The sequence below is a fragment of the Phaethon aethereus genome, assembly GCF_964289735.1.
Source record: "Phaethon aethereus genome assembly, chromosome: 20".
NCBI lineage: Eukaryota > Metazoa > Chordata > Aves > Phaethontiformes > Phaethontidae > Phaethon > Phaethon aethereus.
The window spans coordinates 343,650-465,545 of NC_138596.1; the positions used below are offsets into that span (position 1 = coordinate 343,650).

The window sequence follows — 121,896 nt, forward strand, 5'->3', positions numbered from 1 at the left end:
GAATAATCTCTGGTCACTGCAGGTTCTTTGCATTGCTCCTTGTAAAGCAGCAATTTACTGTTTTCCTGCTGTATTTTTCATCCCTGTTCAGGATAAACTTTCCCTTCCCACTTTGTGGAAGGGAAATGTTGCAAATGTTGGAACAAAAAAAGCCATTGTTTTTAGGGAAGCCCACTGTTTCTACATGAACTGTGTAGTAGCTGCAATGTATTTGAAAATAAACATTTGTGATGAAAGTTGTGTTTAACCTGCCACTTCAATGGAGAAGCTGAAATGTCAAAGGAAAATGAAGTATTTGGAATTTAGGTCTTTAAACGGAAGTACTTCATCTCAGATCTAACAAAAGTTTTGAAAAGTTTGAAACTATAGATGCACTGAACTCTTGTGCACTGAAAATTTTGACATCAGATTTTCTCATGGAAAAACCTCTAAAGAGAAACTTGAGTATGAACACATACACATGTGTACAGATCTGTCTGGTCCAGAGAGAATCCACAGTCTGGTGCCATGGAGAAAACACCACTAGATTTGGCTGCAGGAACCATTACCTGAGTCCTGGGAAGCACTTCAGGGTCAGCTGGGATCCTGCCCAGGATTTCACAGAGGACAATGCCGAAGGAAAACACGTCCACCTGCAGGAGGGGTGGGAGAGCGGAAGGTGGGACAGGGCATGCACAGAAGCAAAGCATGAGAAAGGGGAGTACTAACAACAAGATCCTTCCATTACTTATGCAAAAGCTCATCAAAAAAGCCCATTGGAGGTAGAGGAAACAAACCCCTAAACTTCTTATGGACTTCTGAACCCACCCAGAAACACAACTTGGAGTCCAGCCTCATCTTCGGGGATCCTGGCCCTGTACTCTGGTGCTTCTACCACAGCTCTGGCACCCCAGAGATCATGCAACAGGCTCATTGGGCTGTAACTCATCAAGCATCTTCTTCAGAGAGGCTTCACTGTGTTTGTCCATGGCACCAATCCATTTCCCTAAAAGTTTAACTTAACAAGGCCATATAAGGAACTTCCAAGTTGCTAAGCAGAGCATTACTGAGCAAAGGTCCAGGTAGTAGGGCAATGTTTCCCAGGGAAGGAGAGAAGGGCTTTTCTGCTCTTGGAACATGTCACCAGCAAGCAGAAGAGACATCCTCCACACTCACTCGGGAGCTCTGAGGATGAACAAGGACCTGGGAAGCAATGCCGTACCTTCCGGTCATAGGGCTCTCCCCGCAGCATCTCAGGAGCCATCCAGAAAGCAGAGCCCACCAGAGACAGCTTCCTCTCCACATCCTTTACAGGCAGCTCCACCACCTCCCTGGCCAGCCCGAAGTCAGTCACCAGTGCCTCACGGCCCCGTGGTGTCACTCGAATGAGGCAATTCTGAAAGGAGCCCATGGAGCACAGCATGAAACACGCAGTAAAGAAGGCCCTGGACACTTCAGCAGCACCTTGCCAGCCCTCAGCCCCACCTCGGCATTACAGGCTCTCCCCTCGCCAGAGACCTGCATCCTGGCAGCACACATGGAGTGCGCGGGCCAGAGTAGGGATGGATCAATCACATCTGAAGCAGGAAAAGTCCTTTGAAGAAGCTGTTCATCACACATGATGATCCACATTCTTTTATCTGAAAGAGACCTCAAAATGTGTATGTCGACCTTTTTCACCGTTCAGCCAAAGGCGGGCAGGATCACAGCCATAGCCCTTCTCACTGCCCATGGCTACACATCCCTAACACGGCTTTCTGGAGACATTCCTTTAAAATTATCTTAAGGTTTCTTAAAATCCCAGCGGTTTCAGCTTGTTCAGTTTCCCAGGATTTCCTCCTCGGCATCTGCTCCCAGGGAACTAGCAGAAATGACAGGCATCTTCTCCAGATGGCTCTCACTAACAACTAGATTTCAAGTGAACACGTACACACTTCTCTCCCATATCTTCAGCTATCATCACTGCAGGTTTCCTAGGTTTCCCTGGGGAAGGATGAACCCCTTTCAAGGTTGAACCACTGCAGTGAGACAGAAGGGACATGCAAGGACCTCTAGCACTCACTAACTTTCCACAAGCAGATTTGGAAAGCTCCTGAGCTCATTAGTAACCACCAAATAGGAAATTAAATCTCACCTGACTTAAGAGCACACTGGCCAAGAAACCTGTGGTCAGAGTGAACTAGGCTCTTGCCTTGTCCTTGACTGGTGTTTGCGATTTCATGGTTAGTAACTGAGGCAAGTAAACAGCCTGAGATTACAAAGGTGAGTTTCATCGTTTCATTCCTATGCTGATATTTCTCAGGACTGTAATGCTTGACTGGCTTCCCCACTGCCAACTTTCATCAATATTTCAAGTTCTCTTAAAAAGTTCACCAAGCACCAATAAAAATGACATGTAAGAGATATATCACCATCCAGCATCAACTGCAAGGACTTGCAGGCTCCATTTTTATGAGTCACCAAGCCAGCCTCTCATATCAGCTGACACAGCTATGGTCCAGACTGGTGGCCAACCCCTAAGCTCATATTCTGTGTAATATTGTGGACATGCTGCAGATCCATCTGAGATTTGGATAGTTTTGTCCAAGAGAGATCAACAAGGCACTGCCCCACCATGTTGCTACTGTCATACCAGTGGCAGAGGAAAAGCCACATCAAAGCCTGTCCTCATGGACAAATCTGAGAATGGGATTCCGTTCCTGCCCCCATCCAAGCAGCATGAGCCCATGCTGAGGAAAGCAGTGTCCCAGCCAGAAAGCCAATACACCAGGAACATGATGTGCCTTTGTGTTACACCCAAAGCCTGTCTCCAGATGCCAGTCTTCACAGTTGACACGCTACCAGGGTGTGAAACCCATGGAGGTGACCATCCTAAAATTGGTGACCTGGACCTTCTGGATCAAGGAAGAACAACTTCCCTGCATTTGAGTGAGAAGGCACACATCTCCTGACCTCTGCTGGTACTCTGCACACAGACAGGGACCATCTCATATGGCACTTACTCCCAGAGCCCATGACCAGCTCCTGTTAGCAACAGCTTCCTGCTTACTGTGAGCAGGAAAGGAAATCTCTAAATCTGGCAGAGCTTCTCCTGCAACCACCAGCAAAGAAAACCATGCGCAATCCTGCACACATTGCCATCTGGTTTCTTTTCTGGCAGCAACCGCACTAGCAGCAATGTATTTTTATCTCTATCTGGGTCTCCGGTTGGCAAGCAATGAATGCAATGTAATAACAGGTTTTATCAAGAAATCTTCCTTGCCTGCAGAGGGACTAGCATGGAGCAGAGAACCAGCTTGAGCCCTGAGGCCTCCTGGTTATAGCCCTAAAGGGTCCCTGTATGGTGCCCCAACACAGTCGCCTTCAGCAATCCAGGGGTGACATCCCCTTTCCAGCTGCATACCTTGGAGTTGAGATCTCGGTGGTAGATGTTCTTGGAGTGCAGGTAGATCATGCCTCTGGTGATGTCAGAAGCTAAATCCACTTTTTCCTTCCATGTCAAAGCAATGTCTTTGCTGGCCAGGAGCTCCTCCAGGCAACCCCCATTCACGTACTGTGAAGAGAGACAAAAAGCAGGTCGCTGTGCGGCCAGGCACAGGCTCCCCTGGAGCTTCCTGGGCGCTGAACCCTCCCTTGCCAACCCAGGAGCCCCTTCTTCAGGATGGAGGTTGGGAATGCCACCACACGCAGGGGTCCCTGTGTGTGGTACAGTGCAAATACTCCTCCTGGCACAGCAAGTCACTGCCGGTCTCTGGGCTCTGCCCCACTGCAGGGACAGCTGTATACGCCAGCCGTGGTCCTCACTCACAGGTGGTGAACTAGAGGCAAAAAGCCCAGCAGCGGCTCAGTGAATGCCTTCTGCCACCAGCAGCGTAGGAACAAGGTGAGACCTCCCTGGTACCAGCCCAGGCTTTTCCATTAGACCACAGCACCATTCCAGAGGCGCCCTGGAGGTCCTGCCACTCTCCATCTGTTTTACTGTCTACTCCTGCCCTCCATCCCTGGCTCCTCTTCTCCCTGCCAGCTGGCCCATTCTGGCCCTTTGGTGGTACCAAGCCAACCTGAAACACTTTTTGGCTATCCTGCCTGAATCTCATGGCCCTGCAGTTACTGTGCCCCACTCCAGCTGTGACCAGCTGTGGGGCAGAAAGGACCAGAAGCCCCTCCAAGGCAATCTTGCTAGTCCAGAGACATTCACAGGCACAGAAGTTGAAGAGGCATAGATATGCATTACAGGATATCTGACATCCTCCCTGCCAAGCAACCACAGGGTCCTTGCCCACAGCACACTTACAAGCAAGAAACCTTTACCTCCAGAATGGGGTACAGCTTGTCATCCTTCACGCATATCCCAAGGTACCTAAGCAGAAGAAGACACCAAAAAAAAAAGAAAAGAAGCCATCAAGGTTCAGCTCAATCCCTCATTGCAGAACTGCCTTAGAGACACCAAGCTAACCTCAGCCCACTGCTCATGGCTGGAGGATGTGCCCACCTCACGATGTTGGGGTGGGACAGCTTCTGCAGCAGGCTGATCTCACGCACAATCACCTCTTGGTCCACGTCGTTCTTATAGATCTTCACCACCATCACTTTACAAGCAGCAGCCTGGGTCACCTGAAGACAAAGTTGGAGCAGGACATCTCTTAGCTTCTAGAGTTCTGCCAGCCCCTCTGGACAACAGCATCCCTTCCCAACCAAAGGCCTGAATCTCATTTCCCTGCTGCCCAGAGCTTTGCACAATCATTTGCACAAGTGCAAGGTGTTGTCCCTTCCACATAAGCTCCACTCCAGTGGTGCCTTATGGGTGGCTGGGGACAGCTAAGTCCCTCCTGTCGCAACACATCACAAGACTCTCTCTCTGCCAACGTTTGTGTGTTCCTTGGGCTGGAGCAGTTTCTCAGCCCACAGTGGCTTACCATAAAGCTGACTTTCTCCCCTCCAATGCCTTGCATGCAATATCTCTTCCCAACCACAGCCTGCCCCACATCTCCATCCCTCCTTCCCACCTGGGTCTGATCACTGCACAAGGCTGCTGGGCACACCCTGCCCACGGCCAGCACCTCTCCACCCCGACTCGGACAGACAGGCACAACAAAGAAAGCACAGAGCCAGCTCGCCTCTCCCCACATCCCAGGTCAGAGGTCCCATGTCTGCTTCCCAGCCACGTGCCAATCTGAACCCCAGCTATGGATTACCAACAGACATTTCATTTCTACGGCTTCCCCCAGGGTGGGATACTGGAAGCTAAAGAACAGAAAACAAAATGCTCTTCCCCTCAACACTGAACTGACTGAGCAGGCATTTTTAGGAGGAAATTTGCTGTCCCCTGTGCAGGTGCCAAGGTTGAGCAGTACTGCATGCCAGGGTTTCATGCAGGCTGCAGGGCATGCAGGGGTCCCCTGGCTCTCAGCCCTGACAGGATGATCCAGGGCCCCTGCACCCAACTCATGTTACCTGGGTTAACATTCCAAATAGCAGTTTACAGACCACATCACAGACCATTGTGGTACTTAAACATTTCCACGCTCAATTAACATCTGTTTTAAGGAGACTCCTGTATCAGATGTGGCCCACACTGATGTCCTGACAGCTCCCCCAGGGCTAGCAGAGAATCTAGCTAGTGTTTCATTTTCTCTCATTTTGAGGTTTGTGGGGCTTTGTTTGTTTGTTTGTTTGTTTGTTTTAAGGGGAAAATAGTTTAGACACAGCATGAGCTGAATTAAGAGCAGCACTGAGTCCCAAAAGTGTCACCCGTTGCTCTCTGTGATGGTCACTTTACAGATAAGGTTACTAGCCCAGGTGAGGAGAACAAAGAACTGCATGTAAAACCTAGCTGGGCTGGAAGGAGGGAAAGGTTCATTATAATCAGGGTCATAAAACAAACTGTCTTGTCAGCAACATGAACTGCTGCTTCCGTTATGAAAGAATGCAACCTGATAGTCAATGTTATCACTGGAATAACTCCGCCTCTCTACTCCAGCAGGTCATAAGGAAGCCAAGGCTCTGACACCCTCACCTGATGGGATTCTATAACCACAGACTGTGGGTCAATAATCAGATGTAACTGATCATTAACTGTAATTGCACAAATGTAAATATAAGAGATGCTATCAGTCATCTTTGCCCAAAGACTGTGAGTGCCCTTATGCCCAGGACAGAGTACAGGGAGCAGCTGAAATTTGGAAGATCTGAAAAACTTTCAGAAGAGCTAATACTGAGTTTCAGTGAGACCTATTATCTCTGCACAAACTCTGGTGGAGATGCTGAGCTACACTGAGCTTCCAGGTAAGGTTGCATGCCCCAGCTGGACACCAGCAGAGTTCACAAACACTGCCTGGGCCAGTGGAGTCAGTGAGAGCTGGAGGGGTTCCTGTCCACAGGGCAATGCAAAGTCCAGCCTGGTCTGGACTGAAAAGCAAGGGTAGACTCACACCCAAAAAGAAGTAGTGGGAGAGATGGTAACAGACTCAGAAGGCCTATTCCAAGACTACAGGCCCCAAGACTTTTCTCTGGCCAACCTGGAGCAGCCTTTGGTCTGCTCTGAATCACACAAAGCGTCCAGTTTTGTCCTGGATCAGTGTGAGAACCAGGAAAGTACAAAGGGGCCTCCAAGGTATTCTCATTTCATGCTAATAAGTGATGAAGGGTAAAGATCTGGTGTCAGCCTTGAGTGGAGAAATAAAGGTGAAAATCTGGCACTGGAAAGTTACAGAAAGACAGGGAGTAGGACTGTGATTCCTAACGTGTATGAAGCTTTTTGAGGGCCGAGAAAGAGGTGGCTCAGAGGGTCCCTTTGGGCAATGACTTAAACCAGCCTCAGAAAAAAGAAGTCACGCTGCATTTCTTGACTGCTTTTGAGCACCTCAGAACCCCATGTTTGAGAGAGCTGCCAAAGAAAGAAGCTTTATGCTTTCCCTGAGAGAAACTCATACTTGAATAACTTCTTCTTAGTGCACATCAGAAGACTAAGGCAGAGAAAGAGGAAAAGTACCTTGTGCCCAGGTCATGCAATACAGAACCCATGGAGCAGAGGGCTGTGCCCAGACCTCTTGAGTCTGAGTCACCGAGTAGAACCAAGTGAATCCTCCTTCCTCAGCTAACCCACATATAACAGCTCCTGAGAATAGGCTTAAATGAAGGACAAAGGATGGCAAAAGCAACAGCCAGCCAGCACAGGCAGTGCCAGCAGTGAGGACCCTATGTTCTCACTGCGGGAGCGCTTTCGAAGAAAGCATCTGTTGGCAAAGACCTTCAAAAGCAGGAGCGCTGCTGTTCAGGGCTACAAGTTCACAGGGTGGACCCAAGAGGAACACAAGTCATCAGAGCACTCGGTTACAGTCATGCTTCAGTCCCCAGACAAATGTCAAGTCCCCACAAAGGACCGTCCTTGTCTCAAGTCCTCATCCTCTGTCTTCTGACTATTTGACCCATAGGATTTCATTCAAACTTTTTTTTTCTACATTTCTTTTTCTGCTTCTACTTCAAGAAGTTATTTCATTTTCATTCAAGATGCGTGTCTCCAGCCTGCCTACTACTGGAATTTCATTAACTGCCAGGGCAGGAGGAAAATGTCATGCACGGAGAAACAGCAACTGTTACTATGAAAATCTGCTAGGTAAAGGAAAGAGAAAGCGATGGCAACAGCATGCTGTGTAGGTGGGGAAAGTAATTACTAGAGGGTGGCTGTGGTGGGGAGAGATATTTGTCATGTATTGCTCCAGTCTGCAGAGAGCTGCCATAGACCGTTGGCTGGAGATTCCCCTTGATCAGCTTTAGTACGCTGTCCCTGGACCTGAAGTTCACCCAAAGGCTTTAACACAGCACCAAGCCCAGAAGCAGCAGAGGAGGAGACAGAGCCTTGAGAAAGCAATGTCTTTATCTATGTCAGACTTGCATATTTTCTGCATGGCAAGATCCTGCCAGCCTGGCTCCATTAGTTTCAACTGGCCACATGTGCTTACACCAGCCAGGGATCTCACCCAGGATATGACAGAGTGCTCCTCTGGCAGAAGCATCGTATGTTGGCCCAGGAGAAATGTGCAGTCATGATGTTTATCGCAGGGCTGGTTGAAGGAGCCCAACTAAGGAGTTGAAGGCAATGGTAGAATCAGGCCCAATTTGTTTCTACTGGGTCTGTGTCACATCCCAACAGCCAAGACCAGTGTCAGCAACCACATTTTGGAGGGCTGCTGGGAGGAGAGATAAGGTGGGCAAACCTGGCCACACTGCAAAGCAACGTGGCATCTGCTCTCAGAGATGAAAGCTGAGTCTCATTTCCTAATGTGATGTACCTCCTTTTGCTTTGCTGTTTATAGAGCTGTGATCACCAAGGCTGCAGGGAAAGGGCCCCAGGTCCCATCCACTCCCCCTAAATAAGCAGTGGTATTCCCAGGCTGAGGAGCAGCTTTGGAGAGGGAGCAAAGCTAGCAGCACCCTGGATCCTGTGCTTGCTCAGAGAGAGTTAAACAAACTCCCACACCCATGGAGCTTGGTGCAGGGAGTGACTTACAACAGCCTCAGTGAGAAAAGCAGTTTTGTTTGGTGACACACCATCCGCATCATGCACTGGCTTGCAGGGAGCCATGGGTCTCCTGACATGAAGGCAGCAGAGGCAGAAGTGGACAGACCAGCAGCCTGTCCCAGCCTGACCCTGCCCCAGGTCCCCTACGCTTCCCCAGCATCACCATAACACAGGGCAACAGCCAGAGAGGGCTGACAGTGCTGGCATCTCCACAGGCTGTGGGTGGCAGGTATTCTGGGAGACATACACCACTTAATTTTATATTTTTCTTTGCTACCATTTTGACAACAAAACCTGCACAGAGCATAAATATCGCCTGATCTCACCCAATACCCAGTTTAGCTCCCTGACAAGCCTGTTGTATGGCTGGATGACAGTATCAATGAACACTGATTGACCAAGTCCTCCCATGTCCTTTTTCACTATAGAAGGGGAAATGTGCATCAACTGCAACGTGCACAGTGCGCAGAGGGGTGTGTCCTTTCCTCCCTCACCCCATCCAACCTCCCAGAGTGAGTTGGGAGGGATGAAGACAAGGAAATAAGCTTGGGGACAGGTTCCTCAGGTGAGGCACCATCTACACAGCTTCAGCAGCTGCTCAGCTGCTCTCACACAGGTCATGGGCTGCCTGCATGTCAGCTTACCTTGTAGACCTTGGAGAAGAAGCCGCTGCCTATCAGCTCAGCGTTGAAGTTTTCCCAGAACTCCAGCTTCCTGACAGCCGTGCGCAGCCTCTGCCAGCGGTCCATGTGGTAGTAGGTGTCAGACGACTCACTGTAGTACTTCATGGGGCTGGAGGGCTCTGGTGTGATCAGCCCTGTCTCGCACATCATGGGGGCAGCAGCTAAAACACAGTGTATTTCACAGTGAGCCAAAAGCAGCATTTGGACATCAAACAAATACCTGCACAAGAGACCACGACTGGATAAAGTGTCAGGAACAGAGGGAGAAGAGACAAGAACCAAGACAATGCATCCTGCAGCACATGTTGCACTGGGAAGCACCCACAAGCACTGTCTTCTGGATAAGTTACTCTGAGCTTAGGCCTGCCTTATGCAGGTTGTATTCGGACTTTAGACTAGGACTTAAAGATGTCAAATGACCATATGTTCACTTACAACTTCTAAAGGTTTACAATAGATAGCATGCATCACCTTCAACAAATGATAATGCAGCCCAGGAAAAGTCCAGGGGACTTGGTCTTGCTCAGCCAGTTTATGTTGGGTTAAAAACCATTGTGTCTTAATTAGGCTTTTAGCATAGGTCATGTGCTACATACTAATGCCACATCCGTTACCTCAGAGCTCTAGACAGGGCTTAGCTACTATTGCAGACAGAGGGTCATGGCTTGCATGTGCTAACAGGAAACACTCAATCTTAAAAGGGTCCTCACTTGGCAGGTGCCTACAGTTCATTATAAGCCCTAAAGAATTACAGAACAAGGAAACGCCCCAGCAACCCTCCTCCTGTCTGTGTATCCCAAATTTGACTCCAAGCCCCAAGTACCTCTGCTAAACTGTCTTCCTTTTCCACTGCTCTGATTCTCACACTGCGCTGTCTAGTCCCCTCCCTCCATTCCCCTTTCTGCTTTTATAGCACCAGGCTCACACTCCTCCAAAGCCATACGCCATCTTTGCCTTTCTCCTGCATCACTTGCGTCTAGTTACTTCCAAAAATGCAGGGGAGGCAAATCCAGGGGAAAATGGGCTTCTGACACCCTGTGAGAGGCGAATAAAGCACCTATTTCTGGATAACTGTAAACAACCATCGGTACGCTACAAAGCTGTCTGAGCACCTTCCACTTACAGCATGTGCTCAATTTCCTGGGGACCTGGTGGGCCACTTTGCCAGACTGTAATCAGATGAGACAACAGTTAACAAAGGTCAATGCTTCCAGGCTTTGCCCTCCCTAAGTTTATGTCCTAGGTCTTGCACCAAACAAGATGCTGTAATCCCTTGATCCTGTGGATTATTTCATGGCTACTTTGCTTCTACAGGGTGAGGCAAAATCTGCACTGAGACATGATTACAATATTTGCACCAGCCACCTCATCCATTCACAGTCCAGCCAAGATCCAAGGAGAGAGCTGCCAAACAGTGACAGACAGATGCGGTGGCAGGGCTAAGCAGGACAGGAGTTCAGGAAGAGCTGAGGGCTGGCACATGGGGCAGGCAGGCAGACAGCACCGAGCAGAGCAGGGATCCCTGACGTGAACAGCAGGCAAGCTCTAGGCTGAGATTCAAGGAGCTGCAATGCAGGAGAACAACAGCGCAAACTTCTAAAAGCAGCCAGACCCCAAAGTTGCCACCACAGGACAGCCCCACACAGACCGCAGGAATCCAGTCCCAGCAAAATCAACATGACACATGGGCTCCTACCTGACTGCATGGCAAACACCTGCGGGACCAAAGCCCCAGAACTGCTCATGAACAGGGGAGCCCGTGGATCAGTGGAAAGCACTCAGATCAGGCAGGGCACATGAAAGAGGTTACAGGGCCACAGCTTTACCCCTGCTCTGACCCAAGGACAGGCACCTAAGGAACATCCCACAATGGGATGCAGCTGCAGGGACCTGCGGGGGGGGTTGCCTTGGGATGGGCACTGCTCCCGACAGCCAGCACTGTCTGAAACACAGCCGTGCCGGCCCCCTCCCACCCAGCCTGCACCCGGGCACCACGCACTGACGTAAGGGAAGAGGCTGGTGCAGAAGCAGGGGACAGGGCTCACATCAATCACACTCAGCACTGCTAAGGCCACCCCGCTCTGGCTGTGTCCCTGAAGGCACTACCTTCCCACAGGGACAATTCATCCAGATTCTGCAAGGATCTCTCCCTGTGGTGTGCAAAATGGCCCAGCTTTGGCAGGGCCCGGGGCCTGGGTGCGGCAGGGCAAGGCACCGGCACAGGCTGGTGGCAGGGCGCAGCAAAGGGCCTTCATTGTCCAAGGCCGTGCTCAGGCGTGCAGGGCCAAGGAGCAGGAGGGCGGACACAGGAGGTGCTGCAGCTCCAGGCCAAGCAAACAGTGCTTCACGCTCAGTCAGCAAGACACAGAGGAACTCCTCCACATCCTGCACAACTGGCCAGGACATAAGCGGCCATTGACAAGGTGTGACAGATCCTGCTGACCCCAAGCCACCAATGAAAGAGAAAGAATGGCAAGAGGGACGCCCTGAGCACTGGACCCATCTTTGAGGATGCACTCTCAGGGTTTACCTACTCCTGCCCCCAATCCTGGGACACAGGTTTGCCCTCTCCTGTTGTGTGGATGGCAAAACAGTAATGCAGCAAGCCACAGCCTCACCCTGGAGTGCTGGTCTCTCACTGGCAGAGCTGTGGCGAGCACCCTCAACCGCGTCTCTGGCCACCAGAGACACACTTACCCAGCAGGCTCTGAAAACCTCTCCCTCCACTTTAGCACCCTTCAGTAACAACAGAAAGAGAAAAAGGAGCCTTTCCATGGCAGAGCAGCACACCTGCAGGTGCCCTGATCCCCGGCCACTTTGGGGCCCCTCCTGCCTGTGGGGTGACAGGTCCCCTCGGGCAAGGCAGCCTGCCTGGGGCTGCCTCTTCCACAAGGAATGGCTTCCTTTTCAGAGGCCTCTCTGTTCAGTGCTTTTCCCACATACCATCTCCTCCTGCCATGACCTAGTTCATCAATTGCTTCTTTGTCCAGTAAAGAATTCCTGCAGGATGCCCAGCACGCCAGGAACTGCCCCTCGCATTATGCCGCCAAGTGGGAGCCGAGCCTTTATTTTCTTCTTGTAAATGCATCTGTTTGTCCCCAGATTAGTGCCGACACGTAGGCTGGGGGAGAAAATGGCCTTTCAAAATGCCAAGATGAATGCTTTCTAGGAGTTGGAGAGGGTGGGAGAAGGACAGGGAGCGGGAAGGATGGTCTTGGGGGACAGCCCACAGCTGCAGGCAGCAGGGCAGGGTACATCCTCGCATCACCACCAAGCTTTAGAGCACCCAAAGCCATGCTTTGGTCCGAGCAGGCAAAGCGCTGAGGCAGCTGCCCATATCGCCAGGGCTCCCAGCTCAAATTCAACCCATGGCACAGAGACCCAGGCTCGGGCACAGGAGGCTCATCCCCTTCGAGGCTGCACTGCCTGCAAGGAGAGGGGAGATGGAGGTGGGACCATGGTGCCACTGGGTTCCATCACCCTCTGGGGAAATTGCCCATGTCCCCAATCTTTCAGCTGCATCCGCAGTGAACGAGGAGCTCCTTCTGTACACAGCAGCCAGCATGCAGCCCCCAGCTCCCCAGGCAGCAAGAAGCACCGAGGAAGCAGCTCACAGGCAGACAGAAAATGTTTGGATGCTCTGAGCTGTCATTGCAGGGAACCCACTCCTTGACAGATTAAAAACATGAAATTAGCAGTCATTTTGAAAAGCAGACCTGGGGCACTATCTTCTTCTGGGCTCTCCTCTACAACCAGAGAGGCACCCGCACGCCGCATGGAAGGGTTCGGCTCCCCAGCAGAGCTCGCTGGGGCTGCCTGTGCTTGCTGCCATGCCACAGGCTCAGCGAGGCTCCGAGGAGCTGGCGGGGCTGGCAGAGAGGCCATAACCAGCCCTGTGCGCGCACCCTGCGAAAGCAATCGCGCAGCCAAAAGCATGGCTCCGGCCCCACCGCCACAGCTGGCTTCAGCCTGGGGAAGGGCCCAGCAGGAGCAGGCAGGCGTTGGGGGGTTTATTCCCTCTGTTCAGCAACACAGCACCCATGACTTCCAAGCCACCACCCACCCAGCATATCAGCTCCCCCAGACCCGTGCACAGCCAGACCTGGCCCTGAGCATCTGCCCTGACCCAGGCTCTGCTGTGAGGATGCAAACCCCAGGCTTCAAACCCCTCTTCTAGACAGCAAATTTTCCGGAAAAAAGGGAGGAATAGACTCTTCTTCCCCTCACTCGCTAGACAGCCAACCTGCCCGCCCTGCCACCGTTTCCAGGACTTTTCTTCCCATCATGAGGAAAGCAGAGAGCTTCTCCCCAGCCTCCTCTACCAGTAAGTGGGAGGCTGGACCAGCCCCAGGGACCTCCCTGGACCACAAAGGCCACTGCCTGATGGCTGGAGCCTTGCCCTGGGGAGTAGCATGTAAAAGCTTATCTGATGCTTACTAACATGCCATGCAAAAACCTTCCGTGAGCAGGATCACTCTGTAAACAAAACATCTTTGCCAGGACAGCAGGGTGCCAGCACCAGCATCCACAAATGGAGGAACCCACCCCTCTGGTGGAGAAGAGGTCTGCACTGACTGTGTATGTGTGCACACGTGCAGAATTTGGCCTTGAGGGGATCAGGTACAGAAGGTTTAGAAATCTATAGGTGCTTATCAACATTTTGTAGGCATCTAGCACTGGAGTTTACTTGCTGTGTCGCTGACAACAATCCTGATGCTTCACTGATGGCCAGTTGTTTACATCTCATCATTAAATCAGTAAATCACTTCAGTCCCCAAATGGTTTAAACCACACGAGTTGAGTGGTTTTGTCCTGCAGCACATGCGTGGGGTGCATGGACAACACTCCCCACAGCCCTGCCCTGCTTGCGCTTGGCTCACGAGGGATGAGAGTGCTCCTCAGTTCGCAAGTGAAAACGCAGAGCAAATCCAGATAACAATGGTGACATTAGATGAGATCATCTGCCTAAGCCAGATGACCAAAACACCTCAGTAGGGTTACTCAGCATCTATCTCTGTCAACAGAAATGGACTTTCTTCTGTTCAGGCTTTTTATAACAGACACCAGCAAACCTTCTTGTAGCATAAGGAAAATGTAGTAGGTCAAGCAAAACCAAAATGGATTTGCTGACCAATACTATATTGTTGATCCCTAAAAATACGCCATCAGTATTTTTGCGTTCTTGGCCCACAAAAAAAAAAGTATTTCCCAAATACTCCCAGCCTGGGGAGGAGACTAAAGACAGACCACAGCTCCTCCTGCCCAGCAAGAGGATGGTTTCCCACCGATAAAACAGTGGCATTTACCAGTGCAAGGATGTCAGGAACGGCCCTGCAGCCAGTAGCTCCCAGCATCACCACAGACCAGCTGGCTTTCCCTGAATGTCATCATTACACAAGTTAGCAATTAGCCTTTCCTAGACATCTTCACATACATGACTTGGCTGTTTCTCTCAAGCTAACCCAAATATATTTGATCTCTCCAGTCAAAAAGACAATTTTCTGTTAGAAAAAATAAAATAACACAGAATCAGAAAAGCAAATTCCTCTCTCCACAGGAAGACAACTTAAAGTAAATTACGCAGCAGGGATAAAGGGATACTTGCATTTAATTTGTGCAGGAACACATCTTTCATAAAATGAAATAAACAAATACAGCCCAGAAAGTAAGACTTAAAAGGATAAGTTACTGGCAGGATAAATCATTTTCACTTGCAGATTTATGCCGCTGTCAGCAAGGACATCTGTGAGCCACAGACCTGGATGAAATCCTGCCCTCCTGGGACAGCATCATGCTCACAGGGCTGGGGTCACACCCTGGATTGCAATCCCAGATTTGATATAGCTGCTCTGATTTCAAACCTACCCCTTGCCAGGTAAGTAAGAAACCTTAGGAAAGATCTAAAATCTGGGAAATCTGCTTCCCTGGAGATTTAAACACAAAGGAAACTCACAGGAGAACTGATAGCTAAAGTATCGTTCTGCTGAGGGGAAAAAGCCAAGTAATGGGGAAAAGGGCATTACAAGATCCAGAAAATGGGAACTCAGGTGATGCAAGAGGACAGCAGGCTCTTGGCACAGGTAAGTACGAGTCTTTGTTTTAACTGCCCACTGTGTGACACAAATGCCCTTCAAAATCTGACATAGTTAAAGGACTCCACACACATTATGCTGAGGGAGGACCTAAGCATTGGCAAACCTGATCAGGTCACAGTCTTGATCCCACCTAACTTATAAACAAGATGCATGTTATTCAGAAAGCAACTTAAACAAAAAGCATAAAGTTTCCAGGTGAAGATCCATGGCTGATCCTATCTACAGGAGGGAGACAAGCTCTTAAGATCTTCTGGCCCTAAAAATCAATATTTCCCCAAGGCTTTCCAGGAAGAGATTAATTGTCTGTAATTCTAGCTTTAGCAATGAACATTTTTGAAGATAAGTGGAAAGGGACTAGCTCCTCCAGCAACCAACTTGCCCCCTCCCCACAAGACAAGTCTACAGGGGAATAAAGACACAGCTGGTCCCCTCCTCGTCCAAAGAGCCCTGATCTCCAACTCCCTTGTGTCCACACCCAGTGAACCGAGTCACACTTGAAATGGCTTTCACAGCACTGATAAAAACTCATGAAGCCAGGATGCATAATGATATTTAGGCCACTAAGATGCAGTTTAGCCTCTAGTGGGGTTAAGGACAGTCAGGAACCTAAGCCTTCCAAGAAGAACTTGGCTGTTCTGCACTGTTTTGGGCAAGTTTAACCCAACCATCTGTGAAGGTCTCTGTGCAGACTCCTCCCTGGTAACACTCCCCATGCACAGAAAGTGCCACAGCACTGCCTGCCTGATGGGAAATTAGTGGATGTTTTGAAGGAAGAGAAACGAGACAAGAACACTTGAAAACACACTCTCCAGGGAAGTCAGCAGAGAAGGCTTTGAGTTGGCTCACCTTGCAAAATGGATAATGATTGACAAGGCACACAGATTCCTTTGAGATGGAAAGGTGCAGAACAGAGCAGGAAAAAAAAAAAAGTCGTAACAACTCAGCAGTCACAAGCCTAATCCCACACATTTACTGTCTATCTCTGCTCCCTTTGCATTTTCTGTGATTTTTATTTTAATTCTGAAGACTCATTGTACAAGACCTCTAACTGATGTCATATGGCACTTATTTCACCAGCATATATAAACCTCATTTTCCCCTGATATTTAACTGATGCTATACAAATGAAAAAGCAGAGCAGGGCATGTGGGTGTTTAAAAGGAAACTCGGCATGTGGGAACTGTCAAACATTTGAGCTGGCTAGAACATCCCCAGCCCACCCTCTCCATCTAGAAAAATGCATTTAGGATGAGAAAAGATACCATGACCTTACTGCTGAAATGTTTGAGGCATCATCTGATAGCGATTACCATAACTTGCTTCTTGTTACAGCCCAGAGATGAGGGCTGGAGGCTGTGGAGGGACTGGGGCGGGAGGTGGGGGCTGTACTGTCAAACAGCCCATAAAGAGCTGGGCTTCTTGCAAACCTAAACGTGCTCTGCAGCAGGAGAAAGCCATGCCCTTTATCTTCGGGTTTTCCAGCCAAAACCCCAAAAATAAATCTCAAATCTCCACCACTTTGTATTGTCCTCAGAAGCCAAGAGATTATTTTTAGCTCAAGGATTGTTCTCAGTGCAGATGGCCGGAGTCCTAAGATAGAATAAAGGCTCGGGCTGTCCGCCACGCACTGCTGGCAAATCACTCCACAGTGAATGAGCCTCTGTGTCCATCTCTCTTCAAATGCCAAAAGGCAGTAACAGCACTTTGCTGGTTTCACGAGATACTCTGGCATCTCAGTAAGGAAAACCCCATCTGCAACAACCAGCACCACTGCTCATCAGGGAGAACATGGTTCCCTGCCTCTCAGGTCCTTTCCTGCATATCTTGCTTGGTCTCCCAAAGCACTTGCTACCTCCTGTCCATAAGGACATACTGGGATGGAGACAGCTACATGCCATGCTGCAGGTGCACCAGCAGCTCACCACAGCTCTAATACCTGGCATTAACAGTGCTTTATATGTTCAATAACCTGCTGGAGCAATACATAGCCTTCACCAGCTGTTTCTGAGCAATGCATAAGCTCCCCCAGTGCACTTCACACACAAGCTCTCACCACACCTGGTGAATAGTTTTGCTCCTAAACTTGCCATCTCTCTTTTCAAACCACGTGGTTCCTGACAGTTCTTATATCTAATGCATTAAACACCCACGAAAAACACTGAATAGGAAAAGTACCAAATCCCCTGAAAACGCTTTATTTTGGGGATGCTTAGAGGGCATTAATTAGGCTTTGCACTTTGGGAGCCAGGTGGGTAGAAACTTGATTTTACAACGGAAAACTATGAGGAAATGGCCTGAAGCCACAGAACTGCCCCAGCACCATTTTGGAGAGGACCCAACAGACATAATACCCATGCTCCAGCCATATCTCCATCCCTCAGAGGCAAAAGGATGAGTTGGGTGAAGAAGATAGCTAATGGGGACCCACCTCCTGTTGACTGCTGTAACTACAGACTCCCAGTGAACGATGGAAAGAATAGCCCAATGGGTCCTTGTAGCATCCTCCAACACTGTGGTGCTGGCTGCCAGGGACAGCCTGGAGGCACCACGAAACCCTGCTCTTCTGAGGCTGTTCCTAGGAAAACACTAACCATGATAAACTGAATTAAACATTTTAAGGTCTTTGAAATCTGTAGGTGGCAGACACCAGAGTCACTACTGTGACTGTGCTGCTCCATGACATTATTCATGTACGGCATAGAAAAACCCTGCAGAAGTGGCACAGCCCAGTAAGGAGCTGACCTGGGACACCTGGGCTGCAGTCCCAGCCAGCATCTCTTTGGCATCACCTTTCCTCCTCCTTCTTCTTCTTGGCTTTTCTCAGTCTTTCAGCACAGGGACTGACTCTTAACCCACACAAAGCTTGCAAAATGTGGCAAATGCTACCAGAGCTAGAGGCTCATGAGGAACGGCTGCCCCAGAGACAACCATTTCCCACCATTTCTCCCTCTCCTTGTGACCCCAAGCACAACGGAAAGTCTGGCCTGGGATCCCCTGAGCATAAGGACCCTGTACGTGGGCTGGGGATGAAGGCCATGGTGCTGCCTCAGCTAAAAGCGTCCTGCCCAGCTCTCCCCTGCCCTGCCACGCAGGAGGTGTGCTACCACCGTTACATGCCTACTTTGATACACAGTCTGACTGCTTTAATTATGTATCAATTCAGCTGAAAACCATTTTTTCAGGGTTCATTCTCCACCAGATGAGTCCCTGACATGCCTCACCACCAGCACCAGACTCTCCAGTGCCAGCGCACAAGGCGAGGGGGCAGGCAGGGTGGACCTGCCCTCCCCTTTGCAGCCTGGACTCACGGTGGGCGAGCACTCTTGTCTACCATGGCGTTAGTCTGGAGCAAAGAGGGCCACAGCTCTGAAGCTGAGGACGGGCACATTTCCTGGCGTCCCACACTCAGGCAGGGCAGAGCAGCCTCCAGCAGAGCCCTTTGGAGGTTGGATCACTGCAGAGCCTGCACAGCCTGGCTGCCCCGGTCTTTCCAGAGCTTCGTCTCCTCCTGATCAATGCAAAAGCACCCTGAGCCAGGACAGGCATGCTCCCCAGCACCCGACAAATGGCTCTTTGCTGACATTTGCCCAAAGCCATATTTGTATCAAGCTGGGGAGGAAGAAAGGGACTGCCCTGTGAGACATGTTGCTGCCCTGTTTCCACAGGAAAGCCACGCTCTGCAGCGTCCTGCAGCCAAGACTGGAGGTGGAAAGCCATGGACACAGTTCAGGGCATACATGTCTCCAGGGCTAGACCAGGGGCTTTTGCACCAGCTGCAGCCAGCTAGGGAAGAAGCATCTGCTGTGCTCCTTCTCTGACTCTAAATGGCCTTTTGGCCCCATATCCACTTACAAGTTATTACTTCCCACCACCTCTGGGACACAGCAATGCAGAGTGTTCATTTTCCAGACATCTCAGGTTCTTGAACAGTTTAAGGGAGAGCAAATCAACCCCTGGCTCATCAGGCATGAAAAGCACTCATTCATCACCTGCATACCCCATTCACCACCCTCAGGTGAGCAAAGTTTCTCATTTTAATTTTCTCATTTCTCATTCCCTTGGGCTGCCCAAAGAGGACCACTATCACCATGGCCCCACCTCTCATGCAGTGGCACCAAGCACCAGCACAAGGCACCGCTCAACAGTTAAATGCAGTGCAAATGGGCTCCCTGCTGTTCTCCGGCAGGTGCGTAGACAGAGCAGAGGGTTCAGCTAAAACTAACACACAAGAAACAACCGCAGCAGCTGTGCTGGAACAGGGCACCTGAACTGAGCCACGGTTCATTTGGGATCCTGTGCATTGCGGCTGCCAGAAGGCTGGAAGCTACCAACTGAAGAGTGAGGGCCAGATGTGTCGGGCATTAGCGGTCGGATCATTATGCTAGTCGCAGAGGGAGGATGCTGCTCTGCCCTGCAGGGCTCAAGGGATGGTTGCAAGGGGCTCCTGATAGTGTGAGTGCACCCATGGGTGCACCCATGTCTCCAAGGCAGAGGAAGCAAGCTCCAGGCTATGCTGCAGGGACGGTGCTCACCCCCCCAGCACCCAAAGGGACCCGGGCAAGGTGGGACGCACCCCGTGCCCCGACAGCAGTGCTGAGGACACCCCAGGTGGTAGGATCAGTCTTCCTTGGGAAGTACTGGTCTTTCTCCAACGACTATTAAAACCACCAGGGAGACCCACTTGGACCAGACACCCCATTTTCAGAGAAGTAAACCCGGTAAGAGGCAACCCTGGGCCCCAAATACCCTCAAGGCTCTGGGCCTTAGTTTGCCCTTCTGCTGGCAGTAGCCATTTGGGTGGAGATGAACAGCAGCTGAGAGACACCAAAGGGAAACAACTTGAGAATTAAAACAAAGCAAACTCGGCCTTTAATTTAAGGGCCATCCCCATTCTGGCAGAGGATGATCCCTCGGCTGAGGGAGCACAGCCTGCTGTTGCTGCCCAGAGTCTTGGCAGATGCACCAGCCAGATGCAAGAAGCACCAGCATACAGGGAAAGACAGAGAGTGGCAGCAATGCTTTTTTAACACAGGCTCGCACCATTGAACAAACGACTGGATCTGGTCACAACAGAGGTATATTAAACATCCTCGCTCTGCATCCCTCCCTCACTCCACCATCAGGGCTTCCCACCCTTGCCCTGATGCCCTTCCCCATTCACTGATGCTTGGCGTCTGCTTTGTTTTCCAAGCTCTGTGAGATCTAAGGCAAAAAGAAAGCATCATCCTTCTGTTAAGCAGAAATCATTCATCCTATTCCCTTCCTAAAAAGACCACTTTTCCCTCTCCATGTTTGCAGGTCACAGTCCGAGGAAAAAGATAAGCCAAAGAGCTGCTGAGAGGATGTTGGAGAAAAGCTGTCCCCAGCCTCCTCCTCCGTGAGAGGCAGTGAGCAGCCGAGCAGCTGCAGGGGTGGGCATGAAAGCAGGCAACCCCCCAGCTGGCTGAATTTTAAAGCCTGCATAATTCAGCAGTGAATTTGACTCATCCTTCCTAATCCTGCCTCCAGTGCAAGATGCATGTGCCTCCCTGAGGGGATGGCTCCAGCGCAACTTTAATTAACTCTTGATCCACCACCAACAGGGAGGGCAAAGCTTCCCCTGGGCTGAGGCATGCCAAAATATCCATATTCGCCAGCGCTTTCAGCTTGGCTGCCTCTGGAGTGAAGAGGTGGTCACTCAGAACTGGGACTTTACATGCCCCAAATGGCCCTCTGGATGTGTTTCTCTCCCTCCATCATTTACAGGAGCCTCTGGGGCACTGCCCAGAAAATTCACAGCCTAATCCTGCATTCCCTATGGGAAATAAGGCACCTCTCTGTGCCTCATTTCCCAATCTGCACAAAGAGGAGAAGAGCCCAAGGCCTTGCACCGCCACAATTTAGTCCAGCACCTTTGCAGATGTGCCACCTCAGACCGAGCCACCTCCGTGCTGGGCAGGGCAGCACAACAGAGGCAAGGTGGTGGTGGGTCCCCAAGCAAGAGGCACCTCAGCAGCAGACCCGAATCCAGCAGAGGACATAGGCTGGAAATCCCGGTGTGGGACCTTGCTGGTTCAGAGGGGTCATCCTGGGGGAAATTCTGCCCCTTGTAAGCTTAAGAAGCCCCCAGCACATGTTTCCCCTTGTACTTTTTCCACTCTCCAGTCAAAGCAGGACTGTAGTATATATCCAGCAGACAAAGCTGAAATTCAGTTAGAGCATCTCAGACATTATTTTTCCCAGCAGTAGAAAATTAATCACAGCAGCCCCATTGACTCCAGCTAGCTCGTCCCCAATGCTGGAGCTATGGTCTTCAGGAACTAAACAACTGACCTTTCCACGCAACAAATTAATGAAAGTCAAAGAATTTGGAGGGAATCTTCTCAATTTTTCATATATAAGGGGCAGAAAACCCCTTTTCTGCTTCTTAGCCCTCTTTCTACAAAAAGCCAGAGCAAAATTATTTCAACAGGTTTGACAGAGACTGCTGTGCTTGAAGCTCTCTCAACGTCACAAAAACACGTTTTCAAACCTGCTTTCATTGCATTGTGCAGCTCATGCACAGAAACAAACCACACTCTCTCACACTATACAAAGTCAGGAGGTGACAAATCCTCTTAGATTCACCAGCATTGAAGAGGGCCTGTTTCAGCCAGACCATTTCTCAGTCTCCAACATCCAGATCTTCCCAAGAACTGGTGTGAAGGCCAATGCTGGAGCGATGGCCAACTGCACACCTCTGCTATCCTGGCTGCACCACCAGGCACACAAGGAAAACACACTGGCTTCAAGACTCTGTGTTATAAGAAATGTGACTGAGGCTCCGGGTCTCAGCTGTGGCAGAGGTTTTTTAATTGCAAACAGATATATTAATTCACTTTTTTTTCCCCTGCAACAGATTAATTCATGCTCAGAAAAAAAGCTACTTCAAGCAGCAGCTACTGCTGCATATAGGAGGCCAGAGAGAGAGCATCCCATGGGCACTGGGCCTCTCCATCCCACCTGTACACAGGGACTAAAACCACGGTAATCTACCTGCCAGAGGCTCCATGAGGTAAGTAGGTAAGAAATAATTTAAAACCCCATGCTTTGAAATGGAGGTAACTGGACCCATCTCAGCACTGCAAATGAGTACCTTCTCAGAAGTTCAGCATCTCCGCAGCACATTTGGGCACCATGGCCCTGCCCTGCACTTGACCCTCATCCTGGCCCCCTGCAACCAGGCTGTGCAGATGCAGGGGAGTTGGTCTCTGCTCCAACAGCCTCCGGTGTATGTCCTGCAAGCCGCAAGTCCTTCCCAGGGGAGTGAAGGAGGGCCAGATCAAATCCTGCTGTCAGGGCAGGGTTTCTCCGTCTGCCTTGGGTGCAGTACCCCAAGCTGAGTTTGCCTCAAGCATCCAGGACTGCTCTCTCGTAACACCCCACTCTCCCACTCTCCACTCCAAGCCTTCCTCTTGCCACCACCTGTTGTATCCGCCACTGGCTTAAACCATATGACTTGTGGGAAGTTGAACTTCAGCTGGCTGACAAGCTGCCCAGCTCTCCTGCACACCTCAGAAAGTCAGGCTACCCCTGCCAGGGGTAGTCAATCAGTCAGTCATTTACCCCCATGAAATCCATTTTTCCACATAATGCTATATGAACTAGCAGTATTTGCACAACAACACGTTACAAGAAGTTTTCAAGGCAAGCAAGCTGTTTCCAAGAGCTCCACACACAATGTCACAACCAGCTAAGGCCAGGGACACTGAATGCAGTAAAGTCTCTCTCCGGGGAACAAGGTATCGCTCAGCAGCTCCCAAAGAGCCAAGGAAAGAGAAATAGATTTGCACCTGTGATGAGCATTTTCTTATCAATGTAGCACAGCAAAATGAGCCTCTAAGGCAATCCCAGCTCCATACAGATGTTTTCGCATACCAGTCCACTATTGCAAAGCAGGAAGACCTGGCTATAGCTAACAGATGGAAAAACTAAAGCTGAAACATAAGAAAGCAAGTTAAGTGACTTGCCCAAGGCCACATGGTGAGCCAGTGTCAAGGTGAGATGTCAATATGACCTGTGAGGGGTGAGAAGGACGAAGGACCCCCTTCAGCCCTGGGCTCACAGGCCCAGCTCTGCCCATTTGCTTTCTGGGTTCCCACTTGCAGCTCAGCACAGAAGGGATACAGTGATTTGTATTCAATAGCTCTCAATGTGTGTTTTTCTTCTATGAATCTGCCCAATAAAGCTTTTGAAACTACATAAATTTTTAGACCCAGAACATACTTTGGCCAGAAATTGCACAGCTCAGTAGCATGGCCCACTGCATGGGGGGCAAGAATCAGATCTGCTGAGACTAAATGCCAGCCCAGGCTGCACCTCTGTCAGCACTGCCTGCCGCAGTGGGCTCTTCACATCCCCTAATGTCACTGCAGAGCCCGTAACACGGCTCTTGAGAGCAGCAGTGTGGTGAACAGACTCCCCAGCTGGCAGGCTCATGTCCACAGTGGGTTTGTACACCATAGTTTGCTTGCTGCCCACTTCCACACCAAGGTAGCAGAGAGGAACCCCAGCAGCAACTGAGCAGTTGAGGAGTAGGAGGCTGCTGAAGACGCAGTTCATGCAGCTTGCCTCTCCCAGGACATCAAGGCCCATTCCCACCCCACTGTAACTCCAGCACCTTCAACAAACTTGCAGCAGTACAGAGCTGACTCACAGTATGTGCAGTTTATCTAATTACAGCTGTCACTGAGGACACGGGAAGAGCACAGTACCAGCCAACCACTTGCTAAATAGCAGCAACATGACACTTCATGTTCGGTGGCAAGAGATGTACACCTCTAACCTTAAGCACTCATGTTGAAGCTCAGATGGGGCACCTCATTTTGGCTCAAGCCTTTGCCATCAATGCTCAAAGTTGAAAGTTGCCTCAGAAACTGTGCTCCAAGTCAAAACCCCAGGCTGCTGGTTTACATAAAATTTTCATTGCAAAATCTGCCCTTAAGGGAGAAGATTATGCAAGACTTAATTTGAACAATAGGAATGAACCTGAAATGTTTTCTTTAAAGGCCCTGATGTTTTAAACTCTGACTGCAAGAAACTGCCAGGCTTCCAGTCCCCAGCAGAAGAAAACCAGCTTCTGTGCTCACAAGCCAGAGATACAGCAGCTTTTCCATACAGAAAGAAGTAGGGAGGTTGGCAGAAAAAATCACAACTCCTGCCATAAGTGGGCTTGCCCTGTACTGGGTTAGAGTTAAATTTCTTCATAGTAGCTACTATGGGGCTATGTTTTGGATTTGTGCTGGAAACAGTGTTGATAATATACAGATGTTTTCATTATTGCTGAGCAGTGCTTACGCAGTGTCAAGGCCTTTTCTGCTCCTTACACCACCCCACCAGCAAGAAGGCTGGGAGTGCACAAGAAGCTGGGAGGGAACACAGCTAGGACAGCTGGCCCCAACTGACCAAAGGGATATTCGGTACCATATGACATCATGCTCACTATATAAAGCTGAGGGAAGAAGAGGGAAAGGGGGGACCTTGGGAGTGATGGCGTTTGTCTTCCTAAGTAACCATTACGCGTGATGGAGCCCTGCTTTCCTGGAGATGGCTGAACATCTGCCTGCCGGTGGGAAGTGGTAAATTAATTCCTTGTTTTGCTTTGCTTCCATGGGCAGCTTTTGCTTTAACTATTAAACTGCCTATATCTCAACCCACATGTTTTCTCACTTTTACTCTTCCGATTCTCTCCCCCATCGCACGGGGGTGGAGTGAGCAAGCGGCTATGTGGGGCTTAGTTGCTGGCTCAGGTTAAACCACAACACCTACTTATGCCCCATGACCTCCAGATAACTCCTGTGCCACTCCCTAGGTGCAGGTACATTTGGGTGCAGCCTGAAGATACCTAACATAGTCCCAAAAGCTTTGGCAACTGGTGTAGAAAGGTGCTTTGGTTACGAGAGAACCTCCATTTCAACCCATGAGCTTACATATTGCTTTGGGATCCTCTGAAACATCACTAGAAAGCACCAAACCTGATGATCATGGGGCTAATAATTTATACAGAAAATAACAACAGTGTATCATAGGCAAGCATCAGCAGTGGGGACTGCTGAGGGACTTACTGTGCAAGAAGGACCTTGCCTGGTGGACCAGCACAACAGAGATGCTGGAAACACAGCTGCATCTCACGCCACACAGCCTCCACACCAGGTGGGAGTAGTGACACTCCTGTGAGAGCACCCGTTCCCGGTGGAGTAAGATTCAACAGGAAAAGGACAAGCAAATACGTGCCAGGTACCCTGAGTGACTCAGCCGTGACTCCTGCCTGTGGAAGGATCATGGGCCAGGCAAGGACCTTCTGGCAAGGACCCTCCAGCAAGGTCCCTGCATGGCCCTGCAGGGCTCTCAGTCCTGCCCAGTCTTCCCCACATTGATGGGCTCATCCTGTGATGAGCTGATGTCTCAGCTTTGCAGCCTGATGCTTTGTGTGGTCAGAGCAGGGAACAACAGAGTTAAAAGTTCTATCATGAAATGCCTTGTCTGAGGTAGTGCCGTGTTGACTCCTACTGCCTAGAGGCCCAAGTCATGACTGAGGGTCCTGCAGTGGTAAACACTCTATGACCAGGGCAACGGTTCTTGCCCAAAGACTTGCAGTCCAAATTCTGAAAATTATTTTTCTGCAAGATTCTGTAGCAAGGATGAAAGCGTTCCTGAGTGAAGGCTAAGCCCTCTGTGTCTCAGCCCCACTGCTCGGGTCCAGCTTGGTTTTATATTCTTTTTCTGCTCAGGGACAGGAGCACAGTAACTCTCACCTTGTGATCTATAACCATCCATATTGCAGGTAGTTCTGCTTTGAACACTTCAGCTCCAGCTGGCATCTGTCTGGCCCCTTGCAGGTTAGTGCCATGCTGTGACTGACCTTGCATGATAACAGCAGTCCTTTCACTACTCCGTGCTGGTTTTTTACCATTTGTTTACCCCACAGCTTTACCTACACTTTGCACACAGGTTTTACATAGCCTCCAACTCAGTTTTCCTGGTTGTCTGAGTGGGGGTTTTTGGGGTTTTTGTTTTGTTGGTTTTTTGGTTTTTAAGAAAAACAAGACACATTTGGGATTGAATCTGAAGGCAGGATCCTGCAGCTCAAATGTGCTCTCTCCTGACTACTGTGTATGCACTGGAATTGCTGAACTTGGCAGGGAAACGGAAGAAAGAGACCCTGGAGCTGCTGGGCGACAAATGTGGGAGAATCCTTCCTGAGCTGCCCTGAGCCATTCCTTGCGACGGAAGGGCCCTGCTCTGGAGCAGATCCCTGTCTCCAAGCCAGGCACACCAAGAAAGGGCAAGGGAAAAGGGACCTTTTCTGGGAAGCGGGGACTGGGCTGAAAACACATCTCTCCTTCAGCAAACCAATCTGAGTCAGCATGTGCACAGTATATGCAAGCAGCATCAAAGGCAAACCTCTTGCTTGGGGAAGGGTGACATGGAGCAACTGCCTAGGGAACTCCACAGCAAGCACAAACTCTACTTCCCGCCCCCCGCCCCGGATCTTGTTTTCTTCCAGTCTTGCAAAAAGCCCAAAGGCCTTCTCCGAATTAAGACTAGGAATAGTGCTACAGGCATTGGTCTCCATGGACCACCGAGCAGGCCCCGGGGGCAGCAGCTGGGAAACCACCTCTGGCTCCGCTCAGGACCAGCTCAGGCCGGAGCTGCCGAACCGCTCCACCCCGAGGCTGCTCCTCCTCGCTGTCACTGTGGCAGCTCTCCCCCAGCCCCTGCCCGCTCAGCCGATCCCGACGACAGGCTTTAGGACAAAGCGCAAAGCAGGCTCTCGGGACTAAAATCACCTCGGTCTCCATCCCTTGAAGTAGGGAGCAGGGCAGCCAGCAGGGCTTAATCAATAGAAGTGTCCTTTCACAGCTCGCTCAAGCGCTCTGCGAGCGGCAGGGTCTCAGTGCCGGACGCACCCGGCGCGCCGGGGCTCCCCACAGCCTGCCCGGGGAGAGCGGCGACCGCGGCCGGCGGCTCGGGGCGCGCAGCGGGTGCGGGCGGTGCCGCTGCCCCGGCCGGCTCCCCGCTGCCGAGGCTCCGCTCCTGGAGAAGAGGAAGAGGAGAGTCCGAGGGCGCTCGGGGAGCGCCGGGGTGCCCCGCGGGGTGCCGGCCTGCCCGCTCCGGAGCTTCCCGGCGGGAGACGGCGCGGGGCAGCCCGGGCCCCGGCTCGGCGTCCCCCGCCCGGCCCGAGCGCCGACTCACCTGCTCCGGCTCGGCCCCGCTGGGCCCCGGTCCTGCAGGATGCGCTGCCCTCGGCGCCGCCGCCGCTCCCCCAGCGTGAGCCCGCACGACATGGCCCCGCCCGCCCCAGCGGCGATGCACCGCCCCCCCGTACCGTGCCCCGGCCCCCCTCCAAAGGAAGGCATCATCTCCTCAGGACGCCCCCTCCCCATCTCCCGCAGGGCTCCCCCGCTGCCACAGCCCCTCCCGGGACAAAGGGCCGCGGCTCCCGGGGCAGCTGCACCCACGCCGGGCCCCGCCCACGGCATCGGTATCGCTCGTGTCCAGCGTGCGGCTCTGCGATCAGCTGCCCCCCGGTCTTCCCCACGCCCAACCTCCTCCGTGAAGCACAGAAAAGGCGACCCCCAACAGTCGCCCCTCCCGTGCCCCCCTCTAGGTCAGAAATTTCCCCCACCCCACGGTGGGACCGTGCCTGGCTGAGCCAGATCCCCCCGCCCTGCCCCAGACAGCACCCCAGAGCGCGCTGACTCCGGGGCGATGGCTGAGGGGTACTCAGAGCAAAGGCAGTCAAATGTCACACATGCACATGCCTGTCTCGCAAGGACACCGCTGTTAGACCCCAGACTATTAAATGGTGACAGATCCTAGCACCGGGACTTCCCAGTATCTGCATGAAGCCAGAAGAGCTCATGCGACCCCAGCCTGAGGAAAGAAAGCACTTTCCATTCCTGTCTCCAGCGGTGGGCCAAGTCCTCTCACCTCTCTCCCAGCTCTGTCTCCTCTCCCAGCCGCTATCCCGTCCCTTCACCCCCGGGATAAGGGGGCTCATAGAGTGCAGCCACGCAGCACCCACCACCATGCACTCAGCTCTCCACTGGGCAGGAGCAGGGTGACACCCCCCCACACACACACTTGTGCGACAGGCATCACAACGTTCCTCCATCAATACAAACACTGCTGCAACACGGTGTGAGGGTCTCCTGCGAGTTACAGCAACCCCACTATGAGAGCACCCAGGACTCATTTAGGTTATTTGATAAGGACAAGATAAACAAAAATCTGGTTCATGCAGGAGCACAAGGCAGGTGGGGCTTGAGGAATGCAGCAGGTAACAAGGGAGTCTGGGTGGCCACAGCCAGAACCATCTGCGTTGCACTACTAATTCTGGTGCGCTCCATAGCGGGATGGGGCTCCCAGAACAGCAATATATGACTGAGGCATGTGCTCAGCCCTCCATCCCCTCCACAGCACTCCTGTCCCCACCAAACAGCAGGGGCAGGAAGAGGCACAGGCAAGAAGGGGCAATTAGCCCCTTGCCCTCCTCTCTGGCCCTGCCAGCTCCCCAGGGACACCCCACAACTGCTGCGGCTGGTGGCACACGGAGCCAGGAGCAGTGTTTATCCCAGGCAGTGACACAGGCTGCAGGGAAGATGCTTAGAGCAGCCACACAGGGTCTCTTGGGTGAGGGTCCTTAAATCCCCTCTGCAGAGGGAGTAACCAGCCAGGGTAGTTTCCTCCAATAAGAATGAGATCGGGTGGAGCAAAGATGGCTCTTTGGATATGGCAGGAAACTTCATTTTAGGGGTGTCACATTCCCTCTTCCCCTGAAGCACCATAGAAAACCCCCATCAGAGCTGGCACAGGGCATTGACATGCAGAGAGCAACATCTAGCTGCTACAGATGACAAGTGCTGCCCATATCTCCCCAAGGCCCCAGCCATGATGTCTTGAAGCCCCTTGTACTTTTACATGACACCTGCCAACAGAAATAGCTTCTCTCTGGGGTGTCCAGGGGTCATGTTACACACCACATGAAAAGTAGGTTCCAAAGATCACAACACAAGATGCAGCTTCAAAGCTGCTTTCTACAGAAAGACAGCATTTAGACATAACTAACAGGCTGTTCATGGCTTCTAGATACCTGACTTTAAGAATATTTACTGCCCACTTACTGCTATCTTGTAAACATGGTTGCTAAGATGCAGCTGTACAATGAGAAACCACCTTCAGGTGTGCCCTTCCACTGCTGCGCAGGATCTGAGAGCAACTGGCCGGGCACTTACTGCACCGAGATTCAGGGCAGCAGCAACTGGCAGAGCTGCCCAGCCCAGGTGTACTCACAAGTCAGGCTACAGCTCTGGGCTACAAACTCCTCCCTCAAATCAGTGACCATTTCAGGCCCATGTTTCTTACAACCAACACCACAAATGCAGTGGGAACAAGCAGATTTGCACATGTGACATCAGGAGCTCATCAGCAGACTGGCACCTCAGGGCTGCCGGTCAGGTTGTGTTCTAGGTACCCACAGCTCCATGGCTCCATTTCCTTTAGGGGAAACTGGGAAAGGATTAACAGGGACCAAAATCAACTCCATTCACAGCGCAGATGTGTCAGCAAATCCAACAGGTTGTCCAGGCAAGTCCATTTGTGGGGTGAAGCTCCCACGACCAAAAGCTCACGTTAGGATGCAGAGGCATCCCCAGTTACTTTGGTGGCCAGCCCCAGGCATGTCTCTCCTTGCTGTAGCACAGTCTCCCCTTCAGGTATGGCTGGCCTGGCTGCTGCCCAGCCAGCTATCCTGCTTTCCCTGGCCCCCCTCCTGTCTGCTCCTTCTACAATGTCCATCAAGTGCAACATATTCAGTGCTAAGGTAAGAGGAGAACCACAGCTCCTTTCTCCCTTTTCGCTTTCTCAGCACAGATGCTCCTTCACAGGCTGCGTATCCGTGCGATGCACTCGGCCAAGCTCATGACCAGCTACGCTCCACAGAGCGCCCTGCTATGTCGTCCTGCCTCACTTTTGAGCACGGATCATTTTCCCTGCAACAAGCAGCACGCAGAGCAGCCCCAGCAGCAGGGCTAGGGCTGACCTGTCTGTCATCAGCACGTGTCAAAGCGGAAAGGTGCTGCCCCTGTGCTCAGGCCCAGTCCAGCCGAACAACACACAAGCAGCCCCATCGACACCACCAGGATGGCCCAGTGGCTACATCATTAAGGCAAATGAACACCAGACAGGCAACCCACCAGGAGCACTGCTTTCAAGTGGACAGTGCCAGCAACAAACTTCACGGTGTTGACAGCTGAGAAGCACCTGCATTACTCTGCAGAAAACCACAAGACCCAGGTGCAAGTGCCACTTATGTTTCCTCTTGCAAGAATTTCTTTCTCTTGTGTGGGTGCTTTTCTCCTCTGGCTAGACCTTAAAAGATGCCACCATCTCTCCCAGCCTCCTTGGTGCCCCCAGCTCCCCCCAGGCCAGCATGCCCATGGCCCCCAGGCACAGCTGGCAGGAGCAGGGGCTCTGGCATGTCTGAGGCAGCACGATCAGGCAGCAGTTCTGTTCTAATGGAAGCTTGCAACACCTTCCTCCACCCCTGCTTTCAACCACTTTAGGATTATCAAGAACCCTGGGAGGTTGTCAAGGGTGTTCTTTTCTGTGTGCTCACTGTCACTGAAGTAATTAAACAAAGGTGAAAGTGTGGGACAGTGCTCAGCCTCAGGCTTATCTAAAGGACCAAAGTAAGACACAGTCCCTGCAGGGTGACACATCAACCAGATTTTTCTTCCTCTGGGGTATGAGAAGGATTCATGCACATAATTTCTCAAGCTATAAACTTACCCATTCTGGCAGGACCCAATCCTTGAGGACTGATAACATCCCCTCCTAGCCTGAGCAGGGGCAGATGTGTTGTCCATTGGCACACTCCCAAGCCACGGGATCTGCTGCACCCTGTGCAGAAATGAGAGAGGCCTGGACTCCCCAGCCTCATCTCTCCTGCCTGCAAAATGTAATGCTCACCGACTGCTCTGCACGATGAAGCCGCCCATGGCATCCCTGAACCTTACTCAGGGTTGGACTGTGCGCTTCTGCAAAACACAACAGCAAAGCAGCACTAAGTATGTCACACACGGCCCAACCATGCCCCACTCCCAACTGGATTTGGAGGCATTGCTTGCAGAGTTAATTTGAGGCAATTGACACCTGCCAGAAGTGCACAGACTGCTCAAGTTAAGAAAAGGCAACAGTGAAAGTGCAATTTCTGGGGGATACAGCCCCTCACCAGCACCCTCTCTGACACCTTCCCCAGGCCGCACAGCAGCTCTGTTCATGCCCACTCCTGCCTGCAGTGTGGAACTCCGGGTCCCAGCAGCAGCCTGCCACCAAGTACCACTGGCAGATTTGGTGCAGAGCACCGATCACAGCATCTCCTGAAGGCTGCGGTGCCCAGAGCCATGGCCTGCCACCCATATGGTGCTGGTCCAGATGGCAGAGTTGGCCAACAGAGCCAGCCTCATGCCCAGACAGGCTCTGCGAGGCCCAGCCCCCAGTTCTCCCACAGCAGCTCGTGCCGCTGCAGCAGCGCAGCCACATCACTCCTCAGCTAACCTCCTTGTGAAGGTCACAGTGCCGCTAAACCTGACCTCCAAAGAATTTTATCAGGAGGCTGGCACTGTAACATCACTTTGAACAGCGCACGCGTGTTCTGCTTTGGCAAGCCTGCACATGCATTGACGTTAGCACTTGGTCACCTGGGTGGCACAAACCGCATGATGCCTCCTGCATCCGAGGCTCAGCGCTGCACCACGCTGCTCCCAGCTTGCTGCGCTCTTCAGGGACATGGTTTCTTTGTACCTCCAGTGCCGCCATGCTGAGGTTTGGCTCAAAGCAGCAGCTAGCACAGCCCTCAGGACCCAGTGCTTTGCAGGGATAGGAGCAGCAACAGACAAGATCAAACGTTTCCTCAGACAACCACCAGGCCAAAAAAAAGATTAGGGTAAGCACAACATCTGCAGGGAGGCCTTCTCCAGCCACACGCTGCAACCTTCCACATCACCTCCTATGAGAGCTAGGAGACCTGGCCCACAGCATTTTCCCAGGCTTTGCTGTTTCTGCAATCCAGGAGAAATCCAGGTGCCACGCAAAGGCATGGCCACACTTTCCCCCCCGCTTCAGCTGTCCCTGCCCTCTACCCTGTGCTGGCACCAGCCTCTGCACCAACTGTCTTGTGAGCCAGACCTGAAGACCAATCCCTCAGAAAATTAATTCAACAAGAGGAAAGGGAAACTATTTTTCAGCTGACTCAGCTCCCCAGTCCTGCTCTTTACCCAACAGCACAAACCCATGCCTGGGAGGGACCACACAAGCACCTGGTTGGGGAGGGGTGCCCCCTTCTCCTAGCTCTGACCTGGGCATACACCAGACCGAGCAGACAGGTAACCTTGGCCTCACTGCAATTACATGTCCAGCTTCCCACCTCCGCTGCCTTTTTGGCCTCTGCAGTACACGGGCCAATGTCCAATGCTCCCCTTTTTGAATCCTTGACCACCTTCTCCAGTATTTTTCTCCACTTGCTCCACATGCTGAAGTGTAGGGACTGCTTCCAAAATAAAGCTGAATTTTTCTGCCCCAGGGGATGCTGCCAGGCTGTCAGCTGAAAGCAAGGGAGAGGACACACCATATCCTCACTCTCAGCAAGACTACTTCCAGGTCTTGATGCTGTTCCATGCTGTCACAGCAAGCAGCCAGAGGAGCACGTGGAAGGGGACCCAGGCAGCTCTACCGGGTACAACCACAGCAGAGAAGTCAGGGAGGCTGCACTCTCATTTGGCCACCACTCAGGAGTTACACAGCTGAACACTGACAGCCCTTTGTCTCAGCCGTGGCTCACTAGGGAGCTGAATTTCCACCCACAGAGCCAAACGCCACCGCGGCCCCAGCACCTCCGCTGCTGCCTCACAGAGCCCCCAAACTAAGCAGCGATGAAGGCCTGCTGGGGATGCCTTTGAGCATGTAATAGGTATTGCTTGATCTCAAAGGCACTCTGCGAATTTTTGTAAATGAAGATACATAGATCCTACTTCCTCCAAAGAGGGAAACTGAAGTTACACAATTACTATGTGCAAGGCTGTTTATAATTGGCCATATGCTTAACCCCTCCTCCTATTTCCAGTATGTTTGAATGCCCCATCTCCATCCTGCCAGCTAGGACCAAGTTACACCAGACGTTCTTTAGCTGACACAGAAAACAGCACAGTGCCACAGGTTATCAGAGCAAGACATGCTGCTCAGTTCAGACAGGACAAGCGTCCAATCTCTCCATTTTCACAGAACAGGAACTTAGAGTTAACCTGGGGCAGACGGAAGAAGGATCTACATAATTTTAAATGAACAGATAAAATACAAATGCAGCTGTCTAGAAATACAAGACTGCACTGTTTGGGTCCAGAGGTCAATCCAAGCACCCCCTGCTCTTATATCTAATTGAGGCCAAGGATCTGACCAAGGGAGATTGGAAAGAGCTTGTCTAGCTGGAGCTGCCCATGGCTGACAGCCTCAAAGTACCACCTGAGAGGGACTTGCCTTCTCAGTTTAGTATCTTTGGAGGAATTTAGTATTATTGACAGAGGAGGGACAAAACCAGACTATTTCTTTCTCTTTTCAGATCTTGGAAAGCCTTTGGCTCTTTGTCCTGTCCACCAGCAAGTATTCTCATTTCTGAAGATACTAAGAGCCTTTTTAAAGGCATTATTTTATTAGGATTGGTTTACACAAAAGGCTTTGGTGAAAAGCCTTTTCCTCACCCTGGGACAAATGTCTTTGCCCATGTAACCTCATGGATTTCCCTAACCTCTTCATAAAGCTTGGCAGTGAGTACAAATCCTTTCTTCTTCCCTTAAAGCCCTGGATTACACACCTCACAGCCATTACTTGTAGCCTAACTCTGCAAAGCTCTTTGGGAACAGAATTTAGATATGCAGTAGTCTAAAAATAAGATCTTAACCCTGCTACATGCAGCACAGCTTTCACCCTAAGCCCACATAGGACCCGCTCCAAGGACCAGTTCCAGCCTTTCCTCTCCACTGCAAAAGCAAACAATTTCCTGCTAATGTGTTTAGTTTTCTTTGTATCAGTTCACATTTTAAACTAATACATCTGAAGACTATTCAGTTATGAAGTAGAAGAGCCTCCTATGTCACAGCCTTCTCTCTGGGGAGGTGGGAAGAAAGTAGCCTTGAGCCTCATCTTTGCAGAAATAAGCCTGCTCAGAAGCATGAAGCCAAAACAGTCTTAAAAACAACAGCCCCCTAAAAATCAGGGATTTCAAATTCTTAAATTGTAATGACACTTTACTGAAAGCACAAACCGGTGAGTGCAGGAAAATAATTTTAAAAAATAACATAATTGAACTACTGCTCAGAACTCCTCTAATATTTTAATTATATTAAATTCATAAAGAAATCATAATATAGTTTAAGTCCTACTGCATTAAAAAACATTTTTTCAGCCAGGGTTAAATCTTATGCAAGTTTCAGGCAAGAAGTAACCAGGACCTCTGTACCACCTCAGGTGGGAACCCAAGTACAAAATCAGTCCTAGAGAAGCCCTGGCCAGAGTCACTCATGCATTCTCAGAGCCTGGTGCTGTTCTTTCCTCACACCAAGACAGGCTAGATCTGACTTCTACCTGTTTTATCTTGTGACTGCCTGAGCCAGACGGATCTCCCATGCTGTGGTTGCCACTGTGTGGTTGCAGATGGTAATAGTAGATATGAAAATGGTGCTTCTGCAGCTTCCCACCCAAGACCACATCCTTTAAATCTTCATCCTATAACAGCTCCTTTTGTCTTCAGTACACTAAAATCCTTCCTTTGTAACATATAAACTTCTACGACATTCACAGACGTCTTGTAAAGTGTCTGCAACATTTTGAGTAAGCTGACAATGTACTGACCCTTTGGGGTAAAACCAGGCCTTTTTTTGCATGTTTATACAGAACTTGGCATAACAAGCTCAAGCTAGATCATAGGTACTGCTGAGCTTATTTACAGCCATACTAGCAGGTTCAGCTCTGCCCACTTTGCAATGTGACTTTCTCCACTCCCCTTTTCCTTCAGGACGCATGCCCTTTGCGGTATCTGCTGGGGCCTCCCTCTGGAACAAAAAGCTAGAGAAACCACCCATGAAACAATTTCATGCTGCTCCTGACTTGCTCTCAGAGCAGTGTAAGCTCCCTTTCTCCCCGGTATGCCCAACCACAGGGCCACCAGTGTATCACCACCAAGGGGACATGCTCTGCTCCTGTCACACACTTACACTCTCCTGCCAAGAGAAGGGGCTACCTCCAGACCGCCTCTCCTCTGCTGCTTCCTCGCCCACCACTCCTCATCAGAAAGATGGACACAAGCTAACAAACTCACTGCGGATCCTCACCCCGACTTCCTCCTGTGCTACATTCCCACTTCCCTTACCTCCACTGGGTACTGAGTTGAGCTGCCATGGCTCCTGTGCACTGGCTGGGCTTTCACTCCTCGCCAGCTCATCTCATGCAAACACATCACAGAGGGCACCTGAGGTGCCACCAACTTGTCCTTGCAAATGGCAGCACTGATTCAGCACCAGGAGGCAAGTGCTGCAGAGGTTTGAAGAGCAGAAACCAGCCGTGAGGCCAGGGTGGAGACACCCCGTTCCCTGCCCAGCAGCTGCCCCCAGATCTAGGGGGGTGCGGTGGCCTAGCGCCAACACTGAGCCTCACTGGCTTCCACCCGCCTCGTCCCTGTGCCGCGGGCTGGGCTCCTGGCACCGACCAGAGCCGTGAAGGCCAGTCAGCACGGGCAGCACACCTGCTGCCTGCAAAAGCCGGCAGCGTGACTGGAAGCTGCGAGGCACCACCTGGCCCCTCAGAGGGGGCACACAGACCCCCGCCAGCCACTCACTGACCCCACAGGCCGCCCACCACCCTGCCCCGGCTCAGCATTCCTGGGCCCGCGCTGAGGCTCATGCGCCGACCCCCTGCACCCTCCATGGGGCCCAGGAGGCGATGCCCGGCCCGGCCACGCCTGCCTCAGCCCCTCCAGCAGCACCCCTGGGCTCGCGGGGACAGCGGCCGCGGAGGAACGCCCCCTGCGCAACACTGCGCTGCTGCGCGGGGCACGGCGCTCGCACGGTCATGTGAGGGGGCGGCAGGTCGCCACGTGATGGCGAAAGCCCTGGGATCATGTGACGAGCTGCGCGGAGTTCCCACGCGGCGGGACTGTCCGGTGTGCGCGGAGCGGAGGCGTAAGCTGGATGGTTGACATGGAAACGCTGTTGCCGCTCCTGCTCGTCTTCCTGCTGCCGCCGTCGCCGGCCGGTGCCGCTCTCGGTGGGTGCCCCGGCTCGGACCCCTGCCCGCTTCCCGGGCCGGAGCCTCGAACCGCCCTGCCCCGGCCTTGCCACGGGTGGGACCTCCCAGCCGGCCTCCTTGGGCTCCGGACGGACCTCGAACCTGCCTCCCTGGGCGGGAGGCCCCAGGCGGCCTGGGGAGAGCTGGACGGGTGCCTCGGGCTCCCCTGGGCCCCAGTTACCAGGGCTGGGCTGCGCCGGGCCGGGCCGGGTGGCGGCGCCGGTAGCCGGTTTTCCCGGTGCTAACGGTCCCCCTTCCAGCTGCCCGGGCGGCAGGGCCCGGCCTGGAGGAGCGGCTCTTTCAGCAGGTGCGGGACCACTTCAGCTTCGAGACCTGTGGCAACGAGACCTTCCCGCAGCGATATCTGGTCTCAGGTAGGCGCCGGGGCGTGTGCTGCGGCCGAGCGGCTCCCAGCCCTTGCTATGGCTCAGGGCTGAATTTCTGTCTGCTTAAGTTTTAACTGCTCCTGCACTGACCCTCTCTGTTTGGTGCTGAGAGCTGTGCTGAGCAGCCAGGAGTCAGTTTGAGCTCACTGCCAGCCCTTCGTGAGCCACTCATTCCCCCTGGCATTGTCAGTATCCTCCTCTCCTTCCCTTCAATTTGTCATTCTGGCCATGAGGTGTAGAGTGCAGGTATGGGGATTGGCCTCCCTGGAGCAAGAGCGGACTAGAAACAGCATCAGTGTTAGGCTTGCACCAGGGCTGGCTCTGTGCATGCATGTCTTAAGTTGGGCCCAGAACAGAATAGACTATTTCAGTTGGAAGGGACCTACAATGATCATCAGGTCCAATTGCCAGACTAATTCAGGGTTGACCAAGTTAAAGCGTGTTATTAAGGGCATTGTCCAAATGCCTCTAAACACTGACAGACTTGGGGCATCAACCATCTTTCTAGGAAGCCTGTTGCAGTGTTTGATCACCCTCTCAATAAAGAAATGCTTCCTAATGTCCAATCTAAACCTCCCCTGATGCAGCTTTGAACCATTCCCATGTATCCTATCACTGGATCCCAGGGAAGAGAGATCAGCACCTCCCTCCCCACTTCCCCTCTTCAGGAAGATGTAGAGAGCAGTGAGGTCACCCCTCAGCCTCCTTTTCTCCAAACTAGATAAACTCAAAGTCCTCAGCTGCTCCTCACAGGACATGCCTTGCAGCCCTGTCACCAGCTCTGTTGCCCTCTTCTGCATGCATTTGAGGACCTTCACGTCCTTCTTAAGTGGCGGGGCCCAGAACTGCACACAGTACTCCAGGTGAGGCCGTGCCAATGCTGAATACATCAGGATAATCCCCTCTCTTGACCAGCTGGTTATGCTGTGTTTGATGCACCCCAGGATGCAGTTTGCCCTCTTGGCTGCCTTGGGCACGCTGCTGACTCCTGTTGAGCCTGCTGCCCACGAGCACCCCAGATACCTTTCTGCAGGGCTGCTCTCCAGCCACGCCTCTACCAAGTTATTCTTGTGCACAGCATCTCTTACAAGTGCAACTTGGTGCTCTGAAGGCAGCAGGAAAAGCAAATAGTGACTCAAACATTGCAGTTTGTACCCATCATTCTTATGAGTGAAGATAACTCCTCTTGGGTCAGTGTTCTGTGTTATTTAAAACCCTGCAATTTCAGATAGTTTAAGCCATGCTGAACAATGAAGGCTTCCAGCAAGGAGGCAGCAGTGTCTTCCTTTCTAGCCAACCGGTCTTCTGTGCAACAGACAGTAAGGGAGAGGAGGCTTTTCTAAACAGTGTGTGACTAAAAAGACAGCAATTTCAATAACCAGCCGACAGGTTTTTCAATCCTGCCTGCTTGGAGGAATCGGGAAGAGATTTGCAGGGAGAGAACAAAGGCGGAGCTGTGAATAGTGCCAGCCCAGAGCACTGCCTCCAGGCAGCGCTGCCAGCCTGGTGCCTGCCTGCTGCTGCCTCACAGACTGCCTGCACCTGGGGCTTCGTATGCAGCATCTCACCTTCCTCACGTCACCCCGTTACACACCCAAGGCTGAAATTTCACTAATTAAGTGGCCCTTTTTGAACAGAACTTTGGGATCACCTGGTTTAAAGCACTGCATTACTTTTATTTGTTTTCTTTTTACAGTGTTATTTTGTCTGTGTGTCCTGGGCAGAGCTGAATAATGTTTGTGACAATCAAAACATTAACATTGCAGTTCTGCTGGTTTACAAATAGTTTTTTACTCAAAATTCCTGTGAGTAGTTCCTTTACCTTCTACTGCTTCTTGTGCAATATGAGACATTTCAGATTTATCAGCGAGAATTTGGAGAAGACTGTTATTTCACAACCAGGCATGTGACTGTCTTGAAGTTAGCTGACAGTTCCCCAGGATTTTAATGTAAAAATAGACACCTTTTTAAGCAACCTGTCTGGTTTGATTTTGGCTCCTGTGAATGGTTGCTTACTCCAGGAGCAACAAAGTGAATCAGAAGAAAATCCAGAGTATACACTTCAGTTTCTTACCTGATACCCAAAGCAAATGCAACACAGAAAGAGAATCAGCCTCTTTCTTTGTCAACAAAGAGCAGTGGTTTCGCTAATGAAAGGTTTCAAACCCATGTCCAAGCCAAATCCTACTTTGGCAAGTCTGTGTGGGGAATGCCAATAATTAAGTTCAAGCCTCTCTGTTAATGGAAGAGATCCACACCCACCTCGTGTGACATGCTGCAGCAGCATCCATAGGACAACTGCTGTTGAAGGGTCCCTTTGAGTGATGTGGCAATGTGTTGAAATCAACACAACTGATGGTCTGAGGTCTGTTGTTGACAAAAACTATTTATTACCCCTCTTAATTCCTGTGCAATTTAAGACTAAGCTAAAATCAAATGTTTGTTGAAGTCAGTAGGCATTAAAGCAACTTTTTGTTAGATAAGCAAGTATTGACATCATGGGTCAGCTTGTCCTGCCAGTCTCAATTTGCCTTCAGTTATAAACAGATGAGAGGATGAAGCACATCATCTTTGTATATCATCATATATATGTAATATATCATATGATATATATATATGTGTCTGTGTTACATATATAGCATATATCAGCGTATCTTCATCAGCATATCCTGGGCTGCACCCAAAGCCGCGTGGCCAGCAGGGCGAGGGAGGGGATTCTGCCCCTCTGCCCCACTCTGGGGAGACCCCCCTGCAGTGCTGCGTCCAGCTCTGGGGTCCCCTGTGCAGGAAAGACACAGACCTGTCAGAGCGGGTCGAGAGGAGGGCCGTGAAAATGGTCAGAGGGCTGGAGCACCTCTGCTATGGAGAGAGGCTGAGAGAGTTGGGGTTGCTCAGCCTGGAGAAGAGACGCTCTGGGGAGACCTTATTGCAGCCTGACGGGACTTAAAGGGGGCTGATAAGAAAGATGGGGACAGACTTTTTACCAGGGCCTGTAGCGACAGGACAAGGGGCAGTGGTTTTAAGCTGAAAAAGGCTGGATTTGGATTGGACATAAGGAAGAAATGTTTTAGGATGGGGGTGGTGAGACACAGGAGCTGGTTGCCCCGAGAACTCTGGATGCCCCATCCCTGGAAGTGTTCAAGGCCAGGTTGGCTGGGACTTCGAGCAACCTGATCTAGTGGAAGGTGTCCCGGCCCATGGCAGGGGGGGGTAGACTCGATGATCTTCAAAGGTCCCTTCCAACCCAAACCATTCTATGATACATGATTTACAGCTTGGTTCTACGTTATAGGTCACAGCAGGAGCAGCAGAAAGATGCAGGCAATTCCCTAATGTCCATTTTGTGGGAAAAGTGATCTGTGCAAGTGTTTTGGGATGAGTTGGGCTGAAAATGGTACCTAAATGGGAAATCTCTCTTTTTGGGGGTAGCTGTTTCCAGCTGCCTTGCAGAAGGTAGTTCCTTGCAGAACTGAGATTTTTAGGGATTTTCAGGTAGAAGTTTCAGGCCATGTGTTGGGCTCGTGGAAGCTCTTATTTACCCCTGCTCAAATGAGAGATTTCTGTAGCCTGAGTTTTCTTACACCTTTATGCCCCAGCTTGGGACTCAGGGATCAGCCTGTTCACAGAGTTCTTCCTTGTTAAGCTCCTGCCCAAACTCACCAGAAGTAGAGTCATTTCATGCTCATATGTTGGTGGTTTTTTTTGCTTTTTTAATTTGCTTCTGTCAATTGTCTCACTTAGCAAAGTTCTGGAAGAAAGGATTTGGACCCATCTTTTTCTATACTGGCAATGAAGGTGACATCTGGACTTTTGCTCAGAACTCTGACTTCATATTTGAGTTAGCAGAGGAACAGCAAGCACTTGTGATTTTTGCTGAGCATGTGAGTATATTAGTCATTATGCATACTATAGACTCTTGTTCTGTTCAGTATTACCAAATTCAGCTTTCTGCAGATCCAGAAAAATAATAACATCTCTTGCCATGAAGCTGTGGTATACCTACTGTAAGGTTTCTTCTCATGGTAGCAGCTCTTCTTTACTTAACCATGGCTTCTGATTTTTTTTTTTTACTATGCCTACCAGCAATCCAGGATACAGACTACTGTTTCAGTAAAACCTATGCCATGGTGTAGTTACTTTAGACCAGTGCTTTTGTAAGTAGTTCCCATGGGCCTTGAACTCCACAATGGACTAGAGAGTTATTTTGTTAATCTTTAATCTCTCTAGCCTGCAAAGTCCCAAGCCAACCTTTCCCTGGGCATACCACTCTACTAAATCTACTATTCCACAACTTATGCATGAAGAAATTACCCTGTTCCCTTTTCTAGTTGGGGATTTCAGGAGACAGACGTGTGCCGAGGGCCCACTTGGCACCCACTGAAGTAGCTTGTCATGGACTATCCATCCTCCACAGGATACATCCTGAAGGTCTCTGTTTATGAGATGCAGGAGACAAGGCATTTCCTCAGTTACAAACAGGTTGGAGGACACCACATGCTCCGTTATCTCTTCCTGTTTGTGCACTTATCCCAGTTCTATAGTGAGAACAGAGAAGACCCATACCTTGACACCAGCGTTTCCTCAGCATATCTCTTGCCTTTCAGAGGTACTATGGGAAATCTCTTCCATTTGGACTTGAGTCAACACAGCTGAAGAAGACCAGTTTGCTTACTGTGGAACAAGCCCTCGCTGACTACGCAGTGCTAATTACTGAGCTTAAGCAGCAGTATGGTGCTGCAGACTGCCCTGTCATTGCTTTTGGAGGCAGGTAAAGGCTGTGTGTGCTCCTCTTCTCTGCATCCTTTCCCAAGCCACAGTCATGCTGTTCTAACAGATCTGTTTGGCCCCCAGACAAGTTCCAAAGGCATAGCTTTAAGCTATCCAACAGAGAGCAGATGCACCTGTGCCTGAGCTCCCGAGAGCTCATCACCGGGTCCCAGTCAGCTCTCCCATCAAGAATTAGTCTTGATTTGTGATTGCTTTGGAGAAGCACCGCTCACTGGGTGTTTCTAGGCATCTTCAATGTACGAGTCAGCCAGAACTGCAGAAAATGGGAAATTCCTCCTGCAGGATCAGAACATTTTACATGGCAAATACAGAAAACTAGAGGCCATCCAGCTTTTTATTAAACACAGCCTCTTTAACAACATCCAGACATTTTCATTGTAGGCTCCTTTATAATTCTGCTCTGCAACCTGCTGCTTGGTTGCTCCTGGCTTCCTACCAGAAGGACTTCCCCAAAGTACTTGCTCTGTTGCAGCTCAGAGCTGTGTTAATGCAACATCCTTTCTCTTGAATGGCTCCCCATGCTTGTAGTAGAGGGGTGCTTGGCTTTAAAAGGCTTCCACCAAATACAAGGCTTCTGATTCAGTTGCAGTGAGCTAAAAAGCATGTGACCTGACAGTTATCATTAAGCTTCTAGCTCACTGTGGTGGTGGCTGGACTGTTGATCTCAGGGGTGTTTGTACTGTGACTGTCAGGACAGTCTAAAAAGGTCCACGAGGTGGGAGAGGGATTCAGCATAAACCTGCTAGCTGGGCTCCACAGCTCCACGTGTGTAAATCAGAGTTCAGTCTGCAGCAGCCCTGAACAGCACTAAACCCATGGGAACAGTACTGAAATATGGCAGTGTTGGAGCAGCACAGCATTTCCCATGGGAGGAAAAAAAAAAACTCTTCTGGTGCTTATAACTTTGACAAATTTTAACCTAAAATTACTTATGGCAGGTTTCAGCTAATGCCTGTTTCCAACACCAGGGTTAGATAAATGCATATTGCTTTACACACAGGTGATGTGGGAATGGTATTTACTCCAACCACTCTATGTGATGGGGAGGGAGACTTGAATACCTCTAAGCCTGGAGTCAGACTGGGTGTTACCTGCGTTTTGGGCATGTCATTTGCCACCCGCAGGAGTGGAGTTACTCAGAGTAACTCTGCAAACATTGCATATGAATAACTTTTGTCACCTTGGGTTTATCTAGCAGCCCTTGATATATCTGCAGATTGTGGCCCTGGCACTGAAGCTACCAAGGTGGCTTTGGGTTTTATTGTGGTATTTGTTAACATTTTCCCTTCCCTATACTGCCCTGATCATCTATGCAGTTGTTATTTGGGGTGCCCAGGGAGAATATTCTCCACTTCCCAGCACTAGAGAGGGCTACATATTCTGTAGTGTTCAGGGACACCCTTTGCTAAGAGCCTATCTATCTAGTCTTATTAAATCTGTATGCAAAATGTGTCTCCTTCCCCCACTGAACAGTGACAGTTCCACTTGAGCCTCACTTGGGTCTGCACTGAAGCTGTCAGGACACACTCAGGATGGTGCAGAGTTAAATATTGAGGCAAGATTTGCATTTGGCTGCACAAACAAACTGGGCTACTGTGTTCCCACCGGAGTTGGTGTGAGCATCTGGGGAAAGGCCAGGAACAATACATTGTGTGCTGCTCATTCACCATAACCGGATTTTTTTACATGAGGATGGCATCTAGTAGATATCCATAGTTTCTTGTTGCCTTCAGTTAGGTGAGCCTGTGAATGCTGGCCTGAACTTTTGACTTACTATGTTATAAGCTGTCTGTTAAAGGAAATTACTCTTTTATCTGTCCTGTGGCAGCTATGGAGGAATGCTGAGCGCGTACATGAGGATGAAATACCCAAACGTTGTGGCCGGAGCATTAGCTGCCAGTGCTCCTCTGTTGTCTGTGGCTGGACTTGGAGACCCCACCCAGTTCTTCAGAGATGTAACAGCAGTAAGTGCATCTCTTTTTCAGGAGGATTATTTTCTTCCTTTAAGAAGGCTGGATTTTTTCCCTTTTCCATGTGTTTAAACAGACATCTGTCTTCACAGCTTCAGTGCTGGGCAGGGAGTGCAGTTAAATGGGAATCCACAAGGAAAAGCAGCCGCTGCGGATGTGATGGCTGAGCACTGCTTTAGCTGTGGCAGCTTAGGGCCCAAAGGTGCTACTCTCATGAGCAGCACAACTCAGTTCCAGCACCTTTAGTGTACCACTAAGGATTCACTTTCCCAGTTATAATTACTTGACCATATTACAGCCTGAAATTTTCTTTTGTGCCTGGCTGAATCCCCTTTGGATAATTTATTCTTCAAGTCCTCTCCTGTATTTTGCTGTATGCTGTATTTTGCATTGATACCAATGATTCACAGCAGCTCCTTAGTCCCAAGATGGTTGCATTTCAATGAAGAGCTTGGAAATCTTCATTTTGCTAACTAAAAATATACAAAGTGTCCCGGGTTCATGTAAAACCAGAATTTAAATGTGGCTTTCACATTTTGAGGACATAAGACCCATAGGAAGGTGGTATTGCATAGAATTGACTTACATTTAGTTTATAAGGAAAGAAATGTACTACCTGGTAGTACTGAAATCTTGTGATGGTGTCCATTTTGCCTCCTCTTTGACATGAATTTCTAGATCTGGGTGACAAAAATGGCTTTGCATGAGCTACCTGTGTATGAAACTTGTGGTCTTTTTGCTCTTATTTACATATACGAAAACCTTATTTCCATGCAGAGCCTTACAGGACAGATAGCATTACCAGTAAGTGCAAAGAAGAGACTATCATGTAAAAATAAACACAATACCATTTGAAACTCTAAGTGTATAAGAGAATACAAGACATCTTGTCTTAAAATTATACATTTTAAAACAAAAATGTAATACCGCTTAGTCATCTAACAGGTCCTGCAGCAGGAATTCTTCCCCAGTTGAAGCTAATTCCTTCTCAGAAGCCCTGTTCAGCTGATAGCTCTGTCTTGCTTAAGCTGTGAATACAATGTGAGTCATTACACACCCCTGAAATTAGGGCTTTGACCTCTTCATGTGATAAAATTTTCCAATTAATTTTAAAATATATTCTCTCGCAGCGGTAAGCCAACCTCTGGGCTGAGGTCCTAAGCAAGCACTTTGTGTTGTTTTCAAAGTAATTTTCCACCTTCAGTGTGTTTGTGTAAAAGCAATGTCTGCATCTGAAATCTGAATTCAATTGCTCTTCTTGGTGAGAGAACGCCCCTGAGAGCTGTTAATACTAATGAAGGCACAAACCTTTCATGAATCATTGCGGGAGCTCTCTCCTCCCATGAGGTGGAGCGCATTGTCTCAAAGCAGCTTTCTCTGTGACTTTTACTGAGCTTTTCCAGCTCACTTCATAAGCCTCCAGCTCACAGGGCAAGTGAGCAAAGGGCAGAAAGTTGATTTTGCATGAGGCATTTGCATAAGACTGGGTTATATATGCCAGTTGCCCTGCCTGCATCTGGGCGGAAAGCCCCTGTGTGAATACCCCACGGAGTTACATGCGTCTTCCCAAAGCTGCGGGGGCTGCTCAGTTCAGATACCTGAATTAGGTGTGATTCAAAAGAGTAACGCTGGCAGCCTGGAGGGGGAACAGCTTTCCTTGGAATGGCTGTAATGCCTCCTGCCTCCACGTCTGCGACGGCTCAGTTGGGTCTGCAAGGGTCTGCGGGGGAGAACTGGAATGGGTGGTGGTTCCTTAGTGTGCTGGCAGAGTGCTGCAGCACTCCAGCATTGCCTCATGGGGAGCTCGGCTGTCATGGCAGCAGAACAGACCTGCTCCGCTGTCCCAGGCCAGCCTGTGCCCTCAACCCAGTTAGAGGCATTAGGAGATGAAGATCAATAAGCATATCCAGAAGGAGATTTGGAACCCCTAAAGGGATGCCCAGGTAAACTGTGGAAAACCCCATAGTGATTTTTCTAAGCATAACTATCAGACAAAGGCAGAACTAGGAATAAAAGAAAGGTCCAAAATCTATTTTCAGTTGAGGCTGGGTCTTTGTAAGAAAAATGCTTAGCTAGAAATTTGTGGTTACTTAACCATTGCTCTAGCAGGGTAAAGAGACCTTAAAAGAGCCCTAATAATTCTTATTATTACAAAGCATTGGTTGCCAGCCGTTCTCAAACTGCCTTACAAGCTGACAGAAGAGAAACAGTTTGGGTTTCTAGACCCATCTGTGACAGAAGCAACTTGTTCCACCAGCATAATGGGCCACAGCTCTTCAAACGCACCTTAAAGTGCTTTTTTAGGATCAGGAATGATTTTCCCAAGAAAAAGGACATGGCCTTCTTGGTCATCTGGCAGGTCACTGGCAAGCTTAAGAAGAAAGGCAGGTCTTGGTTCCCAAACCAGTGCTGTGCACCCCATGCATAACTGACTTCTCCATGGCTCCTTCTCATAGACAAAGTGCAGTTGGAAGAGCTCTATTGTGTGTTTTAAAAACAACAACAAAAAACTTTGAGGCCTAGTAGCCTGGCACCCTCTTCCTGCGTCGTGGCCAAGGCATGTATCACCTCTTGCTGCTTCGCGTTCAGTCTGTTGGGTCCACTAAGTGCAAAGTGTTTTGTCTAACAGCTCATCCCAGCAAGACCTGGTGAAACAGTTGTTGCTTGGTCTGAGCTGTGTGGACTGTTGGGTTCTGCTTGGGGTGTGCCAATTGTCTGGAGGACAAGGCGGAAGCACTGGTGTCACTGCTTCTGGAGACGCAGATGAGGTTCTGACCAGTGGGCCAGTAACCCCTGTCATCTCCTGGTACTTCTGGCAGTTCTTCCCAGTGCAGCCTCCATACGTATCTCCTCTGTGCAACCGTGTCTTTTCTGTGTCTTTTCTGCCCCTTCAGGATTTTCAGAAGTCTAGCCCAGGCTGCGTCACAGCTGTCCGCAAAGCCTTCCAGCAGATTAAGGATCTATGTCTGAGTGGAGGTAAGGAGAGATGCCCTTCCCAAGGACAGCCAGCAGGCAGTCCCAGCCATGTGGAAAAAAGTTGATTCAGTTTTATTTCAGCTAGGTCTTCAATCGGTTCAGCTAAATCAATGCAAATGCCCACCTGGCCACCTCTTTCTGCTTACACAGTTGATTTTTGATTTAATGAACAGTTTCAGTTAGCATTAAAATCAGTAACCAACACCAAAATGAAAGCATCTATGTGGGAGCTTGCACAGTGTTAATGAAACATCTTTTCTGCACCAAAGTGCAAAAACACCTGCAACTGCAAAGTACCTGCATTTTATGCTGGCAAAGCATCATGTTTCACCACGCACAATGTTAAGAACTGTTCAGGCAGATATGACAACTGCATGGCTCAGCTCACTGGACATACCTGAGAAATATTTGGAAGTCAGCCATCACAGTCTCTTTCATTTCCAACCTTGGACAGTTAGGTGAAGCCAAGGAGAGAGACTGGTGAAGATCCCTCCTAAGTAAGCCAGAGCAGATATTGTGGGCATCTCCTGGGAGTCCTCCATGGTGTTAGAACAGCTGTGGTAGGTTCTTGGTCTATCTCAAGTCTTGGCTTGGTCTGTGGTGCTGCACGTCAGGGGCTGTGTGCCTCCGATGGCTGCTGCCGCTGCCTCGCTGCAGGGGCTGGTCCTGGAATTGTCCAGAGGAGCTGGGGGTCCAAAACCCCATTTAGCTTTGGGTCACAGCAGGGAAAAACATTACTGTTAAATAGCCAATGTCCTCGAGGTCTGCCTGAGGCCACGCTTTCTGCAACGGGGTGGATAAGTGGTCATATTTAAGGCTTAGGCTCTCAAGTGAGCATCCAGAGGCAGGTCCCAGGCCTTGGGTTTCCAAGTAAAGACAGCTGGGCTCTGGTGGGCAGCTTGTAGAGTACAATGGGGACAGACAGGAACTGTGACTCCAGAACATGGGGGATGAAAATGAAGGGAGCAGCTCTCCCTGGCAGAAATTGAAAGGTATATGAGTGCATCTTGAAGGAATCCCTTCAAAGACCGATTTCCTGACTCCAGCTGGCCTCTCTGCATCACACTGAGGTTTGAAGGCACGTCTATTCTTACACGGCAATTCTTACTGTAAATGCACCCAGCTCACAAGGATGTTTTGTTTTTCTTTTTTTTCATTCCCCTACCAGTTATTCCAGCTGTTGCATCCCACTGGGACCCGTATGCTGTACCTTGCTCTCCTGCACGAGAGCTTGCCTGGGGAGACCACCCTCCAGGGCACAGCAGACCCTGGGGAGGGAGCCTGTGGGGCGAGGAGGAGGCAGCCAGGTAGGGCACCAGCGAGGATGGGCTCATACCAAGCTGCTCTTCTCACTGTGCCAGCCGGGACTGCTTCTTTCTCAGTGGGTGCTGATTCCTCTGGGCTCCCCAGGCAGGTGTCAGTGGTTCCATGGGGGGCAGAGTGTGGGCCGTGGGCCGTGGCAGGGTCGTGAAGCTGCAGAGGAAGGCTGTGCCTGAACATCCACATGTGTGTACATTTAGATATAATGTGTCCTTCCCACTAGAAACCTCATCTGTGTGTTATGGCATCTCCTTATGCCTGAGTGAAACAAGATGCTGAAGCCTGGTATTATTTTCCTCTGTTGACGTTTGTGTCTTTCATTTTCCTTCCTTCTGCAGCCTATGATGAAATCAGCAGCAAAATGGCCACATGCAATAAGATCTCTAACAAGGAGGATGTTTACCAGCTCTTTGGGTTTGCTAGAAATGCCTTCACCATGATGGCCATGATGGACTACCCTTACAAAACTGATTTCATGGGTCACCTCCCTGCCAATCCAGTGAAGGTGAATACCAGGACACAGGTGGGAGTCACTCTGGTGTGCACCTTGGTGACTGGAGCGCAGGGCGCTGCACAGCCTGGGACACTGTCAGGCACGCACCATCAGTGATGGTGACAGCGGGAGGTAGAGGTGGATGTTGCAACCCTTCCACTCTGACAGTAAATCAACACATTTTAAACTTCTCTGTGATGGTGAGTGCTGTGTTTGAAATGCACTGCCATAAGGCTCCCTGGGGAGGGTTTGCTGGAGCCACTACTCTGCCTTTAGCTTAGACACAAAGACCTATGCAGGCTTGTTGACTTCAGCTTTTACACACTAAAAACCTGCAGCTTTTTTTAAAAATGTAGTTTTGTTGTCGCCCACCTCAACACGCTTTCATAGATGTATTTTTCTTGGTGGGTAGGAATGGGGATCTAAAATTCAGGCTCCTTTCTAAGTATCGCCCAGAAAGATGACATACCTCAGAGTATAATGCAGAGGAATGTCTGCTGCTGTGGGGACTGGAAAACCTGCAGACTTTCAAGAGAGTTGGAAATAGCGAAGTGTGGGAAAGAGGCCTGGTCCTCAGGGGGTTACAGAGACTTCTCAGATACCAGCTGCTTCTGAAAGGTCCCAGGTTTGATCCCAGATCACCACTGCCTGTTGCAATTCTTTGTGTCTTCTGGTGTGCTGTCAGCCTCGTGCTTCTGTCCTCTGCTGCACTGCAGCATGCCATGCTGATGGGACTTCATTTGCCTCTGGCCTTGTGGCATTTATGGTTCGAGTCCTACCTGGAGCAAAATGCATACTGTGCAAGAGGTCATACGGGCTACACTGTCCTGGGGCTCGGGAGATGCTGTCTCTGGCTCCACTGGGCAGCCACTTACCTTCTAGGGTCTATTTAACAACCTGTAAAATGGAAATAATTATCCTACCTCCCCTTGAGAAGGACATTAAAATATCCTGATTGTAGGAGGAACTGTTGCGTATCACTGTGGCCTCTGCACAGCTCCATAGCTTGGTAGAGGAATTGTTTGTCTTAGCCCTGTCTCCCTGTTTCTATCTATTTTGCTGCTAGAAGGGAGGAAAAAAAAAAACAAAACAAAAAACTGTTGCATTAGGCCCTTGGAAAGCTGCTGAACCATAAAATGTGTAAGTGGTAATTTTAATGAATCTTCCAGCTTAGCCATTCTGTGGAGCAGAGGCTGTTAAATTTCCTTTCTGTAATTTGCCTGTAATGTGTCTCATCCAGGTTGGCTGTGAACAAATCCTTGCCCACACAGACCCAATCCAAGGCCTGGCTGCTCTTGTTGGTGAGTTAGTATTATCCGTTTGGTCTTTTATTTAACATCCTGTTTTCTAGAAGCACCTGTAAGTAGAGCTGTTGCGCTGTTGCACAGGTTGTGTATTGTGGGAGCTGGTATGACTCCAATCTCTCACTGGGACATTTTGCCTTATACTGGCTTTGTCCATCAGGATGTCTCATGGTGGCCCATGGGTTCATTCTCTCACCTTTCCAAACTTACCATCATCAGGTTTTTCAGCCATTGCAGCCCCTTAGCCTGTTGAATGTCTGTGAGATGTGGACTTCTAAGGTACTTGGTTCTTTTCTAAAAGTTTACCCATACTCTGGCTCAAGCAGTCACAGGTTCAATGCACATTCACTGAAGGAAGTTTTCTGGTCTGCTTGTTGAGGACAAGGTTGTCATCACAGTGCGCTACAATCTTAATCCAGTTGCACATCAAGACAGTCTTAAATACATCGTGTATATTTATCTCTGTGAGTACTTAATTTGTCAGCCAGTAGTGTTTGTAAGGAAGCTCTTTTGAAGACTCATAAAATATGTTATGTTGCTCATTAAAAATAAGTTCTACATAGATCATTATTCAGAAGAACAGGTTCTGAATGACAAAAAATTGATTTAAGGAATTTTTATGGGTTTTAATGCAGCTTAGTAGGATTGGGAACTAATTCTTTTCTTTGCAAATTATGCATGTCAGCACCAAGTCAGAGACATACCAATTCCAAATGACTGCTAAAGGTGTTTGGCTTGGCAACTGGAAGAGTTGTTGAAATTACTAATGTCTTTGCAAACACTGTCAGATCTGCTTGATGTATTCACATCCTACTTCTTTTCTGAGGCAGAGTGGGACTCTTGTTTGTTTGTGATGAACAAGCTGGGGGTAGATTTCTTCCTCCTGCCCACGGGGGAGCACTTTGTGCCTCTCCCCATCTCACCAGCTGCATTCACTTGGGACAGTTTAATCATGCAAGAGGCATGATCCACCAGAGCGTTAGGCAGGGGATTGGCTTTCTTCCATACCTGCCCCTCTGTGTCATACAGGAAAACACTGTCTCCTTTCTGCATGTGTTGCAGTGACCCACCTCCTGCAAGGTAGAGCGTAGACTCGTGGGCTGTGATGCTGAACTGGCAACAGTTGAACTGGGATAGTGTTAGCGTTGTCCACTGATTGCTTACAGGACAATAATACTCTGTCTCGTTGACATGAATCCATTCCTCTGCCTGCAAAGAACCAGACCAGCTCTCACCCATCGTGTCACGCCTTGAGTGGGCATCACTGTCACGTCAGGCTTGCTTGGTTCATGATAAAGAAAACCAGTGTCTCAGCATCTCTTTGGGGTTCAAGGTGCTAGATTTTTGATCCACATTTAGCAATGAGAGCTTCAGAAGAAACTGAATAAAATACCAGAATGGCATGGCTTTAAAGGATCTTTGTTCTTCTTGGAAAATCAGAGGAGTGAGCTGAGCAAGGTGCCACAGGGACCAGGCATAGCCTGAACTGGCATAGCCCAAGTCCTGCCCGCTCTCTGGACATTTAACACATTACCAATGAAATCATCTAAAGAGGGCTATATTGCATTGAATTGTGGACAATAATTTGAGTTTGTGTCATCTGGAGGAATTTGATGTCAGCCTAGATGTGGAGTTTCTCTTTATAGATTTCTATCCCTTCCACAGTGAGCAATTAAGTCCTCTAAGATGCCCTCATTCCTTTAAAAGAAACTGTACCTGTCATGCTAAAATCAGGCCAGGCCCTAAGTCTTTATACTTTCAAATGGGAATTGCTGAATCACTCTTGAAAAGTGAGTTCTCTTGGCTTCAGGGAATGGGATTCTCCTAAAGTGAGCCTTTCAGTCCCTGTCAGGTCTCTTCCCAGCTTGCCCTCCCGCGAAGGCTGCGCAGTGCTTTCCCTCCTCTTTCAGACATGGGAAAGCCAGGTTTGAAGACACTTCATTGGCATTCCAGGACTTGAGCCCATCTTTCCTAAAATCTAGGCTAGTGTCCACACAGCAGTCCATTCCTCTCCCTGTCTGCCAGTGTTTCTCCCCCTCTCAGCTCGAACAAGGAAAATCAGGTGGTCAGTGTGTTTGGGGCAGGTATGTGATGAGTTTTGCACTTAGATTTTCCTGTGTTAGCAGGCTTTATGTTTTCTCTATTTAAAAAAATGCTTTAAACAGCCTTTGTACTCTAGCAAATAGAGCGTGACAACAGGGCAGCTTCTAATGCACACGACTGTAATAGCAGGCACATTTTCATAAGCTTATTGGCCCGATTTGCAGCTGTGCCAGTCCGCTAAGAGACCAAAAATAATTAAGTTACTGGTCAACCTGTTGGAATAAAACAGGGCATAGCCACATAGAGACCCCATTTTGAGTCAGATTTGGGATTATAAGAGCAAATGAACTTACTCCTTTTAGTGTCCTTCCTCCAACGCAAAAGATTCTGTCCCTGACTGTAGCCATCCCATGATCACAGCGGGTAAAAGCCATGGCACTGTTGCCAATCCAGCGTCGGAGACGAGGGAGGTAGCTGTAAGTGTCTCGTAAGGTTTTACCCCCCGAGAAGCCCCCTAGAAGGAAAGCAGAAGTCTTGAAAATCTATCCATCGTCTTCTCTGACATCCAGCAAACCTTCTGCAAACATCAGTAGAGCTGCTTCCGCCCCCGCCCTTAAAAATACCTAAGAAGCTCAGGTTTAAAATTTCACACCATTCTGCAGAGCTGATGCAGTATGAAATTTAAAACCTGAGCTTCTTAGGTATTTTAAGGGCGGGGGGGGCAGGGAACAAACAGTTCCAGCTCTTCCTGTAAATAGTTTTCCACAAAAGATGTTTGAATAAAGCTCTTGGGGTATTTCAGGTGCAACCAGGAACAGCTTTCATCAGGGAATCATGCGGTCACAAAATGGTGGTTGAAAAAAAAATGTTCAGAGCTCTTTGAACTGTGGATCTTTGACAGAATGTCAAAGCCAATGTGCCAGTGCTGTTGTTTTTATTAGGCACTCACTTGCATATTTCAGGGGAGCTTATAAAAAGCTCCTTGCAGAAGGAAGGTGCCGCTATGGGAAGGGTAAATGCACCTGCCTGTTGAATTGTGGCCTGCAGAGAGTCTTTGCAAACAAGGAAGATGATATTTCAGGATGCCCATAAGACCCGGCTCACCTGGGCTTCGATGCTTTCTGTGCGTGGACACTTTGTCTGCATGGAGCTTGTTTTTAAATCTTGTACTGAAGTAATGCTTTAATTTTTCAGTTTGCTTGGGCGGGGCTGTAGGCTGGCCAAATCAAACGTGCAATTACCCCACTAGCTTAGAAGGAAATGAACACTATGGATGGGTAAGAAGCAACACCCAAGGGGTATGGTGTTAGCCAGCCCAGATCACTAGGTATGTTTGAAGCTCTGTGAGGCAATTTTATCCTTGCTGTCTGGTAGGAATCGAGACCAACAGAGGTTAAATGAACTGCCTGTGGCACTGTGGGCCAGCTGAGTCAAAGCAGGGCCTTGCACCTGAGCCTCAGCCATTCCCCCAGCTGAACCATTATCCTTCCTTTCCAGACATCTGTGCTGCTAGTGCAGGAGCCCTGCTGCCAGCGGGGTACGTGTCTGTGTAGGACAGCCCGTGTGCTGCCTTCCCTGCCCTTGGGCCCTCAGCTGTACAGTCCAGCACAGAGAAGTGACCTTCATTGCAGCTGTGCGACTGAAGTTAATCTGGACTAGATCAGTACAGTGAACCCAGCTGGCCATAACTGTTTTATGAAGTAGGGAGCCTACAGCAATGGCAGGCTGTCCCAGGACTTCTAACTGCAGAGGCAATAACTCAAAACACAGTGCTTTTCCTAGGACAAACCAAAGATTATCTTTAAAGTCCAAATGCATAGCTGCAAAAGCTAAAGATCCTACAACAATTTCCGTAAGTGTTTAAACCCATGCTGCTTTGTTGTTACCCATCCTGCACCATCTATCAACAATCCCTGTAAAGACTGAGGGTCCCTTGTAGGGCAAAAGCTGTACAGGCTCAGTGCGCAAGAGGATGAGAGCCTGCATTACGCTTCTTTTTGTACAGATTAACAAAGCAGCACAGTAGGGTTTAGTCACATATCTTCCATTCAGATTAATACCAGGGTTTAATCCCATCCCCAACTCTATGGCAGCCTGCTCCTGGTTTACCTGTTCAGACAGCAAAGCTTTAGGATTTAGCAAGGATTGTGCAAGGTCAAAGGCAAGCAGGGGTGTGGATTGCAATCAGATGATATTACCTTAAAAGTCTTGGAAAGAAAATAGCTCCTGCCATTCAGGAGGGCAGTGAGGCTGTGCTAACACAGCAGGAAAGGGACACTGGAGCTGTGGGTGTTACTGGTGTGGGTGCAGGCTTAGACTGTGACACTAAGATGCCAGGAAAACTCAACAACCTATATGAAAATATGCTGCTTTCTACTAGCTCTATCACCTGAAATATAGAGAATTCCCTTGTGGGTTGTGCCTGCATGGTCAGCAATAGGCATGGGGAAAGGAGCTGCAAACTCCCATTTGTTGTCAGCAGGCTGGTACAATTCCACAGTGCACGTGAGGGTCCCCAGCAGTGTCCCACCACCAACGGCAAAGATGCGATCAGAGAGCACATCCGCGTGGAAGCGTGTCCGCCTCTCCAGCATGCTGGCAACCTGGAGCCAGGAAGTGTTGCGGGGATCAAATCGGAAAACCTAGGATCACAGCAGATGGGTGATGGTTAGCAGAAGGCGAGTGGCTGGCTTACGTCTCCTCTGGCCTCAAGAACTAATAAACATTTTCCCTGGGCTGAGGAAGGTTTTATATTCAGACCTGGACAGGCTCAACTTCCAGTGCCAGCCAGCTGATACAGCAGTACATCCCCAGTGGAGCAGGAGGCTCAGTTACGGCCTTTCTGCAGGTCTGTGGGGGTCTGGGAGCAGGTTGTGCTCTCAGCTTGCAGAAAGCAGGAGGTGAAACACATTGGCATAATGAAATACCTTTGTTTCAAACACCAGCTAGCATGTGTCAGCTGAAAACCGTTTCAGTGAGATTTAAACAAGCACATTTTGCATCTCTGCTACTGTTTGAATGTGTAGTAAAAAGACCATCTGAGCTTTGACCCCTGCTTTTACCCAGGAGAAGGCAGGAGTAGCTTCCCCTCCCCTCGTCCCTGGTGGCATCACCACAGGGGCACAGCACCTCTGCTAAGGCTGGGCTTCTAGTTACACCTTGTTCAGCAGTAAATACCTCCCCAAGCTTGTTTTGTCAGTCCTGGTTAGAAAGCCCAGGTCACGGAGCAAGGACAGTATCTGCTGAACCGCAGGCGATGAGTGCTGGGCTTGGGCTGTAGCCAGTGCCGCAGCCCTGCCGCTTCGGCATCCTCGACTCTGCTGCTGAACTGCCTCCTGCCTTCAAGGCAGTAGAAGAGAGTTGCTGTTTGCTGAACTGAATACCATGCTGAAACAAGCCCCTCGGGAGCACGGGAAAGAAAAACATGCTGTTTTTTCTAGCAAGCTGACTGAAGCCGTCTAGGAAAATGTAAAATTCTGTACAAGTCTTTTTACCCTCCAGGCAGAAGGAGAAGGTCCTGGGAGCTAAAGCAGATTTGCCTTTCAAGGGCAAAAGCAAGGAAGGAGCAGTTCTCAAGTGAAGTGGTAGGCTTTAACCGTGCCTCCCAAGCATGAGTCCACTGGCAGCAACAGTGGGGACAAGGGGTAGTATTCATGGGGTTGCTTGATTGACTGATGTGGACCTGGCTGAACCTGGACTGTGGAAGTTGTGTATAGACTAGGATGACAACTTACAGTAGGAGCAAGGTGACACCAGGGCAGGACCCGATTGCTTCCCAGAGAGTTTGGAAGCTGTATCCCCAAGGGCTTTCAGTACTGCACAGAGCGCTAAGAAATATGTAGAGGTGGGAAATTTTTTCTTTAGCCGTTTTTCCAAGGCTAAAGGTTTCTTGTGTCTTACCTCATTTGATGGCTGCTTTCCTGTGGGATCAAAGTTGCACTGTCCCCCGATGACAAAGAGGAAGTCGTTAATGATGGCGACACAGTGGTTGTACACTGGCACACAGAGGTTCCCGACCTTGTGCCAGGTGGTGCAGCTTTGGTCTGCAGCCCACATCTCTCTGCACACGCAGTTGTCAGTGGTTCTGCCACCAGTGACAAGCAGCATGGTGGAACCAGAGCGGAGGCTCGTGCTCTGTGTCTGCAGGACTGGCTGAGCATACAACTGGGAGTGGTAATTCAGAGCCTCCTGCAGGTACCTGTGGCAGCCTGAATCCAGCCTCATAAGTGGCATTTCCTGGACATATCTCTGCAGATCCCGTAAAGGAATGAGAGGGAATCTTATGCGCCTTAAAATATCTGCCGCATCTTTCATCCGTGTGTGGTCATGCTGCAGCCAGCTCACAGTGGCTCTGAACAGCTCCAGCTCACTGCATCCCTCGGCGTCAGTCCTGTCTAAAATTTCACAAAGGGTTCCTCGGTCCAGGTCTTTCAAGGACTGAGGATCAGCCAGGATCTGTCTGTAATGCTGCCCTACGTAGCGCATGGCTTTCCGTCTCAACTCTGCTGGGCCGAGGTTTTTAGCAATGTTAAGAACATCCATGCAGTTCTCACTGTTCAAGCAACCCTCCAGAAAGCAAAAGCATAGCTTGATCACCTCCCGAACCAGGAGGGTTTCTGCAGCTTTGAAGGTCTCCTCGATGTTCTGTAATGAGAGGTCTAATTTGTTGGAGTAAATGAAGTTGAGAACATTCCTCAGCCCGGCAGCACTGATGGCTTTCAGCCGGACGTTACCATCTGGGTTCCCCACTTTTGTCAAGTTTCCAACAAACAGGATCTTGCAGTAATTACTTGCTGACGCTAAAATGATCTTGTGGGCTGGAAAACAAACCCCTTCTGCTTCCAGCATCACGTCGCACAGTGCACTCTCTGAGCGAAGGCTGCTGAGCCCTTCCAGGAGTTTTGCCAGGTAGGTGTCCGACGTGAGCCTTGCCGTGCTGCCCTGCGAGCTGAGCAGCATTGTTGTGAACGGTGCGTAGCCCCGGAACAGCCCCAGGACTCTTTGCTGCCCACACTTAGTGCATCTCCTGGGCAGTCTGCTGCAGCTGAAACAGTGGTTTCATGCTTCGAGAGAGCTGCGGCTGTGCCGTCCACACCACAGAGCCATCCAAAAGGCAATAGCTGCAGCAGCCTCCCTCCTCGGGGGCCTGTGCCCGGTGCGTTGCAGGTGCAGAGCTGTGTGCCTCGCAGAGCCGCGTGGAGCCGTTTGCAAGTGGAGCTGTTGGTGCTGTTTATTGCACAAACCCCACAGTGTTTGTGGGTTTTGCCTGTGGGCTGTGGCACTGGCAGCAGCAAATGGCCACCGGTGTAGCCGCATTCCTCCTCCTTGCTATCTGGTAACTACCCATCCACACAAAAAGGAGCTCATTCTTCAGCAGCTCCCCAGCTATGCTTCAGTGGGCCGCCTGGTCAGATGCTCTTTCATCTGGGCAAGCCTGCACACGCCGTCTTTCCCTTCTTGAACAACAGTCAAACAAAATCCTGTTTGTGACGTGCCACCCTTGGCCTTCTGACTAAATTTGATGCATTCAGAAGACAGCTACTTTTAGGGAGGGGGTGGGAAGGTCTCAGCAGTTGTGTCCCGTTCGTTTGAAGCGTTCAGCTCATGTCCTGTGCAGAGCCTGCTCGTGGTGCGCTAGGGATTAGAGGCTAGGGCTCTCCCAAGGACTAGTGAGCCCGACACTTGGCTTTGGCATGACCAGAGACAGCAGAGAGCACACAGGAGCCCCTTCCTCCCCGTGGATACAGCAGACACAAAGGCTTCAAGACCATGTGAAAGCTTTGGCATAAAGTTGGGATTGTAACCTAATGCTGGTGCAGAGCCTGCTAGCTCTGTCCCAGCCTTACACACTTGCCCAACTGGGATAAACGCCCCTCTGCTTGGCCTGGGCTGTGAGACTTATGCGGGAGGCAACGGGTGGGACAGCAGAGAGGTACTGACAGGATGGCTTTGTGCTGTGTTCCCACCTGGCAGGGGTGTTTTACAACTCCTCTGGCTCAGCACAGTGTTACGACATATACCAGCTGTACCGGTCCTGCGCTGACCCCACGGGCTGCGGCATTGGCTCAGACGCCGAGGCCTGGGACTACCAGGTAAGGTGCTGGAGACACTAACAGGTTTCAGCTGCTGCAGTGGTTATCCCCCTGCCCCACGACAGCTCTTGTACCTCTCTCAGGTTTGCACCGAGATCAACTTAACTTTCAACAGCAACAACGTGACCGACATGTTCCCTGAGATGCCCTTCACAGAGACCATGCGAGAGCAGTACTGTTGGAGCAAATGGCATGTGAGGCCACGAGCACACTGGCTGCGGACAAATTTTTGGGGAGGAGGTGAGTTATGCTGGCTGCTCATTCTTTTGTGTTACCCTGTAGTTGTCTACCTGTCCCCTCTCTGCCCAGCCGAGCTCTGTGGGGGCAGGCACAGCGCACTAACAAGTCCTGGCAGAAAGTCACAGCCTTGGACTGATTCGAGCCAAACAGACCTTTCTGTACCTCCCTCAGACAGAAGTGGAAAACCTAAAAACTGCCAAGAATTTTATTCTCCTGTGTTTTCAGTTCTTGGCCATGTTTGCTGCAGTAGCCATATATATTTGGGTAAATGAACAGGAAGAAGGCCTCTCAAATGTCATCTCTCTGAATTTCAGACCTGCAAAGTGCAAGCAATATCATTTTTTCAAATGGAGACTTGGACCCGTGGGCTGGAGGTGGGGTAAGCATGCACACTCCTGCACACCAAGCACAGAGAGCAGCCTTTCCAGGTGATAAACTGCCCCCTCTCCCTTTCACAGCAGCACTGGCAATTCATCTTTAGCCTATGTGAGTTTCTGCAAGTGGCTGGTTTATGCTGAACTATTCAGAAGCCTCAGGACATTAATGATGGACACATTGAACAGAGTCCATCAGCCCGGAACACTGACGCAGCAAAGGTGGCACTAGTGCAGACATGGCAGGAGCCTCCTTACCCAGCACCTGGGGTCTGAACCACAACCCACTGTGTCTGTGTCAAGACTTGGTCTCAGTGCTGACAGCCGAATGCTCCTTGCTCTCTCCAGTCTTGGCACACTTTGTGAGACTAAGCAGTTGCTGTAAGCAGCAACTTGAACGAGGGCATGTTTTGGCTTAGGTTCAACAAAGCTTCAGAGTGGTGGCAGAGCTCTAGTTTAAAAATTAAAAACAAAAGTGACCCAGAACTGGATTTGGAGTTAGTCGAGCTCCTGATTATAATGCAGGAGTTCCTTGGTTTAATCTGGCTTGGCAATCCCAGCTGCAAGAGGAACAGGCTGCTTAGGGTGCACAGGTCCCAAAGGAGCCTGCTACTTCAAACTGCCTGTACTGGAATAGGCTGATGGTTTTCATCTTGGGGAAAGCCTTCACTTCGAGACAGATGATTTGGCTCATGAGGACTGTCAGCCATGCACACAGTATCAGCCGTACCAAGGATCTCTTCCTGTGCTTTTCCTCAGTCCTGCTCAGCTCGTCTGAGAGTTTGTCTCTGCTCCTTCTCCTTCCAGATAAATAGCAGCCTCAGTCCCTCACTAATTGCATTGACCATTAAAGGAGGCGCTCATCACCTGGATCTCCGGTAAGTACGGAACTCTCCTTTGGCTGACAAAATCCTACTGCCTGGATAGCCACAGTCCAAAGCTAGCTAGCCAAAGAACCAGGAGATACTTTACTTAAAGGGGACTGGATACCAGACTGTTGCAGCATAACTTTGGAAAAGCAATGCTGTTTTCCAGGGCATAAATATGAAGTACAAACCAGATACTCTCTGTCCTTCAGTTCCCTGGCTTGCCTTTCCCCATGCAAGAGGCAAAGAGCTGCTGCCCACTGACTAGCTCACACTGCTCTGCTTTCTCTAGAGGACACAATCCAGCTGACCCCCCATCTGTCACAGAGGTGCGCAAGCTTGAAGCAAGCATCATTGATGGCTGGGTGAAATCTGCAGGGATGGAAAGAGCCCAAGAGAAGCGCTCGAGAGCCTCAGCGGGCAGATGGCTGTGAACGCATCCATCCCCACAGCCTCCAGCAGGGTGCGAGGCTGCCACCAGGATACAAAAAGACAAAAGCCTGTGCTGTTTGAGAGAAGTGTTCTTTCCTGTGCCATGATGGTGGAAATTCACCTTTCCGAGGTGTCCCACCTGCTCCTCATCAAGCATCAAAAGAAAAGCAAAAGGCCAAATCACTGACTGAAGCTAAAGCCACACTGTGTGGGTTTCATGCTCACCTGCTTGTAATGAGAAGGCATTATAAATGGTGCAAATAATAAAAGCTTGCCTCAAGGCTCAAGAATCATCAGTCCTGAACAGTTTGGTTGCAGGAGGCACCTGAAGGTTGAAGCTCAATTATTTTTAGACAAAAAGTAAATACTAGATGCCTAGTAGAAAAGCAGAGGTATGGTCACTACTTACAGAGGTTCACACTAGTGGGGACTCCACTAGTGACCAGCTATATGTCAGCCTCATCCAGTGCTGCGGGTTTGGGGCTTTGTTTGTTTTTAACTTGCACAAGAGATCTCCAGTTGGTGAGCTGGAGATTTACACAAAGTAATCCTGGTGTGTATTGCTGTCACTCAAGAGCTGTGTATGAATACCAGTAAAGCACACTTCCACTTGAGACATCTTCAGATCTTTTTAAAATAAATTACAAGTTTATTAAAGTGTGTGATATAGTTTCATGGCTTGGTAATATAACCAAAGAAGATAAAAAAGGATACTTCTCACCTTTCCAGGTGGAGTAAACTCATGTTTGCACATAAACAGGTGGATTCTTACCTACTGGAATGACTATGCACCAATAAATACTAGCATAATTGCAAAAATATTAAATCCTGGTAATCAATTGGATGCCTCAGTTGATTCATTTACAATGATTTTATGAGTTAGTGGAGAAGCCTCCCAGGTCATCAAAGGCTTACGTTACATATACAGGCAAAGTCACAGCATTGCTTCAGCTTCTGTTACATTGCTCAAACACAAGGCTTTGTGTTAAGTATTTGCACTGCTGGGTTCTCCCCACCGTCACAGTACAATTGGTTCCCAGCGCTATGATGTCAGTCACTGATGTTATTTCACAATATTCGGGTGCTGACAAAAGGTTTTTTCCACACATGACCCACTTACGTCTTCCCTGTTCTTAAGTACAAAAGGCCAAAGCTTCTGCTCCCCACCCCGCACTGAGGAGTGTGTGGGGAAGAGCAGGAACAGATGAAGTCCATTTATCAGATCTTTCAGATATGTACAAATGAAGGACAACATATGGAAGACCCGATTAGTCAAACTCCAGCCCCCCAAAAAAACACTTTAAGACTGTTAGTGGAACTACATCCTCAATAAAACCCGTATCTTCTCTGTTTGTGCTGATGAAAACCTCTACACCTCTGCCAAGAGCTGTCAACATCCCCTTTACTCATACTGAAGTCAGGCTTCAGGTTTGTTGCTGGAACTATGGCTTACACCACACTGCCACTTCCAGCCTTACCGAGCTGATAAAATCCAGTATTCACCCTCTCTGCTCGCAGACCCCCACAACTTTTCTGAAGTTAGATTTGCTGTACTGCAGCAATTATTCAGGACTAGCACCACACTAAAAAAAGCAGACAGCAGTAGATGCATCTGCAGACAAGACAGGATTACATCTTGCTTTTATTACCTAACAGCATCCTTAGCTTCCAGCAAGCAGGCACTCTAATTAAATCAACATGGCAGTGCATTAAGGCAGCCAAGTTCAGTACTTTGGGAAGTAATCTGCAAGTTACCACCTTTGGCCAGGTGGCTTGGTTTGTGCCTTTGAGTGAACAGAGGCCCAGGTGTCTTTTGGCCTTCCAAAGGATGAGGGTTCTTTAATCCTCTTATAATGGCCTATACCAATCTCTTATTTTCATCTTGCAGATAGTGCCCCAAAGGAACCCACATAGTGTGACGGGCACAAATGGTTTGATTTATATAGAAGGATCAACTAAAGGCTTTCAGATGCTATGGCAAAGGGATAAGCAAGATATACGTGGGCTTCCAGGCAGATCATAGATGAGCAGCACTAAAAATAATTACAGAAACAGGCTTCAAAAACGGTGGCAGAAGTCTGAAGCCAGTGTCACAAACATTCATAACGTTTTGAAGCCTTGGGCAAGGAAGAATGTGATCCAAATAGAAAACCCCGGTTGCGTGGTGCTCTCTGAGCTGAAGGGAAGAGCCCAACAGCAGCAGTCACCACGCATCACAGGAATGCTGCTTGTGCCTGAACTTCAGGGAACACAGAAGGAAAATGGAGTGCAAGCAGAGAGTAAGCGACCCAGAGCACCATCCATGGGTGAAGTTCCCATGGTAATTTAAGACCTGTACCAGTGGGGTTGTTGAGAAAAGACTTATCTATTCTATCATCATGTACCAGCATGAGGAGTATGACCAAGATGGGAACACTGCACAAAACAGTTAAGAAGTGTCTCTCTGGTCGCATGCCTTTAAGTCAGAGCTTGAAAACTGATCACGCAAATCAGCAAGTTTTCCTGGCAAGCACAAGTCATCCATTTCTGGAAGAACTCAGGGTTGATTTTTAATGGAAGCTACAGCCTCCGGACTTTGACAGTAACTTCTAGCAATACTTCACAGACAAAAAACCCCAAGCCATTCTTCCGGAATGCCAAGTCAGGAAACTCTTAACCCTTCTGTTGAAGCAACAAGCTTGCCAGACAGCACCGTGGAGCTACCCTGACATGTCAATTTTACTGGTCTTGTTGAATATATTGCATGTGGCACTGCAAATCAGTCTTAAAGGGCAGGAGAAATGCACAAACTGTGTAAACATGCTAGTTGCAAAAACCTATCCTGTCTGCATTCCTCATCACTGCAGTATCACACTGGTATAGAATAGGAAACTAAGTGGATTCCTTGCCTAGTATTTGGAGGACTAAATACAGCTGTATCTGACCTTGGCATGTAATGTCGAAAATCTTGTTAATGGAAAGCCATGTGAAAATACGGAGGGGCCGCTGTCAGCCAATGCCACGGACCTTGCAAAACTGCCAGTTTTTAAGACCTATAGTGAGACTTCAGTTCTCAGAAAGTTCCAAGATTAGATTGTAAATGCGGCCCCATTCATCTATTGACTGAATTTTCTTTGAGCAACAGGTTATGTATTTTTTTCTGAGCTGTGGCTTAAAGCTCAGAGTGTGAGACTTGCAAGTCCTACCGCTGTGCAGCACTGTGCCTGTGCCTCTGCCAATACCCATTTCTGTTTCTCAGTGAAAGCCTCAGTGAATGGTATAGCTGGGTGGGGCTGGTTTGGTTTTTATTTTAATTAGGCAAGGCACTCAAGCTCTTAGACAGAAATCAAGGCAGCTCTTTGTGCTAAAGGAGAGAATGCCTGGCTGAAGAGATGGCCTTTCCATTTGACTTAAGCATCACAAGCATACCAGTACACTGAAATGCTAAAATGGATTACAGATCCTGCAGTTAAGGCTTTGGTTCAAAGAACCACAGAGTACCCAAGAAAAAACTTTTCAAAGATGTGCAAATCTTCTGCTGTGCTGGGGGAGCACATACTGGAACTGAGATGGGCTGTGAAGTTCAGAGACTAATCTGACACAACATATTATGTTAAGGAAGTAAAAATAAATAAGCAATTAAAGTGACCTTTGCAAAAGAACAGGAAGAAGCAGATGAGCTTTTATCAGATTATTTAGGTTTGTGCCATTTCACATGTGATATAAGAGTCTGAAACAGGCATTTGTTCTCAAAGGTAGAGCGAGATGAACAATCAACCTCAGGTTTAAAGGATGAGGACAGTAAAACCAGACTTTGCACAGAGATTCAGTTTCCCAGGAAGAACTTGGTAGTAAACAAATCAGCTGGACTAACAGGCTCAGCTAAAGGACATGAAATGCGTTTGGGAAAGTAATGATTTATTCTTTTCTCCCTCCTTTAACTCATTATGAAATGGATTCTTACTCTCAAGCCAATCATAGGGCAAAAAAATTATAACAGACTCCCACAGTCCCATCTGTAGAGTTGATTATATTAAGACTAATATAAGACTTCAGCAACAGGAGATTCTTGGTGAGCATTTATATGTATTCCAATTGCTAAGAAATCTCTTTGCTTCTTCAGTAGGGCTGCCATATAGGTGAGACTCCAAACTCTGGAAGTTTTACAATCCATAGCAAAGTCATTAATTAAGGGTTCAATACTAGCTTCAATCAAAGGCACAAGGCCAAAGCAACACAGGTCAGGTCAGTAGGGCCTGGGTAGTCTCACCGAATTTATCTTTTTTTTTTTTTTTTCCCATCTCCAGTTTTAAGCCTTCAGCTTTTAGTCAAAGCTCAGCTCCTCACTAACATGACCTGCTCTATGAACACCACCACTGAAGGTGTTTCCTCCCACATTTCAACAGCATTTTCCTTTTTTGCTGTTATGTCAAAGAAAACAAAAGTCTTAGGAGCAAATCAGTTGTGCAGAGAAAGGCTACAGCTACTGGATTCCACACCTAAGTGAGAAACTAATTTCCAGGGTTATTGGTGGCATGTGAACTTGAGGAACAGCAACATTCTGCACAAACTTGTCATGTCTTTGCAAATACCAGGATCCCTTTGATAACAGAAAAAGGAGCATTTAAACAATTTGTAAGATTTTTCCATTTCCATAAGCCATCATTAGTACATGGAATGATAAATATTCTTTAAAAGACTTAAATAGTGGTCCCAAGGGTAACTTCGGACGCCAGCAAACAGAATTGATCAGCATAAAACAAATAAAGATGCATCTTACTTTACAAATTAAAGATTACAAATACTATAAAATACATATACCCCCCTCAGCTACTGGAAAATTAACCATTACAGTCAGATTTAATTAGTCCTCTTTAGCAGTCCTAGATTTAGAGAGGACTGTACTCACTGTCACCAGCACACACCTGCATACTTCCCGCAGCTCCCATTAATGCGAAGGGAAAAGACATTTTGGTGAGAACAACCTCTTTAAGGAATATGAACAGGAACATTTCTGAGAACTTATCTGTGAATACAGGACTGTCCAAGTAGCTACAAAACCAAAGGGAAAAGCACTATAGAAAGCTGATTTCCAAGTTCATGGTTTAAAATCTATTTGCACACATAAGAATGAAAGATCCCAGGGCTCCTGTAAGATTCTAAAAAACCCTTGGGTTTGCTTTGTCTTCAAGCAACTGAATACACTTCAGTAATTCTATTTGGACCAGGAATAGCTGTAATACATTTAGACTGACTGCTTTTAATACTACTGATGAAAATAGTTCTACCCAAAGTACTCCTAAAGTAAAAAAAAATTGAAAATTTCTCCACAGTCCAAAAAATGATGAACAACATGAATTTTGCTGTACAGTTGTAAGCTTGTTTTGAGTCAACAAACAGCTTACAATGCAATATCTGGACAGGAAGGGACAGAAGGAGGCTGAATTAGAATTATACCTAATGTGCTCACAAGCTTTCCCAGTGCCCAACCTCAGAAAGCAGCTTCCAGTCAGAATACCTGAGCCTAACTGATGCAAATAAAACGCATGTGTAGTTTCACATTATCTCCTGCATTCCTGCAGATAAGTTAAATAACTGCAATAGCTTTACAAAATTATATACCACTTTGAGCCAAACCAGCAGCAAATTTTTTTCCATCATTCATTTCAGCCACAGCTTTGAACAGATTGTTCAAAGTGCTCTATAAAACTAAGACACTGTACAACAGATGATTTGCTGCCACTTCCTTCTAATGTGATGCAGCATAGCTCGGTAGTTTGGAATGAGATCGGAGTATCAGTAGCAATACTGACAGCTTTGCTTCTACCTAGGACAATGTTACAGTTCTTTGTTTATTCCACTCACCACCTGAAACACTATACGTTCTGAGAGGAATGGTGCTGTAACTGAGTGTTTCAGTGAATCCAGAGTAAGCCAGAAACCTATAGGCTTATTCCCTCTCTCCAGGGACAATCCTGTGCTGTAAGACAACCTGCTGCATTCCTGATATTTAATGAGCATTTACTAAGACTGACATAAGTGAGTTCTGGTTCACCAGAGCCCCGTGAATGCCATGGTCCACACTATAATTATTCTCTGAACCTTATCATCAATACCAGGAAAACCAGCTTAGCAGGGCACAGCTTGTCCATCCCAGAACCAGGGATTAGATTTAAGACTGACATGACTTCTCTAAACCAGAGATGCTTTCCCAAAGTTTGTTCTAAGCCAAAAAAGGTGCAATATAGCATCTCTCCTCAAACCCTGAAAAGTAAAGTGACTTGAAGATAAAAATGCCACCATTGGAAGGTCTACTGACACCCAGTCTATGCTGGCACCCAGACAGGGAGTGGATGAGCTTCTGTGTTAAATACATATTTGTCAAGGTTGATTAGGTCTATGTCATCTGAAAACAGCAGAAACATGTATTTGAGTGTTTCCCCAAGGAAGAAGCTCTCCATCTTATCTCGTGGTTCTGGATTACTGGGGTTCTGGACGTTGTTAATGGAAGTATAACCACCTGTAGGAACCTGTGCCAAAAAAAAAAGCAGAAATTTTGTATATTTCAATAAACTAAAATAAATTATTTTCACTTCTTAACATCCAGATGCACTTGGAGAAAATAAGTGCTAAGAAACAGATCAGCATGTTTTTCATTTCAATATAAAAGTTGTTATGAAAAAAATCTCATTGCATTTTAAAAGAAACCACGAAGATAAAATGAAGCAAAATGTCCATTTATGCTTATCCCACTGAAGTTTCTGGACAAATGTAGGGAAAGTAACTAGTGCAATTTCTACACTAGAGTTCGTCAAAGTACCATACCTATTCTCGTAAGAACAGACCATGAATGTTTAATGACCGCTGGCATCTAGGCCACACTTTCACAGCATATCAAAGTGATATGTCCATGAGCATTGTAGTCAGAATGAATACAAAACCCCCTCTATTAAAGCATTAATGCCATTTTGTGGCGCTTTTTTTTTTTTGGCAACTTCAACCAAAGTGTTTTTTCAATCCAGTCAGGTCCTTCTCAGGCTCTGAATTTTAAAAAAGATTGCAGTAGAGATTTTAACAGCTTCTAAGAAGACATACAGACACTTGGTAGTCTACATACAGCTTCTGCGTTTTACTTTTTCATCAATGTAATACAAGTTCTTTCCCTGAATGCACTAAGTAGTGTATCTCAAACTGTAAGGCACTGCATGAACTGAATTTTCCTGTGTGTTCTTATGAATTTTCCCAGAAGTATTTGATGACTCTTGAAGACAGCAGGTTTCCAAAGCTCTTGTTAGAAAGTGAGTGAATATAGTCCTGACAGAACAAGGTCATTATAAGCTGACCTTACCCGTGTGTATTTATTGAAGTTCTGCAAGATTTCCCAGCCCCAGTCTTGGTATTTCTTATCACCAGTGAATCTGTACATATAAAAAAGGCTTTCCACAGTTTCTGGTCGCAGTAAGTTGTGCCTGTCTGCAGGCTGCAAGAGAAAAAAAAAAAAAGCAAGAATAATTCAGACAAGGAATTTCCTCAAGGACACATGTAGGAAGAAAAAATAGTGATTCCCATCTCCATCTACCCCAAAGAATATATTATGCATAACTCAGCTTCTACCCCACTACAGGCGTAATTAAAAACAAAGGCTAGGGTACAACACCTAGAAAGCAAGACAGGAGAAGAACAAGCTGCTCCACAACAGAGCACATCACCAATATCCAGCTGGGAGTTTCAACAGCAAAATAGAGATACAGAAGAATCATCAAGTTACAGTTCAGGCCAGCTATCTGTTCACCTTGATTTCCACATCTTTGTGGCCCTGTTGTGCATGGAGATTGAAGTGTACGATCTCCGGACTCAGGCCTGTCTCTACTTGAGCATACATCTGGTAACAGGTTTCTGTAAGGGCTTCAGCCAACTTCATATGATCAGCAGTCAATCCATTGTGAGCTCCCAGTGCCAAAGTACCAGGCAAAAAGCAAACCAAGTGATCCTGCAAGACAAGACAACTCTTACTGAGGAAAAAATCATACAACAAACAGGTGTTTGTGTGTGTATGTGCCTCTCTGTGGCCCTATGGTTGGGGTTTTGGTCTGGGGGGGGGAGGGGGGGGGGGGGTGTGCCTTCTTCCTTCTCCTCTTCAAAACACATTTCAGGTGCCAAGAACTTGAGGGTAAATTTTTAACAGCCTGATGGAATGTAGCATGAGACAGGCAGCACTATTACAGAGAAATCATTAATTTGGAAAATGTACAAGACTGTGTTTTTATCTCAAGTTTCTGAAATAAGTGCCAGGTCTGGGCAAGGGGGAAGAGAGTGCCTTGTGTAGTTCACCAGAAGTATACATTTCATACCAACTCATGAAGGGGTGTGGGCAGAATCATCTCAAGGTTTATTAATAGAGACAACTAAAGGAACAACATAAGGGACAAACTGATCACTTGAATTTAATTTTAAATTTGAACTGGAACAAAGATTGGAGTCGACCACAGAAAAACACAGAAAACAAAGCTGAAGGAGATTTTCACGATTCTGAAATAATCGCTTTAGCATTATTGTAAGAGACAACATCTGCAGAGATCATTAGATCCACTGATAAAACTGGAAAACACTGATGAGCTTCCAAGCATATTTCTGCCTGAAAGCTTGCCCCTTTCTTGCAACTTTCTTATTTGAGATAATAAAAAGCTATTACCCCTCACGTCTATAGAGCACCAAAGATGCAAGAGTACCATTTTTCTAGAAAGTCTGGGATACAGCTGGCTCCCATTCCCACCACTAGCTCTCCTAGACTTACTCTCTTGTTTACAGCCAGCTGAATGCCAGAGATACCACGCACCTTGAACAAAACACCTTTGGCTCTTAGTGTACGTATGGAAGAAAGGCACCTGAAGATGACTGTGTGAAGAACATCCCTGCTTGCTTTCCCAAGACAAAGCAGCAGCAATGAAAGGACTGCAGGGATATTTATTGCTTAGCTTTTACTTGCTACAGCAAACAATTTGTTCAAAGGACAAGAACTATGCAACACTTGTAAACAATCAAGATTAATTTAACCTTCCAAGAAAGCTCAATTGTCAAAGTCAGTTGAAGAACACATCAGAAAACAGACTGTATAAAATGCCCAAAAACTCATCTTCAGCAAAATTCAATTTGCAATACAAGACTGATTGCCCTCCTTCAGGGCCTAATTCACCACTGATATTGTGCATGTAAGAATTACAGATTAATGTCACATATGGAATTTCAAATGATTCTTACCATTCAGAATGAAAGCTCAGGTCTCATCACCCAAAAACATCGTAAAAACACTCTGGTGCACAAGCAGCACCTGTATGGACCTTTAAAAGCTTTGTCCAGTCCTAAAGGAAATGGTTGAGGGTGGTGAAGGTCAACATAGACATAGGAGACGAACATCCTCCACTTTTCCAGCTGGCCAGGGTAAGATACCTGTCAAGCCTTTCACCCAATAATAATTGATTAAATACCAAAACTCTGACTCCCTGGAACAGAAGCAAGTGTACAGACACATGCAGAAACCTAAGCCACATCTATGTGTCTGAATTCAGTTCTATCATATCTTGGGATGGGGGAGCCCCCTCTACCCAAAACCCAGACTCTGGTCTCGCTCACAGCAGCTTTAGAGAGCCTTTGGGAAATTTGGATGCAAGAAGCACATGCTGAAAAACAGAACTGAAAATCTTAAAAACACTACATCAAGAAACCAAACATGTCGAAGAATTCACTAAAGCTCACTTGAGGTATTGAAAAAGTATGCGTAAGGCTACACATACATTAATAATACACCACTCATATTCAAAAAAAAAAAAAAAGCCACACACATATACAATACCTGCACTTGCATGAGATCTTTAACTGAATGATCTTAAAATACATTTTAAAGAGTATGGTTGCACAAATTAAGAGCAGGGAGTTAAGATCAATCCATTTTCCCTACAGCAGACAGCATACTGTTTTACCCACTAACCCTACATGTAGGAAAAGAAACAAATGTCATGAACGGATAAAACTCTCCAAAATTACCAGATTTTTTTTTTTTTTTAGACCCAGTAACACAATATTAGATCACCTGCTTCTTTTGAAGGTAAGTCTGAAAAGCCAGGTGTGCAAGTTTACACATATATTTGTGAATTATAGAAAATAAATAATACATAAAACAGGCACTGCTTCAACTGTTTCAATTTTATGACCAAAACAGAAAAAAAGAGAAAGAAAATGTGACTCCAGCACCAAAATGTTCAATCTTACAGGAACATAAATGTATTTACTAGAGCAACTCAAAGTTACTGGTTTGCAGTAAAAAAAACCCTGGTTTGCACAGGTGACTAGTATCTACAAACTAGTTACTCAGTACTGCCATCACCCCGGCTATAGACAGCAGTCTTGGCTCTTGTTGTTCTTTTCCTTTGGAGGGGGGAACGGATAAAGATGGCACAGAAGCTTTGCATTTGCCTGTCATATGGTTTGGGGGTTTTGGTGGTTTTTTTCCTGGTGGTGGTTTTTCTGTTTTCTTTTGTTGTTGTTTTTTTTTAAAAGCAGTTGTACTACTTACCATCTTGGCACTGAAATGGCCATGAGCAAGCTCTCCTACAAAAGTAAGCTTCTTGGGTTGTGATCTCTGAAGGAGATGCTTTTTCACTCCTTCTATGGCTCTCATATAGTCTTCCAACAGTCTGTGAATTAAAATAATTCCCAGTTGGCTCACATATATGCAGTCAGAACATAGCTGATGTTCAGCACAGTCCTTTTGTTCAGTCTAAAGAACAATATTTAACCAAATGTGAAAACTGACAAAAAACCCTGGACATTAATTAATTATCACTACCATGTAGCAATATTGGTAAATTTTCAGGTAAACACTAAATTTAAATATTAAAGAAAACATACCCTCAACTCTGTTTCTAGGCAGTAACCAGATTTTATTTCAGGAATCTTTAGATGTACGGTAAATCAAATCACAGAAAATCTAGGCTGGTAAGGACCTCTTAGAGGCTTCTAATTCAACCCTCTGCTCTGAAACAGATTCAATTAGATCAGGTTGCCTGAGGGCTTTATCCGAGCAATTTTTCCGTATCTCCATTCAAAGATGGAAATTCAATGGCTTTGAGCAATCTTTTCCAATGTTTGACCACTCTCACTGTGAAACACTGTTTCACAGTATTTAATTGGAATTTCCCTTGTTTCAAAGTACTTTAATGTGGAAAAAAAACCTGTTGAATAATTCCATTTTGAAGCTCACAAAATGCCATCGTTCATGGTCCCAAAGACAATGGTTCTCCATTACAGTGAGGTATGGCTTGGAAAAAGCAGTGATGCAAACTTTCTTTGTAAAAACGCACCTCCTCTGATACAAAGAAATGCCTCAGAGAGGACCGTTGTTGCTCTGTATGCATTAAACCCCTTGACATGAACATGTCCTACACAATTAGCTCATAAGGAGACAAAAACTGCTTGGATTTTTTGCTTGTTTTGGAGGAAACCTTCTTTTCCAACATCTCTAATTCCTGTCCTCCTTGGAAACATTCTCTTCCACTTATCCAGTGCAGATAAGAGAAACATAAGAGACCTAAAGCAAAGTTTACACAAACATCAAACTTCAGAATTTTCTTTTTTCTAAGAAAAGTTATTCCTTATGGACTAAATCTCCCACCTCAACCATCTTGTAGGATTCACCCTTCCCTAACAAACCCAGAGAAAACACAGACAGTGCTGGTGAAATGAAGTATCATTTCTATGCTTCAAATCTACTGCAAAGACTTAATTCTCTTCTCCTGTCTGTAACACTCCTCACATCTGATGTGCTGAGGAAGAGAAGTTTTCTGAGGAGGAGAAGTTCTGAGACTAAGCCTAACTCTCATGCTGTTGCTCCCAGACCTCTTGCTTGGTTGCTTTTAAAAACAGTGATGTTTTCAGTCTACTGTTGGACACATACATTATTTTTCTTTAAGCAGCAAATTACAACATGTTTTACAGCTGACATAACTCTCACACGGATATGAGAAGTGGAAAGAACTTACTCGTTTTCTTTTTTCCCACCCTGAATCCATTGCTTGAGCAAATACTCATAGTAGCTGTCAGCTCTGGCTCCCAGAGTATAGACACCCAAGTGAGTGAACTGCCCACTATTGGTGTTTATGAACATAGGCACTAGTCCATCATTTTTCCCTGAGAGGGTGTGAACATGCTTCATCACCTCATCTACAGCTTTCTAAAAGAAAGAAAATAGCAAACATAAATTACAGGTATAAATGAGGCACAAAATTTTGCCTAGTAACTTCAGGCCGATAGCAAATCTTTATTCTTCCTCAAATTAGCATCCGGGATGTCAAGTTCAGGCTTATGCAATATATTAAATACAGGATTTCAAACTTTCTGACACTCAAAACATGTTCTGGATACATTTCAGTACTCTAAAATAATTATAACTATTTTCTTTCCTTCAAGTAAGCTCACTTTTCAAAGGCAGTACTATGGCACAGGAACATGATCTGACTTACTCATATTTGCAAAGTAGAAGTCCAGCTAAAATAACAACTACATGAATCATGCAATAGCTAAAACTTCTTTAAGTAACTACATTCTTCAAAACTTCAGCTGTGGATACAGTTTAAAACAACATCACCAAACAAAGAGTGGAAAATATTATTTTCTCTGGAATTATTTTTATTCCAACTAACTTTTCCTTATACTGTGACCTGCTGTCAGACCCTCATCTAGTGAGTCACATTTAAGTTTCTTGGATGGCAACACCAATGTTTTCTTCTTTGCATTTAGATAATGACATCAAGAAACCACACATAGAATTCTAACCACTTTAAGCAAGGCACAGTTTAGCTTAATATTTTTTCAAAATCTGATAACCTAGTGCCAAACAAAAATGTCAGTGATAAAAACTGGGGGGGCTGGGGAGGGTGGGGGGTGGTTTTGCTGTTTGGTGTTTGTTTCGTTTTTTTCTAAATCAAAAGCTGTTTCTGAGGGAGAAAAATAATTATTTACCTCAACTACTACTTTTTGGTATTTACGAAAATAATTGAAATTACTTTTGTTTCTTTTCCACAATTCATTTAACATCACTTAGAAACTACAGAGTATTGATGGACAGTCGGTGGTGGTGCTGTAGAGAAGTGGAAAAAGAGAAAAACATTGACTGATTCTTCCATACCTGGAATTTCTCATCTCCAGTGAGACGGGAAAGCTCTCTAAACTCCAGCTGAATACTGGTCACCTCTGCCACAGTGCTGTCAGACGTCCATCGAGGTGGATGTGCAGTGCCTCGGCCAATGTTGACATCAGAATATGGTATCTTGGAGGGGGTCTTGAACGCTGGCATAAGCCTGTTCCCAATGTCTTTCTAAAGAAAACCCAAGAGCACAGGACAAAATAACAAAGAAAACAAAAAATATATACACACACGCCTTTAGATTTTCTTTCACCAAGCAGACAGGAAAAGACAGAATAGCAGCTTAGTTTTAGATGGTGCAAGAAAGCCAAGAATTTAAAAGCATCATGGATTTGTTCATAGTAGTAAGTACAGAGTTTCTACTTTGTTCCTAGTGTTGCATGCTTCATTTGAGTCTGCAATCCCTACGCACATGATGTAATTCCGAAGGCATTTGACTGCATCTAGCTAATCTAGAGGTGGCTGATGCTGTTAAGACACACAGAAAGGGCAACAAAAGACAACTATTACTCTTTTCCAACCATTTATTTCTTATTTTGTTTCATGAGCTTTATAATGGTCAGCTTTTCAACAGAAGAACAGGCATATAAGAAAACCTGATAAAACACAGCAGGGCTCTGAAGTTTTCAAGCAAGCAAACAGAAGTGCAGGCTTAAAAGATTAATGGTAAATCCTTTTTCCACCACTTTAAATATGAAACTGTTTAAAAACACCAACATTTCACTTTCTGATGAATCTTCACTCAATTTTGTCCAATATGGAATACATAATCCAATTTTATTTCTAAAACCAGTCACTCACAGCTTTTTCCAGGAAGAGGCTATCTCCAGAGAGATGGTAGGTGCTCAGCAAGCCCCCCAGGATACGAATAGTGCTCTCAAAGAGGTTCACATCCACATTTTTATCAAATACTAAATCGTTTGCTACCCATTTTCTTGCTTCTTCAAACTCTGCAAAGTATAAAAGTTAGTTCAGTTATGAACTTCTGGCATGTTCCAACAACTAGACTAGAGCCATTAGCACTCCATATATCCATGACAGTTACTTATATCTGTCTATCGAGATCATAATTTTAGGTGGAAAACTAAAATGAAGAGCACATGCTGGGAGAAGTTTGACTACCATTGGCTTAATTCTTATTCAGCATGTACCACAGATGCATACAGACAGAAATACCCAGCAAAATAAAAAGTTCCTAATAGTCTAAAAAAAGAAGAAATTGAGGATGTCTTTATTAAAATAGTCCAGAAATTGAGATCTTTTAAGTCCATCCATTTGACTTGTCAAACAATTAGTTACACTTCCACAGGGGCCTTCTGAACTTTTTAATTAAATCTTTTTTAAAATTAAAGCTGTTATCTACCAAGCTAGCAGATAACATTTTCAGTTAACAGCCATTAAGGCCTTTAGTCTAGCAATGTCCTGGGGAACCTGCCTCCTACTTTAGCACTTAACCCAAAAAATCCCAACAGTCTGCAATTTTTTTGCCAGAAACAAAAATGGTTGTTTATCACACTACTAATTCAAAAAGGAATGTAAAAAAAGCCACTTAAAATTCAACAGTTAGCTTAGCAGCAGCATCGCTCAATGATTGCTTTTGCACAGGGTCTAACTCCATGACGCACTGAGTTAGCTCATGCCTCTAACTATGAAGGCTAAGCCATTTCAAACTATCTCTCGCCTTCCAGAAACTCCTGCTTGTGAGCAGGTGCAGAAGAACAACCAGTTTCCCAGAAATGGAAGGTATTCCACAGGAGATTAACTCTAAAGCAAAAGAGCACCTATGCGTCCTCACAAAAAAAATTGTCTTGGATGTTGGGTAAATACTAGGTGTTGGGTAGACTGAGAACCACCACAGAAAAATCTCTGCTGGCAGATGTTAGCACTACCTAGCAGTACAAAAGAAAAGGTAAGGTCTTTTCACAGAAGCGTTAGCATTCATCAGCTTATAAGAAAGACTGGCAACCTCAAACAGAAGTTTTATTTATATAGAAATTGTTATTCAGAAGAAACCCCAGGAGCCTTCTAAGGCAATCAGCAGCAGGCCTTCACCAAGAACCTATTTTCAACACATCTAAATTACTAATAATTTATTTTAAAAGCTCTGTGCAGGACGCAATTATTTTTTTATTAAAAAAAAAAAAAAAAAAAGCAGCACGCTGTCAACTTGATGAAACTTCAAAGATATCCTGCTCAGGCCCAGAGCTGCAAACACATTACACGGAGTTTTCGTTTGATTTAATATTTTACACAAACTTCAAAAGGTAGAAGAGACAGAATCAGGAAAGTCTTTCACTAGTTATTGTTCCCTTACTAGCAGCTCTGTTCTTCCTATCCTAACACAAAAAAATGCATAATTGAGAAGTTTATGAAGGTGGCTATCTACCAAAGTTAAATAGATAGAGTTCCAGAAATTTTAAAATACAACTAAAAAAAGCCTCTGCACTACAAAAAAAACCCCCTCTTAAATACTGATTAAACAATTTTTTTTGCAAAAGAATTGCAGAATTTTTGGCTTAGTTTTTAAAATGTTTGAAAGTTTTCTAACATAGTCACTTCCAGAATAACTGTGAAAAAATACAGACAGCAGAGCAGTTCAGGAAGGAGGTACTGAACCCTCCCCTTCTCCATCGATTCCTTACAGAAACAACCTTCTTAAATCCAGATATGAAATACTGCTATTAGGTGTGATAAAACAAAACCTTGTCGCTTTCAAGCTAACTACCTAAAACTGATGGGTAGAAAGCCTAAAGTGGCTGTATAATGACACAAAGATAGCAGTAGGGTTTTGGTACCAAAACAAAAATCAGAAGGCTTATTAATCCATTCCTCAGTTTCTAGCAGACATACCCATTTTTATACGTAATAGTGGATTTTTTTTTTCTGTCTCAAAATTCTATTCCAAGAAAAATGGTGTCCTTTAATACAGTTGGGAGGCGGGTGTTATATTGTTATATTTATTTTTACATACATTGTTTCTATAGGTATGTATTTACCCACACAGGAAAAATAAACTTATCAGACACATGTAGCAAACCCTCCCCTCAAAGAATTTTGAACATGTACTGCCTGAACAGAAAATAAGGAATTATTTTAGAGGGAAAGAAATGAAGGAGGAGAAAAAATTACCTTCTTTTAAGCCTAAAATCCACATGGTATCCAAGGCATCAATTAAGGTAAGCCCAAGTCCAAACCACTCACTGTAGGACTTAGACAAAGGCTTCAGCTCATCATGGCCCCAGGCAAAATCCTTGTATCCTTTCCATGCATGGCGGAATGCTTCTATCACAGCCATCTGACGTTCATTTATGGGCACTGCAAAGGGAAAACAGCACCTTGCTCAAGAGTTATGCAGATATATCAGACACCATTTTGCTGCATACTACCCAAAACAAACTTTCTTCCGAATTAAATGATCAGTGAAATGGAAAAAACATCCTCAGATCATTCTTTTCAGTACAGCTTTTCCTCTGGGGAATAACTAGTCAGTGTTTCTGGTCAGCAATTCTACCAGGTGAAAACAGATCTCTCCCTGGAAAAAAAAAAAGTCACTTCTGCAAATAAAACATTAAAATAACCACATCCACAATTGTTAGATGAGTATCACTAAAGCTCAAAGACCTGAAAGTCAGGAAATACCAGAATTAAGATAGCTTAAATCAACTGTAATTCAGCTGCTGAATACATATGCTTAACAATATAATCCTCAGCTAATTTACCACATACCATTTTTTCTTCATCTTCCCTGTCTTATTCATTGCTTTCTGCTAAATTTAAAACTCAGTTATACAAACCTAATTCTCTTGAACTTTTCATTTAATATGAAAAAGCAAGAAAATTTACATTTTCCATCTTGGGCAAACCCTTGTCTTTTTCCATGATTCTACTGAAATTTTTGCTCGCGATTTGCTATAAAGTTGAGCTTATATTACACATCCAACAAGAAAAATCTCAAGGCCCTTAGCTTAAATTTTGCAAAATTATAAAAAAACAATTCTAGAGTGGGAAACACCAAGCAGCATAACTAACCCTGTATATATTAAGCTAGCACAAGTCAGATATATCAAATTGTAATATACCACATTTATCATATCAGAACTTCCTAATATGAACCCAGAAAGGAGAACAACAGGTTCATGTTCCACAAGGACAGCAGCCACAAAAACAACTTCTACATCTTTCTGGTGAGCCTTAAAAATAGTTCAGTTCAATTCACAGAGGAAATCACTTTCCCTGTATTTGCAGAACAAAAAGAAAACCACTGCTGAAAAAGGAAGCTATCCCTTTCAAGCCCTCTCTCTTTAGACTATCCTTTCCTGCAGAAAAGATGGGAATGCCTGCCTCCTCCCAGAGGCTGCATTTCAAAGATTTGTCACTAGATTTTATTTTCAATAGTATTCTAGCAGTTTAAGGAAAGCAAAGAGCTGAGCAAGAAGATCAGAATTCAGTGTACGCCCTCCATAAACAGAAAAAAAAACCCAAAACAAACAAGCAAAAAAACCCACCATAGAAACCATAGTGCAAATATTTCATCACATTCTTTTGGTTTCTCTTGTATGGGTTGAGAAGAAACTGAGGGGGGAAGAGAAGCACCGAAAATTCAGAAGATAAGGAATGAAACTGAGGGCACCTCCAGAGTCCAGTCAACATGAAAACGTTATCTTCTGGCAAGGCAAGAAAGTGGTCTAAAATCAGAAGCCTCTATAACTTCCAACCCCCTTGTTGCAGAATTTTAGATGAAACAATGCTGCTGCAAAAACACATAGTGTGAGGGAATATGCCCATAAGTTTGTATAGAAGTAAGTAAGTCCCTTGGTAGTTACAGTCTTGATAACATATCCTGATAATATTTTATGTAGCACCTAAGAGAAGACACCCAATGCATTTTCCAGAAGCAGGTACATGCACTTTAGGAGAGGATAGAGGTAACAGTGAGCTGCAAGAAACAGCACGTATACCATGCTCTCTGCAACCTACTGAGACGCAGTCTGGCCATTATAGCCATGGCAAATAATTCCCTCCCATGGCATTGAATGTATCAGGTAATTTTTACTTATGCATCAGAATATTCTTTATTCAATACTGAAAGATGAGACTGCAATTCAATCAAAATTCTGAAGGCTAGTAAGTGTGAAGGCTGTCATTGTAGAATAAGGACACTGAAAGGCTTGAGTGTTCTAGGCAAATAACGTTTCCTAAACTTTTTGTTTCCTTTAATTTAAATAAATAAATAAAGTAGATGTGTGTGAAGGAATTGCACAACTTCAACCATAAAAGTGAACAGAAATAAAGATATCATTAACTGTACTATTTACCTGGTTCCTTCTGGTCTTCAGCTTCCACAGAAGAAGGCTTTTCTGGTTCCTTTATTTTACTAGATGGAGGTTCAGTGCTTTGGTCAGGTTCTATCACTGCTCCTCTCCAGCTGCAAATACAAGGGATTATAATTTAGACAATTTCATCACAGAAAGTCATGCAAATGAATGAGGCTTATCTCTACATTTCCTTTTTCTCACAATACTTTGACAAAACAGGAGCTGGATTTTGTATCAAGGATCAAAATAACTATGTTGTCCACTAGGTAATTTTTCTGTTCAAAGAAATAAATTTGCACCAGAGAAATTTTACTGGATTAAGAAATGTGTCTTACAGGCTCTTGGAATTTCATTAAATGTCTTAGCAATGTGATTTAATAAAGAACTTCTAAAAAGAATTAAAACCCCTGAGAATGCTGCATTAGAAGTATTTTGTTACCTACCAGTTCTGAAATGATCATAGGAGCCACCAACACTAAATAGTACCACACAAAGGATGATCATCAAAAAATCATAAATAAGCACAAAGGACTAGCTGCTTAAAGTACTTGCTTTACTACCAAGGGGTTCATCAGCCTTCCCTATCACCACAGATGCATACATCAGTTTTTATGTTTTTTTTCTTAAGAATCTCCTGAAGAAGTCTTTCAGAATAGACATCAGTCAAGCTAAGTTCATACCAAGATCAAACAATCGTGACCATGCTGTTTAATACATAGATATTGCCTTTGAGTTCATGATATGGCTCCTAAGGAAACTAGGCTTACAGGATCTTTAAAGTTTACATTGCTTACAGTCAGCATACCAGACTTACATAAAACCCATCATTTCATTTCTTATTTTCATTCTTTACATTTGTAACAAGTCTTCACTATGCTTTCATTGCTGTCCTAAGTTTTCCTGTTACCATTTGTTTAACTCTGAGTTATAGTGTAAGTGGAAGCACAGGAAGAAAACACTTCAAGTCATTCTAAGAGATTTCAGATAATACCAAAAGCCAAAATACTGATGCAGGCACAGTTCTGATGCTATGATCAACTCAGCTGTGCCAGTGCTGAAAAGGACACAAACATTAAAGATATCAAGCCTGATGTTCCAGATCTTAAGAAACTCTGCTGAACTTGCAGTAGTCCTTTCTATATCCAAGTTACATCCCTTCAGTTATTTCCAAAAAACTTAGTATAAATAGTCATAACAATATAGACCCTCTGTAAAAGACATTACTACATCTACATAAGGGGTCTTTGAACTGTATAATGAATCTTTTGTTAGAAAGGAATAAGCATATCTTGTACACACAACTACATACACGTCTACAGCTTCTACCAGTTCAGCTTGGGCTTACTGTGTTTAATGGCATTAAACCCTTAACCAACACTGACACTGGTATAATTTTCCAAGTCCGGCCCAGGACAAAGACACTTGTGACAGTATTACTGTATTCATACTGGTACATTAACATTTACTACAAAACAGCGGAAACCTATAGACACTGAGATTCTCCTAAATATCAAAAGAGTGTCTAAATCCACTGGAAATACAGGCAGTGTTGTAGGGCTCCAAACCCTCTGCAGTTCTACGATTCAAACACTAAAAACATAAAAGCTCCACATTCACTAAAATTAAAAAATAAATCAGTATAGCAATATCAACAGCTGTCAGGCCAGGCCTGAGAACAAGCATATGCAAGGAAAGAGATCAACCTCAGACAGAGACAACAAAAATCCCTTACAATTTTCACTCCAACACCCAATGAATCTTGATGGGGGCTGTAACTTGCTGGAAACATTTCTACCTTATAACAGATTTTTCCGTTTTCTCTTCTTTATCAGCCTGGACTGGTTCTTCTACAACCCTGCTGGTATCATGTCGGGTCTTCAGCCTCACATCCCTCCACGGTGGCTTGATCTGAAGGTTGGAAGAACCACGCCGAACATGAGCCGGTTTTGGCAGTTTCTGAGAAAATAAAGAAAAAAAAAAAAAAGGCATGGTATGTTGCAGACATTTCAAACCATAAATCAACAGCATTCCAGCATTAAACATAACTTCAGATAAATCTTATTTTGGTATTATATCAGCATGCAAGTTCTGCCCTGAATGGAAGGTATGCTAAAGACCTTGGGTTTTTGTTTGTTAACAAGTTAACTTTTAACCAAAAGTTTAAAACTTTTTGGTAAAATTATCCAGTTCTTAAGTTTACACTGATAAATTACTTTTAAACTACCTCTGCTGTTACCAGACGTTAACTTAACACAAGGCATTGCCAAAGGATTCTAGAGATATTTGATTCTATTTTACTAGGCAAAGTAAATTTTTATTAGAATTAGCAAAAGGCATGCAAAAAAAAGCTTACACAATGCCAGGGTTCAATAATGCCAAGAATTGCTATATAGTAATACATGTACATTTATGCACAATGAGGGAAAGATTTAATACAAAATTCCATATTAATTAACTGGAAATCCCAAAATTCATGCGGTAAATACATGAAGAGCAACACAGTAACCAGTATTCCTCTACTCTACTAATCCACACCCTAATCAGTTCATGTTTCTCTCCTGTCACACCCCCCACAAACGTGACCCTTCGAAGCCTACCAACATCTGTTAGTTTCATCCATTTGCTGCTATTTCTCAAGCTACCAGAAAAGCTATTCCAGTCCAGCGTGGCACTGACTGTATGCTATGGCTCATATTCAGCCATGACCCTATTTAGACTCCTCACGACAGCAAGACTGACATCCAGAGCACGCCCAAGTCCAAGCAAATTAATCAGAGCAGGAAAGTGAAGCCTCAAGTAAGAGGTCACTGCGACCTAAAGGCCTGTCTCTCCTAGGTATACCAGTGATTAAGAAAAAAAGTACACTGAACATTTAAATAAAAATGGTAAAGCCAAGAAATAGTATATCAAAGTCCTTTCCAAGAGGACAGCATTCCACCCAGAGCAGACTTTTATTGCAAGTTACAACTCCTTTCTCCTCACCAGCTGTTGGAACCAAGCACTGTTTGCAGCTTTCACAAGCTCTCTGGTAGCTTTATAAAACTCATTTATTCTCATAGTACCTGTGGTGAAAGCTCTGGGTAGTCTCCAAGGTTGGCATCTGCTTTCTGAGGTGCTGGTAGAACGGCTGGATTTGCTAGCTTTAATCCAGGGATTTCTGATTCTGTTCTCTGATCATCCAACAATTTGTTTGTTAGACCTAGACACACAAAACTGCTCAGCACAAGTATCAACAGTTTAGGCTCCAGCTATAAATTTGTAAGAGTTTGCTGCATTCACATACTGAATGCACCTCCAGAAAGTTTTTCCATTCACAAAACGTTGATAAACACACACTAATTGTTAGATACAAAGTGTCTTTTGGTATTAACACTCCCCCTAATATACAAGAAGGCTGCTAAAAGGCACATACTTTTTTTAATTGCTGTTATTTTAGCTTCTCAATACAGCCAGTAAGATAATACCAAAAGTAAATGTGCCTTTGTATTGTAGAAAAGCTTGGAATTCTAATCTGATGGACAATCAAAACCGAGAGAGAAGATTATCCTATCCTACTGTTTACATTTGGGTTACCGATATCTAAATACAAACATAATAATAAAAAAACCACTCACAGCCCCAAAATCTTAATCAACTAAAATAAAAGGTTGCTCTAGTCAAGATAAACAATGAAAAGGCATATGAAAAATATTTCTGATTAAGCAGAAACAAGTCATTGAAACATGCCGTATAAGATCATCTCACAACTGTGCTTTAATGGATATACCCAGTCACTGTCAATAAAAGTTAAAACTAGTTATTAGAACTACAACAATCTCTCAAATATAACACCACATTCCAGTAATTCTGAGCTATACAGAACACATACTTTTCCACGGTTCCCCAATGCTTGTGTATGAAATGACTCCACAGACTGCCAAGAAGGCAAACAGGAAAAGAATTATGCTCCGCTGTAGTCGAGACAGCTGCTTCCATTTCTTTAGGAGAGAAAATAAGTAAGAAGAAGAACATTTAGCATGACATTAAAAGCCTACTCAGTCAAAAATAAACTCTTACTGGTTCATTCAGAGCAAGAAACACAAAAGTTAGTAGCTTTAATTTTACTGTTTCCAACTGCAGACATCCATTGCTTATTTTCTTTGATGACAGAGAAAATAGAAACATAACATGCTATCATATGGCACAGCAGGCTCAGAGAAACATCAGAGCCACTTGCTGCAAGAACCTCAGAGACTGACAAGTGCCGAGATTCCCAGAGAATATCACCTACAGTGCGCTGACTTTCATTGAATCATAGAATCTTAGGGTTGGAAGGGACCTTTAAAGGCCATCTAGTTCAACCCCCCTGCAATGAGCGGGGACTTCTTCAACTAGAGCAGGGTGCTCAGAGCCCCGTCCAACCTGACCTGAGATGTTTCCAGGGATGGGGCATCTACCACCTCTCTAGGGAGCCTGTGCCAGGGTTTCACCACCCTCATTGTCAAAAATTTCTTCCTTATATTTAGTCTAAATCTGCCCTCTTTTAGTTTAAAACCATTACCCCTTACCCTGTCACTATAGGCCACATCCTGTATCCATTTCATCACAACCTTTGCTGGCTGACCTCTGCATCTGCCCAGGTGTCAACTGGGAAATAAGCCAAAAGCCCTTTCCTCCTTTCTGGCTGGGGAGGTACTGCAGAACATACATGCAAAATAAGAAGCAGAAGGAAGTGGTAGGAAAACTAAAAATGTTACTGCAGCAAAGGCAGGCCCAAAATAAGCTAAGCATCAGTCACTGGACAAGAAAAGCCAGGCATCCTGCCTCTGACAATCACATGTGGAACTGTCAAACAGAGCAGGTCCCACCACCACGAGTAAAGTCACCAACCCACAGCAACAGGAAAATGAAGTCAACAAACAGAACAACGAGAAAGACAAAACCACAACGTTTTCAAGTTTAGTCCTGGGCAAAAATGTGTTTTTAGAACTGAAGTATATACAACAAAATCACTAAAAGTCAGACAGCAAATGCTATGTTAGCCTGAGAAAGAAGTTTCCTCCATTTGTAGAGAAAGCAGTTGGAGTTAAACATTAACTGCTAAATTACCATTTTGTTAATTTTCTAACAGTCCTATCAAAATTCACTAGAGCAACATTTTGCTTCTAATTACTGGTTTTGGCGTACAGAGATGGCACTTCAGTGCCAGCACTACACTTGGGAACAACCTCCAGATTCCTACAAACCACTTTACACCCCACAGCTCTTCCCATAGTCCTCATCCTCTTAATAACAACCAGAGGCTGTAAATGTTTCAGTGAAGAACTGTCAATGTGCTCACATTGTCAAGACCCACAGCACACACTTCTGTTTTCCTCCCACACTGCTGACAGTACAGTAATCTTGTACAGGAATCCTGTACACCCTTCCCTATGCACACTGCAAGATGCTGATCCCACTCCTTCACCTTTGACTCTACTCGCACGGCCAACCATATCATCATGTCACAATTGCAGAAGGATGCTTGAAACTCAGCAGCCCTGTGTTTCCTCGCTGTAGGATGGGAAAAGTGGCATTGACTGTGTTGTCTTGAGATGGGTAGGAACAAGATATAAGAATACATGAGAGCATTCACCACCTTCTTTCTTTTTTTTGCTGACAAAGAACAACGATAAAAGGAAGGGTGAAACATCTTGTGCCCCATCCCCACATTTCCCTAACTGTTAATAGAGAGAAGCTGCCATACTGTGTCCCTAAAAAAGTTCTTCTTATGCTTCACCTGACCACCTGTAAAGCCTCTATAGGTGGCTATACATCATCCCCTATCTGCAATAAGGGTTAGCTTGTCCCTTTTACTCCCACCCTGCCTCTCCAGCCCAAGACTCCCACCCCTGGTAAAGCTGCCTGCCCACGCCCTACTTCCAAGCAGACACAAAGGTTACTTCCACACAGCTCTCAGCTCTGCCGGAAACCCCTCTTCTCACACTCAGCCTTCCCACAGAAAGCAGAACCGTTCCCTTTACTCTCCTAGGGCAGAGGACAGGGGTCCGTCCTCAAGCCCTAAAATAGGGGGCAAAGGCACCAATAACAAGTCTCACCCTGCCTTCACTCCTGCCCAGAGAGTGCAGTGTTGCCTCCTAAATGCCCACTAGCATAGGGCAGGTTTCCCCTCAAACGCACACCGTATCCCCCCGTCCCAGCTTTCTTTGCAAAAATTAAGATATGACTTAGAACACCCTCAACCAGCCTGCACTCCACCAGATTCCTACCAGGTGTAGAGCTCCCACGCGAACACTGCTCTTCGCAGAGCCTCCAGCCCGGGACCATACCTGCCCAAACCCCAGGGCATGCCCATCCTCAAGTGCTCACAGCTTAGGCCCCCTCCCCAGCTCAGAACGAGGGGTCCTAAGCCAGGATGCCCAACACAAAGTCCTGCTGCACCCAAGCCCAGAGACACCCCTCGTTGCCCACTCCCTACAGGCCGTGTCTCCGAGCCCAACAGGGCTCCCCCACTGCCAGGTGCTCCCTGCACCCAGCTCGGGGATACCCGCCACTACCGTACAGCTCCCCACACGCTCCAGGCCGGGTCCTTCCCTCACGGCCCAGAGCGCGCCCTCACCCGCCAGCAGGAGCGCCGCCTCCAGGCCTTGCTGTTATTGTAGCCGCCGACTCCCACTGCCTCCTCCGGGCTGAGGGTAACCGAGATGAAGTCCCGTCGCGGCGGCGAGGCGGCGGTGGCAGCAGCCGAGTACATGGCGGCACCTCAGGGACCACAGCCCGCTCGCCCGCCAGCCTGCGCACCGACCGCCATGATCCCGCGCCTCCCCGCACAGAGTGGGACGGAGTGGCCACTTCCGGGTGCCGCTCTAGCCCGAGAGCACGTCCGGGACTCTATGGCGCCCCTAGCAACGGCGGCCGCAAGGCGCACCGGTCCCGCCACGGGGAAGCCAGGGCCGGCAATGCGGCGAGGAACGACGGCGGGCTCCGGCGGCCCTCAGCGCAGGCAGCGGGGCGCGGCCGGAGTGTGGGAGCTGGTCCTCCTCACCGCGGGCAGGGAGGCAGCAGGCGCGGCCCTCACCGCTTCACACAGCGCTGATGCCGCGGGGGCCCCGCACCGCCCACCCACACCACCCGCCGAGGGTGCCACGGGAGGGGATGCAGCTCTCGGCGTGGGCTTGTTCCAAGTCCGAGCAAAGCCACCAGTCATCCTGGCACGGGCATCTCTTTCGGGCAGAGGGGTGGTAGCGTTTTGGGGCTGAGTTTCTTTCACTCTTTCCCCTTGCTGGCCTTGACTTTACCTAATCTCACCACGTAGCCAGGCCCTGCCCTGCTTCAGCTGCCTGGGCAGAAATGAGAGGTAAGGAGAGCCAGGAAGCATTCACTTTTTTTCTGTGGTGTGAGATTTTGTTATAAAGAGCAGTAACAGAAATAGTGGCATGAAAGAAACATGAATGGAAATGTGCATGTGGAAGGTCATCAGGAAAAACAACTCAATGACAATTAACAGAAGGGCCTGTGCACTCCCATCAGTTGAGCTCGGGAAGGTGCAGCTCCCATCCAGCTTGGAGAACCGTGCTCTGGTAAGGCCATGGCACCAGCCACGCACCAGAAGACGCTGCGCCCCAACGAGAGGAGGATGCACCACAGACACCATTGCTCCTGCTGCCAGCTCACCAGGAAAGTGAGTACAGCAAGGGAAAACCCTGAACAACTGCTGACTCCCAGAGGACAGAGAAGAGCTAACATCATTATCACCTACCAGTGTGAACCCCAGAGACACGTTTGACAGCTGACATCACAGGCACACTGTCCTGGGCAGACAACATGGGAACACAGGCCTGAGAGTCGACAACTGAAATCTGTGAGAGGGTCAAAAGCAAATTAAACAGTTGTGTAAATAAACCCTTCCATAAGATCTGGCACTGAATTTTGGTACTCAGGCGGATCTACTTGTCCCACACAACTCCTTTCCCTCATCTGTTTCTCCACAGACCCTCAGCTCTTCATCACTGCCTGTGCAAATGGTTCTCTGCATCCTCACTGGGGAGAAGGAGGGACGTTGTCAGTGGGTGTAGAGGCATAAGGAAGAGAGCTGTTTAGTGATGTACACATTCAGAGCCACAACATGACTGGTTTTGTAATAACCATTACTTCTAGATCAGGTTTATAGCCCAACAGGAAAAAAGAAAGTGTCGAAGCACTGCTTTAAGTGCTGGCACTTCAGCTGTGCCTAATTATTCAGTTAAAATGCATCATTTGAGCCTTTTTACTTGGAATCCACCTCACACTAGATTTCCAGAAAAAACTGAAAATTTGGTGTTTTTCTGAGCATTTAATGACTAAAAAAAACTACACAAGCAAACAATTCTAGTAGGTATGAACACTCCACATAAACAAGCAGAGGAACTATTTAACAGAAGCATGCATTCATTTTTAGTATTTATTTCACTATGACAAACTACTGATTCATGGAGCTTAAAAACACATTAGAAATCACATCAGCCTTCACATGGATGCCAAGAGAGAAACATGGGGTGAAATAGGTAAGGAGAGAAGAGTATCTACTTCTGACCTTTGCTGGGTTCAGCACTAAACCCCCAAAAAAGGACAATCTGTCATTTCTGAAAAATTACTAACTTCCCCTACTGATTGTTCTATCAATAGAGCCCTGCTTAAAAAGTGCCTGTCAATGGGAAGCCAAGCAAAAGTTGCATTATAGTGAGCACTCATTACCCACACAACAGCTGCAAAAGCCCGACTTGGATCCAGATCACTCAAATCTACTTTAGATACATACCACATACCACCCACAACTGAACTCCCTCCCCTCAGTAAACCCAGCTGAAAAGCTTGGGAGGGAACAGGATTGCAGGCAAGAAGAGAGTTCTGTTTTCTGATTAAATGCATCCCACAATGTCAAACCACTTCAGAAATTACTCTGCTGAGTTCCACATGCCCCTGTACATCTGAAGTGTGGGCACTGCAGCCTCCAGCCATGCCATCAGTGACACTGTCTCAGTGTCCTGCAGCGGTGGTGACAACACCCATGACGTGTAGGGACAAAGACACCAGGTGTATTTTCCTCATGAACAAGAAACACAGACACATAGAAATCACAGTAACATCTTTATTATAAAAATGCTTAGGTATCCGAAAGTTTCTGGAGTACTACAGGACCTCCATTTCTTTCAGGTACTTTTTTCATTTCATAATGCATACTAGAATTACTTTGTCACATACAGAACAGATTATTTTTTCTTTAAAGTTCTCTCAAAATTCTTTCTATATTCCAGTTTAAAATGTGAGGCGTCATGGGGAAAAAAACCCAACAGACACTGCATTTAGCATTCTAATTTAGCTTCTCCTCCAAAAACCATGTCAGCAGCTCAGTGTACACATGATTAAAGCACACGGAAAATGAAGTTTCAAAAGAGAAAGCACTTTAGAAAGAGTAAAAGAAAAATCCTTTCTTCATAGCACAGTACAATTTAAAATGAGCATGTGCCTGAATCGACAAGCAATACTCACAAAAGATACAACGCTATTTGTTCTCAAATATAAAACTTGACTGTCAGGAATGGAATGACCCATAAAACACTGTGTGAAAAAGACTACAGAATTGAGCATCAAGGACAAATGCTTAATTTATACTAAAAATGGGCATTACTGGCTGCACAAAATGAGGTAATCAGAACTGTCATTAGCTGGTTTGCATGTGCAAAAGGCTCATTACTTATGCGCATGCAGATACACTTTATACCTGAAAACTCTGCCATTGATAATTATATGCTTTCTTTGGAAAACATGAGCCTACTTACAAACTATATTTACTCCCAAAGCCATTTTTCTACTTCCCCAACATTCTGTATAACAGCTTCATGTCAGGAATGACAGAAAGCCACATAAGTCATTTAAAAGATTTATGCTTAATAGCATCAGCAATTCCTCAGTAGAAGCAGATGCATGAAATAACAACATCCTAGATGAGGCATCTTCCTCACCACCTTCCTTAACACCTGATTTAGGGGAAAAGTATAGATTGCTCCTCAAGCAGTGCACGTGAAGCATCCTCATGAAGGGTGAAATGACTTTGGGGTGTTCAACGCAGGTTCTGCAGCTGGCAGGTGCCCACCTGGCACGAGCTCATCAGCGCAGCATCCAAAGGCTGAACAGGAACAATCATTTGTTGATCACGGCCACCCTGGGATCCCTTGGCCAGGGCTGAGTTCACATGCTACATGTGTTCTGGCAATTAGCATTCTTAATTAGCTAACACTTATCTTTTAATTATATTACTAATAAAAATGTAAAGGAAGGCATCTAAAAAATTATTTCGTAAGTGAAAGAGTGCTGGAAAAATACCGGGCCAGAAACTGCAGAAGCAGAGGCTGGTAAAATACTGTGTATGCTGGTATTAAGGGGGTTTTTTGTTTGTTTTGTTAAGCATTAAATTCTACCATCAGGATTTGTTCCTCATTACTTTCAGGTACTTTAAGAGTTCCCTTTGAGGGATATGGTATACATTAAACAGAAAAATGAAAAGTAAAACAAATGTTTGTTACAAAGAGGAAGAGAAGAGGGTTATTGTGAAAAAAAATTCTCATTTTTTTTTAAATTAAAAAAAAAAGGTCACTACAGCTGTAAAGAGCAATCAGTCTAAGCTGCATACTTACTTATGTTTTCTTGGAATGGCACCAGCAAGTCTAGACATGCAAACTAGTCTGTTCTGCTTTAGAGTCCAAAGCTCAAGCAACACTTCACACAGAGCAGCATCCCTACCTGCAGCAGACTGCTCTGTATGATCTGGTTAGAGGATGCAATTGCTGAATTGGATCTTCTAATCAGCACAGGATTAGAGCAAAGACAGATCAAACTAGTTCTTCAGCTGTGCACACAATTTAAAAACAAAAACAAAAGAAACCCCAACCCCACCAGCACAAACAAGATACCTAACAAGGCACTGGAAAGATTTAATCTTCTTAAATGCAAAATTGATTTATTAAGGCTCTGACTGGCTCTTTTACATATTCATATGCACAGCAAATAAGAAATATAAAATCTGTTTGGTATCCGGAAGGTATTAATCTTCATTCACATCCAAGTCTACAAAACAGACTGAGACAAAAGGCACAGCCTTCAAAGTTACCAAACAGAACTGGTGAGCACGTACGTGTGTGTAAATACAACTGCTGCAAGGACTTGGCATCGATCCGAAGCGGCAACTTTTTTATAACAGACTTCATAGCTGACATTTTAATAATGTCAGTTCTCATAATGGGTCTGACAGACAGTTATCTGATTTGAGGGGAAAGGCCTCCCTCCTCTTCAAGAATTTCCTAGCATTTCCACTTTGTTTTCATCAAGCACAAAGGGAGAAGGGAAGTCTTTGTTCTTCATGTACACCTCCAGACCCTGAGAATGTATGAAAATAGTACTGTTAGGTTGCAAATGCATCAGACTGGGTACCTGCACTATTTTTAAGTCTAAGTAACATCCTCAAAGAACAACTGACTACCCAAAGTTAAAAGGTCATGGGAAGGACAGACAACAGCAACAGCTTCCCTCGTGACAGAGATGGAAAGTGTTTCATCCCCAAGCCTGGGATCAATGAAGGAGAGGCACCAATGAACCGTGAAACAATGGAACTCAGGAACAAGCTTCCTGGGGACGGGCAGGCATGGGAAGGTGTGTCCTTAACTCACGTTAGAATCCTAGCAAAGAAAAGTCAACTTAAATTGCCTTGTTTTCATTTTGTTCTTACAACACATCGATTGCAATGAGTTTGCTACCTGCACGCAGAAACCTAGCGAAGATGTGAAGTTTTATGAACGCCTTTCCGCACAGCGCCCACATATCCTCCTGCAATTCACTATTTCTCACCCTGTCTGTCCAACACAGGGAAGCTCCTCTTCTCACTACTAAACGGAAGCAGCTTTCCCAGGATCAACTATTTTCAGAGGGACAAACTTCAGAAATCTGTTCTGCGATGTGGTTTCTCTAAAGTCAATGCGCATACCACGCTTCTCATTCAGTATTCACTCACTGTAGGAGACGGGCACAAATTAGCATACAACCGGATAGAGTGACCCCATGGATTTTGTAATTTGAATATTCTGCACTTTTAATTCCGAAGATCTCAAAGTACTTGTGAGTCTTAAAGAAACTGTTGCAGCCTCGTTGCAAATCTCATTTTACAGATGGCTAAATCTGAGAGTGAACAAACTGCTGAAGAGTAAACCATAGTGGAACCATGAACGTAACACAGAGCCCAAGTCCTAGTTCCCTTGATCTTACCATTTCTCAGCAAGCCCAGGCTAAAGAAATCCCCCATCTTTGGAAGGAGATCAGATGCATATCTTCACACTCTTAAAAATACCTCCATAGACAATTATTCTCACCTCTCCAAAGTAAGACACTAATGGAGAAATCTCACACACAGCTGGAGGATCTTCAGTTCCTGAGAGACTAGAGAAGAGAACACAGGTTTAGCTTATTGCTATGCTTAAAAAACAGTGCACCTTCTTTGAAAGCTCATCAAGAATAGGATATCCAGAAGGATAAGACATTTGTTATATTCACATGCACCAGACATTATTCAAACACAAAGCATGAAAATAAAAGGGAATTAGCAGTTCCCAAATATTTCTTATCAAAACAAGAACACCGCTTTTATAGAGGAAGTATCTGAATTGGTAATTGCTGTAACAGCTGATCCTTAAGCCCACCTGAGAATCTTGCTGGGCTTTAAGCACTGGGGCTATATTCAGAAAAGCTGGTAAGGACTACAAATTACAATTCCTTGGACTGGCTAAATCCTGAACGATGGAAAAAGTTGCCCCTGCCAAATGAGCTCCTATAGGAGCAATCAACTTACAACCTCAGGAGAAAGAATCTCTGCCAGAGATAAAGCCCAGAGCACTGACTGTTACTGTCTATAGCACTCACAATCACTAATGGAGCAGGAGCTGTAATATTCATTACTCTAAATGTTCAGAAAAGACCAGCTGAATGAAAATCATGCCAAGCCACCCTGTGATCAAACTAATATCTGGTTTTGTAGAACACAGTACATGCCATTAGCTAGCTGGCAAGGTTGCACAGCCACAGGCAGAGAAGCTGTGGAAAAGGTCACAGAGGTTTGTACCTGAGTTTCTCTGGTATCCTGCAACCATTTTCATCCAGAAACCTGGCCCCAGCCTTGACAGCCCAGCGATAATGCTGGGCCAGGAGAGCTTGCCGAGCAGTGGTAGGAGTGTCTTTGTCAGCTGTGTCTGCATTTTTTAGTGGCGAGAACTCCTCTTCCCTCAAAACTTCAAATGCCACGAAATTCCTACCGGCAAAGGGGAGAAAACAGTGATAATGAAAAACAAAGCTAGCCATCAGCCCTGTTGATGCAACAACTTTTATAGGGAAAGGCTCATGTATATTTTAGGGAGCAGTGATGTATGCAGCCTGGGGCAGTCAAGGTAAGGAAAGCCCACCTCCCATCTGAAGAGCAAAGTACCACCAGCCTGTATGATGGAAAAACACAAGCAGCAGCCCAGTTTCTTTGGGAACATAACAGCAGCCTCACGACCCTCCAGAGCTGTGCACAGGTGAGAGGGAAAGCAACAGTTCTGCAGATATCCCACAGAAACCTCTCCAGGCACTAGGAGGCTCATGGACAAAAAGTCTTGGCTAAGAGCATGGCAGGATGGAGAGCAGCAGTGATGCCTAAAGCTTGGACACAGCACCCAGCTGTGCAGCTCACTTCAGAGCACCACACCCCTGCTCCAAGAAATGGCCACTCCCCCTGGGAATCTGTAGTCAAGGATCAACTGAGGACACCAGTTCCCAGGGATGAATAAGTGATATGGGAGGATTCGGAGTTGAATGTTAAGTGCAGCTGTTTACCAGAAATGGAATGCAAATAAAAATGCATCTGTGCATTTCTGCATTTCACATGTGAAAAGCAGCTGCCAAGCTGCTTTTGCAGTGTTATTAAAAAAGCCCAAGGAATCACTGTTTGCAAATGAGTCCTTCAAAGCTCAGAACTCGGCACTGTTTCCATCACACTGGTTTTGCCTTTGGTATGATACTTCTTCACTGAATGCATGTCAGGAAACAGAGACTGGCTCAAACCTCGAGCTCTCTACCCTAAAGTAAATCCTCTAAAAACATAAATACTATATCCAAACAAAGATTATTCGGTTTGCCTGAGGTCTCTTTTTGCCATTTATTTAAGCCTAAAACAGAATCTTTACTGCTGAATTCAAGGCTTTGGAAATAGGTTTTATAAGAACACTTATGCTAAATTCCTAAACTATTAAAGTCCCACATTCCCTAAACACAAAGCACCCCTAACTGTGCTAACACTATGGCACATTGCTCTGAGCTACGTTTTACAGCTCTGCAAGTCAACACTGACAGTTCCCACAGCACCAGTAACTTGGCCCCACAGTACTTAAGCAACCTGTTTTCTGAGCACAAAGGCTGTGAGCTGAGCCCTGGCGTAACATGCACCAAAAACATAACCAGAGCTGCAGTTGCCATGGAAGCCACAATCCAGAAAGATCCGATTTCTGCAAGTTTGAATACTCCAACATGGGCTTGTATTAAACGTTGGCTTTGCACTCGATTTCCTTCTTTCTTTCACAGGGCTGGCAGAGGCCAGGTCAGCCAAGACATCCTCAGCAGAACGAACACTTCTGGGAGCATAGTCAGAGCAAGCCCGGGTGCTGCCAACCACCCTGTGACCGCATCTCTCGGAGCCTGCAACATTACTGTTGTGTTGGAGCTTCCTGTAAATCCAACAACCTTTCTAACAAGACACCCACAAACCACATGCAAGGCATGTCACAACCTACAATCAAACAAACATTGAGAAGGAGAGGGGAAAAAAAAAAAATCATGTCTGCCACTAACTTAGAGAACTGGAACACATCAAACACAAACTTCTCCAGCTTTATCCCGTTCGGTTTTAGTGGTTTTACCAGATTTCCCTCCTCGTCAATGTAGGGCACCTTCTTTATGGCTACGTGATGCCTCAGCTGCGGCTCGTATTTCCTGCAAAAGGAGGAGAAACAAGTTAATTTACTTCACGCTCAGTTTGAAAAAAAGTAGTACACTTCTGTGAAGCAGACGGCTTATTACGGCTCTGGGTCATCTCTCAACTGCTGTGGGTGTTGCTCTCTCCAAACTGATTCAAGTCACATCCAGGAAACATCTCACTGAGCAGAGCAGCCCAGCCAGCAGCACTCCCTGCACCAGTGGGACATGACAGGATAAAGCAAGAAGAGAGGAAGGACCTACCATCCAGCTGAAATTGCAGGCAGAGATTAAAAAAAAAGGTAACCCAAATTGTTATCTGACCAGGATTACAATGGAGCAGAGCAGATCCCTCACACAAAGGTGGATTCAAGCTCTTCAGGAAGGTGTATGGCTTCCCACTGAATGCCCAGCATCAGATCCCCATCTCCCAACACCAAGGTGCAGAGTCTTCCTCCAGCTTCACCCTCTCCCCCAACCTCTGTTGTCCCAAGGGATGGCATGGGTGACATTCCCATTGAAAATCCTGTGTGGGGCTGAATCACTGACCACGCTGCAGCCATGTGGCTGCTTGCCCTTGCAGGCCCAGGAAGGTCATGCACTGGTGTATCTTGGTTGATTTAGCTACCAGCAAAGCATGCAACCTCTCCATTGGGTAAGGCCTGAAGGGCATGCTGGGGCTGTCAGAAAGTGGACACAGCTGTTTTGAACTGTTTGGAGAAGAGGGGAAGTGAAGAGCAGAGCAGGAGGTACGCACTACTGAAATTACAGAGTGGGAAATGGGAACAACCACTCTTGGAGGCATTTCTGGGCTGCACAGTGGCCTAGCAGATCTGCTGGAACTTACTGGGCCACCATCTCCAGGAACTCAACTGTGAAGAAATGGTTGCAGATATTGCCAGTGCTGTACATCAATCCCCCATCAGGGCTTTGCTGCTGTGCAGTCTCCAGGCTGACCTCACTGTACTCCACCACCTGGTAGACGCCATCCACACAGCACACCACCCCAACAGGCTCTGTGGGGTAGGCCTTCTCCACCACCTGCAGCCACAAGACAGAGGGCTATGACAAGGAGGAAGAAATTCCTAGCACTATTCCAACTCCCATGTACAAATGATCCTACAGGACTGCTGCATGCTGATCCTCCAGGAGCACGGGCAGGGCAGTGCTGGGTGTACAGAGGAGCCTGGAGGCACATTTTGCCCAACAACTGCTCATAAAACCCAGTACCCGACCACTTAATTGCACAGCTGCGCAGAAGACAAACCAGTTAAAAGAAATTGGCATACTGTGGGGCACTTTTATCAAGGACCTGGCATTAAATAAAAAATGTTTGCAGCTGCTAGCCTTCAGCTCCCTGTTTGCATGAACAGTGTTAATGATTAAAGTAATATAAATGTCTCCTCAAGCATCTGCTGCTTTAGGGTGACAAAACCAGGCTGGTTTGGCTTTCCCCATCTTCCACAGTGGGGCATAAGGAATACCTCCATTAGACTTAAAGATGCATTTATAAAACACAACCCAGTTCAATATGGCTTTCAGATAGCCCAGGTGCCTTTGTAGAAAGGGCAGGGCATAAAGGGGAAGCAATTTCCATTTGTAGTTTCCTGTGCAGTTACAGTCCCTGCTCTAATTGAAATTTATTTTTCACAGTACTCTGGGAAGAGCGGAGGAGGACACCCGCATGTAGGGATTCTGAATGCAATGCAGGCAGCAAGCAGCTCCTCTAAATGTGCTTGGAGCAAGCTGCTGGTGGACAGAGGTCTGGATACCCTGGTTCATCTAAGCTCACCCTAGCCACCAGCTTCCAAGTGTAATCAGACCTTAACTCCCTGTGGGGAAATGGCTCAGCATTAGCACGGCCTCACCTTTGCACCACAATCTGCCCCTTTGGAAACACAGAAGCCTATGAAGACTGGATCTGCCATTTTCACGAGGATATTGTCCACACAGTATACATGGACATACTGGATTCCACGCTGCTTCATGTCATCCAAGATCTTATTATCCACCAAAGCACGGTATAAGCCACCATTGCCATCTACAGTGCAAGAGAGAAGAGAAAGCCCCGGTTAGTTAGTGACTTTGTAGTGGTTTTGCAGTGCAGAGAAAAAGCATATTTAAAATTCAGCTTGCAGAAAAAGACTAAAATAAATCTTATTCTCTGTTTATCTTCCCCCTGCAACTTCCCAATGCCTTTTTAAAGGCTTGAACTGCAGCTGCACAAAAGACACCTGCACATTTATTCATCACCCTTTCATGACTCCTCCCATCAGCTCAGGAAAACCACGCTGCAGCCGCAAAACCGCATCACTGCAACACGGCCCTGAGCAGGCTGCCTTCATCAGCTCTCTTAACCTGGACATGGTAAATGGAGAACTTTACTAGATGAGACATTGCGATCATTTTGGAAAAGAGTTAATCTTCATGCTGCTTCTTCACCCATTTCCAGCTATCAGCCTTGAACTGGAGCCCAGCTCCCGACAGCTTCACACCTGAGAGTCAGCACCCCAGTGGACCTCATGCACAGCCCTGCCGATGCACATTGCTCCTAACCTGCAGCTGTACCACTCCTAATCCTGCCAATACTCCCAGGCTTTGATAAAAACCATGGGCTGTGGGCAAATCTGCAGCAAGAACTAAACAGAGATTGCTACAGTCTTGATTACCAGCCTGAAACATTTAACTGAACCCTCCCACACTAATCAGAAGCATTAACACTGACTTCCAAAGACTGCTCTGTGTGCCAAGGCTGGCTGATGGCTGGTAGCAATTATCAATGCATATGACGTCACTGTACCATGAAAGAGTGAACAGTGGGGTACCTGGAGCCATAGCAATTTTCCCCTTCTCCTCCAAGATGGCCTTCCCATCAAAGGTGACAGCGGGCAGCATCCTCTGTTCAAACATGACCACATTGGATTTATCCAGGTTGAAGTAGTCATGTTCTACAAAGAACTCCTCTGTCGGCCCCAGCGTGAACTCACTTGTCATGATGTACCTGGGTAGGAACGAGTGCTGAGCAACGAGCAAGAAAAGCACAAGCAAAATTTGAAACTACAAATGGAACACAAAAGGGAGGAAAGAGTGTTAAATGAGAGACACTACAGTATCCTGCAGTGTGCAACTGAGCAGGAGAGCTCTCCTCCAGAACTCATCCCACAGGAAGGCTACACAGGGTCTTGTGCACGATCCTACCCACAGGCTTAGCTCCAGCCAGGACAGAAGACCCCTTCCCTAAATGTGAATGACCTCTGGATAGCCACATGAGCTGGAAAACAAGGTAAAGGACAGTACAACAGCCTCGTTCACCCTAGATTCAAACTGATGCTGAGTGTCTAAAGAAGCACTGACCAGCATGAGGTGGAGAATGAGCTGTGAATCCCCAGCAGCTCAGTCTGCCAGCACCTCTTCTGTGCCAAGGCGAACAGCAGCATTTTCAAATGTTGGTTGTGTGATTCGGTTTTCTCTTAAATTTCTCTATTTTCTCCTCTCCTTCCAGCTCCTCATTGCTGCTGTCTCTCCCTCCACTATCTTCCTTCTTCAACAGTGGCTAAGAGCCATCTTCATCATCTACCTGTCAAGCACTTCAACTATTGGCATAGGTATACAGGGTCTTCCGCCAGCATGCCAGGGGAATCAATCCCTCGCACAGGAGAGCCTGGACCTCACACACCCCCGATTTACTTTTTTGCAGACAGCGTAGCCTGGCCTCTGGTGTTCTGTAGCAGCCAACTACCGCCTCAGCCCAGGAAAAGGAACTGTAAACATCAGCAGATGTTGCATCCTGCAAATAACCCATGTTGGCTTCCAGAAGCATGCTGCAGCACCTTCCTCTCTCACCCACTGCATCCCATAGGGAATTCATATTTTGCCCAGAGCTAGTCTCTTTTGAAGCCTTTTGAAGGCTTTTGAAACCTAGGAGCAGCCACAAGAGACAGCAGACAGCTGTAAACAACAACAGCAGCAGGAGATGGCCTGAAAATGGACCCTGACAAGCATTTACTACTCTGAGGGGAATTTTTTTTGCTGGGGCAGAAATTGCAGGCAATGGGAGGCAGAGGGTCTTGGAAGGTGAGCTCTAGGCAATCTCTTCCTCTGTGCAGGAACCTGAAAAAGCATGGCACAAATGGATGAAATCTCTTGTGGAGCATCTGAAACAGGCACTGAAAAATGCTGTTCATAGTGTTGTCAGGGACTGTGCTTGAAAAGACAGCATGGTACAGCAGTTAGAGTAGTGTTCAGTGATTCAAGGGCATCGCTCGGTCCCTCAGGTCTGCAAACATGGACACGCCACTTCCCACCCCTGCACACCCTCCTCCAGCCGCTAGCATTGCAGATCCTGCCAACAAAAGGCTCTCCCCGACGTGTCTCTCTACAGCACCCAGCAAAGTGCTTCCAGAAGACAACATAGGCAAGACTGCAATGCAAAGACCCTCGCACAGTGGGTCTGTGGCTCCAGGTCACCTACCAGGGGATGGTACACTTGCAGTGGTATCTCTGGCCAGCAAGCTGCTCCACTTTGCGGATTCTTTCTGCTTGGATCTGATACAAGGTCTTGCCACTGGGTAAGCCCACGTTGTACATGCCCTTGGGATAGCTCACTCCCAGGCGAGTTCCTTGTCCTCCAGCCAGGAGCAGCACTGCCACCTTGTTCTGTGAGATCTGATGCAAGCCTGAACAGGAGAAAGAACCCCAAGAGAATATAAGAATCACAAAAGTAATCAACAACCCCATGTTTTTCTCCTGAGCCTTTCTGCAGAGCTCAGAAAACAGCCAGAAGCTGCCAGTTCAATGCCCACTGCTGGCAGTTCAGAGAGAAATATGATGCTGCATGCAATATAAAAAAACTCATTTCACCTCTCTGATGCAGCAGTTTCCTCATCTAAAGCAGCAGATGGTGTAACGATAGGCAATAGCCATGAGTTGCAGCTTAAGAGGTTCAAACTGGACATGAGGATAAAACCTCTTTACTAGGCAGATGGTGCAGCACTAGAAAGATATCCGGAGAGGCGGGAGATGTCCCTTAAGGTTTTCAAGGCTTGTTTTGATAAAACCATAGCTGACCTGACCTATGTCTGGGTACAGCCCTGTTCCAAATAGGGGCTGGACTAGAGACCTCCAGAGGTCCCTTATCACCAACATTTCTACATCCCAAAGAAGCAAAGTCTTGCCATCTTCAGTAAAGCATGAGCATTTCTAGAATCTGCCTTAATCAACTATCTGTACTTGTGTTCCAGCTTCTGTTCAGCTGCAGACAGGACTAGTAACACAACCAAGCCTGCAGAAGCCACGACTCCCACAATCTAATTAAAAACAATATAATTTCTCCTGACAAACCAGGAAAGTCCAGAATTCTGGGAAGAACCAGACCACATAATAAACACCCAGCTCATTCACAGTCTTTGTTCCCTGCCTTCTCTCAAGCCAGCATCACAGTAACGACTGACAACTGTGAGAAAGATTCTTCCTTAGGGAACACTTTGCACTCCTCCAGGAACGCAGTGAGCTCTGGGACTGTGCAGGTCAAAAGCCACAGCTCTGCTGCTGTACAGTAGCATTCAGAGCCTTTTGCAACCTAACGCAAGAGGTCTACTGCACATCGCTGAGCCTGCCACAGCTCCTTGCAGTCCACGACAGCCCACGCTTCTCCCCTACCTCTCAGGAGAAGACAAACACCCAATTTTAACCATATCTGGGACTAAAAAATATCTGACTTGGACTGAAAGACACAGGGACCAAAGATATTGAATTAGAAGAACAGCAGGATTGGTTTTAAGCTCATCTTTAAATAACTGGCTGTTTAAATGAGCAATAGAGGGAAAATAGCAATTGCTGCTCTAACAATTGGGCTTGGTTTTAATTCTGTTCAAAAGTCTGGCTTTCAGCAATAAAAACAGACGTAAGTCATCCATAACATTGCGGTAATACTACTGGCCTCCCCATGCTTACAAGCTTCAGTCCCACCACAGCAGCAACACAATGTTTCTGCCTAAATATACCCTTTCCAAACAGGCTGGTAATGCCCACTCAGGCACACGGAAGGAAGCCGGTTATGCAGCCCTGCCACGGCTTTCTTACCAGGCCCCTCTCCCGCCCACACAGACACACAGATCCAGCAAAGCAACAGCCAGCTCAGCACCAGACTAGCCAGGGGTGCTCAGCTCCCAGCTGAGTGGCCCTTGAGTCCACATCCCTGCCAGGACCAGCCCCACCATTGTCTCTGCTTGCGCCCGTGCCTTGGAACAACAGTCACGAGGTGGAGTGGGAAGGAACTACAGGCCAGCGAAGGGGTCAGCAGCGGTGACAAAATTACCAGTGGGGAGAGGAAGAGAAAGTGATTGCAGTTAGAAACCAAAACCAAACTCTTTGGTTCGGGTCAGTCTGTTGCGGCAGCCACCCCGTCCTGGGGCAGGGCAGGGAGGAGACAGTCACAGCTGTAGCTGAAGCACGAGCAAGGACGTGGTTGCGCAGATCCTGCCCATTCTCTTCCCCTGCTTTATCCCAGGAAAAGGAATGACAACTGTCACAGACCTGCTGAGTTCAACAAGCGCAGAGAGCTGACTCACCGCTCTGCAAGGAAACGTCTCTCACTTGGCCAATCTATCCCTGAGCAAGCTTAATCTTGGCCTCTCCACAGCAATGATAAGCCTCTCAAAGCAAGATAAATAGCAGTGCCTGAGCAAAGAAAGGCCCTTGGCCATGAACACTGGTGACACTATACTTGCTGTCATTCCCGCAGCCAAGGACGTCACTCCCCAGTGATTCCCAAGCACATTTAAAACCCACAGCAGATGGACACAGGCCCAGAGACCTGGCGAAGGGAAGGGCTCTGAATGTCACCATGCCACAGCCGCCCAGGGCTGAACCAGTACCACCAGACAGCAATGCAAGACTGCCACATGCAGCTGTGCAGGGCCAGCAAGCCCAGTGAGCACCTAAGCCTTGCCTTGCTGCAGGGCTGGGGCAGGTAGTGCTTCGCTGCTTGGCCTCCCATATGTGAGTGGGGCCGCACTGTGCCAGGCAGGCAGGCTCCTTCCACCAAATCTGACACAAAACGTCCCAGTGGAAAAGGAAAAATTGAGGGAAGAACTTATGGAGGAAAAAAAAGATCTAAAAATAGTTCCCCTGTGGGACACTTCCAAACTGTCCTGTTTCAAACAGGCAATAAAAACATTTAAAAAACCCTAAATAATCTAGAACTTAAACTGCTTAAGTATTTCACACTGATTTAAAACAAAGCTGCCTGAGGCCTGAACTGAGCATTTGCTGGTCTCAGTTTCTGCAGCACAAGGGGTGCTGCTCTGGGGTGCAACTGGGATTCATCCACCAGTGGACCGAGTCTGGCACTCACCCTGCTCCATTCCCACCACAGCACCACTGGGCTCACACCAACATGCACACTCTGCTCCTGATGTGACAGACCACATCCTGCTGATCTCAGATCAGAGCTTTTTGCACAGCAAAAGACTATGCCAAGTGGCATCGCTCGTATGAAGCTCTGGAATGAACACTGCCGGAAAAGCCTGCTTGGTTCCATTTGTCACGCAGCATCCAGCACAAGCTGCTGTGATCCTCAGCCACAACTCAGGAGTGCCAGGGTTGGCATCACCCCACTGAAACAGGGATGTCCCAGAGGAGATGGCAGTTCTGACAAGTTTTCCACGCAGTGACAAGAGGGTGGCATCTGCCCAAGGGCGATTTGGCATCTCACACCCACCTCCCAGAGGGGCATCTCACTGTGGGGACCGAAACCTCCACCTAAGCGGGATGAACCCAAGTCCAAAGCAATACCACTAATAATATCAACAGTGTCGTTCTATTTTTCTCTTCCCAAAATCCAGCAGACTGTTGGGGTCATAATTCCCAGGAGAGGGCTGACCACAGCCCACATGAACAACCCAGCAAGGGGACTCTCCTTCCCATCATTTATGGCATTCTCAGTATTTACAGTGCAATCCTACAACTACCGGGGAGTTTTTCCAAGCTTCTGATCTTAGATTGCCATGAAAACGAATATCCCCCAAAATTTGAGTAAGTAGGTCTGCTCTGACTTCCCAGCTCTAAGACTAATACACATGACTAAAGTTCGTAACAACTTACTCATCTTGCTGAACATTCCTGCAGTAAATGGAAATATTTATCCCTCTTAAAAAAACATCCACCTTATTTTCTGCAGCATATGAAATACAAACAGCTCAACCAAATAAAGGGAAGACGTGATGGCTGTTAGATACCCACCAATGCTGCACTAAATCTTATCCTGCATAGAAAGTAACACACAAAAATAGATTTTGCAGGAAGAACAGATTGATCTTGCAAGAACAGATTGAACTCTCCTGCTGGACAGGCACATCAGCCTAATTACAACAGCAGTCAATAAGAGAAGAATAAAGCAAAAATCCTTAATTCTGCAGAGCAGTCAAATTAACCAGAACAGCTCATCAAACCTTCTGATGAAATGGGAGCTATGCTGCGCCCATGCTCAAGAGTTAGATTTCATTAATAAAACATTTACAGAATGTAAAAGTGTCTGTGCTTGATTTATACCACCATCCCTAAGGCTGCCTAGAAAATGTGATTGCTTAATGTTTGTGTTTAAGATCTGAAAGCAAATCTGACCAGGCTAAGTTTTATCATCTCAGAGACAATAACGATGATACATTATTTTTTTAAACTATTAAAAAATGTCTTGGGTGTTCCCAAGGCTAAGTTTTTAGTTGCCTGGTTCTTTTAACCATTGTTTTTTAATCACAAAAAAGGGAGAAGGGGAAAGGAGGAGACATCATTTCAGCTGTTCAGTCTTCACAGAGGACACACTGCAGGTGGGAGCTGCTGGGAACTTGGACACCTGCAGACAGAGCACAGACAAGCTCAGCTCAGAGGTGACCCCGAGCCCACAGCCAAGGGCTGTATCAGCTGTGCAGCCTCAGGGACATCGAGCAGCAGGTCAGGACTGCTCACTCTTCTCTCGTCCAGCTCAACACCGTGAGCAGCTCACTGGAAACAAGAGCCTTTTGGAGCTTGCAGCCCCTCAGGGGCCCACAATCCCCGCAAAGCCTGTGCCAACACCACCAGCTGCACCGGGAAATGCCGTGCGGGGCCATGGGGACGCTCCTGGGGATGAGGCCACATCCACAGGGACACACGGCACACCAGTGCTGCCCAGGTTCAGTGGCACAAAGTCTTGCCTGATTGCCCTCTTCCAGGTAATAAAACCCAGGGCTGATTCCCATCTCCAGCATTAAACGGGATCATAAAAACAAACCAGAGGGAAACAGAAGAACCATGTCCCCCTCTCCTGGTAGAAATTAAGAAATGCTACCTGCAGGGCTGATGTGGCTCGGGGCCACACAGACTTCAGGGCCGGGTGATTTGTGCACGGTGCCAGTGGCCCCAACCACACCAGACCTTCTGGACTCCTGCAAAGCACTGCTTGCAGCACGGGAGGCCAGCCCTGCAGAGACAGCCTTCCCTTCCCTGCTGCAGACAGCAGCACAAGGCACATGTGCCAGCTTTTCGCTGGCCTGGCAAGGCGGAAGACAAAGGACCCAGTTTGGAAAAATTGTTAATTTAACTGCGCAGCCCTGACCCAGAGCCTGTAGGATTCATGGGTTCCCTTCCTCCCCACTGCGACACCCTCAAGCAAGAGGCAGCAACCAGCATCCGAGCGGGTCCCCTACCAAACCCTACCAGTTACGTCTGGGCGGCTGCTGTGGTGCTGGCTGGGCACTGGCACCCTGCTCTGCTTGGCTGGAAATGTAAGCATGGCTGGTCGAAACCCTGGTTGGACTAAGCACACGTGGCCCCTGGATCACCAGAGTTTCCTCCCACTCCCTCCATCACTGCTCAGCCTTGTCAGCAGAGTCTGACAGGGCAGAAAAGCTCCTCTGTCCTGTGACCCTGCTGCTTCTATTTTTGCATTTGTTTGGAAATTTTTACTCTCCTGCACACACATCCCCACCTCTTTGCTGTCAGGTTTGGGTCAACGCTATGCAGATGGTTGCCACAATTTAAGCAAGTCTCTCCAACCACAGCTGTTTTTTTCTGGCTTCCTTTTTTTATTATTATTTTGTAACAGTGGTGTTTTTTTATAAAAGAGGGGAGACACATCCGAACCTTTGTAAATAACTGAAACAGAGCATGCACTTAGAAAACAGCACAGGACGTCCAAGACGTGTGCTGCAGGTGGAACATAGCACCCCACGTCCAGCCACCACCTCCCCCATCACCCCCATCTTTCACATGCCCACAGGGTGACCAGGGAAAGCCGTCAGCATCTATTGGGCTACAAAAAACATGGATGCTGAGCTTTCCTGGGCTTCTTCCACACTACCCATCCACTCTGCTCCTGTGCCACGTGTGGCACAGCCTGGATGGGCCTCCACACCAGCCCCCACGCTAGCACAAGACCTGCCTTTGCATCCGTAAGTGGTCTGGGAGACCACCCGTGTGCCCCAATCCAGCTCCCTATTTCAGCAGCAAGGCAGCAGCTTCTGCTTCCACCCTCCCCAGAGACTTCACCTCCACCTGCAAAGCACGATATCATCCTGTGTCCCGCCGACATGTGCTCTCCAGCCTCAACCACTGCATTTAACAGCTAAGAGAGAAAATTCAGTGTGTCAGCCCCAAAGTGCTTCCACAGCCCCTGCTGTGCACCGGGCATCTGGCTGCCTGTGTTCAGGGCCCAGCGGTACAGCTGTAACCCCAAATCTCTCCCCACCCTGCCTGCCTCACCATCACCCTTGGCTCCTGCTTGCCTCCCCCCTGCCTGACACCAAAGTCCAGGACCGAACACGGTGCCGCTGTCCAGGCTGCTGGACGCCACCCCAAAGGCGCTACGGCAGGACATGATGCTCCGCCCCGGCGATCCCGCCAGGAATGGCCCCGGTCTCCGCATGGGCCGAGGCTCTGTGGGATGCCGAAGGGATGGATGTGCCCCCCATGCCTCGCACCAGGGCCGCGGCCCGGCCCAGGTCCAGCCGGCCTGGCTCATTCCCGCTGGCGCTAGGCCGCACTCCGCCGGCTTTAAGGCAGCTCTGGCTGGTTTTTGGGACAAGCCTTAGCACTTTTGGCACCGAGACGCGGAGAGCCGCGCTGGGGAACCCGCCGGGAGCGGCCGGCGGCGCTGGGCCAGACGCCCCTGGGCCCCCCGCCCCAACTGCCATCCCGGCCGCCCCTCCGGAGCCCCCCCCAGGGCGAGGGCCGGAGGGGTGCACCAAGGGCCAGAGCCTCAAAGCGCGGCCCCGGGACGGGACAGGCGGCCCCTCGCCCCGCTCACCTTCAGCCTCCCAGCGCTCCAGCGCGGCGGGGCCACTGCGGCGGGCGCTGCCCAGCAGCCGGGCGGGGAGCGGCTCCATCCGGCCGTCCAGGCGCTCCGGCGGCCTTAGCTGGCGGGCCCCGGCCGCCGCCGCCAGCCGGCAGTGCTCGCCCAGCCCCGGCGGCAGCGCCGCCAGCAGCGCCCCGCGCTGCGCTGGGCCCAGCGGGCCCAGAAGCGCAGCAGGTGGCTCTGGCCGCACCGCGCCAGCCGCTCCCCGCACCTCCTCCGGCGGCCCCATGGCGCCGCGCCGGGATCTGGCCGCCGGCGGCGCGGGGTGGGGCCGGGATGAGCTGGCCGGGGCGGGGCCGGGCGGGCCGGGGCGGGGTCACGACATGGCGGCCCCGCCCCGCGGCCTCGCCGCTCGCGGGTGCGGGGCCGGTCGGCGGCCGCAGCGTGTCGCGCGGGCCCCGCGCTGCGGCGTGCTCCCCGCTCGGCCCTGCGCTCCCGCCGGGCAGCGTGTGCTTCCCGGGTCCGGCTCCTTCCTCGTGCCCGCGGCACCCTGCCGTCCTCCGGCACCGCGGGGTCCCTGCCCGCTGCCGGCCCCGTTGCCTCGCCCCGCCAGGCCCGCTGCCTTGGGCCGGCGCAGCGTTTCCCCCATGGCCGAATTCACAGCCCACAGCTCCGTCCGGCCGCCGCAGGCCAGCACCAGGCCAGGGCGCGCTTCTGCAGCGGGCTGTGCCAGCGATGCAATGTTTTTGGCTGCTGGGGGGACCCCAGGGTGCTGGGACCTTTGTACCTGGGAGAGTCTCACGCCTCTTCTTGCACCTGCACTTGCAAACATATCAAAAAGCTCTTGGGGTTACTTCAGCACAGCAGGTAGCCAGGTGGATCCCGCACCACCCCAGGGCCAGGCCTCCCGGCTCACAAGTCCAGCTCCCCACCAGAGATGCAGCACCAGCAGTAGCGAAGTGGCTACACACAAAAACCCAAAGACCAAGGCTGGGCCAGTCACGAGGTGCCAGAAGGCACGCAGCGACGCAGCCTTCTCTGAGGCCCGTGCTGGGGTCACGGGCTGCCAAGAGTGGGGACAGTGCAATGTCCTACGCTCCTGCCCTCGAGCCCCAGGTATAGCCAGTCCATTCTTGCCCCTGAGCAGCCTGTCACTAACTGCCTGTCCCAGCGGCATCCTGCCTGCAGCCAAAGACCATCTGGGCAGAAGAGGATGAGCACACAGACAGACAGACAGTTGCTCAGACACAACTACCTCCCGCGTGTGACCAGAGTCAGGGGAGCTGGACCCCATCTGGACGTGACAATCAGGTCAGGAAGAATCCCTGATAGTTGTCAAAGCTTCTGTTTCACACCCTGTTTCCTATTTTATGTGACTCCACACAGCTCCTGCTTGGGCAGAGGTTTGGGTCTTCAAAAACTCCTCACTCTGCTCCCGTTTACACAAAATCTCTTCCTGCCGTGATGTGCTGTCTGCATAACCTTGACCCTTACTCATCAGAAAAGGCTCTGTCAGATCCAACTTATAAATCCAGCCCTGCCTTTTCCTGCAGAACTCATACAGCCTTGTTGCCTCACCTTGAAGGAACTCAAGCACACAGCCATGGGATTTCATAGCTGTGGGATCCTGGAGCTGTGGGATGTCGGCTTTCCTAGAAGAACCACAGCGAATCATGCTGCTGCTGGCGAATGCACTCCCACCTTCCCAATCCAGCCATCCACCAGAACAGGTTTGTCCTGCTGCATATCCAATCAGTCCCCTGGGGCTGATTCCACAACCCATCACACGTGTTTTAGAAATTTTCTTCTGTAAATCAATAGAAAGAATGACAGTTTGGATCAGATATACCAGGCAGGACAACCTGAGAAAGCAGGAAAGAGGTACGCTTGGGCCAAACAAAACACAAACATGCAGGTGGAACAGGAAATTCAGCATTAAAAAAGCTCCAGCACCCCAAAAGCAAACAAACAGCAAACACTGCTCCACTGGGGCAAGACATGCTACCAGGACAGAGGTAGACCTGCTTCAGGCTTCAATATATAAGTACCCACCAATATGTCCCCCAAAGAAATGCAGTTTTACAGTCGTTCCCTGAATAAGGTGAAAGGCTGTGTGCTTTACGGCTGTGGCATGACTGTTACTACGTGCTGCCCTTAGCCACTCCTGCCGTAGCTGGCAGTGATAACAGGACAGAGCAGCTGCTATGCAGATTCTAACTGAAGGCCAGCACCTATCACTTTCATTTAAGCCCCAGATGATTCCCCATACTTAAACTCATTGTGCTGAAATCCCATCAAGCGGAGGGGTGGGAGGGTGAGACTGGACACGAGTGACTGCCGTTTCCTGCCAACACAGATTCTTGCTCTGCAGACTCAGGCATGTTGCAGAGCAAGCAAACAAGCTCTCCCCCCGGAGAGCTTATTTTAGCTTCCCACCCTGCTGCCCATCTCCCAGCCCTCGTGACAGCCCACGAGCCACCAGGCAGCCACCAGACTTCCTGCTCGCCGGCCCTCCAAGGGAAAAAACAGTCTGGAGGAAAGAAAAGTAACTTTGTGGGAAGCGCTTGGCCCCCTCCAAAGCAAACAGAGTGTGTCCTCAAGAGGTCCAGTAAGCAGCAAGATGGAAAATACCATGGCGTTCAGAGCTGGGAAGATCAAACAAGATAGCCTTCTCCCAAGGGAAAATCTGCTGCTTCTCCCCAACCGCTCTCCCATTGCCATTTCTACCCTCTGCCCAGAGGTTTCCTGAGGACAAATGCGTTTCTGAGTTGACACTCTAGTACCCAACTGTAAGTGATTCCCTGCACCCCCAGCTTTGGGGCTGAAAGAGGGGGTTAACACCAATTGCACTTAACGAATTGGACCGTGAGGGGGAGCACCAGAACTTGGCATCTGGACTGTTTGCACAGCTCTGGTTTTAACCAAGCCCCAACCAACCGTTCCTCAGTATGGTCTGGAAACCCGTGCTGGCCAGGGACCAGCCCTCTTTGGATGCAGCACTGTTTTGGCTGGCAGTGCAATACGCAGAGGTGGGCTGTGCCATGCCAGCTGGACCACATGCCAGGCAGCAGCATGCACTGAGCCCACAGACATGTGGCTGCTTCCCCAACAGTCCTTGCCCTCCCCCAGAACGCAGCAGCAGGGGCTCACAGCACCTGGCTGAACACAGTCATTGGGAGACAACCTCATGGCTGCAATCACCATGTGTCTTCTGCGGAGTCAAGATTCACATGTGAACACCTGTGTGCTGCTGAACTCAGCATGGGGCTTAGTCTACTGCCACAGTCACCCAGCATCACCCATAGATGGTCAGTGTCATGTAGGAAGGTGCCACAGTCTCCACCACCAGCACCCTGTTCCCTCGACACTCTGGGGTTTGATGGGGCTGCTGTGACCTCTCCTCACAGGGGTGGCAACACTGGTTGGTGGGACAGGCTGGCCTGCCACCAGCCTTCCAGGGGACATCAGACACCTTGTGCCATCCCCAGAGAGGGGCAGTGGTGCACTGGGTGCCACCACACCAGAGCCATGAGTGTCACCTCCAGTGCCTGCGGGCCAGCAGTGAGGGAGGGTTGGGACAGGTTTGAATGGCAGCTGGTGCTTGCCAGTAGCTTGGAGGAAAGACAACTGAATAACTATGTTGTTTGTATTAAAAAAACCAAAGATGGCTCTGTCAATCAGAAGAGCCTGGGCTGGCCCCAAGAGAAACTATTCAGTGAGAGAAAACAAAACAAAACAAAACTCCAAAAAGTCTTTTCCAAGAATTTTCAAAATCTCCCTAACCTCATTCACCCCACCACGCCAAGGATGAAAGCATCAGCCTGTCTTATGGCAGCCTCTTGAGGGCACTTTTGTATAGAAAGCGTAGTAAGGCAGCTGAGTCCCAGCTCCCTGTTGCCAGAGCAGAAAGCTCCACATGGAGGAGCGAGAGTATTTCGGCTGAACCACCAGACACAGTCAATACCAGGAATTGTTTCTGGTATCTCCAGATTGCTTTCTTGGTGGGATAGACCTGCCAGGCAGGGAAATTGGACAAGAGACATTAAGGTCATTTCGATTTTCCCCTATTATTCCTGGCTGTTCCAGCAAGCCCAGAGATGTGGGAGGAACCTAGGTAAAAACTCATTTCCCTGTGGATTTATCCATATGCTGATGCTACCAGAGCTGAGTGGTGTCACATTCAATGCCTTCTTTCTGGAGCAGAAAGGGGAGGGATGATGCACTGGTTCCTTCGCCCTGTATCCCATGCAGGTGTGAACCTGTTCAGTCAAACACGGCTAAGCCAAGCAGAGATCTCAAAACAGGTAGGACAGGTCTGGGAAATTTATGAAAAAAAAAGTGCTTTAAAGAAAAGCAGGCTGTGAACAGCCTGGCCATTGCACAGAGGAGACCAGCCAGAGTGGTCCTCGATAGAAAACAGGGCAGTGAGAGTCTGCAGAGGCTGCTGTGATTTACCTGGCAGCCTGGGCCTGACAGGGCCGAGGAACTCCATGGAGAAGAGAAGTCGCAAGAACAGGCTGAGAAGCTAGGAGTAGGACCAAGCTGCAGAAAACATCTCGGCATGGAGTGCAGCCTGGACAAGGAAGCTGATGGTGAGGGGAGCACTGCAAGGGCCACGTGGATAGGAGGGCTTCAGGGCCAAGCATCCTCCACCCTCTCCCTTTGAAGCCAACTCAGAGCTAAAGAAAATCACCCCAGGCACATGGCACAGGAGGTGTCCGTGGCACAGGCAGCCTCAGAACACAAGTCCCTGGATGGTGGCTGATACCCCTTCTGGCCATCCCCCTTCTCCAGCGCGCTTGCTCCCTGACACTCCTCCTCTCAGTGTCAGGAGCATCATATCAGGATGGGGGCTCTGGAGGTGCCAGCACACGGCTGCCCAGGGGTCCTCGAGCGAGTCATGATGCCTGTGACATGAAAATCGTGACACCAGGGCTTTGCAGTCTGCTTTGTTGCAATGCACCATCTGATGGAGGGAGTTTGCAGAGGAAGGCAGCACTTTTCACTAGGGCTAACACACTGCTGGATCTGAGAGATACATCAAATTTTAGTATAAATTAGAGAAACCCATTCTCTTGCCAATGCCAGTTCATACTAAGTTTATAAGAGATATGATCCAAATTCTATTTCTCTCACATTTGTCAACACTGATTTTTTTTCCTCCTTTCTCCATGTCAGTGGTTCCTCCGAGCCCCTACCCCAGCTCCTGTTGGCTGGTGGCTGCTCTTGCTGCACCAGCCACAGCACTGGGATGCCTGGACTCAATTCCTGCTGTAAGCACTTGCCTCCCCTGCAGCACCAGACATGTCAAGCACACAGGACCTCTACGTGCTGATGCAGAAGAGCCGTACATCCCTCTCCCGTGGGGATGCTGCCAAGGTGAGCGCCTGGACTGACACTTTTGGCTGCGTTTTCAAAGCTGGCAGTGAGAGCAAACACCACGTTTGGGATTTTTTTGTTCCTGTTCACTAATCACGTTTGCTCTGGAGTCTTTAGGGATGTAAAGTCTTCAGATATCTCTGCTTAAAAAGAGCCACTTTCTTTTCTGCAAAGTTACGGTGTCTTTGAAGTGCAAAAATCCAACTGTCCGAAGCTGTTTATGACCACCGGCAGCAGACGCACCCATTGCATTTGGGCGTAGGGAGCGATGCCCTCAGTTCTGCCGGTAAAGAAGGAGACTGGCAACTGCGGGAGCAGCGGGTGCGGGTCAGCGCTGCGAGAAATGAGGATTTGTGCCCGGTGGATGGACACCGGTCAGCGCGGCTCTTCCCGGGGGGGGGCTACCGAGCCGTTACTGAGAGCGCAGGGGCTCGGACGGCGGTGGGATGGAGGAGCAGACACCTCCCTGCGCCCGCCCCGCTCCCGGCCGGGGGTCCCGGAGGAGGGACCGGGGCCCCCCGCCCCTCCGGCCGAGAGCGGGGCGGGCGCCGCGTGGAACTTAAACGGCCGTCCTCCCCCTCGGCCAATGGCCAGCGCGACCGCGCGCCACCAGCCAATGAGAGCGCGAGACCGCCCGCCACCAACCAATAGGAGCGCGAGGGCCGGAGCGGTGAGTAACGCTCGGGAGCGGCGGCGGCGGCGGCGATGGCCCCGGAGCGCGGCGACCGGTCGCTCCCCGCCGGTACCGAGGGTCTTCCCCGGGTTTTCTTGCAGAGCCTGCGGACTCTCTTCGATATCCTGGATGACCGGCGGCGGGGTTACGTGCACCTACGGGAGATCGAGTCCCGCTGGCGGGGAGCGGAAGCCCGAGAGCTGCCCGCCGGGGTGATGGAGGGTCTGCGGCGGGCGGCACCGGCCAGCGGGTACCTCACCTTCGAGAGGTTCGTCCTGGGGCTGCGCGCTGCCCTGCCCGGTGCTGACCCCCCGGTGGAGAGCAGCAGCGGCGGCGGCGGGCGGCGGAACGTGGAGAAGCCGCCGAGCCCGCGCTGTGCCGAGGAGCGGCGCGGGAAGAGCACCGGGCAGCGGGAACCGGGGCACAGCCAGCCCCGCGGCCGAGGTGAGCCGGTGGGGCCGGGGGAGGAACGTGCCCGGCTCGGTGCGGGCAGCTCCAAAGTGCGGGCGGCACCGTTGTCGGAGACTCGAGTTAGGCAGGGCGGGCCGGGCCCCTGCGGCTTGCTGCGGTCCGCGGGCAGCGCAGACCTGTTCCCTGCTCTGGGCCCAACCCAGCAGCAAGCCCTTCCCACAGGCCTGATGTAAAACTCCGCAAAAGTTACTGCTATTTTTAATCTTGTTTTTGGTGGGCTTTGACCCACGCTGCGGGTAAACCGGGGTGGAGAGCGTGCTGCTCCGCTGTTGTCTCGGGTTTTTGCTTCCCTTCACATCTCTCCTCGCGTGGGTGCTTGTCTGTTTATAGCGGTGACAAGAAGAATTAAGGGCTTTACTGTAACGTGTCCGTGGTTGTCCCCGGGTGCAAAGTCTGTAGGTGACCTTCCTCGGGGGGTGGGTAATGCAGCTCTCTGAGAGTCGCTGGGCCCTGGGGCTTCACTGGAGTGAGAGCTGCGGTCACAGAGCAGCTGTGGGCTCCATGCTGTAGGTGTGCCCTCTCAGAAGGGCTTGGTTCACGATTTCATCCATGTTTTGGACAAAAAAAGCAAACTTTTTTGTTTGGCTAATTCCACAGCCCTTGTTTACAATAATAAATAATTAAGCAATAATTAAATGGGAAAGCATCATCAGGTTGATGTGCTTTGCTGTCCTCAAGCGCTGTCTCGGTGGCCAGGCCAGGGCTCTGTCTGCAGAGCTCACCGGCAGGTCCCTGCAGATCATGTCCCTTCCTTGGGACCTGGGGTCCCTGTGCTGGGTCTGCCAGGTCCCCCCACCCCCGGGTGGCACACAGACCTTGGAAAAGAGGAGACTATTTCACTGGCATCTTGATTTGTGGCTAGTCAGTAGGAGGCATTACAAGGAAACCGGGCTTCTAGACTTGTGAAGCACTTTGAGAACTATGGACACAAAGGTCTGCATGAGGAGCTGGTGTTTGCTATCGCAACATTTGAGCGCAATGACTTCCTCTACCTTGGGAAAGTTGCCTAGGCTGGTTTGCATTCCCTTCCCACCCGCTCCCTCCCAGTCCCTTCTGCTGGGTGGAGAAGAAACTTTAACTGTGGCTGAGGTTCTCTGCTTTCCATTTTGCCTCCAGACTAATCACTGGAGCCTCATCTAGGGGAATATTATTAAGCAGGCTGGTTCCTCTATTGTCAAGAGTGCAAATCTGGAAAAACCTGAAAAAAAAATCCTTCTTGGTAAATAGGAAATTGAAAGCTTTGCCCTGGGAAGAGCGAGCAGATGACTACAGCAACTTTCCGGTTGCTGAGGATCTTTCCATTATAGGCTGATATTATACTGATGTCTGGAGCCTGTGGGCAGGGTTAGTGCCTCAGCCCTTGCTGCCAGCTTCCTGCGGCATAGGGCCATATTCTGGCAACAGGCCTGAATTTCAGGTTGATTCAGCAGCTTAGCGAATGTTATAACTCAGTTACTGTATCCCTCGCAGCTCCTGATCCTGCACAGCTGCTCAGTGCTCCCTTCCGCTGCAGAGGGTTTCCCGGGCTGTGGTTGGAAGGTAGACCTTCTCCTCAACTGGCTGCGAGGGAGCTGGGCGCTGCCATGGCAGGATGCGCCTCCTTCTTGCTGCAAAGAAATGTGCTGAGAGCTGCCAGTGGGCCCAGAAAGCCCTGTCTCCATTAAGATTGTATCATTTGGGCTCGAGGCTGCTCTGAGCCTCCAGCTGCACGGTGTAGCTTCTGTAAGAACCCAACCAAGTGCAGTGAGATGGTGTCAGTGCTCATCAACTGCAAAGACTCTGAGGAAACTCGCCCTGTCTGTGTTTTGGGGGAAGGAGGTGCTCACAAGATGCCACCCTAGCTCTGCTTTCTGGCCCGGGGGGCATCTGCATGCGTCAGAGGTGATTTGGATGTGAATCAGGGCATGATGGCAGAGGTTGAGGCTAGGTGATCCTCTTGGCACATCCAGGGATGCAGTGAGCCAGTGGGACGGCAATTATATCCCCTCTTCCTTGCTAACATCCATTAGCATATGGGCAGAATTGCTTCTGAAGAAGTCCCTGCTTAAAGTCAGCTTCCAGCTTCTCAGAAGCTCTCATCAGCCCAGCGGTGCTGCAGCAGCCCATGAGCTGCTGCTGGGTGCCAGCCATGATCTGTGGGGAGCCAACAGCATCCAGCAGGTGCAAGGATGGTGAGGCTGATATTGGAGAAGTCACTAGGCATAGAAGTCACCATGATGCCTTCCCTACCACTGGTGCCTAGGTGACTTGTCACAACAGCATCCGAGTGTCTCAGTGTTGGTGATCTTTACCTTGTGGTTCTCCTGAGAGCTGAGACCTGGGGAAGTCAAGACACAGAGCAGAAAGTCCCTTGCCCAGGAGGTCTGTGGTGGCCCTGGGCACTGCTTCCTCCCCAGCACAGTGCTTGCCTTTGCTGCTGGGGTGGCCTAGCTTTAGCAGCTGCCTGGGGAGCTGGTGGCAGGAAGGAGGGATGGTTTGTAGGTAGCCGTTATTGTCTGGGCCATTGCCAAGGACAGGTATGTAAATGTTCAAAATGACCATGAGGTGTCTGTTTCATCCTGGACACTTGCTCTGGCTGGCAAATGCCAGGATCATGCCCTGTGGGGGCAGAGAGGCTCTGGGAGGGAGGAGGCCATCCCATATCTCATGGCAGGATCTCTTCTATCTCCGGTGAGCTGGTCCTGCTCTTTGCTCAAGAAGAACTGATCCCAGCCCATTAGCAGGGGTCCTGTTTTAGCCACTACATTGCCAGCTCAAGTGGACAGAGCTCAGCTGCTTGACAAGGGAGCGCCTTCTTATCACAGGTTTGGTTCAGCTCAGCTCAACCTGGCACTTCCAAGTAACAGCAGCCTTTTTAACATGTTTCTACCCTGCAGCTCTTCCCAGAGGTGCTCCTGGATTTACTTTGGGATTCTGCCTATTGAAGCTACCCTTGGTTTGGGGCTGTTCCTCAGCTTCCCAAGCAGGATGTGCTACAGTCTGCTAGGAGAACATGTGTGTGGTTGCACCGGTCTTGCTGGGTTCCTCCCAGGTAGATATGGGTGTATGAAACCAAAGACAGTTGGCAAAACAGATGGATGGGTGATATCAAAGACTTTGTGTTTCCTGATGTGCTGGAGACCTGTCTACACTGGAGCATTTTCTGGTAGAAGCAGGATGCCGTGATGGACCAGAAGGAGGATTTTTCCCATGCCTTGGTGGCTTCTTTCCGCAGTGACACAAAGTGAGAGGTTGAGCGAGGTGCTTGTGTAGCACTGCCTGCTGCCCCCTGAGCCCGAGTCCATCTCCCGTTGCAGAACCAGCGCAAACGAGGCAGTGCAGGCAGCCCCAGCAACTCCCCCAGACCTCGTTGCCTTCAAGGTAAAGGATGGCTCCTGTGGCCACGGCTGCCCTCTCTTGCCCCATATCACTCTTCCATTGTATGTATCCATATGCTCAGCTGCGGAGCAAGCAGGCAGCAATGTGCCAGCCCAGGCAACACTACGTGTCCTGTCCCAGCACTCGCAGCCCTCTGTGCCCACGCAGCAGGGAACACGCTAGACCTGTGCCAGGCAGCTCTGGTGCCTGGGAGCCAGCGTGTGCCCAGCCTGTGGGACAGGGATGTGGCGATGGGTGGGTGTGCCTGGCAGATATGTGGGGAGCGGTCCCAAGGAAGAGATGTTTTTCCCAGCTTCCTCACTGCCTGCCTTTGCTTGCCTACCTCCCTGCTGCTCTTGTTTGAAAGCCAGGTTGGGAAAGAAATTCTCGAGGAAAGCTGTGCACGGAGAGCGGGGTTGAGCTGCAAAAGTGAGGGGGTGAGCACAAGGCAGGGTCTGCGGGGGACTGGCAAGGAGCTTGTGGCAAGAAGGGAGGTGCAGCAGGCTTGCTGCCTGGGCACGTCTGGGGAGGGTGCTGGCTGCACCCTTGGCTACCCTGGCACCATGGTTCAGGGCGGCAGGGCAGTGCTCTGTCAGCTCGGCCAGAAGCGGGGATCTGAGCTGGCTTGGCCGTGGCCGCAGGGCTGTGTTTCTGGCAAGTTCGCCAAGGCGGGCGGTGCAGGGCTTGTACTGACTTTTCTGCAGGTGCCCAGCCAATACCTGCTTCAGTGTACAGGCAGCACAGGCAGGAGGTATCTGATCCAGCCTAAAACCTGCCAGTATGAACTTCATCTGCAAAAATACATTTATGCGTGGATTTGCACCAGCATCACATGTTTGTAGTAGATCTGTTTTTTCCAAGAGACAATGTTGGGATTTTAATAAAATTTTGTAAAACCTACAGCCTGATTTACTCTATGGTTAGACCACAGGATCTGGGGGGAACATCTGCATGGCCAAGCCCATCACCAAGCAGGAGCTGCCTTCAAGAGGAGTCCAGTTCCTGCCACCTGAGCGGAAGCCAGGGGTCCCACGAGGACAGGACAAGGGTAGATAATATGATTAATGGTTTAATTGCTGTGATGGGACTGAAACAGCATTGCCTGGAAGCTGCCTGCTTTTTGCAGAAGATGACCACTGAGATCTGTTGCCAGCCTGGTGCAGCCCAGTAAGCTGTTGATGAAGCCTGCCCTGCCATACAAAGATGCAAGCAGGCGCTCGGGCCAGTGCTTTGCTCAGCTGCTCCCTGCCATGTCCGTTTGCAAGACCACCCTGCAGATAGTCCCATAGAAGTGGCTGTGGAGAGGCTCCTGTTGCAAGCGGCTGGTGGCCTCATGCTTTCCTCCATTACAGGTGGTGATGCTAAGGCTGCTGGGCAGTCCCAGGGAGATGGCAGCCATCCGGGGGCTGCGGACACTCGGAGGCATCAGAGGGGACGTGCAGAACACCGGAGACACACCATCACCAGTGGCGTGGACTTCAGCATGGTAAGGCGACAGCCCTGCCACGGGCTGCAGCGAAGGGGCCCGTGGTACCTGGGGGAAGGTGGATTGCAGGGGTCCCTCACCGCTGACACCAGCTCTGTTTGGGCTGTGGCTCCCCCCTGCCCCCCCCTGCATGTGTGAGCTGTGGGGTGTTGGGCAGATCCTGATATTTTGGATACAAATCTCTGCTGATGTACGTGGAGGTCCTGCCATTACTTGTTGCTTTTTGTCCCAAATCATGCCAGACAGGGAGGACGCGTGTGTTGCCCCCATAGAGCCAGCATTTGACTGCACAGGTGCCTTCCCCACGGGCAAAACCTTGTGCAGGGAAAGGCAAACGTGTAGGTGTAGGAGCAGGTGGGTCTCTGGGCCTTTCAAGCACTCCAGCGAAGGTCGGGTATGCTCTGCGCTGGCAAGCGGTGGTGCCAGGCTGTGTCTCCTACCAGATGTTCTCTGTAGGTCAGGGCTCAAGCATGCTGATCCTCCTGGCTCCTGAGGGACTTTTTGCCAGTAATGCAGAGAAATCAGCATTGAATTTAGGTGGGCAGCCCAGGATGGAGGGATCTGCTCCCCTCTCTCCTTCCCTGAGTGGAGAGGCTTGGATCAGATTGCCTGGATGAAGGGATCCCCACAGCTCCCAAGTGGAATGGAGGAGCTGCCTGGGCATGTTGCCCACAAGCTCACGCTAAATTTTCCTGGGAAGAGAGCCAGGACCCAGCCTGCAGGATGAGCAATTGGCAGGACTGAACTCTGGCTGGTGTCTGAACTGCTGCCAAGGCTGCGACTGTCACCTCTGCAGTTCCACTCCTTGCACCCTGGTGTCACCCTGCTCCTCGAGCCCAGCGGAGCTGACTCGCGCGGGCAGCATCGATTATAGCCCGGCACAGGCCTTGGGGGACATAACGTGCTCCGATGTCTGGCCTGGGGAGGGGCATTTGTGCACACATGGTTTACTGGGCTTGCAGCCGTGCAAGGGTTTGGGGTCCTCTTGGGCTGAGGGGGTCTCTGCTGAGAGGCGCTGGCAAGGAGTAATAAATGTAGATGTGTGCATCTGGGGATGAGTGTCTCTGGTCTTCAAGGTTTTAGTGGCTGGGAGTTGCTGTTTCGGAGATGGGAAGGTCCCCCCTTCTCTGGTGAAGCTTTTTCCTGTGCATGCAGCTCCAGGCTGGAGCCCGTCACTGCCATGAGCTCAAGGTCCTGCCTGCTGGCCAGCATGTCTCGCTGAGAGCTGGCGTTTGTTCCCAGCTCTGCTAGAAGTGCTCTGGCTCCAGGCTTGTGTTGCCTTTGCCTGTATTTCCCCAAGTTGTTTTGGGGGCAGTGGGAGGAAGGTCCTTTGCCTTTCTTCCCCCCTGCCCATGTACCAGAGTGCTGCACTGCCTTTCGTGTGCTCTTCCCCACAGAGAAGGGGTGTCTGTCCCTGTCCCCCGGTGAGAAGCCTTTCCTGGCACCATGGCCAGAGCCTTTGGGTACTAATCCCACTTCTGAGCGTACAGAGACAGTTGGAACATACTCGCGTCCAGCAAGGATGTACCCCTGTGCAGGGCAGTGCTGTCACCTCCCACTTGATGCTGGGAGGATGTTGGGGCCCTGCAGACACAAGGCACTCAGCTGTGATTAGGTTAATTTGCCTAAAGCCCGAGCGGGGGACGGGAGCGCTGGTATCCATCCGGCATCCCGGGCTGCAGTAGGACCAGTTCATCCTGAGCAGTGAAGCGAGGTGTGGGGGCTGTGCTGCAGCCCCAGGACCCTTTGTACCACCACAGCTGGTATCCACTCAGCTGGTGTTTTTCAGCCAGTGCATCATTGATCGGCCTGATTTCCCCATGGCCACAGGGGGTAGCTGGGATGAGACCTTCTGTGAGAGGCCGAGCGCTTTCATTTGTAGGTAGCCCAGGGTACAGCACTGTCCCCTCCCCTCCTAACCCAGTTAGCACCAGCAAAGTCCAGCGCTCTTGTCTTCCTCCTGCCCCAGAAGCTGCCTCTGCCCCCAGAGCATCCCACCCTTAGCAAGATGCCATCTGTCCCCACACCCGGCAGAGCTGGTGATGTCCCACTGCTTGGTGGGATGCTGCCTCTTCCTCCGGTCACCATGCTGACCAGCAAGCCTGGTGGGACCAGGGCAGGCCAGGCGGTCGTGGGCTGCAGCCCGAGCTGGGTGGGGGTCCTTGCCACGTACAGCACCTTCTTCATGCCTCTCAGCAACAGTCTGCGTAGCACCAAGGCTCTGCACTTCTTCCTGTGGGTATGTCCTCTTTGGTACGTCTGTCCATCCAAGCTGGGGGTGGGAGGGCTCTTGTGTTGCAAACAGCATTTCCAGGAGCGACAGGAACAAGAGCAGCACTGGCATAGAGAGTGGTTGGTGTGGGGCGGTTGGGAGGCTTTGGGGCTAGCAGTGGGGACAGGGAAGTGCTGTCAGCCTGAAGAAGGTCTTGGTATGGTCTCACTTGTCCCTGGGAGTGGGGATCTGTTCAGGGTCACTTCTGAGCTGAATCATTCCCCTCCAGATGTTCTCCAAAGCAGTAGGAGAGGTTCCTGAGCATCCAGCATCTTCTGGATGATCGAAGTCCCACTGGTTCCTGGAGGAGACTCTCCTGGAGCCCAGTCTGTGCCGTGGGTGTTGGAGGCCTGGGTGTCTTGTGGCAGAGAGGGCAGAGGCAGCACGGCAGGCAGCTCCCCAAGCTCTTGGCATGGAGACAGGGGGCAGGACCTGGGGGAGCAGGCTCGCACCGCTTGAGAGAAGGGGAGAGGGAGCCCTGGGCTCACTGGGTGAGGGCTGATGAAAGTGTTGCTGCACTCGTCACTGTTCCCCAGGGAAGTCCCTTCTTTTCTCTCCACCTCTGCAATTGCCAGTGGCAGTGCAGAGCCGAGGAGCTGCAGAAGAAGAAGGTCGTAGCAGAGCAGGGGACCCCGTGTCCCCTGGGGCACAGACCACTGCTCCAGCCCCGCTGGCGATAGAGGGGCTGAGCTGTCTGCCCTGCAGCAGCCTTGGCTGAGCCGTGACCCAGTGCAGGGTACTGGTCTGCTTGTCCCAGGGGGCTGGTCTGGGGGCAGGAGCCCTGGGCACCCTGGTAGCAGTCCTCCAGGCACGTAAACGTCCCCACGTCCCTCTCGGGGTGACGCTGGTACTTGAACCTGAAAGACTGGCAGAGACACTCAGCAGAGGTATGCTGTGCTCTGCTCAGCTCGGAGCTGCCTCGGGGGAAAAGCAGAAGGGGGAGCAGAGCAGAGCGCTGGGGGAACAGAGCTGCAGGTTTTCCCCCGGCTTCCAGTCTGCATGTTCAGCTCTGCCACTTGCTGCTCACTGAAAGTCATGTGTGTTTGTGCTGCTGGCAGCCGCTCACAGCCTGGGGGGGATTTGGGGGGCGGCTGCAGGCCCTGCTCTTGCTGCATCGATGCATAAATATGAGGCAGAGAAACCTGCTTCTGCAGTGGGGATCAGGAGGTGGCCTGGCTGTCCTTCACCTGCTTCCGTTGCTCTCCCAAACCAGAGAACTCCTCCCCCAAAGAAGCATCAGGCAGCTGCCATCATCCCACTCCTCTGTGGCTTTCCATGGGGAGAGGGGCTGACACCCCTGCCCATATCCATATCCCTCCATGCCTTGTGAAAAAAACAGCTCCTGGGGCTTGACAAGGCCTTGGTGGGGAGGGGGTGACATCTCTGCATGCTCTATCCTGCAGCTGAAGCACATGAAGGAGCTAGAACAGGAGAAGGATTTCCTGCTGCAGGGTCTGGAGCTGGTAGAGCGCGCCCGGGAGTGGTACCACCAGCACATCCAGTTCATGCAGGAACGCCAGAGGCTCCTGGGGAAGAACAAAACCAGTGCCGTGAGTCTGGAGCTTGTTCTTGGGCTGCCCATCTGCTTGGGAGGGTCTGGGGCTGCTCTGTGGTTTTGGAGAACCAGGCTGGGAACTGGCTGGACCTGGAGCCGGCCCCACGGTAACCCCCAGCCTCTTCTTCCTCCCCGTCCCCTAGGACTTCCTCCCTGAGAGCAGCCAGAGCCACCTGGGGCGCCTGGTCCCCAAGCTGCAGGAGGTGAACCGCTGCCTGGGTGACCTCCTTTCCACCACCAGCAAGGTGAGAGCAGCAGATTAGCAGCATGTGGTTGGTTGTGTGAGCTTGGGACCCATCCCGTCCCCCGCCTTACGCTAGTGGCTGGGCTGCCATTGGAGCTGCCAGTGTCCCCGGGCCCTAGGGAGGTGACTTGGTTCCATGGGCAAGATAGGGAATGGGGGACAGCCAAGATGACAGCACAGCTGGTCCCAAGCTGGGCTGGGGGATACTCAAGGCAAGATCCCCCAAAAGGTGTAGCCATTTTCAAGTGAATAACGAAACCATCCTGCTGAAGTGCTGAGTCAGCCCTCTGAGTTGTCTGTCCTGTCAGGCTTCCAGAAGGAGCCAGGCACACTGCCAGGAACGCTTCCCAGCTCTGGCTGCCTTGCTGGAGACCCTGTGATGGCCTGTGATGGGGTCTTAATCGTGTGCTGGGCTTCTCTCAGTTCCCCGTGTGCTATAGAAACAGCTTCTGGCCTTGAGAAAGGCTGGAGAGGGGCACCGGGAAGGAGGCTCAATGTCTCATCTCTTGCCTTCATCTTCTCTGCAGCCAGCAAACCCCTCCTCAGCTCTGAGCAGCCTGGTCCCCGTGGTGTCTCCAGCCTCAGCAGGCTCCCAGCAAGCCATCAACATGCTGAAGGAGCAAAACCGGCTTCTCACCAAGGTGAATGGGGGGAGTGGGGGAAGAGATCCCCTTGGTGGGGGTTGGGAGGGAGGGTGGGATGGGGCAGGGGAAGGAATACAAGGCAGTGGGAAGTGTTCCTTCAGCTTGGCCAACCTTGGTCATCCCAGAGAAGGGCACTCCCCATCTCGCAGCTGTATCCAGCTCTGTCCAGCTGTTTGCTGGGTGAGGGTCCACGGGCAGGGGTGGGCATCCCTGCTGGAGGGAAAAGACCATGACAAATGCAGGTCATGAGAGGGTGCAGACGCTGTGGCTGGGGTCTGTGAGCAGGGCTGCTGGGGAAGGGGCACTCGTGATCCCCCTGCCAGAGCCAGGCTCACTGCTGGGGTTCACATCCCAGCACTTGCAGCGCAGCAAATGCCAATGTTTTCCTCCTCTAAGCAGCACTTTCCTCCTCTGTCCTGTGCAGGAGGTGACTGACAAGAGCGAACGCATCACCCAGTTGGAGCAGGAGAAATCTGCCCTAATCAAGCAGCTCTTTGAGGCTCGTGCCCGCAATAACCATGAAACGAGCCAGCTGGACTCCACCTTCATCTAGCACCCGTCTCCCTGCTTGCTGTCCTCAAGCTGCCCTGGGGGTTTCGTGGGACTCTTGCCCAAAACCCATTGCACCCCTTGCTCCAGGTGTCGTATCTTGAGGTCTGGAGCCGTTGGTGGCATCTCTGCAGGAGGAAGCTGGGAAGGCGCTTCCCCGATCCCGCCTGGGGAGCATCCCCACACTGCTCTGCTGCTGGGCTTTCCAGCCATGCTGCTCCCAAGCTGCTCCTTTTCTGTCTCTAAACAGACTGCAGGAACTGCACCCCCGGCCTTGTGATCCCAAACATGCTGGGGGAACAGCCGCTGCCCGTGCTGCCTGCGCCTGACTGACTTAGGCTGAATTTTGGCTGCTCTCAGAAAAAGACGATGCATCTTCAACACTCCAGCTGGCATCTCCACACAAGCCTGGCCTGTTGAAGAGTGGCCTGTCCCCAGCTTGTCCTGCCTTCAGAGGACAAGATTGAAATTCCAATGGGACATGCCTGGCCCCTCTCTGTTGTCTGAGTTCTGCCTGCCAGTGACACTATACTGGGCCAGAGCAGTGCCCAAGCTGGTGCTCCTCCTGGGGTAATCCCTCTTT

At 48.7% G+C, this 121,896-nt stretch overlaps 5 protein-coding genes across 5 annotated transcripts; 2 read left to right on the top strand and 3 right to left on the bottom strand.

Annotated features, from left to right (window-relative positions):
* Positions 1-36,544: 36,544 nt before the first annotated feature.
* Positions 36,545-59,918, top strand: DPP7 (dipeptidyl peptidase 7; the record flags this gene model as incomplete). The annotated part of the gene is made up of 13 exons (XM_082008940.1): positions 36,545-36,611; positions 36,893-37,006; positions 40,760-40,899; positions 41,623-41,786; positions 43,635-43,770; positions 46,671-46,752; positions 48,411-48,577; positions 49,806-49,866; positions 57,886-58,004; positions 58,088-58,244; positions 58,559-58,623; positions 59,426-59,496; positions 59,777-59,918. 13 exons carry the CDS (start codon positions 36,545-36,547, stop codon positions 59,916-59,918), a joined length of 1,485 nt encoding a protein of 494 aa, XP_081865066.1.
* LOC309412127 (kelch-like protein 13) lies at positions 50,680-57,019 on the bottom strand (the record flags this gene model as incomplete). The annotated part of the gene is made up of 4 exons (XM_082008939.1): positions 55,813-57,019; positions 54,302-54,554; positions 52,266-52,426; positions 50,680-51,078 (listed from the first exon to the last, which is right to left on the bottom strand). Exons 1-4 carry the CDS (start codon positions 56,869-56,871, stop codon positions 50,680-50,682), a joined length of 1,872 nt encoding a protein of 623 aa, XP_081865065.1. The 5' UTR covers positions 56,872-57,019.
* Positions 59,919-66,221: 6,303 nt separating the features above from the next.
* Positions 66,222-85,141, bottom strand: MAN1B1 (mannosidase alpha class 1B member 1; the record flags this gene model as incomplete). The annotated part of the gene is made up of 13 exons (XM_082009097.1): positions 66,222-66,425; positions 67,244-67,375; positions 67,688-67,885; positions 70,466-70,586; positions 71,931-72,121; positions 73,076-73,264; positions 73,895-74,043; positions 76,223-76,408; positions 78,409-78,518; positions 80,204-80,364; positions 81,471-81,607; positions 82,277-82,385; positions 85,007-85,141. The coding sequence occupies 13 exons, from the start codon at positions 85,139-85,141 to the stop codon at positions 66,222-66,224; spliced, it is 2,022 nt and encodes a 673-aa protein (XP_081865223.1).
* Positions 85,142-89,631: 4,490 nt separating this feature from the next.
* On the bottom strand, positions 89,632-104,972 carry UAP1L1 (UDP-N-acetylglucosamine pyrophosphorylase 1 like 1; the record flags this gene model as incomplete). The annotated part of the gene is given in 11 exon segments (XM_082008832.1): positions 89,632-89,799; positions 90,786-90,852; positions 91,532-91,717; positions 93,292-93,432; positions 94,262-94,455; positions 95,283-95,455; positions 96,240-96,415; positions 97,886-98,090; positions 104,696-104,899; positions 104,902-104,947; positions 104,949-104,972. Coding segments are annotated over 11 exon segments (1,503 nt in total). The 3' UTR covers positions 89,632-89,712.
* Positions 104,973-110,752: 5,780 nt separating this feature from the next.
* On the top strand, positions 110,753-121,317 carry SAPCD2 (suppressor APC domain containing 2; the record flags this gene model as incomplete). Its single annotated transcript, XM_082008865.1, has 6 exons — positions 110,753-111,179; positions 115,916-116,049; positions 119,725-119,871; positions 120,020-120,121; positions 120,648-120,761; positions 121,189-121,317. The coding sequence occupies exons 1-6, from the start codon at positions 110,768-110,770 to the stop codon at positions 121,315-121,317; spliced, it is 1,038 nt and encodes a 345-aa protein (XP_081864991.1). The 5' UTR covers positions 110,753-110,767.
* Between the last annotated feature and the right edge of the window lie 579 nt (positions 121,318-121,896).